The 133,941-nt window shown below is 42.6% G+C and overlaps 5 protein-coding genes across 5 annotated transcripts; 1 reads left to right on the forward strand and 4 right to left on the reverse strand.

Annotated features, from left to right (window-relative positions):
- Positions 1 to 16,879: 16,879 nt before the first annotated feature.
- On the reverse strand, positions 16,880 to 18,109 carry LOC308300938 (leukocyte elastase inhibitor-like; the record flags this gene model as incomplete). Its single annotated transcript, XM_080744835.1, has 1 exon — positions 16,880 to 18,109. The coding sequence occupies one exon, from the start codon at positions 18,107 to 18,109 to the stop codon at positions 16,880 to 16,882; it is 1,230 nt and encodes a 409-aa protein (XP_080600961.1).
- A 2,216-nt stretch (positions 18,110 to 20,325) lies between these two features.
- LOC308300939 (leukocyte elastase inhibitor-like) lies at positions 20,326 to 21,555 on the reverse strand (the record flags this gene model as incomplete). The annotated part of the gene is made up of 1 exon (XM_080744836.1): positions 20,326 to 21,555. The coding sequence occupies one exon, from the start codon at positions 21,553 to 21,555 to the stop codon at positions 20,326 to 20,328; it is 1,230 nt and encodes a 409-aa protein (XP_080600962.1).
- A 2,209-nt stretch (positions 21,556 to 23,764) lies between these two features.
- LOC308300941 (leukocyte elastase inhibitor-like) lies at positions 23,765 to 25,000 on the reverse strand (the record flags this gene model as incomplete). The annotated part of the gene is made up of 1 exon (XM_080744839.1): positions 23,765 to 25,000. The coding sequence occupies one exon, from the start codon at positions 24,998 to 25,000 to the stop codon at positions 23,765 to 23,767; it is 1,236 nt and encodes a 411-aa protein (XP_080600965.1).
- Positions 25,001 to 26,227: 1,227 nt separating this feature from the next.
- Positions 26,228 to 93,988, forward strand: LOC308300717 (protein EFR3 homolog B). The gene is made up of 24 exons (XM_080744609.1): positions 26,228 to 26,365; positions 26,849 to 26,995; positions 43,296 to 43,372; positions 47,420 to 47,547; positions 48,666 to 48,816; positions 54,938 to 55,059; positions 56,657 to 56,806; positions 65,346 to 65,480; positions 67,845 to 67,923; positions 69,142 to 69,277; positions 69,882 to 70,043; positions 71,302 to 71,413; positions 72,768 to 72,819; positions 74,828 to 75,000; positions 78,003 to 78,078; positions 79,552 to 79,713; positions 80,801 to 80,932; positions 81,441 to 81,508; positions 87,940 to 88,067; positions 89,080 to 89,171; positions 90,274 to 90,322; positions 90,429 to 90,535; positions 91,081 to 91,130; positions 92,119 to 93,988. Exons 2-24 carry the CDS (start codon positions 26,989 to 26,991, stop codon positions 92,222 to 92,224), a joined length of 2,454 nt encoding a protein of 817 aa, XP_080600735.1. The 5' UTR covers positions 26,228 to 26,365; positions 26,849 to 26,988; the 3' UTR covers positions 92,225 to 93,988.
- A 5,190-nt stretch (positions 93,989 to 99,178) lies between these two features.
- LOC308300942 (pro-opiomelanocortin-like) lies at positions 99,179 to 114,222 on the reverse strand (the record flags this gene model as incomplete). Its single annotated transcript, XM_080744840.1, has 4 exons — positions 99,179 to 99,775; positions 100,959 to 101,088; positions 113,514 to 113,619; positions 114,204 to 114,222. 4 exons carry the CDS (start codon positions 114,220 to 114,222, stop codon positions 99,179 to 99,181), a joined length of 852 nt encoding a protein of 283 aa, XP_080600966.1.
- Positions 114,223 to 133,941: the final 19,719 nt, after the last annotated feature.

Here is a 133,941-nt window from a genome sequence, read left to right on the forward strand (position 1 = left end):
GGCGCCATCTGTTGGTGAGTAGAAGATGTTGTTGGTGGAACTATCTGCTGTCTCGCGGAAGTTTTATAGGCAATAATGATTGTAACTTAAGATCCTTGCAAGTTACAACTATGTGTTTTCTTTCATGTATAAGGGAAAAAGTGGTAGAAAAGCTATTTACCACTCGGGGTCGGACATTATGCTCTGATAATGTCCTGTGTGAGGGTGTTATCGGACTCGGCTTCGCCTCGTCCGATCACCCCCTCACACAGGACATTATCAGAGCATAATGTCCTCTCACTCGGGGTAAATTGCTTACTTATACAAATCACACCTAGTGTGAAGTGAGCGGTGCTATTTAAGAGTTCATTTCATTATTAAGCGTCCCACGAAGCTTGGTGAAGGTGACCCTGGGCGTACAACAGAACAAACTTCTCACAAAGCCAGATGTTGGAGCTTAGCTCCAGCAAGAGCCGTTGGCCGCCGCGTCCACGTCCATGGACGCGGCCGTGGACGCGTCCATGGACGCGGACGCGAAAAAAACGTCCGTGGACGCGAGGCCGCGTCCACGGACGCAAACGGCCGGCCGTCCCGGCCGTGGACGCGGCCGTGGACGAGGCCGTGGACGCAGACGGCCGGGGACGCGGCCGTGGACGAGGCCGCGGACGTGGACGCAAACGGCCGGCCGTGGACGAGTCCATGGACGAGGCCGCGAAAAAAAGGCAGCGAAAAAAAAAAAAAAAGTGTCTATTGTATGTATTTTTTGATGGAGAATTCAAATATGACCTTCTTTTTTGCATAGGACAACTCTAACCTGCATCAATTGGTATTTTATAATTGCCAATTGTACCCTATCCATCTGAAAAACAAATTGGATGTCTATTGTATGTATTTTTTGATGGAGAATTCAAATATTACCTTCTTTTTGGGATAGGACAACTCTAACCTGCATCAATTGGTATTTTATAATTGCCAATTGTACCCTATCCATCTCAAAAACAAATTGGATGTCTATTGTATGTATTTTTTGATGGGGAATTCAAATGTTAACTTCTTTTTTAGATAGGACAACTCTAACCTGCATCAATTGGTGCATCAACCTACTATCTATCTATCTATCTATCTATCTATCTATCTATCTATCTATCTATCCATCTATCCATCTATCCATCTATCTATCCATCTATTTATTTATACTTCACCTTTAGTCCAGAAGAGAGTTCAGCATCAGGAACTTGCACACATGTAACTGTGTCATGACTGTGTCATGGAGCTAAAACAGGGCTATGTTAAATACTCAAAATGACTCTGATGGACCAATCAGGGTGGTGGTGGGGGGAGGGATCAACAATAGACAGAAACTGGATAATGCTTTGTTAACTGTCCCACCTAAGTCCCTGCTAGTCTGAACAAACATCACCTTCCCTCTCATAACACTACTACTACTACATTTATATAAAGCTGCTCTTGCATTTGAATTCAAGTCTGACACAAGTTAAGGTTAACTTAGGTAGTATTTCATTTTGCTGGCTTTTAGGGTCTGTGTGTGAGTGTGTAGGCTCACAAATTATTATAATTGTCATTAAGTGACTCTATCTATCTATCTATCTATCTATCTATCTATCTATCTATCTATCTATCTATCTATCTATCTATCCATCTATCCATCTATTTATCTATCTATCCATCTATCCATCTATTTATTTATACTTACTGTTTACATTTTCTATAAATATTTATTTCTATATAAAACTCAGTTGTGTGGAGTTATTGTGTGCCTTTTCTTGTAGCTAAAGAGTCCATTTGTTCACTAGACATTAAGTCAAGGTTACTATTTTGAGTTGAAGCTAAGTGTTTTATTGCTTTGTGGTTTAACATGATTTAAAAGGCAAATTCATTGTTATGGTTACTTTAGAAGACTGCTTTTGCATTCATGAGTTAAAAAGAGAGCCAAGCTAATTTAAAGAGTTAAGTTAAAGGAACACAAAACATGACCTAACTCGCTGCCATTGGACAGACAGTTACAACATAGGCCTACTCTTATCTTTCACAGAACAGACAATTATCATTTGTTTTATCTATTTGAGACTATGTAGCTGCTCTATGGGAAATAGAGCATTATATCAGCCTATTCAATTGATAATGACCAATGGGTGCCAGTTTCTAAGTAGTTAACCATATTAACATAACAATATATGTGGCCTAGACATGGATATTGCCCAATCAACTCGTAATCTACAGAAATGTCCACCACATCACACAGTATAAAACTTAGTAGGCTCAGTGGATTCACCTATGTTAAATCATGTCAGGTTAGTTTGGTTCAAGGTTCAAGTATAATAATTTATGAGACAAAAATGTAAACAGCACAAATGTACAATCACATCTCGGCTAGAATGATAACATAAAGTCCTGACTACTCCTTGTTATTGTGGTCCTAAATACTACAATGATTAGTTTGGATGCATTGCTTCTATCATGTCCAATTAAAAATAAATACATTACATACATACAGAAATCTGCCTTCTCCTGTATTGTATTAGTGACATTCATTATAAATAGTAAAATAACAGGACAGAGCAAAAAAGGCCTCTGTTGTGTCTTTATCTGATCACATGCAATCAGACACTCACACTGCACAGCAATATATAAACTTTATTACAGGCTCAAGGCCCACAGGGTAAGAAGACAATACATTACAAAGATAATAATTAAAAAAAACAACAACAGAGAGTACATTCACAAAGCCCCACCGGAGCTAAAGAGGCACTCATGCCAGTGTCCTCTAACGGTAGACGTGTACCTGACAGAGCTTTCCCCACATTGGTTACAGATATAAGGTTTCTCTCCGGTGTGAATTTGTTGGTGTATTTTGATATGTTCCAGTCTAGGAAAGCTCTTTCCACACTGGTCACAGCAATAAGGTTTCTTTCCAGTGTGATTTTTCTGGTGTGCTTTGAGATGATGCATATCACTGAACCTTTTCTCACACTGGACACAGCAGTATATGGCTTCTCACCAGTGTGGATTTTCAGGTGTCTTTTCAGAGCCGTCTTCAGAGTGAACCTTTTCCCACATTGGTGACAGCAGTAAGGTCTCTCTCAAGTGTGAATCTTCTTGTGTTGTACGAGGCTAGATTTTACAGTGAAACGTTTGCCACAGTGTTCACAGCAGTAAGGCTTTTCTTCGGTGTGAAATCTCTGGTGTACTTTCAGAGCAGCCATTAAACTGAACTTTTCCCCACATTGGACACAGCTGTATGGTTTCTCTCCTGTGTGAATTCGTTCATGTATTTTGAGATAAGACAATCGAGTAAAGCTTTTCCCACAATGGTCACAGCAATAGGGCTTCTCTCTAGTGTGAATTCTCTGGTGTTCTTTTAAAATCCCCTTTTGAACAAATCTTTTCCCACACTGGTCACAACAATAAGGTTTCTCTCCAGTATGTGAACGCTTATGATCTTTTAATTGTCCAGACCGAGCAAAATACTTCCCACATTGTTCACAGCTGAATGGCTTCACTCCGGTATGAATTCTCTGGTCTACTTTGAGATAATAAATTGAGCTGAAGGCTTTTTCCACATTGGTCACAACAGCACTGTCTTGGTTTAACTGAGGACAGCACATGACAGGGAGAGAAAACACACACCTGATAAGAGCCAGATTCACACATTGATCAGCATTTAAGTAACATCATCATTATTATTGTTGAGTCTGAAAAGAACAATACAATGTGATAGATCTTTACACATCTGACCCATAACATTATTAGCAATTCACATGGTTACTATAATAGGTGAGTCTTCTAGCTTTTTAAAAATGTAATATTTCATTAATTCTTTCTCTTACTAAGTGTAACATCCCACTTCTTAATTGTATATTATTTGGAAAGGGTTAGCAAAATGTTTGCCATAAATTCAATGCTGAGTTGCATTTGTTTTCCTACATTTTCCCCTTCAATGTATTATTACAATGTATTTACTATTTCTTACTTAGGTCTACTTAACTTTGTATTTTTACATTATTATATTGATCAACATTAACACATAGTGTGTGTTAGGTTAGGTTAGTTGCAGAGTGTCCACAACTGTCCAGAATACACTGTACATAATAGACTCCAGACTTCAAGTGAAGATGAAATCTCTAGACGGCACCAGCGGCAATTCTGATGAACGGGTGGAACCCAAAGACCATCAAGATCTCTGTAAGTCACAGACTGAGTAAGTCTCCAGATAAACTCACACACATCAAAGTGTTTAAACATTACTTTTATCATTCATGACATAATATCATGTTACTGTTACCTACATGCCTTTATATGGGGAGAACCAAGCAACTTTGACCCAGTTATGATTTTGCTTTTAATAGAAAGGAATCCCTTACGTTGTTGTATGTTAAATTACTTTCTGATCTGTTTGTGTTCATTATAACAGCCACAGGAAAGATACATTGTTTCAGATTGTTCCAGAGACTGATGACAGACCCTGGATGTAGCTCTGTCAGGTACACGTCTACCATTAGTGGACACTGGCATGAGTGGCATGAGTGCCTCTTTAGCTCCGGTGGGGCTTTGTGAATGTACTCTCTGTTGTTGTTTTTTTAAATTATTATCTTTGTAATGTATTGTCTTCTTACCCTGTGGGCCTTGAGCCTGTAATAAAGTTTATATATTGCTGTGCAGTGTGAGTGTCTGATTGCATGTGATCAGATAAAGACACAACAGAGGCCTTTTTTGCTCTGTCCTGTTATTTTACTATTTATAATGAATGTCACTAATACAATACAGGAGAAGGCAGATTTCTGTATGTATGTAATGTATTTATTTTTAATTGGACATGATAGAAGCAATGCATCCAAACTAATCATTGTAGTATTTAGGACCACAATAACAAGGAGTAGTCAGGACTTTATGTTATCAATCTAGCCGAGATGTGATTGTACATTTGTGCTGTTTACATTTTTGTCTCATAAATTATTATACTTGAACCTTGAACCAAACTAACCTGACATGATTTAACATAGGTGAATCCACTGAGCCTACTAAGTTTTATACTGTGTGATGTGGTGGACATTTCTGTAGATTACGAGTTGATTGGGCAATATCCATGTCTAGGCCACATATATTGTTATGTTAATATGGTTAACTACTTAGAAACTGGCACCCATTGGTCATTATCAATTGAATAGGCTGATATAATGCTCTATTTCCCATAGAGCAGCTACATAGTCTCAAATAGATAAAACAAATGATAATTGTCTGTTCTGTGAAAGATAAGAGTAGGCCTATGTTGTAACTGTCTGTCCAATGGCAGCGAGTTAGGTCATGTTTTGTGTTCCTTTAACTTAACTCTTTAAATTAGCTTGGCTCTCTTTTTAACTCATGAATGCAAAAGCAGTCTTCTAAAGTAACCATAACAATGAATTTGCCTTTTAAATCATGTTAAACCACAAAGCAATAAAACACTTAGCTTCAACTCAAAATAGTAACATTGACTTAATGTCTAGTGAACAAATGGACTCTTTAGCTACAAGAAAAGGCACACAATAACTCCACACAACTGAGTTTTATATAGAAATAAATATTTATAGAAAATGTAAACAGTAAGTATAAATAAATAGATGGATAGATGGATAGATGGATAGATAGATAGATAGATAGATAGATAGATAGATAGATAGATAGATAGAGTCACTTAATGACAATTATAATAATTTGTGAGCCTACACACTCACACACAGACCCTAAAAGCCAGCAAAATGAAATACTACCTAAGTTAACCTTAACTTGTGTCAGACTTGAATTCAAATGCAAGAGCAGCTTTATATAAATGTAGTAGTAGTAGTGTTATGAGAGGGAAGGTGATGTTTGTTCAGACTAGCAGGGACTTAGGTGGGACAGTTAACAAAGCATTATCCAGTTTCTGTCTATTGTTGATCCCTCCCCCCACCACCACCCTGATTGGTCCATCAGAGTCATTTTGAGTATTTAACATAGCCCTGTTTTAGCTCCATGACACAGTCATGACACAGTTCCATGTGTGCAAGTTCCTGATGCTGAACTCTCTTCTGGACTAAAGGTGAAGTATAAATAAATAGATGGATAGATAGATGGATAGATGGATAGATAGATAGATAGATAGATAGATAGATAGATAGATAGATAGATAGGTTGATGCACCAATTGATGCAGGTTAGAGTTGTCCTATCTAGAAAAGAAGGTAACGTTTGAATTCCCCATCAAAAAATACATACAATAGACATCCAATTTGTTTTTGAGATGGATAGGGTACAATTGGCAATTATAAAATACCAATTGATGCAGGTTAGAGTTGTCCTATTCCAAAAAGAAGGTAATATTTGAATTCTCCATCAAAAAATACATACAATAGACATCCAATTTGTTTTTGAGATGGATAGGGTACAATTGGCAATTATAAAATACCAATTGATGCAGGTTAGAGTTGTCCTATTCCAAAAAGAAGGTAATATTTGAATTCTCCATCAAAAAATACATACAATAGACATCCAATTTGTTTTTCAGATGGATAGGGTACAATTGGCAATTATAAAATACCAATTGATGCAGGTTAGAGTTGTCCTATGCAAAAAAGAAGGTCATATTTGAATTCTCCATCAAAAAATACATACAATAGACACCTTTTTTTTCTTTTTTCGCTGCCTTTTTTTCGCGGCCTCGTCCATGGACTCGTCCATGGCCGGCCGTTTGCGTCCACGTCCGCGGCCTCGTCCACGGCCGCGTCCCCGGCCGTCTGCGTCCACGGCCGCGTCCACGGCCACGTCCACGGCCGGGACGGCCGGCCGTTTGCGTCCGTGGACGCGGCCTCGCGTCCACGGACGTTTTTTTCGCGTCCGCGTCCATGGACGCGTCCACGGCCGCGTCCATGGACGTGGACGCGGCGGCCAGCGGCTGTCTCTCAAATATTTTGATGACCGGGTCATCAGCCAGATTTATTTTGCTACTACACCAGTGACTGAATTGCTACAATATAGTCTCTTGGAAAAGCATGTGATTTGTGATATCTGCAGTGACACATCGTGTTGTGTTTTTCTTTTTTTTTCTTTTTGCATTCCTAAGCAAATATTTTGATGACCGGGTCATCAGCCAGATTTATTTAGCTACTACATCAGTGTACTTCCTGTGCAAACTGCGCTAGCATAGTCACTTAGCCTACTGCAGTTGCAATAGTCCTGTTGGAGAGACTCTCAGTATCTAATCAGTTGAAGCAACTGATGATATTTCTAATGTGATTAATTGTTTGGGAGACCCCTCTGTGTACCACCAGAGGGGGTCTCAAGTACCACCAGTGGTACATGTACCACAGGTTGAGAACCACTGCACTAAAAAAGACTGTTCCCAAAGAAACGGTGTGGGTTCGAGTAGCATGCTATGTACCGGTACAGTATGATGATGATGTATAGAACCACATCATGTCACAGGGGGCACATTGTCCAATCATACGGATATAGGGACGTACATACGCACAAAGTCACATATTGGAGTGGCTAGCACTGCTCAAAAAGATGAGGCTCAACATGGGTGAAGTGCTACTCTAAGCATATTTCTGACACTCTTTGTGTTATTAATGTCACATTTTGTGTGTATGTTCATGGGGAAAGGTTGAGCGAGGGCACTGAACATATGCACATTGTTGTTGGCAGAGGCGCACACAGATATTACACACACACACACACACACACACACACACACACACACACACACACACACACACACACCCGTACACACTCAAACAGACAAGCATTTGAAGAATATGTAGGCTACTGTAAGCCCACACAGGAAGGACAAAGGGATATTATGCATGGTTATACGCTTTCATTCTTCACTCCACCATCCTCTATTCCTCACACATAATATAAGTATGTTATAAGTCACACAAAAAGAAATCAGTTAATTACCAGCATGTGTAAGATTTTAGCAGTACACTACCACTACGAACTAAAGAACAATGCACGCCGGTGCATCCACAGCTGTATACTGCGGGTGTAGTGGTTGTGGGCTGTACAGTGAAAGGTGTGACGGGGACGAAAATACTGCGACATAATAGACTCAAGGGTCATAATGGCTAAGCCGGGTTAAGAGGCGAGGCAGAAACTGGCTAAGCAGCATAGGCTACTAAGGAATATGACGAGAAGCACCTTGATAAATACCTCAAAAACAAAAGAGATGTTTCAAACATGTCCTCTGAAATGTCCAGGATCTTTTCTTCTTTTTTTTTTACAATTATTACAAAAAAATAAGCAAAATGTTTATTAGGAAATACTGACTCCGATGACACAACGTTACTGTGACGCCACTATGTGTGTGCTTGGCTGACCATCCATACAAACAGAATGGCTATATTTCAGGGGAGGGAAGCTGGGGTGGGGCCTGGTGGATGCTCTTCACTGTGAGGTGAGTAAAGAGCAAAACTACTTTTGGGTGAAAAATAATCTAACCCTTCTTTTGTCCCTTTCTTTTTTAACTCACTGATGTAAAGCCATTTTGACACGTAATTTTAATTAAATCACAATAAAATAAAAACCACATTCAGGGGGCACGGTGTCGCAGTGGTTAGCGCTTTGCCTCACAGCTAGAAGGTCCAGGGTTTGATTCCCGTTGGGGGACGCTGTGGGTGCTAGGGGCGTGTTTCTCGATCCACGTCATCAGCGCCTACACCCCAGGTGGGGTTGGCGATAGGGCCTTTCTGTGTGGAGTTTGCATGTTCTCCCCATGTCTCCTAGGGTTGATACCCTCACAAAAACAATGCAGTAATCCTGGTCTTAATAATGCCTGGCCAACCGGGGTGCCTGATGGAGGGGAAAGGAACTGGTTGGAACAATGTGTTCCTTCCATGTGCTACATCCATCCCAGGAAAATCCCCCCTGTCAGGTGAAAAAGAAACAACTTGGACTACCCATGCATTCAAGGAAGCATGAGGTTTGTCTGTTGTCTCCCCAGGTGCGGCAGAGGGAGAGCAGAGCCCAGGACTACATAGGCAATTGGCACTGGGTGAAAAATGGGTTACAAAAATCGTGGGATAAAAATTTAAGAAAAAAAAAACACACTCAAAATCTGTTTTATATCTAATGTGGTTGAGCAAGACGTTTATTGTTATATTTGTTACTTACTACAGTTGGCATTTTAGCAGGTCACATTTTTCTGCAATTATAGGGCCAGCCCAGGCAAGCGCAAAGAAAATACATTCATTCATTCATACATAAATTTGCGCTCCCCTAGGGCGGCGCCATTGCTCCTACGGTATCTCTGTGTGCTGCTTAGCAGGAGGCCTCATTGGCTAATGGTGGTCAAGGCCATCCTTTCTCATCTGTGTGTGTGCTGGTGTATCTCTGGGCCCAGACCTGGCCTGCATGGGCATGGGGTGGGTCTCTGGGGTGAGTGGGGTCCCTCCTAGACCCAGATCTACATGTTCACAACATGTACATCTGCTATTTTCACAATCGTGTTATACAACATGTAATATTATGCATATACGATATTTTGTTCTACTTCCGGGTGTCTTTCGACTTCCTTCACAGGTGTTACCGATGATACTAATGAAGGGTCTGTTCCATTCTGGTCAAACAGAGTCAGGGCAGCTATTGTGCATGTTGGCTCACTGGAAACACTCTGCTACACCAGTGGGTCTCAAAGTGTCCTTGAGTGGGTTCCAAATGTCCCCATACAGGTGTGTAACACTGAGAGTGTACAAATGGAAGCAAATGGACCCGCAAGGGTCCATTTGATTCCATTTGTTGATTCCATTTGTACAGAGTTATGGGGGTCCTTGAAATTAAAGAACCACTGTACAACTAGAAGCAGTGCTCTTCCGAGCACAGGTCTCCACCAGGCCGTGCGTCCTGGTGGTGCTACTGTATAATAGGCCAATGTAAAAAGGTAAAAAACAGCCCGATTCTATAAACTTTGGAAGCCAATCTTAGCCAATGAAGATGGAATATGGAAAATCAGATGGATCGTACTTGATCACATGACTATAGAGATATTGTGTACCGATTTGCATGATTTTTGGATAAAATCTCAAGGAATAATAGGAAAAATTGTGTTTTACATAAGTCGGCCTCCTGGTGGCGCTATAAAAGGCTGATGTGAAAAATGCAGGTAAAGGGTTTTTCCTTGGCCTCTAGGGAATGCGCTTACAAAGTTTGAAACTGATCGATGGAGTTATAGGTAAAACCACAAATCGGCCTGTTATAGCGCCACCATGAGGCTGATTTCAAAAATTTGAAGTGGCATTTCTTCTTCGACCTAGTGGGAACGTGTGTGCGCGATTTCATGATAATTGCACTTTGCGTTTGGGATTTGAGGCATTTTGTTCCAAACGGCTCAATCATACAAACTTTGGAAGCCAATCTTAGCCAATCAGGATGGAATATGAAAAATCGGACAGATCCGTGTCGATCACATGACTGTCGAGATACTGCCTACCGATTTGTAGGATTTTTGGAACAAATCTGTAAGAGTAGTGCACAGAAATGTGTCTTGCGAACATCGGCCACTAGGTGGCGCTAGAAAAAGCCCATTTGAAAAATTTAGGGCAGAGGTTCTAGATTGGCATCCAGGGAATGTGTGTGCTCACTTTGGCAGCGACCGGGCCAACGGCGACTGAGATTAGCTGCACACAAACTGCGAGGACACACGGACGGACGGACGGACACACGGACACACGGACGGACGGACGGACGCACGGACGGACGGAGGGGAAAACATACTCTCCCCTCAGCCTTCGGCTGGTGGAGACAATAAATCAAACAGAGCCTTAATTAGTATCATCAGTAACACCTGTGAAGGAAGTCAAAAGACACCCGGAAGTAGAACAAAATGGCCTATGTGCATATACCCTATTCCTCAACTCTTAGTGCTCGCCTGGGTGGAGGGGTCCCCACTCCCCAGTTAAAATATGATGATTATTTTGGGGGTCACAGCCTGAAAAGGTTGAAAACCACTGCTCTCGAACAGCTAAAAAAACATTCCCGCATGTTTTGTCTCAGGTGGCCTTCAGGGCCAAGTCTGCAGGCATGATCTCACATCACGATACTGAGAGTCATTTGATTTCAGAACTTTCCATTCATGTGTAATGGTTACAATGTTAAAACGGGAGTTTCGCATAAATGAAAGAATCAAAAACAAAAAGCTTACGTTTTACAATTCACATTGTGACCTTGTGAAAAAACCTTCAAGTTGGGTTAATCATTTTAGAAATACAAGATGTTTTCATTTTTCTACTGGGAAATGATGTTGTTTATAGGCTATTATAAGCATGCCTGTGCTACCACTGAAATTGACATCTGTACACTAGCTGTGAGATGGTCTGCTCTAGCTGTTGATATTTCAGCACTTTGATTAGAAAAGCTACCTCCAAGCTGCAGTCAAATGTACAGCCGAGCTCGAGAATGAACACCTCCCTAAGGTTTTAATTTACAACAAAGACATCAGGTGTGTTAGCTCTAAAGTCAGAGAACACCGAATCATCATTACACAGGTTAAACATGCTTGGCTTATACAGCATGATGGAGCATTTTCATATCAAATCCACTATTCTGTCATGCCTACTTATGTAGAGGCCCCTGTATACCGGTACATGGCAACCATTTAAGATGTGGGAAATGGTTTCAGCTATTCGCTCATACAGTGAGGACTAGTGAAAAGGTTTGAGAACAACAAAGATTGGCAAAACTGAATTGCTACAAAATAGTCTTGGAAAAGCATGTGATTTGTGATATCTGCTGTGACACATCGTGTTGTGCACCTATTTTGCGATGCAATGTAGCGCTTGGCAGCAGGAGTTTCCCCTCTTGGACTTCAGAAAGTGTATAAAATAGTCGTGTTCCATTTCATTGTGACACGGATCAGACAGGCCTTCTGGTTCTCTCTGCCACCATCGGCTTGATAATTGGCCTAAGCTGTAAGACAAGTTTCATAACAATGTTTTTTTATTGCAATGTTTTATATATCTACATAATGATGATGCAATATGTGTTCCCCGTACAATAGCATATAATTATGATATACTGTATAACCCATAAATATGTGGTAGTATTATAGTATGGCATATTTAAAGATGGCACGTAGTTTGTTTTATATTATAATGTACAGTAGTCCAATATATACAGTATGTGTTCATTATATACTGTATGTATCTACACGTATATCATTCTCCAGGTTCTGGTACAGCTGCTCCTGAACCTGATCCATCCTTCGACAACAGAACCGCCAACTTCATAGTTGGAGGTCATTTTGCCAAGGAAGGAGAATGGCCCTTTATGGTCAGTGTTCAGACCAGGACTGGTCATCATTTTTGTGGTGGATCCCTGATCAACGATAGATGGGTGGTCTCTGCTGCACACTGCTACGAGGGCTTCAGGTAAATGAGACAGACTGATCAAGTAATTTATTGCCCAATCTTTATCTTTGGCAGCGGGTCCATGACTGCGATAAAATGCAAGCAATTTTTCAGCTTTTCTTTTCTTTTCTCCAGTTTAGACCCAAACTTAAATCATCATGTACTATACACTGTTTTCCAGACCAAAACATCTTCGCATTGTCTTGGGGAAGCGAAAGCTGAAGGATGGTAAACCTGGAGAGTCCAGAGATGTTGCTGAAATTGTGCGCCATCCAAAATTTGCAACACACATTATCCCCCAAGGTAGATACTCAACTAACGACTTGGCTCTGCTCCGGCTGACTTCACCTGTCTCGTTCAATTCAAAGATCAAACGTGTGTGTCTGGCAGCCATTGGCAGCCTGATCCTCCACGGCACTCCCAGCTGGGTCCTTGGCTGGGGGCAAATAGCCAAGAACGGTGAGCATGACATCACATGTCACTTGAAATGGTGAAAATGAAATGGTGACCGACCAAGTCATCGTATTTGACAAAGTACAGTACAATCCATTGAATAATGTTTTGACAGGCTGCCGGTTTTAAAACAACATATTTTTCTTATTTTTCTTTATTTTTCTTGATTTTATTCTTGATCGTAACACCTATTTTCTACTGACTGATTTAACTTTTTGTGGCTTTTGTATAACATGCCCAAAATATGAGCACAAGGCTGAAAGTGATTAATACTATAACTGTCTAAGGTAGTCACTACATTGAGAGGCTGCAGACTGATAAGATTGTTCTGTTCATTGTCTCCACCTACAGTCTCTCTGCCAGACCCTAAGGTTCTGCAGGAAGTCCAGGTTCCAGTTGTTGGTACAAGACACTGCAAACTTTCCTATCCACCAGGACTGATCACAAACTACATGATCTGTGCTGGTTTGGACAAGGGAGGCAAAGGCACCTGCAATGTATGATATGCCACTCAGATTCCATTCAAATCTTGGCCATAATTGAGCAGCACTGAAGTGTAACACAATGTCAATTTCTGTCTTATCAGGGCGATTCTGGAGGTCCACTGGTCAGCCGCAAGCATTTCTGGTCCGACTGGGTGCAGCTTGGAGTTGTTAGCTTTAGTTGGGGCTGTGCTAAACCCAATAGGCCCGGCGTCTACGCCAGACTGGACGGGTACGAGCAGTGGATCAAGTCCACTGTCAACTCTGGCGGCCTGTGCTTCAAACAGTTTGAGTCCAAAGTTCGACATATTGAGAGCAGCTCTACACACCCCGGTCTGCCAGCTGTTGTTGGCTCAGTGCCAGAAGGTGGGTTTGGAGTAATACAGTCCTAGACCAGTAGTTCTCAAACCTTTTAGTTTCAAGGTCCCCCATACTCTGAGCGTACACATGGAAAGGTATATTTCACGCTCTCAGAGCCCCTATCTACATTAGCGTCTTTAACGTACTCTGAAGTAATTTGACTTCCACAGATATACTGCTGTTTGGTTATGGTTTAATGATCAGGTACAGTCAGTGAAGGCTGTAATTTGTGTACTTTTCTCTCATCCTCAGAGCTGGCTGACCCTGATCCCCGGTATCTGGAGGACAGTGTGGAGGAGTAAATGGTAGCTGGTGAGCGGATGGTGGGAGGCAAGGTAACGTTTTGCAATCTCATTCAATGTGTACACTCTCAGAGTAAGATTAACACTGATGATTTTATTGTGTACACTACATTCCATTCCGACCTCCCCACACGTGCGCACAAACCATGTGTGTGTGTGTGTGTGTGTGTGTGTGTGTGTGTGTGTGCGCGCGCACACAAACGCACGCACGCACGCACGCACGCACGCACGCACGCACGCACGCACGCACGCACGCACGCACGCACGCACGCACACACACACACACACACACACACACACACACACACACACACACACACACACACACACTTTGGACTAATGGTTTAAATGAAATTAGATTAATAAATACTTTGTCTTGTTTCTCTGTTTCCAGACTAAGGAGGAGAAAAGGCCGACTTGACTACTGCAATGTTCAGCACTCATCTGCTCTTTACATCAGCACCGGATCCAACAGCCATTACACAGCAGTCCTCCAAGAACCTCACACGCTTCCGCTCAAGAAACCAATTACAACTGTCCGAACTACTGTCTATACATCCTTCTCCACCAGCAGTTAGCTGTTGCAAGCAGTAGTGCAAGAAGTATTCCTATTTTTCACTTAAGTAACTGTAGTAATACCACAATGTAGACATACTTTGTTACAAGTTAAAGTCCTGTTTTCAAAATATGCACAAGTAAAAGTGACTCTCTTAATAATTCAAGGTTGTTTAAGGGGATTGGGCGGGGTTAGGTGTGTGTGTGTGTGTGTGTGTGTGTGTGTGTGTGTGTGTGTGTGTGTGTGTGTGTGTGTGTGTGTGTGTGTGTGTGTGTGTGTGTGTGTGTGTGTGTTGTGTTGTCAGTGTGAGTGCAGAGTGTGAAATAAATGGACACGCCGTTCTGCCTGTCCGACCTCAGAAGTTGTAATACTTTCATTCTTTCAATTTCTTCTGCAAATATTCATTATTTTCATAATAAGTCAAAATCTTAGATTGGCTTGTAGATTTTTGCTATGTCTGTCTTAGTTACTTTCAGCCTACATTCTAGATATGAATGGATGCTTGCTAGTATAATCTGTTTATTGCTGGTCAAGTATTCTATGACATTTATGGGAAATCCACTTATCTTTGTAATTTTCAATTTTTTAATTAATTAATTAATTAATTAATTCATGTTTTTTGTGGCCTAACTCATCTAAAAAGTATGACTAGAATAAATTGATTAGACTCTTGTAACTATATAGGCCTACCCACAGCTTAAGCCAGTAACCACTCTAGCCCTATGAAAAAGCGTAATAAAATAGCAACAATAAAAACTCACAACGTGACAGGCTGTGAGGTTATACAGATCTGCTATTTTTGTTTTGAAATCGATCATCTATAATGACAACAACTTGTTGAAAGTGGTTATTAATCCAATAGACATGCAACATTATGGAATAGATGCCTGTCTGACATTTGATGGGAGACACTGCATGCAAAACCAGTATCATTTCAGACATTGTGGCAGGACGGTGTTGTTCTCTGACCCATTTTCAAGTGAAAAAACATGATGAAATGCATCACAGATAACAAGTAAACAGTAAAATCTTCTGCGTTCATGAACTTTTATACATGTATCCATGTGAAAGTATTTAAACCTCACAGCTCCTTTTGGTTACATTTATTTCCCTTATACAAATAAACAGATTTCCATGCACATAGAATCAGAGAGAGGGGAATGTTCAAATACACAGGGAGATAGGGAAAATGATTTGACCTTTAAGGTCCATACCTGAGAGGTCATAAGTCTGATCTCTGCAATATCTTTGCCTTTTCTTTTCTTCTTTGCTACCACACCCTGTGTAATACAACTATCATCCTAATCCTGTTATTTGTGGTTTGATCAACAACAAAAACATACTATCCCTGGTAAAAAATTGGCAAATGTATGTTCCATGAAATCGCATGTATTTGGCAGCTCTGCATAATAAGCCTATAATTACGCAGGATATATTAATTGTTCACTGAAGATTACAGTAAATTCAGCAGCAGTCATACAGTGAAACTGAACTGCCACAAGATAGCGATACTGGACATATAATGGACTATGTTTTTGTATAGAGACAAATGGCACCACAAATTCATGCCCACAATTGAGACAGCAACACCATTTCGGTTAAGGCGAATAGTATACTGCATGCCTGCCTGCCTGCCCATAGAAGTGACTGCAATTGAACTGTTAGTAGTTAGCCTACCTTTAATATAATCCTACGTGAACTGAACTGTTTCTTTGTTTTTAACCTATACAACAGCACTTTGGTCGACCTTTGGTCGTTGTAATATGTGCTTTATTGCAAATTTTAATTTGCAATGATCTACTATATTGTTTGCAAAAGCAAAATATCGTACTGTTTTGGCTTTGTATCGTATCGTATCGTTTTAAAATGCGGTAATCGTATCGAATCGTTTTGCAATGCAAATAATTGATTGTATGGAAATTATTTGTGCCTTGTATTTGGCAAGGCAATTTTAAGGGGAAAATTAATAAGAGTTGTCTAATTACCTTTCCATTCCATATAGCTACTCTTCGTCTATAGATAAATGTGTGGAATCTGTGTTCATGTCAAGGTGGGTTTGTCCATATGTGTTGAAATATAATGTCCATGTATTTGCTAGATAATCACAGCGTTTACTTCCATAATAATAGATTTTTTACACGTTTTACACAGATTTCATTTCTTTGCTAAATAGTTACTACTGTATATCGATTTTAAATCATTGAACCGAATCGTATCGTATTGCCATGAATGAAGCAATATCGTCCATGTATCGTATCACTAACCATGTATCGTGATGCGTATCGTATCACTGTTAAAATGTATTGTTACACCCCTAGTAGTTAGCCTACTTTCAAAATAATCCTACGTGAACTGAACTGTTTCTTCGTTTTTAACCTATACAACAGCACTTTGGTCGACCTTTGGTCCTTGTAATATGTGCTTTATGAACAGAGTTTGAGTTGAGTTGAGTTGAAGGAGGGGAACAGTATCGGCCTGCAAAGAGGACGCTCATGGTGGGGTTGTGTCGGATGAAGAAGAGGAAAGGGTGATCAGCAATGACCTCGGGAGTGCGAGTGTCACTCTTACACAAATATAGCATAACTGCAGCAGTGGTGGCAGTTGCCTCAGTTCCCTCCTCGTTCACTTCCACAAAGGCCTTGTGCACCACCTTGGAAAGCACCAGGTCGTTGGCAGAGGACATGCCGGAGAAGTCACTCCGTCCTTTGTCAAAGGCGTCCGCCATGCCCATCTTGATCAAGAGGTCTTTCATGTCATATGTCTCCTCCATCTTGAAACGAGGCAAGCCAAGCAGAAACTCCTCCTGCTTCATCTTGTCTGGGTCGGTCCAGTCCATAAACCTTTCATAGGTTAGTTCCTTTTCTAGCTTCTCCAGGCCTGTCGTATCGTCCTCCATCTCAACGGGCAGAAAGACAAGCATGCTAACCTCTTTCCCGGTGTAGGGCAGCTCCAGGACCTTACAGTTGACCTCAGGAATGAAGGTGAGAGAGAACACAGATTTCTGGTACATCATCTTCACCGGCTTGCTTTCAGTCTTGCTAAGTCTGAACTGTTTATCCCTGGTTATGTTCTCATGGAACGACCTTTCCCACTTGGCTTTGAAGTAGATGGCATTGACCAACACCAGTCTGGTATCTACATCCAACACACCCGGGGCAAGCAAGTCCTTGATTTTATCTTGAGTCTGTTTCTCCATCCAGCTGTTCATGTTCAGCCTGGCTCCTTCTGCGTTGCAAATGAAGTCCACAGGCTCCAGCTGTGCGTTATAGTGTTTTCTGACGGCACTTATGAACTCCTCAACAAACTGGTAGGATTGCTCTCCATACAGCCGGTTGGCCAAGCTGAGAGTGTAGGACTTACCTGACTCGTTCAGGTCACTCATAAGCTTAGAAATGTCCATATTTAAGTCATCCTTAAAGTGCAAGACCTCTGACATCTGTGTGGCTGTGTTGCCACGGGCCCCCAACAGCACCATGGCCAGAGCAGAGGAAATGCTGAGAGGAGAGTAGAACACATTGTCAGTGTTGTTATCCTCTGACAGCTGTTTGAACAGAGACAGGCAAAAGGTGTTGCTGGCCACTGCCAAGGGAGTTGGTGGCATTGTGATGACCTTTCCGCTTTAGAGGTGTCCAGTAAGGAATGAATCAGTGATTACTTGAACTGGATTCAAATGAGTTGCTACTGCTCTCAAACATGTGGTGCGTTTCACTTTTATGCTGCTGTTCCTAGACATTCGCATCATCACTATGATGTCAGCCATGTTCAAATATGGAGTTCTGTTTCAGTCTTGCCCAAATAAGGGATTCTATGACATCAGACTAGCCTCTTGGGTTGTCAAAAGTAAAGCCCTTTGCACACAGGCGCGTTTAACCGCACGGATAAAACGGACAATATATTTTTTTGAAAAGAAAACAATGATTCTCTATGACCTCATGCACACCGGCTCCGAATTAGCCGTGCGACGAGAGGCTGCCGCCGTGCGTTTTTTTATCGATCGAAACCAGTTCGATTCGTGCGTCTTGTCGCATGCTGTAAAAAACTCATCACTCCTTTTATGACTCCTTTTTCGATCCGCAGCGCCGATTCCGCACAGCCTTGCACACCAAATCCAATGCGTTTTATTCATGCCGCAAACGAAAAAAACGCAACTGTCCTGTGTGCAAAGGGCTTTAGTGTGTGTAAAACCCTTACTGGAGGACTAATGAGATGTCGGACTTATGGGCAGTCCCCACACTGCCTAGACAGCCTGTACACATTGCAATCACTGGTGGTGGCAAAGAAACTGAGAATTGGCAACAGACTGTCCTGGACATGGAACATCATATGGGCATAAAAGAGAGCCAGACAGACAGGGCCATATTTGGAGATGACAGACATCAGTCTGACGTCATAGACCACATGAGGCTTAATGTTGATGACATCAGGGATTTCCATATATGGGCATAAAAGGGATTGTATTGGTGTGGTTGCCCTAACAGGGCATCATCTGGGAATGCCCATATATGGACATATTGTGTCAGTCTCATGTGGTCTATGTGGAATGTCCATATATGGACACATTGACTGAAATCACTGATACCGCTGCCATGGTAACAGCCGCATGCTGAAACAATGCCCAAGTTTGGAGATGACTGACATCACTGATACTATACATCTGTGTTCTAGAACATTACTTCTGAGACTCCAACATTCAATTCCTCATATACTGTGCATACCCCCCTGGCAAGCACTAGTACACACACACACACACACACACACACACACACACACACACACACACACACACACACACACAGACACGCACACACGCATGAACGCACGCACAAACGCACACACACACTGTGACAAGGGAACCAACCAATAGACTGTAAAAATGTGTACTGACTGACTGACTGACTGACTGACTGACTGACTGACTGACACGGAGACAAGCTGCGACATTTCTCATGGTATACTGCAACCTTCAGTCGCAATTAATTGTTCACTGAGATTAAATTCAGCAGCAGTGATACAGTGAAATCAAACGGCCACAAGATAGCAATACTGGACAGATAATGGACTATGGTTTTGTACATGGCAGCCTACAAATTCACGCCCACAATTGAGACAGCAACACCATTTCGGTTAAGGCGAATAGTATACTGCAGGCCTGCCCATAGAGGTGACTGCAATTGTACTGTAGTTAGTAGGGGTTTAACAATATAGTAACTGAATCAAAAAAATCTATTTTAATTTGGAATGATCTACTATATTGTTTGCAAAAGCAAAATATCGTACTGTTTTGGCTTTGTATCGTATCGTATCGTTTTAAAATGCGGTAATCGTATCGAATCGTTTTGCAATGCAAATAATTGATTGTATGGAAATTATTTGTGCCTTGTATTTGGCAAGGCAATTTTAAGGGGAAAATTAATAAGAGTTGTCTAATTACCTTTCCATTCCATATAGCTACTCTTCGTCTATAGATAAATGTGTGGAATCTGTGTTCATGTCAAGGTGGGTTTGTCCATATGTGTTGAAATATAATGTCCATGTATTTGCTAGATAATCACAGCGTTTACTTCCATAATAATAGATTTTTTACACGTTTTACACAGATTTCATTTCTTTGCTAAATAGTTACTACTGTATATCGATTTTAAATCATTGAACCGAATCGTATCGTATTGCCATGAATGAAGCAATATCGTCCATGTATCGTATCGTTAACCATGTATCGTGATGCGTATCGTATCAGTGTTAAAATGTATTGTTACACCCCTAGTAGTTAGCCTACTTTCAAAATAATCCTACGTGAACTGAACTGTTTCTTTGTTTTTAACCTATACAACAGCACTTTGGTCGACCTTTGGTCCTTGTAATATGTGCTTTATGAACAGAGTTTGAGTTGAGTTGAGTTGAAGGAGGGGAACAGTATCGGCCTGCAAAGAGGACGCTCATGGTGGGGTTGTGTCGGATGAAGAAGAGGAAAGGGTGATCAGCAATGACCTCGGGAGTGCGAGTGTCACTCTTACACAAATATAGCATAACTGCAGCAGTGGCGGCAGTTGCCTCAGTTCCCTCCTCGTTCACTTCCACAAAGGCCTTGTGCACCACCTTGGAAAGCACCAGGTCGTTGGCAGAGGACATGCCGGAGAAGTCACTCCGTCCTTTGTCAAAGGCGTCCGCCATGCCCATCTTGATCAAGAGGTCTTTCATGTCATATGTCTCCTCCATCTTGAAACGAGGCAAGCCAAGCAGAAACTCCTCCTGCTTCATCTTGTCTGGGTCGGTCCAGTCCATAAACCTTTCATAGGTTAGTTCCTTTTCTAGCTTCTCCAGGCCTGTCGTATCGTCCTCCATCTCAACGGGCAGAAAGACAAGCATGCTAACCTCTTTCCCGGTGTAGGGCAGCTCCAGGACCTTACAGTTGACCTCAGGAATGAAGGTGAGAGAGAACACAGATTTCTGGTACATCATCTTCACCGGCTTGCTTTCAGTCTTGCTAAGTCTGAACTGTTTATCCCTGGTTATGTTCTCATGGAACGACCTTTCCCACTTGGCTTTGAAGTAGATGGCATTGACCAACACCAGTCTGGTATCTACATCCAACACACCCGGGGCAAGCAAGTCCTTGATTTTATCTTGAGTCTGTTTCTCCATCCAGCTGTTCATGTTCAGCCTGGCTCCTTCTGCGTTGCAAATGAAGTCCACAGGCTCCAGCTGTGCGTTATAGTGTTTTCTGACGGCACTTATGAACTCCTCAACAAACTGGTAGGATTGCTCTCCATACAGCCGGTTGGCCAAGCTGAGAGTGTAGGACTTACCTGACTCGTTCAGGTCACTCATAAGCTTAGAAATGTCCATATTTAAGTCATCCTTAAAGTGCAAGACCTCTGACATCTGTGTGGCTGTGTTGCCACGGGCCCCCAACAGCACCATGGCCAGAGCAGAGGAAATGCTGAGAGGAGAGTAGAACACATTGTCAGTGTTGTTATCCTCTGACAGCTGTTTGAACAGAGACAGGCAAAAGGTGTTGCTGGCCACTGCCAAGGGAGTTGGTGGCATTGTGATGACCTGTCCGCTTTAGAGGTGTCCAGAAATGAATCAGTGACTACTTGAACTGGATTCAAATTAGTTGCTACTGCTCTCAAACATGTGGTGCGTTTCACTTTTATGCTGCTGTTCCTAGACATTCGCATCATCACTATGATGTCAGCCATGTTCAAATATGGAGTTCTGTTTCAGTCTTGCCCAAATAAGGGATTCTATGACATCAGACTAGCCTCTTGGGTTGTCAAAAGTAAAGCCCTTTGCACACAGGCGCGTTTAACCGCACGGATAAAACGGACAATATATTTTTTTGAAAAGAAAACAATGATTCTCTATGACCTCATGCACACCGGCTCCGAATTAGCCGTGCGACGAGAGGCTGCCGCCGTGCGTTTTTTTATCGATCGAAACCAGTTCGATTCGTGCGTCTTGTCGCATGCTGTAAAAAACTCATCACTCCTTTTATGACTCCTTTTTCGATCCGCAGCGCCGATTCCGCACAGCCTTGCACACCAAATCCAATGCGTTTTATTCATGCCGCAAACGAAAAAAACGCAACTGTCCTGTGTGCAAAGGGCTTTAGTGTGTGTAAAACCCTTACTGGAGGACTAATGAGATGTCGGACTTATGGGCAGTCCCCACACTGCCTAGACAGCCTGTACACATTGCAATCACTGGTGGTGGCAAAGAAACTGAGAATTGGCAACAGACTGGCCTGGACATGGAACATCATATGGGCATAAAAGAGAGCCAGACAGACAGGGCCATATTTGGAGATGACAGACGTCAGTCTGACGTCATAGACCACATGAGGCTTAATGTTGATGACATCAGGGATCTCCATATATGGGCATAAAAGGGATTGTATTGGTGTGGTTGCCCTAACAGGGCATCATCTGGGAATGCCCATATATGGACATATTGTGTCAGTCTCATGTGGTCTATATGGAATGTCCATATATGGACATATTGACTGAAATCACTGATACCGCTGCCATGGTAACAGCCGCATGCTGAAACAATGCCCAAGTTTGGAGATGACTGACATCACTGATACTATACGTCTGGGTTCTACAACATTACTTCTGAGACTCCTACATTCAATTCCTCATATACTGTGCATACCCCCCCTGGCAAGCACTAGTACATACACACACACACACACACACACACACACTCACACACGCACGCACACGCACACGCACACGCACGCACGCATGAACGCACGCACAAACGCACACACACACTGTGACAAGGGAACCAACCAATAGACTGTAAAAATGTGTACTGACTGACTGACTGACTGACTGACACGGAGACAAGCTGCGACATTTCTCATGGTATACTGCGACCTTCAGTCGCAATTAATTGTTCACTGAGATTAAATTCAGCAGTAGGGAGCCACTCCCGACCTACTTGATACAGTGAAATCAAACGGCCACAAGATAGCAATACTGGACAGATAATGGACTATGGGTTTGTACATGGCAGCCTACAAATTCACGCCCACAATTGAGACAGCAACACCATTTCGGTTAAGGCGAATAGTATACTGCAGGCTTGCCCATAGAGGTGACTGCAATTGTACTGTAGTTAGTAAGGGTTTAACAATATAGTAACTGAATCAAAAAAATCTATTTTAATTTGCAATGATCTACTATATTGTTTGCAAAAGCAAAATATCGTACTGTTTTGGCTTTGTATCGTATCGTATCGTTTTAAAATGCGGTAATCGGTATCGAATCGTTTTGCAATGCAAATAATTGATTGTATGGAAATTATTTGTGCCTTGTATTTGGCAATTTTAAGGGGAAAATTAATAAGAGTGGTCTAATTACCTTTCCATTCCATATAGCTACTCTTCGTCTATAGATAAATGTGTGGAATCCGTGTTCATGTCAAGGTGGGTTTGTCCATATCTGTTGAAATATAATGTCCATGTATTTGCTAGATAATCACAGCGTTTACTTCCATAACAATAGATTTTTTACACGTTTTACACAGATTTCATTTCTTTGCTAAATAGTTACTACTGTATATCAATTTTAAATCATTGAACCGAATCGTATCGTATTGCCATGAATGAACCAATATCGTCCATGTATCGTATCGTTAACCATGTATCGTGATGCGTATCGTATCAGTGTTAAAATGTATTGTTACACCCCTAGTAGTTAGCCTACTTTCAAAATAATCCTACGTGAACTGAACTGTTTCTTTGTTTTTAACCTATACAACAGCAATTTGGTCGACCTTTGGTCCTTGTAATATGTGCTTTATGAACAGAGTTTGAGTTGAGTTGAGTTGAAGGAGGGGAGCAGAATCGGCCTGCAAAGAGGACGCTCATGGTGGGGTTGTGTCGGATGAAGAAGAGGAAAGGGTGATCAGCAACGACCTCGGGAGTGGGAGATTCATTTTCACACAAAGACAAAAAATCCATAACTGCAGCAGTCGCGGCAGTTGCCTCAGTGCCCTCCTCGTTCACTTCCACAAAGGCCTTGTGCACCACCTTGGAAAGCACCAGGTCGTGGGCGGAGGACATGCCGGAGAAGTCACTCCGTCCTTTGTCAAAGGCATCTGCCATGCCCATCTTGATCAAGAGGTCTTTCATGTCATATGTCTCCTCCATCTTGAAACGAGGCAAGCCAAGCAGAAACTCCTCCTGCTTCATCTTGTCTGGGTCGGTCCAGTCCATAAACCTTTCATAGGTTAGTTCCTTTTCTAGCTTCTCCAGGCCTGTCGTATCGTCCTCCATCTCAACGGGCAGAAAGACAAGCATGCTAACCTCTCTCCCGGTGTAAGGCAGCTCCAGGACCTTACAGTTGACCTCAGGAATGAAGGCGAGAGAGAACACAGATTTCTGGTACATCATCTTCACCGGCTTGCTTTCAGTCTTGCTAAGTCTGAACTGTTCATCCTCTGTGCTGTCCTCATTGAACGACTTGTCCCACTTGGCTTTGAAGTAGATGGCATTGACCAACACCAGTATGGTATTTTCATCCAATACACCCGGGGCAAGCAAGTCCTTGATTTTATCTTGAGTCTGTTTCTCCACCCAGCTGTTCATGTTCAGCCTGGCTCCTTCTGCGTTGCAAATGAAGTCCACAGGCTCCAGCTGTGCGTTATAGTGTTTTCTGACGGCACTTATGAACTCCTCAACAAACTGGTAGGACTGCTCTCCATACAGCCGGTTGGCCAAGCTGAGAGTGTAGGACTTACCTGACTCGTTCAGGTCACTCATAAGCTTAGAAAAGTCCATATGTAAGTCATCCTTAAAGTGCAAGACCTCTGACATCTGTGTGGCTGTGTTGCCACGGGCCCCCAACAGCACCATGGCCAGAGCAGAGGAGATGCTGAGAGGAGAGTAGAACACATTGTCAGTGTTGTTATCTTCTGAGAGCTGTTTGAACAGAGACAGGCAAAAGGTGTTGCTGGCCACTGCCAAGGGAGTTGGTGGCATTGTGATGACCTGTCCGCTTTAGAGGTGTCCAGAAATGAATCAGTGATTACTTGAACTGGATTCAAATTAGTTGCTACTGCTCTCAAACATGTGGTGCGTTTCACTTTTATGCTGCTGTTCCTAGACATTCGCATCATCACTATGATGTCAGCCATGCTCAAATATGGAGTTCTGTTTCAGTCTTGCCCAAATAAGGGATTCTCAGACTAGCCTCTTGGGTTGTCAAAAGTAAGTGTGTGTAAAACCCTTACTGGAGGACAGTGCAATTTTCTGTTGTTGAATAATTTGACAGAATCAAAGACATTGACTGACAGTCAGTTTCTCAACCAAAGGATGCACAGATGAAACATCTACTGATCACATTTCTTTTGATGTCCCATTAGTCCTACGCTGGTGAATGCTAACCTGCCGATGCTGGTGAATGCTAACCTGGCCAATGCTAACCTGGTGAATGCTAACCCTAACCCCAACCAATGTAGGACTAATGTCCTTAACCCTAACCCAAACCCTAACCAATGTAGGACTAATGAGATGTCGGACTTATGGGCAGTCCCCACACTGCCTTGACAGGCTGTACACATTGCAATCATTGGTGGCGGCAAAGAAACCAGGCCACAGACTGGCCTGGACATGGAACATCATATGGGCATAAAAGAGAGCCAGACAGACGTCACGTCACGTCACGTCAGTCTGACTGACGTCATAGACCACATGAGGCTTAATGTTGATGACATTAGGGATCTCCATATATGGGCATAAAAGGGATTGTATTGGTGTGGTTGACCTAACAGGGCATCATCTGGGAATGCCCATATATGGACATATTGACTGACATCACTGATACAGCTGCCATGGTAACAGCCGCATGCTGAAACAATGCCCAAATTTGGAGATGATTGACATCACTGATACTATACGTCTGGGTTCTACAACATTACTTATTACACACACACACACACACACACACACACACACACACACACACACACACACACACACACACATATATAAATTATATGGGCATGTTACTCTTTTCTGTGATCTATAATGGTAAAAGTTTATAACTAATCAAGGTTGAACTTGGGTTGCGAGTTTGATCGCGTCACCAGGCTTTCCACGCGTGGCCACCAACCTGCCTTGCTTCGCTCCAGTGCATGACATGACATGTCCTGTCATGAATGTGGGCTGCATTTCAGCAATAAAGCTATTTATAGTGGTAGTTAGCAACAACACCTATAGCCCATAGCAAGCTTTAATTGAGTCTTCGCTTACGTGACAACACCTCCTGCTATAAGCTAGAATTTGAATGAATGGAACTAGCCTCCTGTGTGCTACATAATATGGGATTTTTACTTTAAATCTATGGTGAGTATTTGTATATATTATAACTCACTACACCACACTGCTTCTGTCAGCTGGCTAACAAAGTTAGCTAGAATTAGCCTGGTGTGCTCCCTTATTGGCAAGGCAAATACTCCTTGTCGCCTTCGGCTTTATATTTGCTATCAAATTTACTATTTCCACACATGTTTTAAACATGTGTCTGAAAACCCAGTAAATGTTTAGTTAGCTGGAAATGTATGTATACTGTACGTTAAGGATATCAACTGAGCACTGCTGGCTTTCCCACATGATGCGTTAAAAGTTCTTAAAACGTTACATTTGAACATTTCAAATGTGTTTTTGTAATCTTATTTAGACATGTATTTACCAAACGTAATGTCACATACAGTATGAATTCATGGTCACGCATGTCCTTTAACTGAATGTAATAATAATGTAGGGTTCTAACGTTGACCAGGACTAGCATGTGTTAGCTCACTGGGTTCTAATCGGGATGTTCCACAGGCCCATGGCTGTCCTGCGGGTTTCCTCATTTTGAGCCCGGCAGGAGGAGAGACGGTTTGGGGCAGAGAGAGCAGAGCAGCGGCTCCCAGCCTTATTACTGGAGAGTGAACAACACCGCCACCTTGTGACCACCATTCAACATGTCAGGTCGGTTATAGTAAACACTGTCTGAATATTAGTGAATAATAACCATTATTTCTACCATCATGCATGCATGCACCTGCTGCCACCGCTGCATATACTGTAGTGTAGATGATAAATTACTCTTTTTTATGTGCATTGTAGATCAACAGCACTGCTGAGGTAGCTGAAAATCTGAGATGGCTAATCAAAACAAATACATAACTAGAGATGCCTAATCAAAACAAATACATAACTAGAATTGCACTCTGTCGGAGTGCCAACTTGCTCCTTGTGCACAAGTAGGCCAAGCATGGCCTACTTGTGCGCCAGCAGAGCTTGCCATGAGGTGCGCTCACCACTGGCATGATGGCATCACCACTGGCGATGCCAGTGACATCACCACTGGCATCACCACAGGAATGCTGGTGATGGTGATGGTGATGGCTGTTAATGCTGACATTGCCACAAATGCTGCTGGTCCCTGATTGGGCTACAGGCTTAAAAAAAGAAGGACACCGACATTCATACCCAGCCGACCGCAGTACTACTACTACCGCAAGTAATGAATCATTCCCAATGCGATGAGGGAAAGTTTGATTTAATTATCGTTTTTTTTTGTCCCTCTCGTGAAATAACGTTTTCACCCAGCTCAGCTGATGGCTGCTCGGATGGTCATGATGAGCACTCAGGGTGGGATAGTTTTTGACACATACTTTAGTCCGGGGTCGGGAGGTGAACTGGTGACTGGTTCGGTCGCAAAAGAGCAGTGTACTGTATGTACAGTATTTGAAGCTTTTCCGCCAACATTTCAGCGTTTGTTTGTGAGAGATGATGCATTCACATTATCTGCTTTTGTGTGTGTGTTGTTGTTGCGTCAAAGACAACATACTGTATACAGAAATGATTGTCCACTGTCCAGATGTTTTGCCTGTGTTCAGTGTGTTGGCGTCCATTGGTTACTGAACTCCTTGAACCGTCAGCCAAGTGGGTGCATGGCTGCCGCTCAGTTCCCTTTAGTCATTTGCCTGCTTTCCCTCTGTTTCTCCCCCCCCCCCACTCCTTCTCCCAGCAAGAGGGAGGGTGGATAGTGAGGTCCATTGTGTTAGTGAGATGTTTATTAATGAGCCAGAGGGACGGAGAGAGCAGAGCTGCTATAGAAGGGGTAATCGCTAATCTCTTAGTTAATGCAGCTCACCCAGCCTTCAGAGGTAGTCTTCAGCAGGGGCGGCAGAGTTTGTGCTGTCGTGCTTTTTTTCCTTCTTCCCGCAAGTTAGACTTGGTTTCGCTGGACAGAAAGAGGACGAGGAGCAGCATGTGTGTCTATTTGTAGTTGTGTAGAATGTTTTGTTACAGCCAAACTGTAACTGTAGCCAAACATGCAGAATGTACTGTATGCCAGTGAGTGAGGGAGAGGTGCAGAGTGGGTCATTTGTAATGCATTTGTGAAATTGCATCTGTCCGACTGGCAGAAGATCTTGTCAGACTCACTTCTTAATGGGCTTTCTTTTCTGCAGAAGTGCATCCGTATGAAGGTCTACTTGCATTACTTTGTGTATTTAGGATAATACAATAGCCTTACTGATAGATGAAGTTGTCTTTTTCTAGTCTTATTTAGTCCAAGTCCAAGTAACTCTGTATGTATTTAGACATACGCTTAGGAAACATTGTGTATGAGAGGGTTTGTGTATGTTTGAGAGAGAGTGTGTGCCTGCCATGCCCCTGCCTGCCCCTGACATCCCAGCATCTCGCCGCCTGGCACTGGACTGCCGTACCCTCCTAGATCATCGTGTTGGCAAGGGTAGGTTCCATCGCTGCTGACTCTCACTGATGTTTCTCTCTTACTGTCTCTGTGTGTGTGTGTGTGTGTGTGGTTCTGAATCTGATCCATATGAACAGAGAAGAATGTTTCATTCTGACCGTTTGTGTTCTCTTTCCTCTCTCTTATCTCAAATGTAAGAATATCTAATAGATGGTTTGTAATTTTTGTATGTGGAATTGAGCTTTGGGTGTTCATATTTCTCTGAAGGTCTTATGTGCTTTCGAACTGCCATGTCTCCCTTATATATTAGATAGTTTTAGCTTGTCCCAAGGCCAATGGAGTGTATGTGATTTAAAAGTGTCACTCGGTAGCCGGTAGCCTAACAGTTCAAAAAATGTCTGGGTCAGTGGTGCAACAAACTGGGAGTGAATTTTCACCCCTAATTGAGAAATATTATGTGATGATGCTATACGTATGCCTTGCTCCATGAATGGACATTACGATTCTTGTCGGTTGTTTGATGCACATCTTTATAGTTGACTGCTTTGTTACTGCACTACTATAGTATGTGCTGTTCAGCTCTAGTATCTTGTGTTGGCACAAAATGTCTACTGTAATTTTCAGGAGACTAAAAGAGATGGAAGGAAAGAACAGAGAAAACCGGTCACACATTCTAAAATATTCTTGATATGAAATTGTCCTGGTAGTATAAAAATATACATTGTACCTGTATACATAGGGTGCATGGTTAGAAGAAGTGACAATGTGCATGGTTAGAAGAAGTGACAATGTAAAAATCTATACTGGTATACTGGTATGCGCTGCCGTTGTGATGGCATGTAGTAACGGATACATACAGCGGTGTATCAATAGAATTGCAGCAGATATAGAACATTGACTTTTGTCCATATAGTCTATAGCAGATGAGACCTCATTTGGCAGCATGCATCAGGCATGTCAATGTAAACATTAGGTGGCAGCTCAAGTATAGCTACAGTAGAGCACCTGAGGGCCATCTACACCACCCTCTGTAGGGCGGGGGTCCAGTTACCATACCAGGCGGTGGTGCAGCCCAACACCATGCTCTCAATGGTGCCATTGTAGAACAATCTGAGGATGCAAATCTTTTTTCAGGCCACAGAGACGGTACAGGCACTGTTCAGCCTTTTTCATTACATTAGTGGTGGGTGTATCCCATTTAAGATCATCAACGATGTGTACGATACGCCTAAGTCGCTGACTCTTTCCACTGCAACGTGAGGAAAGAATCTAGGCCTGATAGCTATTGTTTTGTTCTGGTTGGTTCAGCCTGTCTTGCTATGGTTCAGTCTGTGAGGATAGGGGCGTAAAATTAAATGACACCCCACCATGATGGAATACCTCGATCCCCATAATTTCGAAATGCAGGTATTAATCAAAAATGAAAGGTTACGTGAAAAGTCGGGGGCACATTTTACTGTATGTAGAACAGCAGAAAGAATTTAGTGTGGGTGAAAGGGTGCCAGAGTTGAGGAATCTGAGATGGCCATGTGATTTCCAAAACAGTTTGGTACTGTTAAAATGAACAGAAAAGAGTTGACTGAAGCAACAGCAGCAATGGCGCACAATGGCCTATTAGTGAATGAATAGGCTACAGTTTGTTTACTGAGACTGTGTGTACCAGGCTGCAGCCTAGAGACAAGCAGCAGCAGCTCTCAGGTTCAAATATTGCATTTAGCAAGGCTGTCTGGGACTAATCATGTCATGAGGTAGCCTAACCTCTCTGAGCCTCACTTTTGAAATTAAAGCTAAGAGGCTATGGATCTTTGAAACCCCTAGTTTGACGCTGGCATCTAATACAACACTTTGCCATACATTTTTCTCACAATCTTTTTCAAACAAATCCTACACTGGGGGGTGCCTGCAGAGCATGTGGGCTGTGCTTAGCTGAGCAGGGGGAAATGCAGCTCCACTCTCCAGGGGGCTCTTGTCACGCTCACTATCGGCCAGGGACGTGCAGAGAATGTTAGAGAGGCGGGGGCTGACATTTTTAAAAGGGCATTTTGGTGAAAATATCGAAAATAGCAGACCTCCAAGTTCACAAAGTGCCGCAGCGCGACACGTTGTGAGCTTGGAGGTCGGCTATTTTCAGTGCTTGACACCACACTGAACTAAGCATAATCAAATGAATACTGTAGATGTGGCGTACGGCATGGATTTCTACACAGAGAGGGCTATTCTTTCAACATAAGATGCTGCGTTTAAGTTCAGGAGAGTTTGGACAAGGCAATTCTCTTGGATGCTGCCTTCAGGTTTTGCATTTCATTCACCACAGTAAAAACTGCATTCATGGTTGGTCTGGAGAGGGCACTTTTTACAGACGGATAAAAGGGCAGGGGCTCAAGCCCCCTTTGATGTCTGTGTGCACGTGCCTGCTATCCTCTCTGCCCCACCTTGATTTATGCACGTCTCACTTTGTGCTCCGCTCAGGCCTGTCCACTCAGCAGCCAAAAAAATAAATACATTTGTATTTTCGTGCATGTCTGAAACACTTGTTTTGGCAGATGGACACAGATGGACAGGCAGCTATGATATGATAACTATGATGCAAAACACGCCATCCAAGTTTCTTTTTTATGTAGGTATTGTCATTGTCAGCCAAAGCCCGTCACTTGCGTTTCAAATCAAATCCTTTGATTGGTTGGTGATACAAACATACTGTAACTGACACAAGGAATTTATCAACATACTGTGTGGATTACGGAGACATTTAAATGAAATCCTGATCAGGGAAGTGCACTGTGCACTTTGTTGCAGTGTTGAGGATGTCAGTTTGCGTCAGTTTGTGTCTGTCTGTGCGACAGGGCGTGCTCAAACGTGTGTCGTGTGCGGCCCCGAACCGGAGCTCCCCGCGTCGCTCCGCTCACATGCTCTGGTGGGCTCTGGCAGGAGCTGGAACCATAATCCAATTACAAAATCAACCGTAGTCAGGACTAGGACTGCGGGAATGGTGTGCTTGTATTTTGTTTTTGTGTGCTTTTGTTTGTGCTGTTTGTGAAACAGAAGGGGAAGGATGTTTTATTTCATTTTTAATTTTTTAATTTTGGTTTAAAGTTTGTATTGAAAAAAAGAAATACGATATTGGGGACATCTCGGGAGTAAGATTTAGTGAAAGCTTTAGGTGTAAAGTAGGTACAAGAAAAGAAAAGATGTTTGCTTTTTCCCCCCTTTTTCTCCCAATTTAGTCTTCACGCTAATTCCCAGTTTGTCCATCATCTCTAGTCCCTATCACTGCCAGTGCCAACCCATACAGTAGGTCATGTGGGAGCCGGGAGGGTGTAGAGTAGACAACCGTGTGTCCCATCTGATACACATGAAGTTGCCGGCCGCTGTTTTTGACCTGAGGGTGACGAGTTTCACTGGGAGGACATAAACGCATGCGAAGAAACACGCTATTTCTTTCGGTTCTGCACCCTGCTAAACAGACACCCTATACCAGGGGTAGGCAATAGGCGGCCCGCGGGCCAAAACTGGCCCCTTGGAAATTATTTCTGGCCCCCCAGATTATTTTGAGAATTATGTTTTTATTTTTATTATTATTTATTATTTATTTATTATTATTTTATTTGTTATACGATACTGGACTGACAGTCCCACATACGCTATCGTAGCTATAATGTCCAAACAGAGAACGCATTCCCACATGCTTTTAATATTCAACATAATCATGCCGAGTGAATAGATGCCTTAATGGTCCACGTCACATTGATATAAACCAGTATGCGCACGCCGGTCGGCACCAAATGAACCCCACCGTTCATAGGATGCAATGGATGGCACTCGTGTTTAAAAATGCATTCCATCAAACTTTCAGATGCCGTTTTTCTCCCAGTGTGGAGGAAGAATGCTTAGGATTTTTACTGTAAATTCTCACTCTTGAAATATATACTCCTTAGTTTCTGTTGATTGTAAACAATAATAGCGATTCAAAACAGTTGTCCTTCAAACCCCACCTCTATTCACCGTCATCAGAACAGAGGGAGCGCTCCTCATGATCACCCACCCGATCCACTGGATCACCAGAGCGTCTACTGCTCGCCCAGCTGCAGTCCATGAAGCCTAATTATGCTCCGTCCTGCGACGGTGTCGCGCGCAGAGCCGCAGACCTCCAAGCTCTGAAGGGTTGCATTGGTGACGCGATGTGAGTTTGTATATCAGCTACTCTTGACGTGGAACACCGTTGCGCAATGAAGTATATATGTCTCGATAAGGGCGCTCCCATGGGAGCACCTCACTAGCACACAAGAGGAGGTTGAATAACCAGTGCTCCCCAAAACAACAGGTTTGGGGATCTGTTGGGAATTGATTACATGATACAGTCAGCTGTGCATTCAGTCTCAATGTTTGTAAACAAGCGCAGCAGCCGTGTGCACAGTAGTGACTGAAGCTCCTTTGAATTGAATTGAAATTGACTGAGTGGCGGTGCTGCTGCTTGCTGCTGCTGTGAGCTTTTACCTGTGGTCAGAGTGCGTGGAATCTAACTTTGGAGGTGCCATCCATGCTTCATCTTCTTGGTGCTGTCTAAAATGATTTCCTTTCAAGCAGCCAACAATGTCACAGCAAAGCTGTTGCGCTTCTAAAGGGGCTTTGCATTGACGAGTCCAGGTAGGATAAACAGCGCATACATTTTCTGTCCATATTCCTCTATAAACGCCCCTTTCCACTTGTTTCCTCTTCTTTATGCTTTTGGTTCATTCTCTAGCTTGCCTATTTGAAGCAGATAAGGCTGATGTTTAGCGTTCTAGCAGTCTTTCTTCTTTCTGCCAAGCAGCTGCGATCACTTCACTATAACGACCAATTTGTCAACGTGCAGCGGTGTTGCGCAACTTGCGCACAGTATATTGAATCTACAAACTCACAACGTGCTGCACAGAATTGTGAGATGTGCATGAATCATGATTCATGATTATATTTATGTGATGTTGTAGCCTACGACTGGCAGCAGAGAAGAAGGAAATAATAATTATTAACATAAAAGTATGTAGGCTAATCATTACAATTATTAAAGGCTTCACTACATCAGTCCATCAATATTTGCAAATAGAAAGGGGGGAAAACCGCTCGTTTTTCCACAGATATATTATTTTCTTTTTATCACAGATGCTTATATATCTTGTAAGGCAGTCTGTCTTGGAGTTCCAGTAACATTGTTTAACTATGAATTTCTTAAATTAGCCTTTCATTATATGTTCTGGCCCCCCATCTCAAGTTTAGAAAAAAATTGGCCCGAGGCCAAATCTAATTGCCGACCCCTGCCCTATACCAACCTGTAGGAGTCTCTCCCACCCGGCTTCCCACCCCCAAACACTTGCCATGCTGGAGGCACTGCGGAGGATTTGAGCCGTAGCCGCTGCGGTGGTGAGCAGGAACTTTACCCCTGCGACATCTGGATGCCCAGAGCATGGACAGTACATAGATAGATGTACTATACTGCTGCTTCTGTGCAACTCAAATGTATTTGTATTGCCATGCATGGTATTAACATTTCTTGATTATTAGTAGTGTGTCCTCTGTAATTTGAAGAAATCATTAATTCAACACCTGGACTACACTTGGATAACATTAAAGGACCACCTCACCTCTGGGACAACCAGATCTTATTTTATTGTTGTTTGGGACACGATCAACACAAGTTATTTTTTGTGTTCAGTCTGTGTTTTTAGAAATGTTAGTGTTTCAGCATGCAACAACTGGTCATGATGCAAAATGTGTTGATCGTGTCCCAAACAACAATAAAATAAGATCTGGTTGTCCCAGAGGTAAGGTGGTCCTTTAAGGCTAAATTACAATGTCCATGTTTGCAGTCATGGCAAATGTCCTCGCTGTGGTAGTGCATCATCACTGCTAAATGAATTCATACAGGGGAAACGTAGATCATACCATACATAAAACCATAATACCTGATTTATACTCTGTTGTGCATCATGTCCTGTTCTAAAAAAAATAGCTGATCTACAAGCTCACATTTTGAGCTTGTAGATCTGCCATGTTGGATGCGTGAAGCTGGGGCAAACCCTTAAAGCCAGAGAAATAACGATGATTAATAACGGGAGGGAATGGGGGGCGGGGGTGAAAGGATGGATAGAGAAACACGAGAGGCATGGAAAGACCGAGGAGGGAAAGTGTGATGCAGGCAGGGGGGCGGGGAGATGGAGAGATGGAGAGAGGGAGATTGCGTGGGTGGGAGGGAGGAGAGTTTGTCCCTCTCTACCACTCTGGTGCACGGGTTCTCTTCCCCCCTCCGTCTTTGATCGGTGGGAGGATTTTTGCGCGCCTGCATCTCCGCGTGAAAAACCAGCGCTACAATCTTGAGAAGGAGCGCTGTTGCAGAACGCGCACTGGGGGGAGAAAGCCAAGGTCATCGCATCACACTTTGCGCGTCCTTGCATCCGTGCGCGCATGTGTTGTATGTGTGGCTCATCGCGTCAAGCCAGCCTCTGCACCAATCACGACATGTGTTTGCGTGGCTTTTAGCTTGCACATGTGCAGGCTTTCAAACCCAGAGTACTAGGCGGTGTGCGTTTGAGAATTATTCCCAGTGCCCCTCTTGGATCAGTGGTGCATGCATCTGTATGAGTGTCTTCATCAGTGAGGCTAAAGGCGTCTATTGTCAGACAATTCAACATCAGGACCTATGTACGGTAAGAATGACAATTATTTCACTCTGTCTGTGTGGGTGTGCCTGCCCTGGAGTACTGTTTATGTGTGTGGTTGTGTGCATGTCTTGGCCGTTTTTCAAAGCAATGTGAAGCATCTACAGTAGAACGAGTTTCCCTACATTCTATAGATGGTTTGTGTTTTCTTATTTCTGTCCTGTGACAGACTATGGGGAACGTCTCACTCTCTCACGTTGGAACATATTGACTTGGTCTCTCATGAGGAGATTACCACTCTGCTGAATTACGGTGTTCCGAAGCGCAGCCAGGCTTTTATTTTGGACATGTATATTTTCAGTAATGGTGGATGGCTTTATTTAGGTACCTTTTTCCTTACTTGCTCAAATTACTGTTTAGCGCATGCTTGGATCTCAGCGTGTTTGTTCATGGTGTGCTCCACTCGGACGGGGTGTTGTGGTACACCTAGTACATGTGTGATAGTTAAGTGCTGTTCTTGAAAGCTTAGACAGTAACTTGCTCTTGTGTTTTCGTACATCATTCAGTGATAGGATTCAAGCAGTGCTACAATTTCAGTTGCGTGTATTTGCTTATGTTTTGATAAAGGAGCCCATAATACTGTATGCAATAAAAGATAAGATGCTCTCTCCTTGGAAGTGTATGTGGGTAATGGGTCTTGGCAAATACACACGGCTGAATTTGTTTACTGCACTCCATGGCCAAGAGTATCGCAGACAGAAAAGGCATTTGTCAACAGCTTGTTAATTGAATAGCTCTCTGATTAATACAGAGCCCTCTAAAAAAAGTAAAATGTCTTCTGTAATATAATTTAAAAATTGAAACTTTCATATATACATTGTGAATGCAGTGAAATATTCGAAACATTTTATTTTATTTTATTTTGAATTGTTATGGCATACAGCTCATGAATATCAAAAGTCCATATCGGTATCTCAAAATATTACAATATTACTCGAGAGAGACCACTCAAAACAAGCAAGCATTTGTAATACAGAAATGTCAACCCTTCTGAAGTCGTAGTTTCTTGAAGTCAAGTTTGACTTTTCCGCAGTCAGTGATTATTTGGGGTGCTATGGCTATCTGTGTGCTTTTTTACACAATATTCAATTTTTTTAATAGAAGCACTGTACAAAGGTCAGCCTGTGTGAGCTGCTCTGTGCTAGTGGATTATTGATGGGAAGTGCCTGTGTTCATACTTAGTAGTGAGTGACTCAACATGCGTATACTGCATGTTGGCAGAGATGAAGTTCAGTCATGCTTTCCACTGCATTTGAGCTATGGCTATGTGGTCCTGGCCCCTTCACAGCCAATCTGTGTGCCTGTCTGGCAGTGATTCATAGCACAGTGGATCGGCCTCGCATCATGAAGATTTGTTGACAGCTGGGAATATATATCAGTGACAGTGTGGTGGCCGCCACCCACGCTGGATCTAAGTGGACATGTGTTTTGTATCCCACGCTGTCTATAGATGTGGGAATAATGTAGACATTCTTGTCATACCCACTTGCCTGTGCGATTCCACGCGAACAAGACTGATGTCTGATGGAGTGCGATGTTTTTGTAGGCTGGTTATTCCCTGTACACCCCAGAGACAAACTGGGCATTGCTATCAGTCGTTTGAGTCTGTAGCATCTGCTTCTCTCTCTTAACACACTGTGTGTTTTTCATTCTGTTCGCATAGGTGGGCTGTTCTAATGTGCAATACTGTACCTGTTATTTATTACGCATGACATTTTGCCCCGTTGATTGCCTCTGTCTAGTAGCACATGTACTGTAGGTATGCGAGTATCAATGCTCTGAGTGCACTTGCCATTCAGTGTACGAATCACTAGTTACCCTCTTTGGCTGTTGTCAAAATATCTGCCTCTTACTGTATCTCCTTTTCTCCGGAGCATAACACAGGTGTGTGTGTGTGTGTGTGTGTGTGTGTGTGTGTGTGTGTGTGTGTGCATGTGTGTGTGTGGGGGGGTTGTAACATGTAATTACATGTAATCCTACAGTATGCCTCTGAGCTTTTTGCTTGCTGAATTACAGTGTTATTATGTGCTATTCTGCTGGTTAAGGCTATTTTTAGTGTGAGCTCACCTACCCAGCAATACAAGACCCCAGCTGTAGGCTGTCTCTCTCTCTCTCTTCTCTCATAATCTCTCATTGGACTAACTTGCAGTGAGTGAAACAATAGTGGAAATATACTGTTCCTCATTTTGGCTGAGGAGGACCCCTCAAGGACCACCTGGGGATGACCGGAACCCACTTTGAGAACACTTTACTAGCTCATACAAGATCCAAAATATGTCTACCGGTAATAATCTCTCCGCCTACACCAACACATACAAACACAGATCCAAAACGTGTTTAATAATGTCGTTGCGGGGCGTCTAGGCTGTAACCATTCACACGATTTGTCCGCCACATGTCTGGGTAAGCTACAGAACAGCTTTGGGGCCAGCAGGTGTAGATATGACACAGCGAGCGATTATGTCCCGGGCCGGTGCGTTTTGTTCTCTAGGTCTTCCATTTTACTGTCTCTCTTCCTCTGCCATTCTCTCCCTTCTCTGCTGATCGTCTGTGTCACTCAGCCTAATGTGGAAAGTTGAAGCGCAGGGTACCTGGGGGAACTGGAGAATGTAATCTGTTAATGCACCTGTTGTTTTAGCGCTAAAAATAGCTTCTTTATTAGCTTCTCCTGGTTGCTGTGGTGATTGGATGAGGGCTGGTTCTGGAGTGGACCGCATGCACATATTGACACATGCACATTAATACCCTTTAAGACCTGGAACGTATCTGTGTCGCTTTAACCATTATTTTATGCTTTAGCTATTGAAAAATATCAGATCTATGAGCTTGTAGATCTGTTATTTTTGAAAAATTGTGAAAATGTGTCTTTGAATATTTTCACCCGATTCCATAAATGTCTTCTAAATCCTTTCATCTCAATGGACCCTCAAAATTATATGTATTTGGCATCTCAAAATATGTCCCAAAAGCAGAGATTTGAGTTACAAAAGTTTGCCTTGAAAAATATATATTCAAAGATTTAAAATAGCGCTGTGAGCTTGTATATCTGCTATTTTTCAATAGCTAAAGTATAAAATAATTCCAGGTCTTATTGGGTTTTAAATTAAACAGACAGAAAATGGTTACAAAGGTCACTGCCTCCCAGCATGCAGCACGCAGCAATCTCTTAAGAGCAAACTCTGCGGGAGCCAAACCAAAGTGCAAGATGATGCTATCGGGAAATTTATGGCCATTCTCCGTTGCATTCATTTCATGCTTGTTACATCCAATGTGTGATCTATAAAGCATTTGATGCTTTTTGCATCAAATGGACGATTATATAACGTAACTGTCAGGAGATGCATTTGAACTGTTAGCCCTTTAGAAATATTTGCAAATGCACTGTGAATTTGATGGAGCATGAAAAGACATGCTGGCTCTGCAGGCATTGCAACTGTCTCGTCCAGTGTCTTATTCCTCAACAAAATTACGTTGGTGTATACACGGCGCCTGTCTGCCTGAGTTGAACCGAAACTGACACCCAAATTATCATTTCAAAGGAGCTCGATAAAGCATTAGTACACACTAATGGTAGCTCTACCAATCGTTCCCTACAATTTATTGTAACCCCCTTGTACTCAGTGTTTCGTTGTACAGTACTTCATTCTGAATGTCCTTGTCCACAAGGCCTCGCATTCAGAGGCCTTCATTCATACCAGTTGTCACTTTCCAGACAGAGTCATTAACAAGATTACTTTTAGTGGAAAGGAGGATAGGCTCGTAAAATGACTTGTGATGCAGTTTTATAGACCTCAACCTACAGCGTAGGAACCACGGTAGGTCAGAATTGCCTCCTTCCTAACAAACTTAAAAAACTAACGAAGGCAAAGGGCACAAGGGATTTTCTATAAATTAGTTTTTGATATTAAAAGGTAGGGTAAGTGATTTCATTTAATTCAAATAATAACAGAACGGGTCTATGTTCTGACAGTACTAGTTACTATTAGAGTGTTTGGGCCATATTTGGACTTCAGCCTTATCCCCTGTGAGGAGAAAAAAGCAGTTTCAGTTGTTCCACCAAAACTGTTGGGTGACAGGTTTTCCTCCAATCAGGAAAGGCCTTCCTCCATGCATGGTCGAGTGGGTGGCGGGCATTACCCACACCAAGGCCCGCCCCCAGTTGATCGTGATAGGAGGAAGGCTCCCGCATGTCACCTACGTGAAAACTGAAACTTAAAGGACCATTTCACCTCTGGGACAACCAGATCTTATTTTATTGTTGTTTGGGACACGATCAACACAATCCTGAGTTATTTTCTTTTAGTTCAATCTGTGTTGTTAGATATTTTAGTATTTCAGCATGCTCTAATGCATCATATGATGCATTTTGCATCATATGATGCAAATAAAATAAGATCTGGTTGTCCCAGAGGTGAAATGGTCCTTTAAGTGAAATCACTTGCTCTACCTTTAATATCCATTCTCTTCAAGTTATCCCCTCCCCACATCCTCAGACGGTCTCTTCCCCCACTGTATGGTCCTGTGCAGCGGGAGAGGGTGCAGACCTTCATGTTTTCTCCTTGATGGTGACTCTACACCATGCAGTAGTGTAGCACTCATCTGTGACTCATTCACCACGGCACGACACGGTCTTCCCCCACTGTTCTGTCTTCTACTGCAGTGGTTCTCAACCTGTGGGTCGAATGATTTTTTTGGAGGGGTCCCCAGATGATGAACTTAATGTGCAACATTGTTTTCTCACTCAACAGTTAACAAACCGACATAACGTTTAAGTGTATATAGAGGGTATCTGCACATTTCTAAAGTGACAATTTAAGGACTTTTTAACACCTCTAAAATGACAAATTAAGCATTGGCCAAATATTAGAGGCAGAAATTGTAAAAATAGCGGATCTACATGCTCACAACGCCTCGCAACTTAGATCTGCTATTTTCACAATAGAACAAAATGTAATGCCTCAACTGAGCTTGTGCTCGTCACTGTGGGGTGGGGGTGGGTTAACAAATGATTATTTTGGGGGTCTCTGCCTGAAAAGGTTCAGAACCACTGTTCTACTGTAGCTCTCTTTCAGTTTCTCTCTCTCTCCCCCTCTCTGTGACACTCTCTCTTTCTCCATCATGCACCTCCCTGTTGGGGGGCTGCCGTGTGTTGTCATTAATTTCTCAGTGAACCCTACAGCCGCCGGGCTCCGGGCCAAGACTCAGAGGGAGGGAGGGAGGGGGTGATATGCATGTGTGTAGGGGGGGCTCATTATTGTTTGAAGTGATGGAGGACAGAGGCTATGAATAGAAGCAGAGACCATCGGAGAGCAGACGGAGCGCGTCGCTGTGGAGTTGAGCACCGCTAGAACATTGGGGGGAAACGGGAGGGCCTCGAGGCACACTTCGCCCTCTCCTCGCGGACGCACGCACACGTGCACGCACACACACGTGCACGCACACACACCCCTCCACGCAAAGCCATTTTAGTCAAAACAGCAGCAGATGGCTTGTTTTTCCCCACCGTTCAAAGGCTTTTAGAGGGCATTACACCATGCCCATCGTTCGTCCTACAAAGCGAAGGCCACTGATGATGTGTCAGGGGACGAGTAGAAAACGAGCCTCCTTCTGATCTGTAACACGTTCACTTCGTATATTTACTCCAAAGGAGAGTAGAGAAGGTGCATGAATGGAGAAAGGGAGGGAAGGAAGGATGAGGAGGAGGAGAGGAGGAATTATTAAAGGAAGTCATGTCATTGCAGCTCTTTTTCTTTGTCTATGTAAGCTAACCTAGTTATTGTATAGACTATGAGGCTTCTTGGAAAAACGGTGTAGCTGTTTGTTCAGGCTCCCCTGTGGGGGGGTGGGTTTGAAGGGTCATACTTCACAAACTCTTACTTCACGTAGTTGATCTGCAAGCTCACAACATGTCACATCTTCACGTAGGGCTGTCACAATTATTACATAATCGGCTAATCGCGATTATTTTACATAATCGCGATTATTTTTCATAATCGTTTCCATGTTGAAAAATCTTCATATATATTTTTTAAAGTAAAAAAATTGTGGAAATAGCAGATCTACAAGCTCACAACGCGTCGCATCGCGGCGCGTTGTGAGCTTGTAGATCGGCTATCAATGTTCTTTTTTAAGTATAAAGTTGTCAATTATGTCAGTAATTTCTTTGTATATTTAGGTCATGTCATGTGACATATCTGCCATGTGCAACTTCTAAGCCTAAAAGCCAAACAGAAATGTAATTGTCAACGCCAAAAACACAATTAAATCGTTATTCGCAATTATTTGAGTGACAATTAATCGTAATGTAAAGTGTCATAATCATGACAGCCCTATCTTCACGTGTTGTTGTACTGTCTCACTGTACTGTTAAGGTCTGCTGTTTTCGAAGGCACGACACTGTTGTGCGGCGGAGCATCAATTAGGATTTATTCTCCTCCAGCTTCCTCTGTCTCTCCCTGGGACCCCCCTATGACTCACCACTGCTGAAGATCTTCCACCAATTAGATTCCAGCTCTTGGGCCAGTACAGTAGCGTCGTGGCCAGCATTATCCACACTGCAAACCCAAAGGGAGCAGTGTTTGTTACACTGCTCTCCTCAGTGTGTGTGTGTGTGTGTGTGTGTGTGTGTGTGTGTGTGTGTGTGTGTGTGTGTGTGTGTGTGTGTGTGTGTGTGTGTGTGTGTGTGTGTGTGTGTGTGTGTGTGTGTGTGTGTGTGTGTGTGTGTGTGTGTGTGTGTGTGTGTGTTTGTGTTTGTGGCTATATTCATCATCTGAGCATTTTTAGAACCGCTTCTACATGTGGCTTTGTCTGTATGTACTGTATGTCCAATCCGCAAAGCTGTTCATTGGCCAATCCATTTTTCTTTTTGTGACTCACTGTCACTGTGACAGCAATTATTTTCTGAGTGTGTGTGTGACCGTGACCTATCCTCTGACTTTGTCTTTGTGTGGGATTCACCTTTTCTCCGCCTGGCTTTTCTGTGAACGCTATCTTTCGGGAACAGCTCAGACTATGCCAGGGCTGGGAGTCACTTGACTCCACAGACAGATTCTTTACAGAGTCTCCCAGCAGTGCTGTGGTGTGATGAATGTGCCTCCTCCCATTGTTCTTACTCTCAGAAGCCTCTGTCTGGGGTGTCTGGGTCGGCATGCAAATAACAATCCTCTTTAGTGTGATCCTTTGTCAGGTGGTCCTCCACAGCAGTTTATTTCTTTCTCCACACCAACTCTAATTTTACTCTCTTGTTTCCATCACATTTAGACTAATCCTGTGATCAACCTTTAACCCATTTAGGCGTAGGATTATTGACTGCTTTAGCTATTGAAAAATAGCAGATATACAAGCTCACAGCGCGGCACCGAGTGCCGCGCTGCGAGCTTGTAGATCTGCTATTTTTGAAAAATCGTGAAAATGTGTGCAAATTTTTCAATATATATTTTTCAAAGCAAACTTTTGTAACTCAAATCTCTGCCTCTGGGGGGTCCCTGGAACAACATATTTTGAGATGGGGGTCTGCCAAATACCTGTATTTTTGGGGGTCCTTGACATGAAAAAGTTTGAGAACAGCTGATTTAGAGGAAGGACTTAGAAGTCGGGTCAAAGATCGGGTCAAAGATATTCAAAGACTTGCACACATTGTCACGATATTTAAAAAATAGCAGATCTACAAGCTCGCAGCGCGGCACTCGGTGCCGCGCTGTGAGCTTGTATATCTGCTATTTTTCAATGGTTAAAGCATAAAATAATGGTTAAAGTGGTTCAAATCTAACGTGACTCGGGCGCGTTCCATGTATTTGAGAGTTAATTGATTTTGACTCTTTCTCCCTCTCTCTCCTCCCCTTCCCCCCCAACCCTCTGGTAATTCTTCCCACAGGGGTGTGTGGATGTTGTGGGGCGCTGAGGCCTCGCTACAAGAGGCTGGTAGACAACATCTTTCCCGAGGATCCAGAGGTGAGAATTTCGACTGGCACTTCCTCTTCACGGTATTGAGGGATTTTCTCCCCACATGTAAACTTCCCCTCTCTCTCTCTCTCTCATACACTTATAGTCTCTCTCACGCACGCACGCACGCACGCACGCACCCTTTACATCCAGCGCTTTACTGCTTACCGACAGTGGTGTAACGTAACTAAGTACATTTAATTAAGTAAACTTTCGAGGTATTTGTACTATACTTGAGTTGTTCCAATTTTCAGTACTTTAACTTCTAATCCACTACATCGCAGAGGCAAATATTGTACTTTTAATCCACTACAATTAATTGAAAACTTAAGTTACAAAACAGATGTTTACATTGCCAAAAGGTGCTTGCTCTTGGAGCTTTGGCAGAATTTAGGAGGAGAGAAGGCGAGGAAGACAGGTTCACAAAGCTTCTAATCTACGCCAACCTCCTCCCTATAGCTAGTGCCGCCAGCCACTAGCTTGTCACCTCCTCCCTAGCTATTGCTGCCAGCCACTGGCTTGTCACCTCCTCCCTAGCTTGTGCCGCCAGCCACTGGCTTGTCACCTCCTCCCTAGCTTGTGCCGCCAGCCACTGGCTTGTCACCTCCTCCCTAGCTTGTGCCGCCAGCCACTGGCTTGTCACCCTTGGCTGTCGTTCTCAATTATCAGCTCAAAAGCCAGTATGGATGAGTCACAAAGCCAGTTGGTTTTGCCTACAGAGAGGAAAACGGAGGGAGAGGGGATTTATTCCTTTGGAAGCACCAGTGTTGTGCAGATATAGCATATCTTATTTGACATGCCAACACAGGCACATGCAGATCTTGTTTCCTTACTGTGTGTGCATACGTGCATGTGTGTGTGTGCATATTTTTATGGGCACATGCTCATCTTGTTCCCCCCAAAAAGATGTGCTAATTTGGGCTCATATGCCACATACATGGAGACTGTAACTAACTAATCATATCAGCTGGGGAATAGATGCATTCACTCACTAACACACAGTGTGTCACAGTGTGTGTGTGTAACATGCATACATGCATTATTTGTGAACCCAACACTTGCCTTATCACAGCTGTAAATACTCTTGTGCATTAGCATGTATTTATTGTGTGTGTGTGTGTGTGTGTGTGTGTGTGTGTGTGTGTGTGTGTGTGTGTGTGTGTGTGTGTGTGTGTGTGTGTGTGTGTGTGTGTGTGTGTGTGTGTACAGGTGAACATACTTGTCAAAGATCTTAATTTACATTCACGAAGATTCATAAAACTTCATTCACAAAAGGTGCACGTTTTGTGTTCGCGACCATCTCCAATCCGAATCTGTGATTTGTGTCAAATTGATCTCGAGATCAAGTCATTCTAATACAGCTGTTCTCAGACATATGAAAACAAAGGCAAAGCATATTTCAGTTTCATTACACGTCACATGTGGATAACACAGCACTGAATTGTGAGATTCGGTAGCAAAAAGAAACGTGACAATGTTGAGACACTGTATATTGGTTTTGTGCAGCCAGACAATGGGAGAGCTCTGCCTACTACCTACTGATCTCTGGAGACGTCTACAGTAAATTCAGTGTAGGCCTAGATCTGAGTGGAAAACCCTTCAGAGATTTAAATACAAACTGTATTCCAGAACCAATGCAAGGACTTTAGGGCAGTCCTTCATACTGGGACTGTATCAGGATTGAGTTTCAAAGCAGTAAAAAGGTTTGTTGGTGCTGATCCTCACATTTTAGTAGGCGGAAATCTCTGATGGTCTGTCTACACGAGACTACCAAATGTATACGTATGGGCCATACATATGAACGCTTTGAAGTCATTTTGTCCTGCTCTCTTTTTACTGGATATACAATAATGATGTTTTTAATTTAAATTGGAATCTATTGGTATCTGTGTGACTTCCCTCTGTGTGCATTTAGCATTTCTGAATGTATGCAAGTATCTGTACTAGTATGCATAATACATAAATAAACGCTTGCTTAACCCATTCAAAATGGGTACACAGTATTGTGTATTATTTTATGCTTTAAATATTGAAAAATAGCAGATATACAAGTTCACAGCGCGGCACCGAGTGCCGCGCTGCGAGCTTGTAGATCTGCTGTTTTTGAAAAAATCGTGAAAAGTAAAGTCACTCAACTGGAGCTCAGTTAGTCTGTTCTAGAGAGACTACTATGTCAGTGGTTCTCAAACTTTTTCATGTGAAGGACCCCCAAAATGATATGTATTTGGCCACGGACCCCATCTCGAAATATGTTGGTCCAAGGACCACCCAGAAGCAAAATTTGTTACAAACGTTTGCTTTAAAAATACATATACCGGTATTCAAAGATTTGCACACATTTTCACAACTTTTTCAAAAATAGCAGATCTACAAGCTCGCAGCGCGGCACTCGGTGCCGCGCTGTGAGCTTGTATATCTGCTATTTTTCAATAGTTAAAGCAGTCAATAGTTCTAGGCCTAAATGGGTAAATTGGCACCAAATAACTCTGTAACGTTTTGAGCACAAAGCTCTTCCTCAGTAACTGTTCTTGTATCTGCACTTGATGTCTTATCTATGCGCTTCACTGAGACTATTTCCATTGCTGGGCTGAATGTTAAAACGGGATCTCAGTGGACCCTAGATGTTTTCTAGCTCAAACCAGCTTTCCCCAACAGCAAAGTGGGTCATGGGGGAAAGTTTTGAGTGTGAACTTAGTGAACTCCATGCCAGATTTTGCACACACACTCCTTACCTGCCAAACTACAACCTCCAAGGACCCCCGGAGCTCCAGGGACCCCCAGCTCCCTCGGGGACCCCCAAGTGTAAAAAATGAGCACATGTGCAAAAATTACCAAATGACCACCCCAACGGGGCTGCTCACGGGGCATTCCCGGGGACCACCCACTCCTGGTGCTCCAGAACGGATGCAAAAGTGGTGGCGCCCCCAGTGGAGGACCCCCTGCCACTGCAGCTCACATAAAATGCCGTAACTCGGGCTAGGAGCGACCGGGAGAGCCGGGGCCGGTACCTATTCGTCCGCCTTGGCGGCGCGGAGACCCCACCCCTCATTTCTCACATGGCCCTCTAGCGCCACCAAGAGGCCGATTCAGATTTTGCCCTAAAATCACGAAAATCACTACACAGTATGTCTACACTCATGTCATCAACATGGATCAGGAAGATTTTGGAAAAACACATTTTTGCTCTATTTGTGGAGATAAGTGACCTACGGTCGCTTATCTCCCGATTAGGGAGTCTTACTGGTATTTCCAGTTTAACAATAACATACAGCATGAGCTGCTGAGATTCATTGTTCACTACATCAGTGCTGCTAGTAATTTACAATTCGACAAACTCCCCTCTCTCTGCTGCTTGGCTGCTTATTTGACATCATGTAATATCTGATATGTCAACCATATTTTTATTATTATTATCAGTAATCTTGTTATGGTTAATCAGGTATTGCTTTTCTTTTCAATCAGGTTCTATATATATTTTTTAGGCTGCAAAAAATGTTATTTGTCAAATCTATATATTTATATTTTGTTTACATATCATGTTCCATCAATATTTCATTTGTATTGTTTTAGGGATGGGACGATATGAAAATGTCATCATATCACGATTATTGTGACCAAAGAAATTGACCGAGATTGATCAAAATCCATTATCCTGGGGCGCAACATTTGCCAAAACTATTTTTTGGCAAAGACATTTGATAGAGAGTGAAAAAAAAGACTATCAAGTTAAGTACGTATATTATAAGTAAGTAGCTTTTATCAATTATAGAGGGTTTAAGTGGTACTGAATATGCAGCTCGGCAAATAAAAGGTGAATTGATCCCAGTGCATGACGGAAGACGATATCACGATAAATTAAGTCTCCACGATATGATTATCACCATAAACGATACTATCGCTTATCGTCCCATCCCTAATTGTTATACTCTACATAGGTAGAAGCCTCATATAAGCCCATTGGGCTTCTTGCATCCTCGTGGCACTACATTCTGTATACATTTTCTTTGTATTGTTTTTAAAATGTGACATGAATCAAATCAAATGTCTCTATGTCAGGACGGGCTGGTGAAGGCCAACATGGAGAAGCTGACATTCTACGCGCTGTCTGCTCCGGAGAAGCTGGACCGCATCGGAGCCTACCTGTCTGAGAGGCTGTCCAGGGACGTCGCCCGACACAGATACGGGTACGCATCGCCTGCTCGCTCTGCTCTGCTGCCCCTCTGTACACCCAACAACCAGGGGTGTGGCACCAAATTCTGGGCTCTGGGTACAAGGATTCACTGAGGGCCCCCCATGAATGTTCTTCCGAGGGAGAGGGGGTTTAACCCATTTAGACTGGGAACGCATTATTCCATTATTTTGTGCTTTAACTATTGAAGTCTTTGAATATTTCAAATCCTTCTAAGGTTTTTTTTGAAAAACCTATGTTTCTATGTCAGTGGTGCTCAAACCTTTTCATGTGAAGGACCCCCAAAATGATATGTATTTGGCCACGCACCCCCATCTAAAAATATTTAGTTCCAGTGACCCCACTGAAGCAAAATTTGAGTTACAAATGTCCGCTTAAAAACACAAATATTCAAAGATTTGCACACATTTTCACAACTTCTCAAAAATAGCAGATCTACAAGCTCGCAGTGTGCCGCGCTGTGACCCGAACTTGGGGTCTAGTAACTCAGTTCCACTTTTCCGCCCCTTGTGACGCCCCTGCCAACAGCACCCACAGAAAAATCGCCTATCATCTTTAATCTCGGCCATCTCTGACCGTGACAAATAACGTGCCCTTCACGCGCAACTCATTATCTGAAGTGCCGCAGCCCTAAGCCACACACGTAAGCTCGATTGAATTGAACAAAGCCTAGGTGAAGGTGATACGTTTTAGATTAGGAGTTTGATTGAATGAAAGGCCACCACAAAGGTAATGCCTAGGTAGAGGAGCTATTGGGACAAATAATTTTGCTTGAGTCATCACTTAACATAATGCATTAGATGTGTCGTTAACAAATTAAAACCTGAGGCCGATTCTACAAACGTCCTCTAAATCCTTCTAAGATTTATTTTTCTATGATCAGTGGTTTTCATGTCAAGGACCCCCCAAAATTATATGTATTTAGCTGCAAAACCAACCCATCTCAAAATATTTTGTTCCAGGGACCCACCCAGAAGCAAATATTTGAGTTAGAAAAGTTCGGTTTAAAAATATATATATACATATTCAAAGATTTCACGGTGCCGTGCTATGAGCTTGTAGATCTGCTATTTTTGAATAGCTAAAGGTCTAAATGACCCTTATGTTTTCCAGATATGTGTGCATAGCCATGGAGGCCCTGGACCAGCTGCTGATGGCCTGTCACTGTCAGAGCATCAACCTGTTTGTGGAGAGCTTCCTAAAGATGGTCCGCAAGCTGCTGGAGTCGGACAAACCCAACCTGCAGATCCTGGGGACCAACTCGGTGAGTGTTCACACTTCAGGGCAGGCATTGACACTAAGGCTTCCCCACCTGCCCCCGGTAAATAAAACTTTCACACAGGTGAAGTTTGCTTTCAGGGTTCGACCGGGCAAGTGCTCATTTGAGAGGGGACGCAACCGTCTATAAACACAATACAAGATGTCTGTCTAAACACCTGAACGTGGCCAGTGAGTTCTGTCTTCTGGTTTGTGCAATGTAAAATAAGAGCACTGTTTACCTATAGTGTGCTGTTTTTACTGTTGCTTCACTTAAAAATATGAAATAACAAGTGTGAAACATAGACATATTCAAACATAGCTATGTAGGTATTTGTATTTGGAGGTATTCAAGGTATGATTTTTTTTATCGCACAGCCCCAGAAAGTAAAGAAATAAGTGTTAAATTGAGTGGTAATTAAAATCTTACATATCATCATTTTATAATGGAAGATTTACTTTTCGGGCAAGTGGGCATGACCTTTGGGCAAGTAGAACATGACCTGTACTTGCTACTTGTTACCCGACGGGCAAGTGCCTCTGAGACCTTAGTGTCAGCCCCTGCTTCAGGGCAGGCTAATTTGGCTTATTTGGGGGGGGGTAAACCGATGCATATGACTTCCCGAACACACTGAGCGTTTCTGCACTCTTTCTCGGACCCCGGGGGTGACAGATAGGCCTATTCAGATATTTGTCGTTTTACAGTTCTCAGAAACCATGGGTGCGCCCGAATTGTGTACCTCTCGGGGGTTTATATGAGACGCATGCCAAGTGCGAGACCGAACGGTTGGACGCTGTCAGAATAATGCCAAGGACAAATTGTGTGTGACGCGCGCGCGCGCACACACACACACACAATCACAAGTTTCATGAATTATATATAGCATGTGACAGCAGCAATTTTGCCCACAATCCCAGCAATATTTCAGTGCCTTTCACAAGCAAGGACCAATGTAAAAACGTGACAACTTTGACAAGCATGTATGATTACTCTACTATTCTTCCTTATTAATACCTCTTTTCCCCCTTTTTTTCTATGCTTATCTTTATTTCTTTGTTACTGTTATAATGCTACGAAAATGTGTCAGGACCCACAACTATGTTTTGTAAAATTCACATTTATATTATGTATAATACGAATCTTGAAAATCTTGAATCATCGTCAAATCAGCGTACTAAAAGCAGACCTTCCCATATGAGAATTAATCTGATGTAAATCCTAGTGCCTGGGCATTGTGGGTATTGGCCATGGGGTGCAATAGAGAGGCAGTTTATGGGGAATTATGGTTAAACTTAGAAATGACCTTCACACTTTTGATGAGTAATTATTAATATTTATTATTATCAGGTATAAACCCGAGAGCTGAATGATAAGTACAGAGGATGCAACATTTTTGTAAATCTCCATAATCTAGAGCCGAGAGAAACGGTGGCTTATTTTACTTTGACATGTACTGAAACTCAGACCGCATCTTTGCAATGGATGGCAAGCACTGACATAAACAGTGAGTGGAATAGATAGTTAAGATCTTTATACTAAAGACCTCAAACAAATTGGAGTGATCAAAACGTATCCAGCGCCCGGACATCAGGTGGATTCATGGCACGAAGCGACGCCGCCAGGCAAGGGAAGAAGAGATAATATCCGTGTTTGAGAAATGAAGCCGGAGAGAGGGGGAACATCTGTCATTGTGATGCTGGAAGCTATCAGCTCAGCTGGTTCAGTGGAGGACACCGGATAGGGATCAGATTAGAGTCCACACTAGCATCACTCTGTAGTCATCATGTACACAGATTGAGCGTGCGTCCCTCTGCCTCTCCAGACTCATAATCTCCTTCTCCAGGGGTGTCGCACCAAGTTCTGGGCCCTGGGTACAAGGATTCACTGCGGGCCCCCCCCCATGAATGTTCTTCATAGGGGGAGGGGGTTTAAGCCATTTAGACGCATATTATTATGCGCTTTCAACTATTGAAAAATAGCAGATATACAAGCTCACAGCGCGGCACCGAGTGCTGCGCTGCAAGCTTGTAGATCTGCTATTTTTGAAAAATCATGAACATAATAATGTGCAAGTCTTTGAAAATTTCAAATCCTTCTAAGGTTTTTTGAAAAACCTGTTTCTATGTCAGTGGTGCTCCAACTCTTTCATGTGAAGGACCCCCAAAATGGTATGTATTTGGCCACAGACCCCCATCTCAAAATATTTTGTTCAAGGGATTTTTTTCAATAGCTAAAGTATACAATAATTAAGGCCCCTCCACCTTGGGCCCTAGTAACTCAGTCCCACTTTCCCCCACTTGTCTCTCTTGTCAGACTCAGATGTGAGCTTGCACACAGTATGGTCAGTCAAAGAAATCTCCAGCTGCCCAGTCAAGGTAAAAAAAAAGAGGATAAACTAGAAGCAGTGCTCTTCCGAGCACAGGTCTCCACCAGGCCACACAAATCGGCCTGTTATAGCGCCACCATGAGGCTGATTTAAAAAATGTGGGGCAGAGGTTCTGAATCAGCATCCAGGGAGTGTGTGTGCTCAGTTTGGCAGCGATCGGGCCAACGGCGCCGGAGATTAGCTGGTAACAACCAGGCCACACAAATCGGCCTGTTATAGCGCCACCATGAGGCTGATTTGAAAAATGTGGGGCAGAGGTTCTAGATTGGCATCCAGGGAGTGTGTGCGCTCAGTTTGGCAGCGATCGGGCCAACGGCGACTGAGATTAGCTGCACACAAACTGCGAGGACACACGGACACACGGACACACGGACGGACGGACGGACGCACGGACGGACGGAGGGGAAAACATACTCTCCCTCAGCCTTCGGCTGGTGGAGACAAAAAGGATTAAAATGTAGAACTAAAAAGCTTTTGTTGATGGGAATGAGTTGAATCTCGTTTTGCCTTTTAAACTCGGTTCAGCTCTCCTGTTTTGTTTTGGAAATATTAAAAGCTTTTGTCTGGTAGGCTCGCAGAAGATTTTGATCCCCTTTTTCAGACTAGACTTGGATCATTCAGTTGTGATTGTCAGCTGCTGACAGGTGTAATTAGAGTAACCAAGAGCTTCAAAGACTTAATTTGTCACATACTCATAATGTGTACTTGTATCATGGCTGGATTAACAATGGTGCTTAGAGAGACTTGAGCCACAGTTAAATGACCCTGCATTGTTTCTCAACCCTATACATCTGTTGTTCATGTGTATGGCATTATCATGGATTAAAGTCCTCAGTCGTCATTTGGACTCCATAGAAGTCTTCTATGGAAGCATGTCGCACAGCGAAAATAGCCGATCTACAAGTGTACAACGCTTTACGCATCAGTGAGACGCGTTGCGAGCTTCACAAATTGGGACTTGCCTTAACAAAAATGTTCATTCGTGACACTTTTTGTACACTTTTTCACTTGAGAGCTACTTTTAAAACGACCAGCTCAACATGATCTACCCACCCAAAAATGTTTTACCTAAGGCGGCTTTGGAATAGCGACACTGGCGTTACATATATAAGACAAATGTACTTGGAATGGGAAATAGTGAGGGTTAAAGTCTTCATCCCATTTTGTATGGGAGTGGTAGGTTTTTGGGTTCTTTTCAATGCTACTGACTCTTGAAAACAAAGCATTGCATTGTTGGGGTTTGCCTACTTTAGAAGCCATGAAGGGAGCTGACAGTCCCTTCTTGATGTCAATCAATCAAGTCACCTTAATTCGAGTGACGGATACCAAAAAGAGGGATTTTGTGATTTTTGTTTAGAAACATATTTTTTTAATTATATAGATTTTTGGGGGGATGTCATGTGATCTACCAGAGGGGTCCCCAAATTATTTTGGGGGGGTCCCCAGATGTTTAGTTAAATGTTAACATTGTTTTCTCACTCATCAGTAAACAGACCAACATACACTACAGTATAAGTGTATACAGGGTATCTGCACATTTCTAAAGTGACAATTTAAGGAGTTTAAAGAGCTTTTTAGTACCTCTGGTCAAATACAAATTTGTCAAATATTAGAGGCAGAAATTGTGAAAATAGCAGATCTACATGCTCACAACGCCTCGCGAATAGATTGAGTCAAACTAAATGTAATGCCAACTCCTATAATTCCAAGTGCTTGTGCAGGGTGAGGGGTCCCCAGTTGAAATATGATTATTTTGGGGGTCGCGGCCTGAAAAGGTTGAGAACCACTGATCTACTGGTAGATCACGGTCTACCTTTGGGGCACCACTGATGTACAACAAGGAAGGAGGAGGACTCAGATGATATCTAACAATAACATTCAGGTATTGACTTGCCGCGCTTCCGGTTCTGCGTTAATGTGACAGACGATGATTGACGAGGTAGGCAGCTCCACATGTATTGAATTCTAGACTCTTATTAGACTAGAATTTGCTTGGCTCGCAGGTTTCCAAATGGACTTCACTCAAATTGGTGCAACGGTCTTCTTGGGGCAATGCCAACAGTGTTTATCGCATTGAAACATGCATGGAATGTTTTCGGCTGTTTTAGGAGGTTCAGTTCAACAACCAGGCGACTGCAGCTGCACTGAATGAAGGGGGAAGCTAACATTAAACAACTGCCTGTAGTATGCTATTATCTGAATATAACGTTATTTTGACCTTTCAACTGAAAGGGCGTCTATTTTTCCACTCTCGACCTCCATTCGCTGTCCATGGTGCTGAAAAAAAGTTGGAGTTTATGTCCACAATCCTGTGCTCTGTTGTTGATGTCATGTCAAGCAGTTTGATTGATTTATCACTGTTGCCGGAGAAGTAGTCTTTAGTTTTGCTGTCTGCATATTTTAACTTTTTGTGTTTTTTTTTGCAATTTAATGCCGTACCTTATCATACTACAGCATCACACAAAGGCATCAAGAGTAGCAGACATACAGTACAAGCTTGCAGTGCCTTTTGAGCTTGTAGATCTGCAATTTTCTTTCTTTTTTCTTTTTTTCTTTAGATATTTTTATTGATAAGTGCACAGTAGGCTGACAGGAAACGGGGAGAGAGATGGGGGGGTGACACCCGACAAAGGTCGTCAGGATCGGGACTTGAACCTGCGACGCTGCAAGGGCTGTATTGCCAGCCTAGGTGCCTGGACCACTACCCTGTGGCCCAGGCCGTAGATCTGCAACTTTTGATACTACTTGTGAGGTTTCCTTCCGACAGAGACGACATATACGGAGGCTATATCACGTTTCGGGTGCCTCCGCCCCACCTCCTGTGGATTGTATTGCTACCCCTCTGTAATTTATTCTGGTGCTGGGCCTTGTCTCGGAGTATTGACAATGAATTGAAAATGGATTAACTGCAGTTAAGAAATGATTTGATTAAATTCAACTATTATAATTAATTGATTAAAAAAATGGTTAGGGTAGTGTTAGTAATTGTGAACGAACACTCGGCACACAGGTTCATTTCAGGGAGTCTTCCGTCCTGTCTGGTTTTTGCAGAGATGAGCACTTGTTATTAATAATAATAACGTATTAATTGGGAGAGCGCTGTGAAGCTAAATGTCAGTGTTTAAATGGTGACATTTTCCCACCCAGTGGGACAGTGGTCTTCCCAGGGGGATTTTTCTAAAAGGCTACGCTTTGAATTAATACAAGCTATTCATCATGTATCTGTACGGCCCTATTAGATTGAAAATTAAAACGGACTCCTATACTGTATATACCGTAGGTCGCAGACTCGCAGTTAACTATGAAAACCGCCACATCTTGTCCGACCGTATCTCCGTAACGTAACGCCTCAATGTCTACAGCTGCTGACCTGTTGTGACATCACATCATTGTGACATCACATTCCGTCCTAATAAGACATAAGACATCTATGATGTCAGACGTCAGTCATATCCATATTTGGCAAAATATTTTGTTCACATTTTGTCCAACTTAAACAACCAACCACAACTCGAATCACACTTGCAAATGAATTCCGTCATGGGCGACCTTGCCTCGCCCTTAGGCGTCTTACTGGTATACATATTGTTGTATGTTTTGTTGGTCCTTTGAGTTTAAACATTGTCCTGGTGTTGGCGTTATAGAGCTGAGGTTTACTCCTACTGTGAGCGACGAAAGATGAACGTTCTCTCCCTCTTCCTCAACATCTTTGTCTTTCTCTCTGCCTGCCGCCTCCTCCAGTTTGTGAAGTTTGCCAACATAGAAGAGGACACGCCTTCCTACCACCGCAGCTACGACTTCTTTGTGTCACGCTTCAGTGAGATGTGCCACTCCAGCTTTGAGGACCCTGATGTCCGCACCAAGTAAGTGGAAGGATGGATGGATGGATGGAAGGGGGGGTTGGATGGAAACGTAGATGTAGGGCTGTCACGATTATGACCTTTTACGTGACGATTAACTGTCACTCAAATAATTGCGATTAACGATTTCATTGTGTTTTGGTCGTTGACAATTACATTTCTGTATGGCTTGTAGGCTTTGAAGTTGCACATGGCAGCTATGACACATGACCTAAATATACAAAGAAATTACTGACATATTTAACAACATTATAAAAAGAACACTGATAGTGGAAATAGCCGATTTACAAGCTCACAACGTGTCGCATTGCAACGTGTTGTGAGCCTGTAGATCTGCTATTTCCACTAGTTTTGAAAATGTTTGAAAATATATGAACATTTTTCAACAGGGAAACAATTATGACAGAATAATTGCGATTATGTAAAATATTTGCAATTATGTCAAATAATTGCGATTAGACGATTATGTAATAATTGTGACAGGCCTACATAGATGGGTGAATAGAAGGCTGGATGTGGATGGGTATAGTCGGATGGAGGGATGGACGTATCGATGGATGGAAGGATGGATGGATGGATGGATGAATGACTGACTGGGTGGTTGAGCAGGGATCTTATTAGACCACTTTTATGAGTCTGTTTTTAGCTGTTCCTTGACCTGATTTTTATGCACTCACAAAGCAAAGTGACTGTTTTTTTTATTGTAGTGCAAGAAAGCAAGTGTGCAGAAATAGACCTAGTGAAGTGACAATCTTTCAACTTATAAATATAGCAGAAGCAACGTTTTAATTTACCCTCATGATGACGGGTACGAGCTGATAATAAAGTAAGTGGGGACTGGAGGATATCATAACTTTACAACTCTGTAAAGGGCTTTTTTTTCTCTTTTTCTTTTTCAAAATGGCTGGTGAATGTGTGCCATTCATGTGGTATATGACGATGAACGTGGCATACGTGATAGGGATGGATGGAACAATATGTATGACATTTCATGTCACTATTATTGTGACCAAAGAAATTGCAATCTACAATATTATCGCGATAATCAAAAATATCCACAACATCCATTTTCCTGGGATGGAACATTTGCCAAAAATATTGCCGATCTACAAGCTCACAACGCGTCACGTGCTTGTAGATCGGCTATTCTTTGGCAAAGAGATTTGGTAGACTGTATCAAATACTTTATTTCCAGGTCTGTTTTACCAATTACTTTAGGGTTTAAAAGGTAAATTGAATTGAGAAATCACACCCAATGTGAAGTGAGCGGTCGCCGTGCTTGCATAACGTCTTCAGACTAGGATTTGAGTCTAGGATGTACAGGCTATGCTACACACACGTTTTGCTATGGCAAAACGTTGAGGAGAAAGGCTACAGACATACGACATATGACATCACTAGACAAACATGATGCTACGTACACACATTTTAATATGGCAAAACGCTGAGGAAAAAGGCTACAGACACACGCACAGCCACGTATAAGAGCGGTTTACCACCGCTCAAAAATGTGAATTGAAACGATTATGTTTAAAAAAAAAAAATGTATCACGATAATGACGATTATTGTCCCATCCCTAAAATGTGTGGTCTCTTCCAGGATCCGCATGGCGGGCATCAAGGGCCTGCAGGGCGTGGTGAGGAAGACGGTGAACGATGAGCTGCAGGCTAACATCTGGGACCCCCAGCACATGGACAAGATCGTCCCTTCCCTGCTCTTCAACCTGCAGACCGTGGAGGGCTCTGAGAGGTGAGCGCTGCTCTCTGCTTCTTACAGGCCTAAGGCTAGGGCTCCACCAAAATGACGGCGTCGTGCCAGCATCGGACGCCGTCAAAAAATGAACCGGGGCGAATTTGAGCGTCCGACGCGGACGTTGACGTCGGCAGTGGAGCACCCTTCATTGATTAAAACGGGAGCGTTCCCTGCGTTGACGTTGACGCGACGCTCGACGCGCCCGGTGGAGCCGGGGGGTAACACATGAACAACACACACACCTGGAGGTTCAGCAGATGGGTTGTGTATTACTTACTTAAAGGACGACTTTGCCACTTTTCAACCTATCTTCATATAATAGGTCCTCACTAATGTTCATAATAAAATAGCAATTATCTTTTCTACTCTGCCCAAGTCTCTTAGGAGAGCTGTAGGAAGTTTTCTTTTTAAAACAATATTTTTGAAAATATATTTAGATTTTTGCTATCGTGAGAACAATAGCTTCCACTTAAACATTGCAACTTTTCAGGAATAGAAAGCCTGCATTTTCTATTAGCTTGGATTCCTCATCGATGATGTCACAAGATGATGGGTTTCTGACCTTCCCCCAGCCCTCCTCTGAGACACAGACCGAATAGAAAAAAATTATTAGTGAGAACCAATTATATGAAGGTAGGTTAAAAAGTGGTGAAACTGTCCTTTAAGTTGGTGTTGACAGCAAATTTAGTTTTTCATTTAATTAAAATTTCATTTAACTTGAGTAACATTCCGTTATAGATTTAGTCATATTTTAGTTATCTGAAATGTTCTGGTTTTAGTCTAGTTTTAAGATTAAAATCTACAGTTTATTGTGTCGACAAAAAAATATTTTGGCGGTGCCGTGATGGAGCAGCAATGACTGATCTTACACTTGGTTGCATGCTGAAAATAGCCGATCTATAAGCTCACAACGGAAACAACAAAACAAAACAGTAAAGGAGATGTGCGTTTTGAAAGTACGCTGGTACGATTTGTCTCTCTAAAGCAGTGGTTCTCAACCTTTAGTAGTAATAGTTTTATTTGGTCATTTTCATTTAGATTTACAATTTCATTTCATTTCTGTTCATTTCATTTTGACCAAAAGGGTTTGGCTGAAGCCCATGGCTTATTTTGCCTACCCTTGTTACATTTGTTTTGTCAAAAACGCAAAGAAAGCAGTGAAGGAAAAACAACCTTTTCAGGCCACAACCCCAAAGATGATCATATTTTAACTGGGGACCCCCCACCCTGAAGAGCACTTAGAGTTGAGGCATTACATTTTGTATAACATGGTTTCTATTGTGAAAATAGCAAATCTACATGCTCATGTAGATCGACTATTGTTTAATTTGACATTTTAGAGGTATTAAACATTTTCACTTTAGAAATGTGCAGATACCCTCTATACACTTAAACCTTATGTTGGTTTGTTTGCTCTTGAGTGAGAAAACAATGTTGCACATTAAGTTAATCATCTGGGGACCGGGGGAAAGTGCTGATGCCTTGTGATTTTCTGCAGTACTCAAGTCTACACTCTCAGCAGAGACTGTGTGCTAGGAGACTTGCCCTAATACTGTCTGATGAAGTAAAACAACTCAAGCTGCAACTCTCTATGTACTGTATATCTCCGCTAGCTTAGTGTGCTTCACAAAACATTTTCCCAAGGTTGGCTGGTCTACTTCACTACGCCTCAGACACCACAGGGTCACCGATTCAGCTTTTTGCTGTCATCACTGTGTATCTTTTTTTAGGTTAGGCCATGGCTGCTGTTGTGTATATATACAGCAGTATCTTTGTTTAGATAGTGTAGCGAGACAGTAAATCTAGGGCAGGGAGTGGAGAGATACGTAGGGCAGTCACAATTATTACATAATCGTCTAATCACAATTATTTGAGGTAATCGCAATTATTTTGCATAATCGTCATAATCGTTTCCATGTTGGGAAATGTTAATATAGTTTCAAACACTTTCAAAAAGTAGTGGAAATAGCCGATCTATAAGCTCACAGTGCGCCGCGTTCCACTATCAATGTTCTTTTTTAAGTATAAAGTTGTCAAATATGTCAGTAATTTCTTTATGGTCTTTAGGTAATTTAGGTTATGTGTCATATCTGCCATGTGCAACTTCAAAGCCTAAAAGCCAAACAGAAATGTAATTGTCAACTACAAAAAAAACACAATTAAATCGTTAATCGCAATTATTTGAGTGACGATTAATCGTCGTGTAAAATGTCATAATCGTGACAGCCCTAGAGATACGTGAGACATTATGGAATTCGAACTCGGGGTCCTGGCGATTCACAAGATGGTCAGTGCACTGGCTGGAACACCAGGCACCCCGTGTGATCAGACCATGGTGTTTGGTCCTGGCCATTTTTATCCCGACTGTCAACCCCGCGCCAATGCTCATCACCATCATTAGCGCATCGTTCCACTGTCAGGTCTGCTCTACCCAGGGAGCCATGTGTCCACCCACCCACGAGAGAACGGGAGAGGGGAGAGAAATGGGGGACAGCATTAACCTATTTAGGGTACACATAGTGTATTATTTTATGCTTTAACTATTGAAAAAATAGCAGATATACAAGCTCACAGCGCGGCACCGAGTGAGCTTGTAGATCTGCTATTTTGGAAAAATCTTGAAAATGTAAATTTTGAGCCGATTCTATAAGTGTCTTTTGAATCCTTCTAAGGTTTCTATGTCAGCAATCTGGCTTAGCCATTGTCAAAGAAAAGGTCTTTTTCACTTAACTGGAGCTCAGTTACGGTAGTCTGTTCTTGAGAGACTACCATGTCAACATTTTGCCACGGACCCCCATCTCAAAATATTTAGTTCCAGGGACCCCCCTGAAGCAAAATTTGAGTTACGAACGTTCGCTTAAAAAATACATATATTCAAAGATTTTCACACATTTTCAGGACTTTTCAAAAATAGCAGATGAGTGCCACGCTGTGAGCTTGTATATCTGCTATTTTTCACGGGTTAAAACATTCAATAATCTCAGGCCTAAATGGGTTAAACGATCGGGATAAAAAGAGATGGAGAACGAGCATTGAATTTAGAGTAAATAATCGAGACTGTGAGGAATGAATGTGGGACAGCATAAACGGTCGTGATCAAAAGAGATGGAGAGAGGGCCATTGAAAGATGCATAATCAGAAAATGGGTTTGAGAATTACAGGAAGAAAAGAAATGAGCGTGCCAACTGCCAATGCCAGGAAGGAAATGCAGAGTAAGGAAACAAATTACAGAGAGTGAGAGGGTAAATTAGCCCATTTAGGCCTAGAATTATTGAATGCTTTAACGAGTGAAAAATAGCAGATATACAAGCTCACAGCGCGGCACCGAGTGCCGCGCTGCGAGCTTGTAGATCTGCTATTTTTTTTTAAGTTGTGAAAATGTGTGCAAATCTTTGACTATATGTATTTTCAAAGCGAACATTTGTATCTCAAATTTTGCTTCTGGGTGGTCCCTGGAACTAAATATTTTGAGATGCGAGTCCTGTGGCCAAATGCATGTCATTTTGGGGGTCCTTCACATGAAAAGGTTTGAGCACCACTGACATAGTAGTCTCTCAAGAACAGACTAACTGAGCTCCAGTTAAGTGAAAAGGACCTTTTCTTTGACGATGGCTAAGCCAGATTGCTGACACAGAAACATAGGTTTTTCAAAAAATCTTAGAAGGATTCAAAAGGCACTTATAGAATAGGGTCAAAATTCTAATTTTCAAAAATAGCAGATCTACAAGCTCGCAGCGCGGCACTCGGTGCCGCGCTGTGAGCTTGTATATCTGCTATAATAGTTAAAGCATAAAATAATGATACACAATGTGTACCCGTTCTAAATGGGTTAGAGTCGACACAGCCACCCACTCTGGGTAAGGCAGTGAGGCCGCATATGCTAAAATCCACATTGACGTCAATGCCGAGATGTGGAGGGGGGTGGGGTCACTGGGGTTGGGGGGCTTTGCTGGCAGATGGACTAAGACGTAGACAGACACAGTTCCGTAGATGGACGGACGGACAGATAGACAGCTTCAAGTCATTGCTCCACTCCTCTGTACATCTGTTATTCATCTAGGATTGGAGGACGGTGTGTAGGGCTGTAACCGAACGTTCGTAGGTTTGAACGTTCGTTCGTTATGTTGGCAATCGAAGTTCTAAATTAATGGGTTCATTTTTTTTCCTCTTTTATACGAAAAATATATCAGAAAAATATATCAGACACACTCCACACAGTCGAGTCAGGTGAGGAGGAGTCATAATAGGAAAAAAGAAAAGCTTTGTGTCAATTATGCGACCAGCACATTGCATTTCACGGTAGCACAACTAATCTGTGCTCATTTAACAAATGTAGTATGAACGCTAATTAGAAGTATCGCCGGCTGGGTGCCTTAGCATTCTATATACCATTTTAAAGCTACGGGTCTTGTGATTACAACGCTAAAACGCTACAAAAAAACTAAATCTTCAAAAGTAGCAGATCTGCAATCTCGAAAACACGGCGATACAATGCTGAATTGTTCGTTTTTTTATTAAATGAATAAAAAATCGAAGGTTCGATGGTCTGTTTGGAAACCCCCCCCCTGAAGTTTGAATCTTTAAAACAGGGTTAGATCACAGCCCTAATGGTTTATCCCCCTAACTGCTACAGTACAGTATGTCCTCCTGGAGCTCCTCACACTGAACTAAGTGCCAAATCAATTAAGACTAAGGCTACAGAGGTCACATCGGTTGGCACAGGGTCCAATTAAACTCTGACTCCACGTCTCATTATTAAGCTGGTTGTGAAAGCACAATTCCTTTTTTATTCAAAGACGACCTTGAATGTCTCTTTCACTTACAGAAACATTCATTTATTTGAACGTTTGCTTTTAGAGAGAGACTATTACCTGACTGAAAAGATCGCTGGCATTATGGAGTCAACCCCCCCTCGCCCCATTGCTTGTGGCTTCTATTTATTGCTTCAATCATAATGTTGAGGAAAATAATGTATTGTATTGAGGTAGATAGTAGCCTCTATGCATTTATGCACGCCAAACACGTTCCCTTTATCTTGTTATTGACAAAAATGTGTCTCGTCTGTCATATTATTGACCAAAATGTGTCTCGTCTACAACACTCCCACTTCGTAAAACTAAATTCATTGGTTTTCCCTGTAAACATTCCAGATATGATCATACTCTGAGGTTTTGCCATCTCACCCTAAGTAATGGATAGTCTATTAGAAACTGATATCCAGTCAGCCTCAAAGGTGGTGTAAGTGTCATTCTGTATTGGTTAAGACCGCTTGAGTTCCCAAATTGCTCTGTTTGGTTTTGGGTTTTGCAAGGCCATGAGGTAATGCCTTCTTTGGGGGAAATACTAAATTCAACCATTGGGCATGCCTTGCATACCCCTCTTGCATGCCACTTTTGTTGATTGTCAACAAACATGGCTGCCTCACGATCTTGTTTTAAAGTTCCATTTACATTTAAGTACACATAAAATATGTTTTTGAGAACATTTGTGTTGAGAAATAAGCACCAGATTCATCACTGCCTTGTTGTTAACGTTTTTACTTGGTGAATCAACGTGACACCGTGGGTCATAGAAGTCCCCCAATGCCCAAAATATGTCCTCATTGCCCAATAACAGACTGCACGCTTTCTGGAGGTCCAAGTTTGATAGCTCTGGTGGTTCAACCACCGCCCCCATCGATTGGCTGAGATGTGCCCAGCTCGTTTCACTAGGATAATAAATACTCTGAAATGAATAAAATAAATTGCAGGAATCAAACTTGAATAATGTGTACTCCAAGCACTCACTTTGACTCCACACTCAACTCAACCAGTTGTAGCTGCTAAAGCCAGCACAATGCATCCTGGGTAGGACGGTATGCATTTGCTATTTCCCTTTCTTATGCCGACGAGTGGGGAACGGTAGGTGGGTTGTGAATAAATAATACCACCGGACGACCACCTGAGGCCAGGCCTGCTGACGTGGAGTTATAGCACACACTTTAATTATGCATTAGAGCAAAGAAAGGCTGGGCCCAGCGTGTGCATAATATTATACAACATGTTGGCCCTAGACACACAAATACACGTGCAGTAGTACAAAAACATTTTATACGACATACGACAGTAGTACCTCACAGGAATGTGGCTTGTGACGCAGCAGCAGCCTTGTACAGTATGCAACACATAATACACACATTTTAACATGACACAAAGAAAACAAAAACAATTGAATTGCATGCATAAAAACATGAAGACAAGAGCGATGAGGTCCACCGTTAAGCCTACCCGTGGCCAGGTTCTAAATGAAGCTTTTCTAAAATATGACTTTTGTTGCGACCGTTAGGTCGCAGTTACTATCAAAACCTCCACCGGCTCTCAGTCTGTCCGTCAGTCAGTCTGTCCGTCACGTCACACTTTTGCCCTACTCATATCTCCGCCACAGTTGCCCCTATCCATGCACGCACACTACTTGGCTGCCAAACCTCAACCTCCACCCCTTATTTCTCACATGGCCCTCTTCTAGCGCCACCATGAGGCAGATTCTTTCAAAACACATTTTAATGTCATCAACATGAATCTGTCCCAGTTCCCATATTCCCTCCTGATTGGCTACCATTGCCTTCTAAAGTTTGTGTATGCGACCTGGCGGACGCTTATCTCCCAATTAGGGAGTCTTACTGGTAGCCTTACCTTATTAGCAGGGACGTGCAGAGAATGTTAGAAAGGTAGGGGCTGAAATTTCGTGGTGAAATTATCGAAAATAGCAGACCTCCAAGCTCACGACGAGCCATGCTGCGACGCGTTGTGAGGTTGGAGGTCGGCTATTTTTGGTGCTTGATACCACACTAAACTAAGCATAATCAAGTGAATACTGGAGATGTGGTGTACGGCATTTCTACCCAGGGAGGTTACGTCTTTAAACATAAGATGCTGCATTAAAGGAGAGTTTGAACAAGGCAATTCTCTTGAATGCTGCCTTCACGTATGGCATGGAAAGAGGGCATTTGCATTTCTTTCACCATAGTAAAAACTGGATTCATGGTCTGGAGAGGGCACTTTTTACGGACGATAAAAGGGCATGGGCTCAAGCCTGATGAAGACCCACATGGGGTCGAAACGTTGCTAAATAAATATACCTGGGAGCCTATGAGGGTGTGCGAGCCTCTCCTTTTCTCATGGGCTCAAGCCCCCTTTGATGTCTATGTGTGCATGTGCCTGCTTATTAGTGTCGTTGCTATAGGCAACGCAGTATTGTTCTAGGTCCGAGAACCTTTATGCCAGCCAAAGTAAACCTTTTTTTGTTACCCTTCTTTGTTCATTGAGTTTAATGGACGTTTTTTGTAACCTTTCTGTAACCCCAAAAGTCAAATTTCCGTCTCTTTCTGATCGGACAATATAATAACTCAGACAGGAGTGACATCACAATCTGTAATATAACGTAAATGGAAAGACAGAATTAATCAAGAACAGAACTTTCTAGTATAAACTCATGAATTACAAGTGTGCAAATGGCTTCCCACATGAGGAAGAATGAGTTCTTCACGTATTTGTTCTCATGTGGGAAGCCAAGAAGGAATTCATTCAAAGGAATTGCACCTTTCTAGTTATATTCTGGAACTTTGTATCTCTTTGTATCCTCATGTTACCTCTGCTACTGTAACCTTGTGTCACCAGGCTTTCTCTGGGGAAAGCCTGGTGTTCGTTTACAACGGGCCGTTTGATCCGGTCTAGACGGAAACCACAAGCAGAAGAAGCAGTGTCGCTTTGATTTGGTTCCCCCCGTTTGTTTCCCCAATCCTTATTAAAATACTCGAGTAGCCTAGTGTAGTCTTGCCAGTCGCTATGAGTTGGATGCATATACCAAACACATTTTCCAAAAGCAAAACTACGCCGCTACACAGGCTTTATTGATGTAGGTAGGCCCCAAAAGTATGTCCTTGAGCGCAGGGGAATTATTTTGGGTTAAAACTGAATCCGGGTTGATCTTTCCGGCCAAATTGTAGTCCTTTGAGGACTACAACATGATGTAGAGTGATTTCCGCTCCCGACCGGATCAAACCCCGAAATGTGAAGCGATCCCAGGCTACTGCTACTGCTACACTTGCAAAACACCAAATGGCAAAACATTTTTTTTACTATTTTTACTATTTTGAAAAACATTTTTGAATATTTCAAATAACTGATCTACAAGCTCGATATAGACCGGCTATTTTAAGATTTATTTTTCAAAATTGCAAAAATGGGCAAAGAAGTTTAGGGATAAGGGGTAAGGCATGGACAAAAAAAAGCTTCAAATATCCAGCCAGCAGCAGCAGCAGCCCTGGTGTGTATTCACCACAAGCATGTCAACTCCCACGCAGAAACCACTTCAAGCAAGCAGGGAAACAAGCACAGAGGATGAAGTCAGCCCTGGCTAAAAGGCTGTGTCGACACAGCAGTCCAGCCGCCGTGTCGGGCCACAAACAAACAAACAAAGCTCAGATGACAGCGAATGTATTGAACTGATTTTCGACCCTCTCTCTCTCTCTCTCTCTCTCCCTCTCTCTCTACCCCAGTCGCTCTCCCTCTCCTCTGCAGGCGTCGGAGAAGGAGAAGGAGAGTCCCGTGGAGCTGACGGAGCGTTGCTTCAGGGAGCTGCTGGGTCGCGCCGCCTACGGCAACATCAAGAACGCCGTCACGCCCGTGCTCATGTGAGAAGCAAACAAACACACACGACACAGTTGGCCGCGCCCCTTCTGTTCTGCGCAGACGAGCCAGCCTCTCTCCTTCTGTGCATATGACCTTCCGCGCCTGCCTTTCTAGACTCCTTCGTTTCCTGCCGTGCTTATTGTCTCCACCAGCCGAAGGCTGAGGGAGAGTATGTTTTCCCCTCCGTCCGTCCGTCCGTCCGTGCGTCCGTGCGTCCGTGCGTCCGTGCGTCCGTGCGTGCGTCCTCGCAGTTTGTGAACAGCTAATCTCAGTCACCGTTGGCCCGATCGCTGCCAAACTGAGCACACACACTCCCTGGATGCCAATCTAGAACCTCTGCCCCACATTTTTCAAATCAGCCTCATGGTGGCGCTATAACAGGCCGATTTGTGTGGCCTGGTTGTTACCAGCTAATCTCCGGCGCCGTTGGCCCGATCGCTGCCAAACTGAGCACACACACTCCCTGGATGCTAATTCAGAACCTCTGCCCCACATTTTTAAAATCAGCCTCATGGTGGCGCTATAACAGGCCGATTTGTGTGGCCTGGTGGAGACCTGTGCTCGGAAGAGCACTGCTTCTAGTTTACTTTTTCATTTTCTGTAAGCTGTGTGCGTTTGATGTCAGATTAAGTACTTCTGTTATCATGCCATCTGTCTCTGCGTCTCTTAAAGAGATGGGATGATAAGCGATATTATCGTTTATTGTGATAAAAAACACTCACAATAATCGTATCGTGGAGATTACATTTATCATGAAATCGTCCTCCTTCATGCACAGGGATCAATTCACCTTTTATTTGCAGAGCTGCATATCCGGTACCACTTAAACCCTCTATTGGTAAAACGTACTTATAATATACATACTTGATACCGTCTTTTCTTTTCACTCTCTATCAAATGTCTTTGCCAAAAAACAGCCGAGCTCACAACCCGTCGCAATGCAACGCGTTGTCTTCTTCTTCTTCTTCTTTCGTGTATCATCGTCCTTGATGATTGGTTGACAACATTGTATTTCACAAGATTTCTTGTTACTTAGGTGAGCTTGTAGATCTGCTATTTTTTGGCAAATGTTCCACCCCAGGATAATGGATTTTGATTATCGCGATAATATCGTAAATTGCGTTTTTTTTGGCCACAGTCATCGTGATATAAAATTTTCACATCATCTCATAGTCTCCCCTAGTCTCTTATTTGGACATGTTCTGACACTGCAGTTTGTCCTTGTATTTGCTTGCAAGGACACGTTTCCCCTGTCTGTATCTCAGTTCTGCTGTTCCATATCTATCTATCCATCTCCTCCTTATTCTGTTTCCATAATATCTCTCCACATCTGTGGATTTCCTTGCACCCCTGCAGCCCCGCCTGTAATAGGACTGGTGGCTTCTTAATACTTTGACCGGGTGTTTCTGCAGATATTTCTGTATCTGTTGAAGTCATTCCGTTCTGTGTCAACGCAGAATGGCTCCACAGCATGAGGTGTGTGTTATTGCACCCATCTGGACATGTTGACAGAAGTTAATGTCACACACACCCATGGGACATCTGTCTGGGTATTTGTGGGATTATGCCGCCAGTCTGCCTGTATGATTCTATTGCTTATAATACTGGTTTATTTTGACATGTTTAGACAGTTTCCATTTATTTGACCGTATTGGAGCATCAAATTATAAACCAGACTCAAATCACTACCATTTAAAGAAAATGTAAAAGGGTGGTTATGATTTGGTTTGACAGACAAACTGAAACTAGTGAGTTCCCTTTCTTTTTACAGTTGTATATTGAAGCTCTCTCTCTCTCTCTCTCTCTCTCTCTCTCTCTCTCTCTCTCTCTCTCTCTGCCTCTCTCTCTCCCTACCTCTCTCTCTCTCTCTCTCTCTCTCTCTCTCTCCCTCCCACTTTGCATCTGTCTGCTCTCTCGCTTCCTTTTCTTTCCGCTCAGATCGTCCAACTTGTTCTCTTGATGAGACCTGTTTAGTCTTTCAGCGCCCTCCTTCCCTCCCTCCCTCCCTCCCTGCCAATCTATCTCCCGTCTCAGTTCTTCCTCCCTACATCGTTCATCATCCTCCCCTCACATCTTCTGTGTGTATGCAGGATTGTACCATCTTTAGAAAACCGGGCAAAACTACGGGCAATTACGCTGAGAGCCCCCCTTAAAATGTTTCCATTTACTGACGCGGGTGTTGAAAGTGTTATTATATAGAGGTTTAGGGTTCTACTCTTCTGTCTCTCTCTGTCTGTGTCTTTATCGGCACAACTGACGTCACAATCGACCCCGTGTCTAATGACTATCTGATGCCCCTCCCCTCTCTCTCTCTCTCTCTCTCTCTCTCTCTATCTCCGTCCTCCTGTCTGCTTCTCTCCTTCCAGGCACTTAGACAACCACTCTCTATGGGAGGGGAAGACCTTTGCCGTGCGCTGCTTCAAGATCGTGATGTATTCCATCCAGGTAAGAGAACTCTCTCTCTCTGTTTCTTTCTTTCTTTTCTACGCCCCCCCCCCCCCCCCCATAGACCTGTCCCAATTATTACGTAATAGCCCTATTATTTGAGATAATTGCAATTATATTTGCATAATTGTTTCTGTGTTGAAAAATGTGAATACGTTTTCAAACTTTTTCAAAAATGTTGGAATTGGCAGACCACAACACGATTTTGTGTATGAAAGGATTACATACATATGTACATTATTTTTGATTATTGTTATCGGTCATTGTCGGTAATTTCTTCATATCTGCCCCATGCGATTATTGGCCTAAAAGCCAAACGGAAATGTAAGCTTTATTTTCCAATGTTCAATTGTAAAACATAATTTAAACAATCGTTAATCCCAGTTATTTGTAATGACAATTAATTGTCAAGTAAAAAAACATGATCCTGACAGCCCCTCCCCCCCCACCCCCACCTTTATGTTTATGTATGTGAAAGTACCAGTACAAATGTGAGCAGTTTACCTGTGGACTCCTGTGTCTGAGGTCTTGTGTTCTGACAGCCACACACATATGTTGTGACGTCTGTAAGTGAGCGATGGCACACGGCGGAATATTGCCGATGCGCCGGCAAAGCTAATAGGTTTCTCGCGGCCATTCTCATCCAATGGAACCATGGGCACAGCTTCCATTAAGGGCTGTGCTGAGCGCTCTTCTCAGTCAGGGCCTCATCTCAGAAACGCAAGTCACCAAGTGCTTCATTTCCAGCCTCTAGCTTTCAGATCACTGCCTGGGTGAATGGCCTTAAGCCCTATTTTATACTTGTCGTGCGGTGGTTATGAGCTTGTACACTTGCTATAAAACAACTATATTTGCATATAATTACATTCCCAAAATAGGGATGCCAGGTTGAAAGTGGGTAACACACCACACCACGTCCTGCTCTGTCTGTTCTGTTCATCTACTTTCTTTCTGTCTTCCTTTAAAACAATGCATTATGTTGTAATACATTTTAATACGTACGTTTATCTTGCCACGTTGTCCTCCAGTTTGTTAACTAATTGTTACGTTGTTACGTTATAAAGTTTCTTTCTTTCTATGTTGTTTTGCTCTTCCACAAATCTGTCTGTTCCTATTCTCTTTATTTATTCATGTCATATACTGATTTCTCCCACTCCCTCCCTCCCTCTCTCTCTCTCTCTCTCTCTCTCTCTCTCTCTCTCTCTGTCTGTCTCTCAGTCTCAGCACTCTCATCTAGTGATCCAACAGCTGCTCAGTCACCTGGATGCCAACAGTAAGAACTCGGCCACAGTGAGAGCTGGCATTGTGGAGGTCCTGCTGGAGGCGGCTGCCATAGCGTCCAGTGGGTCCGTGGGTGAGTCCAACACACACACACACACACACACACACACACACACACACACACACACACACACACACACACACACACACACACACACACACACACACACACACACAGAAGTACTGTATTGTAAATTCCACCAGGCACGTACGTATCCAGGCACTTTTATCCGTCTAAAAGTGCCCTCTCCAGACCATGAATGCAGTATTCACTATGGAGAAAGAAATGCAAATGCCCTCTTTCCATGCCATACCTGAAGGCAGCATTCAAGAGAATTGTCTTGTCCAAACTCTCCTGAACTTGAATGCAGCATCTTATGTTGAAAGAATTGCCTTCTTTGTGTAGAAATTCATGCCATAAGCCACATCCACTTGAAAAAAAAAAAAAGACTTATGCTTAGTTCAGTTTGGTATCAAGAACTGAAAATAGCCGACCTCCAAGCTCACAACGCGTCGCAGTTGTGAGCTTGGAGGTCTGCTATTTTACTTTGGGGAATTTCAGCCCCTGCCTCTCTAACATTCTCTGCACGTCCCTGAATTCCACTATTCATGCCGTTTCCTTTAGTCTCAATTCATTCATTGTTTCTCATCCATTGTGCGTGCGTGCGTATGCCCAGGCCCCACGGTGTTGGAGGTGTTCAACACTCTACTGCGTCAGCTGCGTCTGAGCGTGGACTATGAGCTGACGGGTTCCTACGACCACAGCAGCAACACGGGCACCAAGCCCATCAAGACGCACGAGGAGAGACAGCTGCAGGAGGCCGTCATCAGGACCATAGGTGTGTTTCTGTGTGTGATGATGTGCAATGGTGGAAGAATATTAGAGCTAGGGATGGGGCGATATGAACATTTCATATCGCGATTATTGTGACAAAGACACAAAGTGCAAAGAAGTGGTTACCGCTTAAAAAGTACTTTGTTACAAGTGAAACATCTGCATAAAGAATATCTTACAATAGTATTGGAATCAACAAGTAGGTCGGGAGTGGCTTATTGTCGGTATCAGCCGGTAACACGCGGGAGTCTGTCCCCGTTACAATGCGCGAGATCCCTGGGAGATGGACTGCTGAGGTGGAGCGCCACACCTACCATCAGCTCCCAGTACTTGCCGCACGACTTGCCAAGCCATGCTACTCATACGCTGAGTTGGCGGTGCCCGTAATCGAACCATGACCTTGTGGGCCAAAGGCGAGAGCTCTACCGACTGAGCTACCCAGGCACAATCAAAATTACAATTAAAACATTAAAAGTAGTCATTATGCAGAATGCCAATTTCAGAATCATGTTATTAGTCTATAATTATTGATCATTTATGTGTTTATCACTTCATTGTTGCAGTTGATGATGGTGGAGCTCGTATTCACTCATAGACCCACTGACACATTGCTGGGTAGCTTTACCTACAAAAAGATGTCATCATTTATTAGTTGCGTCGATTTTCAACATGTACATAATGAAAATCTGCAAGATAATTGAGTACCTGAGACGAATAACAGTCTAAGTCCGTATTTTAAAATTTTGGATAAAGACATTTTTTTGATTTACCAGACTGTAAACCACAAACTAGAAGTTTTAATTTCTTAAAGTCTTAATGTACTCTCCCCTCATTTTGTTGAGTTAGTTACTTAACTCATATATATATTAGGAAATATAAGACATAATACTTATGGAAAGTGGAAAAACAGTAGTTTGTGGAACAACAGTCCGTACAAGCAATATTCAGCAGACAAAGGGAGCAAATATCATTAAAACCGACAATTAGACAAAATGAGGGGGGATTGCATTAAAGATTTAACAGATTAAAAATGACTAGTTTGTGGTTTACAGTCTGGTAAATCCAAAAATATATATATAAAAAAAAAAAAATCAAATATGGACTTATACTATTATTCGTCTCAGGAACTCAGTTAGTAACCAAAGTGGTGTAAATAGTATTGTTCGTGTTCGCCTTGCCTTCATAGATCTCCATCCCTCTCCTTGCCCTTTTCCTTTCCTGTTTTTCCCCTCTTCTTCTTCTTGTTTCCTCTCGTCCCTCAGGTTCCTTTGCCAACACCCTGCCTACGTACCAGCGCTCAGAGGTCATGCTGTTCATCATGGGCAAGACCCCCGTCCCTGGGGTCCACCCTGCACTGGCCTCCACAGGCTCTGGGTGAGGCGCACATCCAGGCTACACATTATATTACGCATTAATACTTTAACCAGTGTTTTATGATTTAACTATTGAAAAATAGCAGATCTACAAGCTCACAGCGCGGCACCGAGTGCCGCGCTGTGAGCGTGTAGATCTGCTATTTTTCTAAAGATCGTGAACATTTGTGCAAGTCTTATTGATCGATTCTATAAATCTCTCCTAAATCCTAACGGGTTTCTGAAAAACCTACCTTTCTGTGTCAGTGTTTCTCAAACCTTTTCGTGTCAAGGACCCCCAAAATGACATGTATTTGACCCCCATCTCAAAATATTTAATTCCAGGGACCCCCAGAAGCAACATTTGAGTTACAAATGTTTGCTTTAAAAATACTTATATTCAAAGATTTGCTGAAATTTTCACAACTTTTTAAAAATAGCAGATATACAAGCTCGCAGCTTGTATATCTGCTATTTTTCAATAGCAAAAGTATAAAATAATTCATGCCTAAATGGGTTAATCTCATTTTGTGGTTGGCATGTTTAATGTAAAAATAATTAGCTAACGGTGGAAAGGGTCAGAGAGAGAGAAGCCCTCGAGACATTTTCTCCCAGTATGTGTTTCTCCTAACCGTAATAACCAGTGGACAGACTGCAAGCTCAAATGGTTCACAGTTATCTTTGTTGTCTGCTTGAAACTGTCTATACACCTCCACACTTTTCTTTTCTTTCTGTTTTTGTCTCTCCGTCTCTCTCTCTCACACACACTCACTCACTTTCTCACTCACACATCATCCATTTTGAAGCAAATTCTCTGCATTAGATCACATTTGTTGGAAATTGCTGTCTGTAGATCTTCTCACTGCCTTGCTGAATTCTATACAGAAGACATTTATTCTATACTAGCCCTTACCCGTTTAAAGATACACACACACACACACACACACACACACACACACACACACACACACACACACACACACACACACACACACACACACACACACACACACACACACACACACACACACACACACACACAGAGCTGGTTAAACATGTTGCCTCATGCTAGACTAGAAGTTGAAAAATTTAGTAGGCCACAAAGATAACAGAAACTGAAATAATTATAGAGGGATGCAGTTGACAAACAACTAAGAGACCAGCAAGCAGGACTTTTTATATATTTTTTTAAAACCTATTATACCGGCTGTCATACCGGCTCTCCACACAATTCTATACTAAGATTCACCGCTTCACTTCGAACCGAGGTTTGATTTTTCCATATCGCCCACCCCTATGCTGAAGTTGTACAATAAGCCCAAGGGAGATTCAAGTCAGTCACTGACAGTTACTATTTCACCCCTTCTTCCCGACAGGCCCGAAGGCACCAGGATGATCCAAGTGATGCTGCTCAAGTCCTTGGTCCAGGTGAGCCTTTGCCCCTGAAATTGTTAGACCGGGGTCTTCAATGTTTTCAGGCCACCCCTTAGTTTAGAGAGAGATGAAGCAGGGACCCCCACAACCTGTTCATAGAGTCCATATCATTTCTTTGTTTGACAGCACAATTATCAGTGTATGCTGGATTCATGTCAATTTGTGTTTCCAGATAATTAACCACTTAGACAGTCAATACTTAATAAACTTGACCTTTCACTCTGTACTTAGTCTGATATTTTTCCCCAATACACAGTGCGAGGCGTTGTGAGCTTGTAGATCTTCTATTTTTGGCTAAATTTATCAGAATATGGACACTAGGGTTCAAGTGGTTAATATAAAACATATTTATATCATTCAAATATTTGGAGCACCCCCTGTAACTCTGAGGGCCCCCTAGGTGTCCCGTCTATTAGACGTTCACAAACTCCTGGCGAGGTCCACTTACATAGAGTTTTACTGAATTAGAGGTAGTAGAGGATCACAGTACACTGCCCTCATTATAGGAAATCTTCCACAAGGGATTTCCCACAAAGGGATCAATAGAACACTGCAACTACCAGCTACCTGCTTCTCCCACGCTATCTATTCTACCGCCCCAAGCTGATCTGTCCTGGAATATTGACCCCTAAATTGATACGAATTTGTCTGCGGACCCGCATCTGAAATGATTTTGTGCCAGGAACCCCATAAGATTTGTGTTAACACCTTCTAAGCCGCGGCAGAACCCCCTGAACCCCGGTACTGCCGTGCAATCAGCGTTTTATTTATAAACATATTTTAAAAAACAAACACACCAAATGATAAACAACGCGCGCGGGTCGTTCAGTGCAAGCCAGCAGGACGTGCACACACTACGTGTTTGGGCGGCCACTTACTTAGAAGCTGCTGCTGGCTGTATTTCTGCCGTTCATTTGCATGGAGCGAGATGGGGTAATCCGCGAGAAAAAACAGCGTTCGAAAGTACATTACGTCCTCGTCGCACGCACATCGATCTAATTCCATGTATTCCACTCATTCCGAAGCCTTGATTTCGCCTGTCGTCTGGTCGAAAAAGTCGAGGGGATGGGCTAAACCAGGCTGCAGCACACACAGTGAAGGGGAACGTAATGGCCGCTCGTGGAGCCAGTGGCAGAGCCAGCCGATGACGTCATCACGTTTCTGACGTGGTCCGATTGCACAACGTCTCTTAAAGAGACAGAGCACGACCTGCGACTGTATTTTTCAAAAAATTATGATTAATTTCATAAATTACGGGGAAGTACGGGAATAGACGATTGGCTGATGGGACCCAGTAGGAAGTCCGAGGGAGTGCGGCCAGGCTTAGAAGGTAATACCTTTCACAATTTTAAAAGATTTTTTAAAAACATCTCTCACAATGGGGCGCATCGCGATGAGTTGCATAAAATAGAGTTATAGTGGTTAAAACCGATTGTGCTACTACAGTATATTCATTATCACATTTTCCTGGAGCCCACTTTGAGAACCACTGCTCTCTATAACAATGGTTCTCAACCTGTGGGTCGGGACCCCCAGTGGGGTCCCCAAATTATTTTGGGGGGGGTCCCCAGATGTTTAGTTAAATGTTAACATTGTTTTCTCACACAACAGTAAACAGACCAACAAACAGTATAAGTGTATACAGGGTATCTGCACAATTCTAAAGTGACAACTTAAGGACTTTAAAGAACTTTTTAGTACCTCTGGTAAAACACAAAAGTGTCAAATATTAGAGGCAGAAATTGTGAAAATTGCAGATCTACATGCTCACAACGCCTCGCGTCGCGAGGCGTTGTGAGCATGTAGATCGGCTGTTTTCACAATGGAATAGATCGAGTCAAACTAAACGTAATGCCAACTCCTATAATTCCAAGTGCTTGTGCCGGTTGGGGGTCCCCAGTTCAAATATGATTATTTTGGGGGTCACGGCCTGAAAAGGTTGAGAACCACTACTCTACAGTATAACACTCATGTCCTCTTCCTCTCTCTCTTTCTCTTCCAGGTGACGGCAGGCTTCCAGACCACCAACATGTTGACGGCTCTTCCCAGCTCCTTCCTGGAGCCTCTGTTGTCCTTCTCTCTGACCGAAGACCCGGAGGTCCGTCTGCTGGTGCTCACCATCCTCATCAGCCTCATAGACCGACACGACAACAGGCCCCAGGTCTCCACCATAAGGTGTGTGAACTGTATATCACCTGAATCTGAGTGTAAAAAAGGGAAATCATGCATGTTGTCTCTAGGGCAAGGGTCTTCAATAGGGGGTCCGGGACCCCTAGGGGGTCCTCAGAGGTACTACAGGGGGTCCTCCAAATCTTTGAGTGATAGAAACTTTTTCTCTTTTTTTATATGCACTTGAACCCTAGCGTCCATAATATATTCTGGGAACCTTAGCCAAAAATAGCCGATCTACAAGCTAGGGCTGTCACGATTATGACCTTTTACATGACGATTGTCACTCAAATAATTGCGATTAACGATTTAATTGTGTATTTGTCGTTGACAATTACGTTTCTGTTTGGCTTTTAGGCTTTGAAGTTGCACATGGCAGATATGACACAAAGAAATGACCGACATATTTGACAACTTAAAAAAGAACATCTATCTATAAATGCGAGAAGTCTCTGCGTGTGTGTGTGTGTGTTTGTAATCCGCGTATCTCGAGAACCGTTCGTCCCACCGGCTTCAGATTCGGCACGCGCGTTCCCCGCCGCGGCACGGAGTGCAGTGCCGGGTCTCGACCCGACCCGATGCGCGGTTTTCCCAAACCGGCGCGAAACGTTCGGAATCTCCTTATGCGGGGTTGATTGTTGACATCAGGCTGTTTCTGAGGAAATCGGCGAAAGCTCTGACTCATTGTGACATCACTTCATAAAAGGCTCTGACATCACGTACGCCACATGAGTCAACAAAAAATCTCTGTGAGTGTGTATGTATGTAGGTAATCCACGTATCTCGAGAACCGTTCGTCCCACGGGCACGCGCGTTCTCCATATGGGCATAAAATGAATGCCCCCATATGAGAACCGTTCGTCCCACGGGCACGCGCGTTCCGTCCCACGGGCACGCGCGTTCTCCATATATGGGCATAAAATGAATGCCCCCATATATGGGCATAAAATGGATAAAGGGACACAGACAGACAGATTCAGAGATCTCCGAGAACCGTTCGTCCCACGGGCACGCGCGTTCCGTCCCACGGGCACGCGCGTTCTCCATATATGGGCATAAAATGAATGCCCCCATATATGGCCACGGCACGGAGTGCAGTGCCGGGTCTCGACCCGACCCGACGCGCGGTTTTCCCAAACCGGCGCGAAACGTTCGGAATCTCCTTATGCGGGGTTGATTGTTGACATCAGGCTGTTTCTGAGGAAATCGGCGAAAGCTCTGACTCATTGTGACATCACTTCATAAAAGGCTCTGACATCACGTACGCCACATGAGTCAACAAAAAATCTCTGTGAGTGTGTATGTATGTAGGTAATCCACGTATCTCGAGAACCGTTCGTCCCACGGGCACGCGCGTTCTCCATATGGGCATAAAATGAATGCCCCCATATGAGAACCGTTCGTCCCACGGGCACGCGCGTTCCGTCCCACGGGCACGCGCGTTCTCCATATATGGGCATAAAATGAATGCCCCCATATATGGGCATAAAATGGATAAAGGGACACAGACAGACAGATTCAGAGATCTCCGAGAACCGTTCGTCCCACGGGCACGCGCGTTCCGTCCCACGGGCACGCGCGTTCTCCATATATGGGCATAAAATGAATGCCCCCATATATGGGCATAAAATGGATAAAGGGACACAGACAGACAGATTCAGAGATCTCCATATATGGGCGTGAAATGGACGCAAATAGACAGATATCTCCATATATGGGCATATATGGGCAGACGTACGCCACATGAGTCAACAAAAAATCTCTGTGAGTGTGTATGTATGTAGGTAATCCGCGTATCTCGAGAACCGTTCGTCCCACGGGCACGCGCGTTCTCCATATATGGGCATAAAATGAATGCCCCCATATGAGAACCGTTCGTCCCACGGGCACGCGCGTTCTCCATATATGGGCATAAAATGAATGCCCCCATATATGGGCATAAAATGGATAAAGGGACACAGACAGACAGATTCAGAGATCTCATACGGCATAAAGGGACACAGACAGACACACAGACAGACGGATACAGAGATCTCCATAAATGGGCATAAAATGGACGCAAATGGCATATATGGGCATAAAATTTACGCAGAATCACAAAGATCTCCATATACGGGCATAAAGGGACACAGACAGACAGATTCAGAGATCTCCATATATGGGCGTGAAATGGACGCAAATAGACAGATATCTCCATATATGGGCATATATGGGCATAAAATGGACCCAGAACTATATCTGCAGTGATCTCCATATATGGACATAAAATGGACGCTGACAGACAGACAGATAACAGATATCTCCATATATGGGCATAAATGGACACAGGCAAACAGATGGTCAAAACGGGTCCTATGACAACAGGTATAATGGGGTTTGCATTAAAGGGCGGGGCATTCATTCCCTATTTACGTTGTTCCGAGTTGGCCAGGTCGCCGACTAGACGCTGGGCCGCCCGAAGGGCGGCCCAGCTTCTAGTAGTGTAAATAGCCGATATACAAGCAGCCTGTAGATGTGCTATTTCCACTATTTAAAATATATGAACATTTTTCAACATGGAAACGATTATGACAAAATAATTGCAATTAGACAATTATTATGTAATAATTGTGATGGGCCTAGTTGTCTCTCTGTGTTCAGCTTAGAACCTTAGTGAAACTCACTCTGTGTAGGCACCCTCACAAAAAATAGTAATCCTGGTCTCTATACTGCCTCCCCCTGGTCAGCTGGGGCACCTGATGGAGGGGAAAGGAACTGGTTGGAATGACGTGTTCCTTCCACGCGCTACGTCCTACCAGGGAAGCTCCCCCCGTTAGGTTAAAGTAGCGGCGTTCTCATGCATCGAAGGAAGCATGAGCTCAGTTCAGGGCTCTCCCCAGGTTGGCAGAGGGAGAGTAGCGCCCAGGATTACAGCTTAGGCAATTGGCACTGGGTTAAAAATGGGTTACAAAAATCGTGGGATAAAAATAATCACTCCCTCTGTGTGTGTGTCGTCTCTCTCTGTGCAGCATCATCTCTGACATCTCAGTGCTCAAGCTCAAAGTTGACAAGTGCTCCAGACAAGACAACCTGTTCATGAAGAAGGTATGTCCTCTTTCTACATTTCTCTCCCTCTTCCACTGTCTCTGCTAGAGCTGGGCTTCATCACAATGTGTTTAATGTCAATAATGTCATTTCTAATGCTCCCAAACTTAACAGCTAGTTACTGTATATTCCTTTTTTCCTGTGTATTTCTTCATTGAATATTCGCACATTTCACTACTTTTTTATAGAATAAGGTCAAACTTGTGCAGGGAAATATTTGTATAATAATGGTTTTGCTGCCTCATCATTGCCCGCAACATTGGTCTCATTGATACAACCTTCTCCTGGCCTAGTTGTTACTGTACATAAAACCAGACCGCTGGTGCTCATGGAAGGGAATAATGTTCAGGAGGGAGGAAAATGTACTGTATGTCAAAAGGGCATTTGAAATCCAGGTCCAGGCACACACAAATGAATTAAGTAGGAAAAAGGCATTTATTATATTTGGGCTAAAGACATAAAAAAAGAAAAAAACACCATTGCGTGTTGGCTTGGGGCTAGGTGAAAACATCCACTGTCTGTTTGTCACCGACATGTACTTTGAAATCTGCAGCTTGAGCAAAAAGTATGGTGCGAATAGCAATTTAGAAATGGGCCTGTACGATTTAAAATGTAGGCATTTAGTAGATGCTTTTAATCCAAAGCGACTTAAAATAATCAGGTAATACATCAATATAATGAGAAAGATAATGTGTCAGTACATCAACAACAATATAACAAATGCATAGGAATATCAATCTAGAAAAACAATAACATAGGTAGACCACACACCTAATCACTAAAAAAAAAAGTTTCTAAAACCTAAAAATTAGGGCTGGGATGCGATTAAAATTTTTAATCTAATTAATTACAGGCTCTGTGATTAATTAATCGCAATTAATCGCATTTTAATCGCACATCGATATTTGACCTGAGAAGCATTTTTTTTTTCAAGTAAAACACATTTTGTTGTAAGAGTGAATCAACGAGTGAGTTTTTTAAATCTAAATTTCGCCTCCACTGGGCCAAGCAAAGCGCTCTGATCGGCTACTTCTCCCTTTGTGTTTGTTGTCTCTTCTTGGTTGGTGCATCGCCATGATCGGTATGCCCGAAACTGAAGGTTCTGTGGTGCAAAAACTAAGTGCGATTAAAATGCGTTAATTTTTTTAATCGCGTTAATTTTCTGTAATTAATTAATCGCAATTAATCAGTTAAAGTCCCAGCCTTACTAAAAATGCTATGTAGCTTCATGTATGGTCATCGAGTGAAGGGGAGTGTTACAGTAGTGCTATGGGTTTAGGTGGAGTCTGAAGAGGTGAGTCTTCAGTCCACTGCGGAAGCTAGGGAGTGAGTCTGTTGTTCTAAGTGTGACAGGGAGATTATTCTACAGTTTGGGAGCCAGGAGGGCAAATTGTAATGGTTGCAATGATGGTTAAAATGACAAACATTCAAATCAATGAACACTCTCTCACTATGTCTCTACGTATCCTTCAGCATGGCCAGCAGCTGTACAGACACATATACCTGGGCTGCAAGGAGCCCAGCAGCGGCCAGCTGCACTACGAGACCCTCTTCACCCTGCTGGCTCTGCTCAGCATGGAGCTGGCCAACGAGGAGGTGGTGGTGGACCTCATCCGCCTGGCTCTCGCCTTGCAGGTACATCCATGCATGTACAGTATGTTGACTCTAGAGAGACATGTGCAGGTACATCCATGCATGTACAGTATGTTGACTCTAGAGAGACTTGTGCAGGTACATCCACGCATGTACAGTATGTTGACTCTAGAGAGACTTGTGCAGGTACATCCACGCATGTACAGTATGTTGACTCTAGAGAGACTTGTGCAGGTACATCCACGCATGTACAGTATGTTGACTCTCTTGAGAGACTTGTGCACTAGGCTTATAGTTAGAAACATGCACACTCACTGGTTTTATTCAGTTATTATGGCTTTTATTTAGATTATTATAGAGATGTATTAGTCTGGTTGCTAATAAGCAACATACTATTGTTCTAGATCCGAGAACTTTTATGACAGCTGTTTTTTGTTAGTTGAAATGAAACCCGCACACTCTGCACCAATTAAGTGAATTCTTTGACAACGTTTCGAGCACTAGCTCTTCATCTGGTCAAACTCAGGCCCCCGAGTTGTTTTTCGCTGTTTTTTGTTAACTCATCCACTGCTTATGACTAGTTTGACGTGTTATATTTATGTGTCCACTCTGCCAATAACGAGTTTGACGAGTTTGACTTTTTTTGACCCCATTAAATCTAGTAAAAACGATTCCAATCGCGATTTTGCACGTTTCACCCCCATACAACCCCATATGTCAATCAGGGCAGCCATCTTGGTTTACATAACATGTAAAACATAATGGCTATTATCTCAAGAATGCCTGAACGGATTTCCAATCGTTTGTTTTGTTTGAAAGCTGTGAACAAACTGCACAAACATGGTGCATGATCTGTGCATGGGCATGCATGATCTGTGCACTATAAATTACATGGAAGTCTATGGAGACTTCTGGCAGGGAGATCCCAAAGAAGGCATATTTAAATGGCAGTAGATGAGTTAACCCTTTAACTGAGATTATCTGAGTTGTCAGGCCAGATATAGATTCTTGGACAATATAATGTCCAATTAGACAGGATTTGTCATGCTTCACTTGACATCACAATATATATTATAATATAAATACACACATATTCTGATGTGTGGTGTCTACTCTTGTTGCCGTGCAGGACATGGCCCTGTCCACTGAGGAGTCCCTGCCCGTGTACAACCGCTGTGCCGTGCACGCCCTCGCCGCTGCCTACCTCAACCTCATCTGCCAGCTCACCACTGTACCCGCCTTCTGCCAGCACATACAGGAGGTCAGAGCTGTGTGTGTGTGTGTTATTGTTGGTGCCAGGCCTGACTACTGTCAATATCATGAACGGTGGTGTCATTTGGGGCATAAGGGGATGGCAGTTGCCACTCCCTAGTGTTCACATTTCACCTTAAATTCTGTTATTTTATGCTCAACTCTGAAATGTTTTTGCGGATTAATCATCGCAATCGATGCCTGTCCATCTATATGTGACACTCCTTATAATTTTGATAAGCGTTTTATTGTATGCAGCCATTAATTTATTAACCACTTTAAACGTGGCAACCCAATTTTGGGTTGGAAGAAATATATATCTTTTTGCCCCAAAGAAATAGTGAAAATAGTTGAAGGTCTCAGCGCGTCGCTTGGCCACGCATTGACACCTTGTAGATCAACTATTTTCCGCTATTTTAGAAACAGAGCTAACTTATTTTTTACTTATTTTTTGCTGCCCATTTATTTCTGAAATGATGCCTCTGATCATGTATCTAACGCCTTCTCCCCATCATCAGGTGATCGAGGTTAGACAGAAAGAGACGGCCTACCTTCTTCCAGAGGACGTTTTCATTGAGAGCCCCAAGTATGTACCAAGCCCCCCCCCCCCCCCCCCCCCCCACACACACACACATGCAATTCACCTAAAAAATTTGATGTATCTAAATGTGCAGTTTTCTGGCTCTTGTGAACAAAAGGAAAGAGCAATCACGCTAGGGAGATATTGAAAGAGGAAGCGCAATGTTAATCGAGTTTAGGAGTTGTAAAGCACCTCTTCAAACTCTTCAAACACCTCTTCAAAGATGGCAAAAGTAATACATGTAATCCCTGATTGGTGCGTGAAAAGCGACATATTTCCCTCATCTGCTTTTTTGACTTTGTCTTAACTCTGCCTTTCTTTCTTCTTATGGTTTAGTCAGGAACACTCGCGTCAAAGTAGATTTAACCATTTATTGCATAAATGGAATACTGTTAACACAAACTCTGCCATCAAAATACCCCTTTGTACCCCTTCTCTGCCATGCCCGTAGAACCCGTAAATGTAATAAAAATGTATTAAAAAACATTTTTTTATCGAAACGCAACTAAAATAGGCCGGAACTAATGCTCCGTGATCGGTTTCTACACGGACACATTATTGAGCGGACACCTTTAACATTGGAGTCCCTGAACCGGAAGCGGAAGTCCGTCCTCTATTTTGGCCCAGCTTACTGTCTGCACTCCGCGGCTTACAGATGGAGAACTTATTGATCAATTGAAAAAGTTTGGTAACACTTTATATTAAGGATGCCTTTATAATGCATTATAATGCATTATAAGCTCATTTATAATGCATTATAACACAATTATAAGGCATTATAACACTCGTTATAAATGTTTATAATCATGTATAACAGCTTATAACAGTTTATAACCACGTTTATAACGCATTATTAAGTGCTGGTTATAATGCGTTATAATGTAAAGTGGAACAGCACATTATAACTACCATAACTTACTTAGTTATAAAGGCACATAGAGAAGTGCTATAATGTGTCATAATGCATTATAACTTATGTGTTTATTAAATATAATAATCACCTATAATATGCTATAGCATGACTTTGAGACCTTTAAGTAAAGTGATGACATTTATTAACGGTTATTAGCAATTGTATCATACTATAATACCTTATAGCACAACATGGTGACCTTTAAGTAAAGTGACAACATTAATGAATGGCTATTAGCAATTGTATCATACTATAATACCTTATAGCACAACATAGTGACCTTTAAGTAAAGTGACAACATGAATTAAAGGTTATTAACAATTGTATCATACTATAATACCTTATAGCACAACATAGTGACCTTTAAGTAAAGTGACAACATGATTTAATGGTTATTAGCAGTTGTATCATATTATCATATATTGACACTAAAATAAGACAAATAAATTCTCAAAGACATCTTTATTTCACGGATTGGCATGTTAGGTAAACAAAACTGTCCAAACTACACAACAAAGTGTGAATACTAGAAATAGAGGTAAACAGTTGCTTTTACTAGCTTTACTCAGGAAAGTGTGAAACTCTAAAATTACAAAATGACAGAAACTCAGAAATGAGAATGATATACAACAATATGCAGATGAAAATTATACCACGCATGTTGTATCACTACACAATAACATACACAAATGGTATGAGGCCTACAAAACATTTAACCAACACAAACATAAGAGGCCTAATTAGCTGTTATAATATAACAGCTAATTCATTTTAGACTTTGTATATTATACAAAGTCTAAAACTTCACATAAAAGACCATAAGTGTGTCTACCTGTCAGCATTACAACCGCTTTTAAACATGCTAAACAACTAAAATAAAAACTAATTGTAACATGAATTAGCATACCTTATGGCTACTACAGTACATAGCAGCATGGCTACATAGCAGTTAGCATATTAACCAAACATACTGTACAGTTCACACATGAGAATTATGCACCTATGAACTATCAAACAATTGCACACTCCTATGCTAAAAAGCAGCTTACAGACAATGCCATGTGTAAACCATGAAGGACAGCATGAAGGACAGTAGCAACATGCAGCTGTCTCTAGCAATATCTTCAGAATGAATGAGAAGCACTTCCTGTTTGCGAGGTTAGATGTGTGTGCAAATACACAGAAAAACCACCAGGGGGTGTCAAACGTAAAAGTATAGTACAAATATTAAGGTAGGCCTATACATGAGTTAACGCTCAACTGTCTTGTAGAAACAGATGTGGCCTAGAACTGCCTCGATGCTTACTGCTTTGAAAACCAAGTCAGAAGGGTTTTCAAGTGCTCAAACATTATGAATACACAAGTTTGATTTAAATGGCAGTTTCAAATTGTATGGGCAGGAAGTTACAATTAACCTTAAAACAATAAATCTAATCTATGAGTATTAATTAATTACATTTTACAATTTAATGACACCTTAAATAAACAAATACCACTCAAATGCACTCAAATTTAATATGAAACTGACCATACACGATTCGGGAGAATGCTTTTGTAAAAAAAAAAAAAAAAGCGTAATGTATTGACAAAAGTTTCATATTAAATGAGAATTTTAGTGGTGTTATGTAGCCTGTATGACTTTACTACAACATAAAGAATGATATTATCGATTGGCATAACCATATAATCCTATTAGAGTTATGCTGGGGGGTTTTGTTTGGGCTAATTATCAGAAGTCCTAGGTTCGACTAGGGAGCCAGTAATTGTTTCACACCAGGAAGAACACCACTGCAAAGTTTCTACTATTCGGAAGGTAATGAAATGCACCACTTCCTTTTAATAACAATAAATGTAAAGATGAAATAGAAAAAACAGATAAACATACAAATACCTTTTAAATTGCAAATGCAAAATACAACCCGGGTAATTCAAAACAAAATAAAATCCTAATTGGCCAATATCTAAATTCAAGTTCTCAAAGTTCAAGTGATCACTGTAATTCCCCTTTAATCTCCTTGTATCGCTGATGTGAAATCAGTATAATTCCCAATAGTTCAATTCAATCACACCACTAATGGTGTGTACTTGACTCGGTCCCACTGCACTGTGGATGTGCAGTGGAGTTAGTTTTGTCCTACCACACTTTGTTGAGTGAGCTGGATGGGTTTGGAAATCGAGACAGTGGATTATATCTTCAGTCTTCTGCATGCAATTATTGGTTCTCTTCTCCGGTTCTGCTGGTTCGTCTCTGTGGGTTTAGCTCGCCATCTAATGTCCGGATCTTCCAAGCAGGTTCAACAGGCTCCAAAAAACCTGACCTACAGTAGTAAGTCAGAGTAGGCACTGTCATTGTATGGCATATAGGGAATTATAAACCAAAGCTAAATAAAACTTCTTCTTGTAATCATCGCTCATCATCATTTCACATCAATTAGGGAATTACTATTAAACTAATAAACATCAGCTTACTGTACAATTCCATTAATCAAAACAAATAAAATAAATAATCAAATTCAAATAATCTGGATCAATATAAAACAATTCTTTGTACCAAAATAAAATAAACTTCTTCACATAAATGGCATAACACTGCTACACCAGGATCAAACATGTTGCTATGTGGCCTGTACAATGCAATGGCAGCCTCCATTAGTGGGTGCAGGGCAGGCTGCCTGTACAGTCACATGCAGTAAAAATGAACTCTACACAAAAGTGCATTTCAGTATTCATCAAGCCCAGGAAGAGTGTGTACACTTCTCCCAATAAACATCCAACTTGTAACTGCTGTGCAGTGTGCACAGATACAGTACATCTAACATCAACCCAGTTCATTCATTCACCATGTCCCCCTCAGCTAGCATGCTAATTGTTTGTAGCATCAGCCACTGAATAATCCTCACCATGCTGGTTATCTCTCTTTTCACATCAAACTCGACGGATGGACCCTCTGGCTGGAACCATATGAATTATCTCTGGCTAAAACAGTAACTGGACTGCTTTTTAGCTGGACTGTGTAACTTTTATCAGTTTAAAACCAGGTAATGGTTTGTGGCTGCTCTGTGGCTGCTCTCTCTCTCTCAGGTGTGGCTTCAAAAGGAAGTGTCATGGTGCTGCACATAGCACTATGCTCCCTCAACAGGAAGTGTCATGTTACAAAATAAAAGTACTCGGCTTCAGAATAAAACAACTTGGTTGATGTCTAGTAGTTTTCACATTGTGCTTAATCATACATATTTAACCCCTTGTATCCTGTTAGATAATGTTAAATATATTTCTGCAATATAATCAATATGTTGGCACATATTTCCTTTAGGACACATATTCAGGTTTTATCATGTACACAGCTAATCACTGGGTTACAATTAGTTTATTTAGGTTGTTATTAGATTGTAAGATTGAATTATTTGCTTTGACTGCTATGATTAGTTTTAGAAAAAAAATTGGATTGTCTCAACATTTTAAGGTTAATTGTAAGTTCGTGCACATTTATTTTGAAACTGGCATTTCAATTAAACTTGTGTATTCATAATGTTTGAGCTCTTGAAAAAGGTCTAATGTAACCTTCCAACTTGTTTTTTATTATATTTGACACCCCTGGATCTGTGTACTTGCAAACTTGTATCTTATTTTGATAACCTCACAAACAGGAAGTGCTTTTCATTCATTCTCAAGATATTGCTGCATGTTGCTGCTGTCCTTCATATGATGTCCTTCATGGTTTACACATGGTTTGTTTACACATGGCACTGTCTGTAAGCTGCTTTTTAGCATAGAAGTGTGCATTTGTTTGATAGTTCATAGGTACACAATTGTCAAGTGTGAACTGTACAGTATGTTTGGTTAATATGCTAGCTGCAATGTAGACATGCTAACTAGGCATAAGCTAATTTATGTTACAGTTTGTTTTTATTTTGTTGTTTAGTATGTTTAAAAGCGGTTGTAATGCTGACATGTAGTCACACTTATGGTCTTTTATGTGAAGTTTTAGACTTTGTATATACCAGCTAATTAGGCTTCTTATGTTTGTGTTGGTTAAATGTTTTGTAGGCCTCATACTATTTTTGTATGTTATTGTGTAGTGATACAACATATCATTTTCATTTTATTTTAATGTTGTATAATGTATGTCATGAGTTTCTGTCATTTTGTAATTTTAGAGTTTCAGACTTTCCAGAGTAAAGCTAGGAAAAGCAACTGTTTACCTCTATTTCCAGTATACACACTTTGTTGTGTAGTTTGGACAGTTTTGTTTACCTCACATGCCATATATGAGATATGCCAATGCGTGAAATAAAGATGTCTTTGAGAATTTCTTTGTCTTAATATTTATTGTCACTTAACTTAAAGTAAAAGTAATGCTACAGGGTATTATACTATATACAACTGCTAATAACCATTAAATAATTCTGTCACTTTACTTAAAGGTCACTATGTTGTGCTATAAGGTATTATAGTATGATACAATTGCTAATAACCATTCATTAATGTTGTCACTTTACTTAAAGGTCACCATGTTGTGCTATAAGGTATTATAGTATGATACAATTGCTAATAACTGTTAATAAATGTCATCACTTTACTTAAAGGTCTCAAAGTCATGCTATAGCATATTATAGGTGATTATTATATTTAATAAACACATAAGTTATAATGCATTATGACACATTATAGCACTTCTCTATGTGCCTTTATAACTAAGTAAGTTATGGTAGTTATAATGTGCTGTTCCACTTTGCATTATAACGCATTATAACCAGCACTTAATAATGCATTATAAACGTGGTTATAAACTGTTATAAGCTGTTATACATGATTATAAACATTTATAACGAGTGTTATAATGCCTTATAAGCACGTTATAATGCATTATAAATGAGCTTATAATGCATTATAATGCATTATAAAGGCATCCTTAATATAAAGTGTTACCAAAAGTTTCAACGGATTTGAGAAGCTGATGGAATACGCGAACACACGAGCAGTGTCCGATCACGCACGATGGGAACTGGACGAGCGCCCACGTTAACAGGTAGGACTCGGAGAAGCCGGCAGTGAAAGACATAGAGAAATTAACGGGCTTTACGGCCGTAAACTACGAATGAGTTAATCTTGGCGTTCAAGGACTCCGCGTTCGGAGATGTTCCCTGAATTTTGCACACGCATGCCTGCTAAGCAAAATCAGGGAACGCTAAGCAAGACCCCCCCATAGGGATACATTAGCAGAACAATTGCATTACATAGACACATAACTTAAATTAACAGACGTAATCACAAGTATTTGAGCTAACCAAGCATAGGTAGAGAAAGCGAGCCGTATTTAAAGGAGCCTTCCCTACTGAACGAGAGCTTTGATTGGAGTACGACAGTGTGACGTAATGACCAGTAGATATGAGAACAAGGAATGGGAAAAGAGCTGACTGACAGCTGACTACAGCTGGGCGTGGCTAGACTCTTGTGTCCTGCATAAACTAACGTTGAACTGAAGCCTTCGTTTATTTATTGTTTGTTGCTTCCTTCCCTCCAGGCTTCCATCCTCTCTGGAGAAGGTGGAGGGGGAGGTGCTGTTCCTGCAGTCTAAGATCACAGAGGTGTTGGGAGGCAGCGGCTACAACACAGATAGGCTGGCCACTCCCTACGTCCCACAGTACACAGGTGAGAGAGAGGAGAACCCACCGGTCCACTTCTGTTGGTTCAATTTATTACTGTTTTCATTTACTTTAATAAAAGTAAACGTTTCATGTCTGTCAGGGGGATATACAGTACAATACAGACAGAAATGAGGGAAGGAAACCAGGCGTACACCTTCATTGAAAATGTGCACTTTGATTTTTTGAAGCGGTGAAAACCGCTTCCAATGAGTGGCTTTGTGTGTCCCACGCCCATATATGGTCATTTCAGTCCAGAATGAACAGGTTTTTTCAAAAACAAAATGTATGTCACCTCATGTCCATATATGGTCACTCCAGTCCAGAATGAACAGGTTTTTTCTGTCCCGTACGTCCAGAATATCAGTCCAGAATGAATAGGCTTTTTCAAAAAGCAAAATGTGCGTCCCATGTCCATATATGGCCATTTCAGTTCAGAATGAACAGGTTTTATCTGTCCCGTACGCCCGTCCGTCCGTACGTACGTATGTGTGTAGTGTCCGTCCCGGTCTGATGATTGGATACTTTGAGGATTGGTCAAGCTTCACATGACGATTCGGCCCTCCAGATAAAATCATTAATTCATTCAGAATAAGAATGTATTGATCACAGAGTTCATAACTCTAGAACACATAGAATAAAAGTTCACCGCTTCACTTCGAACCGAGGTTTGATTTTTTTTAACATAGATTTATTTTATTGTCAAGAAACCTGACAGAATGTATGCCTACTTCAGAGATTACAGCGTAATTGGGGATTCAGGAAAGGATCAAGGTAATTAAATATCCCCATCATTTAGCTGGGGACCACGGACCACAGGTGGATAAATATTTACCCAGATGCAGTAGTCAAACAAGCATGCAAAGGGGTTGTTGCTTTACTTTGTCGTATACAGTAAGCTTTGAAGCTTACATTTGCCCACTAAACCCTCAGTGGTTTGTTTGTACAGCGTTCAATGAGTTTGCCTTCTGGGGTGCTTTGACGTCCCGTCTTGAACGAGTGTCGTGTGTCGTTTTCAGACGACGACCGCCTGTCCAAGAGGAAGAGCGTTGGAGAGACCATCTCGCTGCAGGTGGAGGTGGAGTCCAGGAACAGCCCAGAGAAAGAGGAGGTACGGTATGGTGTTCAAAGCACCCGCACCATGGCTGCTGATACCACAACTCTCGTCACGTCAATGTCCGTTATTTATTCTGCATTTGAGCCACAGACCACCATGTGTAGAGATTTAGCCTTACAGACCCAAAACTCAGAATATCGTCGTTGTCGGGTGAAAACCTTGTATGTCCAAAACCGCTTGTTTTGCATTTATCATTTTAAAATTGATTTTAAACTAGATCTACAAGCACACAACGCCTCGCACCGCGAGGCGTTGTGTGCTTGTAGATCGGCTGTTTTCACTACTTTTGTGCGACAGCCTTGTATGATGAAGCAGGGCTTTACTTTGCGAAAGAACATACACATTTGAAACTTGGAGAGACGAGGTTTCCAGCCCACAACAACGATATATATATATTTTTTTATCATTGAAAGATTGTGTAGACCTCTTGTAAATTAAGTAATGTTAAACAATAATGTAACTCTTGAGAGCGTAAAATGAAATCAAATGGACCCTCAACAGGTCCATTTGATTTAATTTTACGCTCTCAAGCGTTAAAGATCTAGAAGGGTGTATTTGGTTGCCAACTCTCCATCATTTAGCTGGGGACCACCTGAAACCCCCTCAAGGACCACTGGTGGTCCCCAGACCACTGGTTGAGAACCACCGCTATAACTCCCCTCATGTCATCAAGAAAAAACAACATCCATGCGTTGACTACAGAAAACACGCAATGACATGTTTGTTTTTCTGCGCTTGGGTTGGGTTGGGAGCTTTGAGTGTGGGAGTTGTTTTGCTCTCAGTATCATATCGTCGTTGTCGGGTGGAAACCTCGTATCTCCATGTTTCAAATTTGTATGTTCTTTCGCAAAGTAAAGCCCTGTTTCATCGTACAAGGCCGTCGCACAAAAGTAGTGAAAACAGCAGATCTACAAGCACACAACGCCTCGCAGTGCGAGGCGTTGTGTGCTTGTAGATCGGCTGTTTTCACTAGTTTAAATCATTTTTAAAATGAAAAATGCGAAACGACCGGTTTTGGAACGACAATATAATACCTATGTTTACGCATACTTTTTTCTAACTGCTTCTCGCACGTATCATTTCATTGCTCCAACAGAGGACGCCGGCAGAGGAGATTACATTTGAAACCCTGAAAAATGCCATCGGTAGGTCAACCCACCTATACACTCTTTGTGGTTTTCAAGCATTTAACAGCATTGTAGAGATCTTGTTATTAAAATGTTTGCTGTGTGTGTGTGTGTCGCCCCCCAGTGGACACTGTGGGTATGGAGGAGCAGGAGAGGGAGCGTAGGAGACAGGTGGTGGAGAAGTTCCAGAAGGCGCCCTTTGAGGAGATCGCTGCCCACTGCGGTGCCAGGGTAACAACGCTTAACCTCTCATTAGTCTACAACAGGGGTTTTCAAACTTTTTTAGGCTGAGCCTGTGACCCCCAAAATAAACATATTTGAACTGGGGACCCCCACCCTGACGGGCATTATATTTTGTATATCACGGTCCTATTGTGAAAATAGCAGATCTACACGTAGATCGAAAATCTTCACAATTTCTGCGTCTAATATTTGACAATTTGGCAAATTTTGTATTTGTCATTTTAGAAGTATTAAAAAGTCCTTTAATTGTCACTTTAGAAATGTGTAGATACCCTCTATACACTTAAACTTCATGTTGGTTTGTTTACTGTTGAGTGAGAAAACAACATTGCACATTAAGTTAATCATCTGGGGACCCCACAAAATAATTTGGGTCCCGACCCCAAGTTTGAGAACCACTGGTCTACAACATTCTTTTGTGAAAACAGTTCTCTTCTTTCAACTGTGCCAGTCAGACAGACATGGAGGCAATAGTTATTTCTGAACTCCTTTTGTGTCGTTGTCTGATGCTATTCTGGGCCATCTCGTTGCAGGCCACGTTACTGCAGAGCAAACTGAATCAGATCTTCGAGATTACGATCAGGTAAGAGCCCAAGAGGCACTGCTGTCAGTGCTATGCGCATAGTTTGAATTGTAAACCAAAAACGAGTGCTAATATTATGCTGATGAAGAAGCACCTGATAATTATAAGGCTGATGATCTTAGGCATTATTTTGTGCTTTGACTATTGAAAAATAGCAGATATACAAGCTCACAGCGCGGCACCGAGTGCCGCGCTGCGGGCTTGTAGATCTGCTATTTTTGAAAAGTCGTGAACACGTGTGCAAGTCTTTGAACCTTTTCATGTGAAGGACCCCCAAAATGATATGTTTTTGGCCACAGAACCCCATCTCAAAATATTTAGTTCCAGAGTTAGGGTTAACCCTAACCCTAACTACTCCAACCTCTCGTGTCCTTATGCCCATCCCCCATATGTCACGCACAGTAAAATCCTTTATCCATTCATCTCTCAAAGGTAACCAGCTGGACACTTGCATTATGTGTCCATTTTGGTTACATCTGTACACACTGAGGATGTTACTGTGTGTTTTACCCTTATAAAGTACCTTGGGCCAGGGCCAAGAGCTTTCCCTTCATGATGATCTGACCAGGGATCACGCCTAGCACCCTCCCCCCTAGCCCCCCTGGAGCGAGGATGGCCAGGTCACAGTTGTTGTTTTCAGCGCTGTGGACCACTAGACAACTCCAGTAGCACTCACCTGTGTACATAGTTCCTCTCTGTTCTGTTTGTCCCCAGAAGCAACATTTTAGTTACAAATGTTCAGTTAAAAAATATTTAATGATTTGCACACATTTTCACGACTTTCCAAAAATAGCAGATCTACAAGCTCGCAGCGCGGCACTCGGTGCCGCGCTGTGAGCTTGTATATCTGCTACTTTTCAATAGCAAAAGTATACAATAATTATGGCCCCTCCCTCCACCTCGGGCCCTTGTAACTCAGTCCAACTTTCCCCCTCCTTGTGACGCCCCTGGATGAGGATAATGATGATGGTCTTCTTGTCCTCTCCAGACCTCCGCCCAGCCCCTCTGGCACCATCTCATCAGGTTACGGACAAACCCAGAGCAGATCTGTGCCGGTCTACGAGATGAAGTTCCCCGACCTCTGCGTGTACTAGTCCAAAGACGTCACAGAACAGGTCACTGTGCGCTCAAGGAACGGTTCAAAGGTGAAGGTTGCCCATAGAATACTGGTCAAGGGCCATTTTCTTTACCCCTGGCTAACGGTTGAGGTTTGTTTAAAAGGGATGGGGGTAAACTGGTCCTGGGTCAGTACTCAAAGGTAACTTTATCCTGAAAGAAATCAAAAAAGGTCCCTGGGGAACGTGTTCAAAGCCAAACTACTGTACGTTTTGACAGACCGTGTAAAGAACGGCGAGGAATAATACTGTAACAGACGCTGGGCTGAGAAAAGGAAATATTGTTACAACCCATTCAGTACCTTCCATATCAACTGACTTGCATGACCACTAACTTGAATACACTACAATTCACCAACTTTTATACACGGTTTTCTTTCTTTTTTTTTGTTTAGTTTAAAGCATCTTTTTGCATTTTTCCCCCTTGTAGGTTGCCATAGTAAGCTATAACACAAACTCAGATTGAACATTAAACGGGAAATTTTAAATGGATTTTCTTTTTTTTCTTTTTTTTTAAACTTTTTATTGTCCGGTTGGGATTCGAGGATGAAAGTGTGGAAGTTGAGATGTTATTTTCATGACACACTGTACTGCTGAAATTGATGTACATGTTTTGGAGGGGATTTACGGAGTGGAACTCACTGCCCTGTTCCGTTCTCACCCAACTCTTTGAGCTCTGAATGAGTTGTTTAGTGCTCAATTCACAATTGTACTGTAGCTTTTTATTTTGCCATTTTAGTGTACTTTGCCGTAAGTGCTATTTTGTTATTTTATCGGGGGCATTTTCCTTAAATAGATTTTATTGCCATTGTTATTTTAAAACTGTATTTATTATTACATCAGTTTCAAGTTATTTTATTTTATTTTTTACATTTTGGCTTAGGAGAAATCAAGTGGGTGGCCTGTGTGTGTGCGTGTGAGTGATTTCCTCCCAAAGTGAGTGTGCCTTACACAAGGTGACTCAAGCGAAACGTGAAGCAGTGTTGTTCAGTGGAGGCCACCACAGTCCATAGAACCATTCAGACCTCCCCAAGATCAGAGAAAATCTGCAACTACTTTCTCTTCCCCTCCTTGCCATATAAATAAATAAATGTGTATATAGACAGAAATAAAGTATAAATATATGAGCTGATGTAAAACAAAACCCAATGTTTTTTGTGTGTGTATATATGTGTGTATATATATAGGAAATTGATGATGTTGGTCACTGACTGCACTGACTTTTGGCCATAGCTAATGGTAAAGAGAGAAAAAACCTTTTTAGGTAGTATCAGATTTGTTTGTTTGTTCTCCTCAAACAACTGACCAGCATGACATCGAATGGAGCTTGACGCTAGATCGCGACTTGTGACGGCCTGCGGGGCGCTTGTAGAGTTGTTCACGTCATTGCCAGACTGCGAGGCGAGACAACTTGGGTCTGACCGTACTCTCACTCGGATCCATCTGATTATCGCGGGGAGACAACAAGCGTAACTGCCATTTACAGCTCGATGACACTAGCCCAGAGCTACTTTTTATAGACCTGCTTTTAGTATCGTTGTCTGTACTTTGATGATTCCCCCCCCCCCCTCCCACCGCCCCCTCCCCCCCACCCCTTAATTGTTGTATAACTTCTTGCTGCAGCTGGCTTCTGAGAGTGCATTTGATTCTTTTCCAGTACGATGTCGTCAGAAACCTCGTATCTCCGGGTTTCAAATTTGTACGTTTTTTTTTCCTTCCGTACAGTATAGCCCTGCTTCACCGCACAAGGCTGTTGCACAAAACTAGTGAAAATAGAAGATCTACAAGCACACAATGGCTTTGTGTGCTTGTAGATCTGCTTGTAGATCTGCTATAGATCTGCTATTTTGACTTATTTAAATAATTTTTCAAATGATAAATACAAAATGAACGGTTTTGGACATACTAGGTTTCCACCTGACAACAATGATTTGTTTCTTTCCAGTACAATATGAATGAATGTCAAAAGCCATTACATACACACACACACACGCACGCACGCACGCACGCACGCATGCACACACACACACACACACACACACATACTGTATACACACACACACATACTGTATACTATACACACACACACACACACACACACACACACACACACACACACACACACACACACACACACACACGTATAATGGCAATAATTTAGCATAAGCGTGATATGTTTCATTACTCTGGAAGAACATTGCACCTTCTAGTGAGGACAATGCAGAGTGTGTTAGGAAGAGATTGGCACTCTTGACTAACAAGGCCAAAGTTTAGGTAGCAGCATGTCCTCTCGTCTGTTTTGATACGTCACCTGCTTCAAGTTCTATGACATTGTAAAGAGACCCATCCCATCATGTTGTGCTTCAGTGAAATCGACTTGTCTCAGTTGTCTGACTGGGCATGCAATGTACCGTGTGGCTGACCAACCACATTTCATAGACTGTCCTGTTACTGTTACTGTCCAGTTAGCTCTCTGTTTGTTGTACTGGGCTGTTGCCATGTAGAGTCCTGAATGTGTGTGTATTTGCCCGTACATGCCAGCCAGTGTATCAGCTTGGCCATTAACCAGTGTTCATGTTTACTCACTTTTTGTCCACTGTATGTGCATTTTTGTGTTTGTAAACCGTGACTGTGTGCTGCATAAATTTGTGCGTGCGTATGTGTGTGTGTGTGTGTGTGTGTGTGTGCGTGTGTGTGTGTGTGTGTGCGTGTGCGTGTGAGTGCGTGCCTGTGCACGTCCTTACCCAAGACCAAATTCATGCCCTGTTTACAAAACAAGTTCAATGGCTCTTTTCCTATGATTTGATGGAGAACATGTTAACTCCTGTAACAGCAGTGTGCAGCTGTCTAAACCTTCCAGTTACACTTACATTATGCCACAATTGTAAAATCCTCCTTGTAGTGGCTCCTGAACAGACATAGCATAGTTCTCAACGGGCCTGCAAATTATGGCCTGGTCCTAAATGGGCCCTACAGGACCGGCCCGAGGCTCGGCTCGGCTCGGCCCTGGCCGAACAATTACCATACCTTTAGGCTTGAAACCCAGAAAACTAAAATGATGCCGTATAATTATGCACTTAATGACCTCAAAGTCACGCATCCAAGTCAACGCTTTTTGAACTGAGCAGATTGGACCTTCCGTTCCAGAGATGGCCAAAACATTTTGAAAGGGGACATTTTTCTATCGCAGATTTTCGGATGGCAGAATTTGGTGAATGATGGGTTTGGTGTGGTTGAGTTCAGAGTAAGGGTCTATAAGGGAAGTAAAGCCCGGATCAGAGTCTACGGTGGAGAGCTATCCACCGCAAATTTGAGGTGGAACGCTTTCCACCTCAAGTCAGAAAATAAGTGCAGGCCATCATAGTCACGGCCCACGGTGAAGTCCTTTACCCTGTCTAGACCGGTTCAGGTCGACCAATCAGTGAACGGGGTGAAGAGCCTGTCTGTCTGATAGTAAAAACAGAGAGATGTGTTGGGACTCGCGGTGGAAAGCTCTCCACCGCGAGGAATGATGTAACGTTGTAGTTTCATGACTCAAAAAGACTCGAAAAGACTATCCACCGCGGACCCGACTATGATCCGGGCTTTAGACCTCAAACACTAGGATTCAGAGCTTGTAGAAAGTGCGTATCAGTATGGGTTCAGGAGCCACAACTACCGGTAATCATTTTTACAGCACCTTGTAACTTTGCAGCGAAGACATGTAAAACTATTGAGCAGCTTGCTGTCATCACATACTGTAGTATAATGTAACCTTAACTTACAGTAATCCACTCATTTTGTCATTTACATGTCTGGTAAATATATCTGTTTACATCATAGTGCCGTAGGTCAAATCTGTCAATTCTGTGAACTTTGCACTTTAAAACTGGATAACCTAGTGACTAAAGGCAGCTTTTACATGGAGAAAAAAAATGCCTTACGAGCGCCAGATCTGACTTTGCATGCTAGTGATGTAGCCGTGCTGTGTACAGTTCTTTGACCTTGTGTGAAATTAAACTCATCTGTAACCATTTCATTCTGATCCAGTTTGCTGTAAATTGAATATTTTTTCATGATACCGGAATTCTGGCAGGAAAAAATAAGTAGGAGTTTGTTGTTCAGAAGAAGTGAATTAAACACCACTCCTATTTAAAATGGACTGTAGGTTAGCTGCATGAGCTACAGAATTCTGAAGACATTGGCATCCATTTGTGTAGATTTTGTTGAAACTTCCAGGACATCTCATTGTTGCACAGGTCACTGAACAAGGTCGGAGACCTACACACATACCAGACTTGTCTTTTGAGGGGAAAACTGCATGTGACATTGGTTATTCTAAAAATCTTTACAGTTGCAGTGTCGCTCGCCACAGTATTCACAGCAGCTGTCGATTTCCTCAACAGTAAATAAGTGTTATCAATATCTGACTACCGTATGTGTGGTATGAGACCTTTTCAAACTGGTATTCTCTGTGTAGTGGAGATTACAAATGTATCACATGGTGTTTTTGTCAGACCATACTCTAGGAGAGAGATACGGGACTGTATTGTATTCTCATTTTACCATCTGTTGCTACAAATGGTTTTTATTTCTCTGTCAGATTGGATGTTTGATCAGAATAAAATTCTACATAAGGATCTGAGTCTACTTTCTCCTTCATAGTCAGCCATTTTTATTTGGGCACTACACTATGAATAATATAACTCAAAACTGTTTTGCACTCCAGTCTCTAAGCCACGTGCCATCTGAGATTTTCCAGATGTCTCATGAAAATCACAACGATTGATAAAGACATGCATAGAACGATGATAGATGGGGAAAGGTGTTTGAGCTTTTTTATGAGTAATATCTCACAGTGGGTTTACTTGTCCAGTTGCTTTAGTCTCGCGCCACTCATGGCTAGACATGCACAAATACCTTTTTGGAGCTGTGTGAAGCACAGGCTCCCTATACGTGGCCGTGTGGGTCTGTCTGTCTGTCTGTGTGTGTGTGTGTGTCTGTGTGTATGTAGCCTGAACTTCCTAAACTTCGGCACGCCACTAGTCCCACAGTTTTGCCACCACACACTCGCGCCATATGTCAAATCGACCGGCTTACTCGGGAATCGTGGGCTATTACTTTTCTAAGAGAAAGGTTCTATAGTTTAATTGATATTAATTTATTAGTGAATTAATTTTCCCCATTGACTTATAATGGGAATCGCAAAAACTCACATTCAATTATTTGTCTCTCGCAAACCATAGGGGCTAGAGTTTCAAGACTTGGAGAGGAGGTTCATAATGATTTCAAGGATTAAATAAAAAATAATTGTGTCATTTGGCCGCATGGTGGCGCCATAACACCCCACTTTACGTTTTGGCCTGTAACTCTTGAACCGTAGGTCGGAAAATTAAAAATATTTTTTCCCTGGATTCCTTGGGTCATGACGCATCTCCCCATATAGGCCACGCCCATTTGCGCCATGATAGATTTTCCGCCATCTTGAATTTTCTCCAAAACACACTTTTTGCTCCTTTTCCTACATATTTTCTTCAAATGTCACAAAAATCGGTACACATGATCCACACACACACACACACACACACACACACACACACACACACACACAGCTCCACTTCACACGGGTGTGATTTTTATTTCATGAGGCACAAACCAACGTTTTGATTTAGTAGTCTTGTGTGTCTGTGCAACTTATCAATTTTAAACAGCATTGTGCATTTTCCGTTGTTACTAGGGCTGTCACGATTATGTCATTTTACATGACGATTATTTGTCACTCAAATAATTGCGATTAACAATTTAATTGTGTTTGTTGTTGACAATTACATTTCTGTTTGACTTTTAGGCTTTTAAGTTGCACATGGTATATGACACATACCGGTAACCTAAATATACAAAGAAATTACTGACATATTTGACAACTTTATACTTAAAAAAGAACATTGATAGTGGAAATAGCCGATCTACAAGCTTCAACGCGTCGCGATGCGACGCGTTATGAGCTTGTAGATCTGCTATTTCCACTATTTTTGACTTTTTAAAAAATATAAACATTTTTTAACATGGAAACGATTATGACTATTGTGAAAAATAATCACGATTATGTAAAAAAGAAAATCACGATTAGACGATTATGTAATATCTGTGAAAGCCCTAGTCGTTACTGTAGCACCACCTAAAAATTACTCTTTTTGTTTCACCTCGGCATTCATGACCAGTCATGACAGTGACCATTATTCTTTGCCACAAATCTGTATGATCTTTAATAGTTGGTACATAATTTATACATGAAAATAAAAGTGGAGAAAAGAATTATCCTTTTTTCTTGCTCCCACCCACCTCCTACCCTTGAATGGCATTCTTTTGTGATGACCTTCTGCAGTGCGTTGCCCACATGAAATGATGTTTTCCCCGGCATTTAAACCAAGGCCACGCAGATCAAGGCAGTAGGCGGTGAGTTCAAACAGAGAACACGTTTGTCCGAAGAATTACTACTGGTCCAAAAGATTAACTACAACATGCTTCTGATATTGTGAAATACCTGTCCTTTTAAATGAAGAGGTGTGTTGTTTCAGCTGCATGCATTTTGCTCTTTAACCTTGCTGTTCCCCTCTCACCATTCTGCTGCTCCTTCCGTCTTTGGGGACCCAGTCACCCAAAATGTGAGATGACCTGTGATGTCATGCCCTAGTTTGACCCCTCACACACTACTTAAAGCAGATTTTTTTCTTTTTTAAATATTTTTCTTTTCCTGTATAGTGTCGATGGGACAGTGAATATACAAATGGCCCTAACTTTTTTTCGAGATGTTTCCGGCAGAGCAGGCCTCTCATTCTGTGGACCTTAATGACCAAACTAATAGACAAAACAGAAATAAAAAGTACGGCATGACATCACAGGTTCAACCCTATTCCTTTAGCTTTTGGGCCTTTGGGTCCCTGACTAGTACCTCTACTCTGAACCCTTGATGATTACGTTCCTGAACTGCTTGGGCGCAGGCTTTTGAGATCCCACCTCCCACGGCCTCGCAAAGCCATTTCTCTTGGTGGCCGACGGGCTGCTCCACCGGAAGTGCCCCATCCGGTAGGTTCCGGAGTTCCTGTCCTGCGGTCTCAGCAGGGAGGCTGGTCTTGGAGTGATGCCTCCCTGCTGCGACTCATGCCTATAAAGCCCCTGAAGCTCTGCGTCCCCGTACCCGTAGCCCTCATCCTCCACGCTCCCCTCATCGTCCACGCTGGCCAGTTGCCTGCGTACCTGCAGGACAAGACCGCCCTTGGAAGAGTCCTCGACTTCTTGGGGGAGGGAGTAGACTTTGACGGGCCGGCGTTTGCGGCCGGCCGGTTTCCCCCAGCGGAAATGCTCCATGGCGTAGGCGGAACGCCGCGAGTCACTCCGGGGACTCGGGTCTGGCGCCAGGACTTTCCCTTTAGAGGTCAGAGTGGCCAGCAGGACACCCAGCGAGAGGCTCTCGTCGTCGGATGACTGCACCAAGGCACTCAGCCCCGGGTACTCATTCAGGAACATGGACGGACACAGGTAATAGCAGATCTGTGAGACGGTACAAAGACACCTTTTTAACACAGGTGAGTCCTTTACAGGTGCTACTGTATGTTAAGAAGACATTCATGGTAGTAGTGATAATTGATCTATAGCAGTGGCTCCCAAACTTTTCAGGTCGAGACCTGAAAGAGAGATTTGACATTTGCCCGGGACCCAAACTAGTGAAAACAGACTAGTGAAAACAGACTAGTGAAAACAGAAGCTCGCGACGCGTTGTGAGCTTGTAGATCGGCTATTTTCACTAATTCTGAAACGTTTTCTTTCCTAATATATGGATTTTTTTTAGATTTCTTTTATTTATGAATGAAATTACTTAAAAAGGTTACTTGAAAAAATCATGGAAATCTTTTTGGGGAATGTTTTTTCACACCAAAATAAATATGCTTCAAGTAGCATGTGAGGGGTCAAACTAGGGGTTTGTTATGATTCTGAATCCATTGCAACCATTTGTTTTGCACGAAAAACATTCCTTGGGGTGAAGGCGGCTCCCCCAAAACTGTGAAAAGTGATGACTCTATTGACTCATCACTAAACTATATTTTTGTGGGGGCGTTTTTAGCCCAAGGAATGTTTTTCGTGCAAAACAAATGGTTGCAATGGATTCAGAATCATGACAAACCCCTAGTTAGACCCCTCATATGCTACTTAAAGGAGCTATAGTCAACTTTTTCATTGTAGGGCCGACACTTTGTTTACATCCTAGTCTATGGACTAGAATGTAAACAAAGTGTCAGTCTGACAATGGCCAAAATGATTATTTTATCATTATTTTACGCTTTTTGTGGTCATTTTTGAATAGAAACACATATATGAAGCTTATTTTTTTATAAAATAGTTTCGAAACATTATTTTTATTTTAGCATCCATCTTTCAAGAAAAAGTTGACTATAGCTCCTTTAAAGCATATTTATTTTGGTGTGTTTTATCCTGTATAGTTAATTTAACGGGAACCCAACTTTCAGCAGCTGTAACGGATTCTCCTAGGGAAACTGAATTTCAGTTTTTGTGAGATGTGTTACTAGACACCTTTACAAACACATTGGTGAAGAAAGTTTTTGGTAAGGAATTTATTCCAGGACTTTTTAAGATATCCCCCGACTACCATGTTGTAGAAGACAGTATAATGCTGCCATTTGTTGCTGTAATTTATAAAAATGGCAATCAGACGTACCAGTAGGCTGTCCTTGGAGCTCAGATCATTGCAGACAGACTTGTCCCAGCACATCTCCCCAACCGCTGGACCACACACATGCACCACCACCACCACTGCCAACAGCCAGTACGCACACAACATCTTCTTCCTGGCAACAGCATAAAAGAGACACAAAGAAAATGTCAACTGCACAGGAGACTATTTCACAAAATCATGGAAATAAGAGTATAGAGCGGATATTTCCCTTTAGCCCATTGCAATACTGTGCTTCCATTTAACCCATTTAGGCCTAGAATTAGAAGGATTCAAAAGACACTTATAGAATCGGGTCAAAATTCTAATGTTCACGACTTTTCAAAAATAGCAGATCTACGAGCTCGCAGCGCGGCACTCGGTGCCGCGCTGTGAGCTTGTATATCTGCTATTTTTCAATAGTTAAAGCATAAAATAATGATACACAAAATGTGTACCCGTTCTAAATGGGTTAAAGGACAGCTTTGGTTGTTTACAACAAGGGTTCATATTTTAGATTATTGTAGTTAGAGATAAGAAAAGATGTGTTAAAATGGTTTAATTTAGTGCTTTCTATCCTTTTAGCCATTTTAGCGATTTCGATTTCAGTGGGTAGGGGCACGCGTACAAGTGGCTAAATCTGTCTTTTTAGACACAATAAGCCGACGATTTCTTTATTGCGACCGAAGGTCGCAGTATACCATGAGAAATGTCGCAGCTTGTCTCCGTCTGTGTCAGTCCTTCAGTCAGTACAGGAAGTGATGTCACGTGACATCATGTGACATCACCTCATCAAAGAACAAACCCTGGGTATCCATACTGTGTCAGTCAGTCAGTCAGTCAGTCAGTCAGTCAGTCAGTAAGTACACATTTTTACAGTCTATATGGGTTGGTTCCCTTGTCACTGTGACGTCACAGGTGACATCAGCTATGTGAAAGTCCATATGGGTATCCCTTTTATGCCCATATATGAAGATCCTTGTTGTCATTGATATATATCACTGGCCAGATGGCAAATGCATGGCCCATATCTGTGTGGCTGGTTCAGATAGGGTTCTCCATGTATGGGCATAAAATATATTGTATGTATATGGATACATATTAATAAAGGATAAAATAAAATGCCATATATGGTGAGAAAAAAATCCTTTTGTGCCAATATATGGAGATTTCTGATGTCATCAATCCAAGGCCCCAACTGGCCCAAGAGCCTGCTTTATTCTGATTTACACCCTACCCTACCTTCCCCGAAAACTTTAATATTAAGTCCATAATTGTATATGGATATATATTAATAAAGGATAAAATAAATAAAATGTCCATATGCAGTATGGGCATTCCCAGATGATGCCCTGTTAGGGTACCCTTTTATGCCCATACTGTATATGGAGATCCACAGGCATCAACCCCAGGCCATGGCCCTGCTTGGCTTTACTAATTAACATACGTTTTATGCCCATATATATGGAGATCCCTGTCCCAATGTCATCAATATTAAGGACATATCTGGGAATGCCCATATTTGGAAATGCCCATATATGGGCATGTTAACTTTTGACATAACGTTGTTGTCTCCATATATGGGTAACTGGTCCGATATACATCACTGGCCAGACGGCCAAGAATTGGCACGACCTCGGCCCTTTAGGGCGAGGTCGCATGTCGCCCTGAGGCATCTAAAGCCTCGATCAGAGTCGGGTCCACCGTGGTGTAGTCTTTTTGAGTCATGAAACTACAACGTTACGTCATTCCTCGCGGTGGAGAGCTTTCCACCGCGAGTCCCGACACATCTCTCTGTTTTTACTATCAGACAGACAGGCTCTTCACCCCGTTCACTGATTGGTCAATCTAGACTAGAAAGATATAATAAGTATAAACTGGGGTATAACAAGGTGGAAATAAATGAGCAAGGGCAGGGAGGGAGACGTCAGTCACGGTGAATAGGACTCCACCGTGGCGTACTATGATGGCCTGCACTTATTTTCAGACTTGAGGTGGAAAGCTTTCCACCTCAAATTTGCGGTGGATAGCTCTTCACCGTAGACTCTGATCGAGGCTTTACTAGTTACTATACAGTAGCACTACTAGCCCCCATAAGTCTCTGTGACACCTTGGTTCAATTTGAAGACGTTCCCAGCAAAGTTAAGCGGCTGTGAACATGTGAGTGTGAACATGTGAGTGCATGGGCACTTGACCTTTCTATACTGTTGTCCTTTCTAGACTGCTGTGACTATGGAAGAAATGCGACAGGCCTGGGGTTAGCCATTATCTTTTCATCGGGTGATTACCAACTGATGATGTAAACACTTGAACGGAACAGATGGTTTTCTAGTAAAGGCCATCTCTGTGACTGATGTGCGTTTCACCTCTACAAATCAATAAAAACACACCTACGCAAACATAGTCAAGTAAAAAGAAAAACAGTATACACACACACACACACACACACACACACACACACACACACACACACACACACACACACACACACACACACACACACACACACACACACACACATCCACACGCACACAGCCATCTATTTGCAACTTAAGATTTTTCCTTTTCCCAGCTGAGGTTGAGTTAAGATGACGCTAAACCCATGCTTAACCTTAATTTCCTCATCTTTTTATTGTTTTTGTAGTTGGTTCCTTCCTTTTCTTTTATGTAAAGTTAGTAAAGCATTGTATAAAACCGAGCTATTACTACTGTATTATTAACTGTCTCTGTGGGTGTTTTATGAACCACATACTGTACAGTTTATAGGTCAATCTGTCTGCATTCTGTACTAAATCGGCCAAACGCCAAAACAGCTGCTATTATGACTTAATGTCCTACCATTTGTCACATACATTCCTGTATGCTACATATGTTCTCCGCATGGGCGGAAATATAGGGTACGCCTGGGAGCTAAAGCACCCAGCTATGAAACCATTGATTTCTCAACATTCTCAACATTCTTAGCACTCGGCCGAATTCACACCTTCGCTTTGACCCTTTCATTTGAGTAGATCCCACATCCTGGCTGTCCATCTGTGATGTAGCTCTGTTAATGCTCCCCCCCAACTAGGCAACTGTATTATGTTCCTTGTTCTCCCTTATAAACTGTTTTTATTTTATTTTTTGACATTTGCTTTGGCAATGTAAACGTGTGTTTTCTCACAAAATGTCATGATTACCGAAAAGCATTGAAAAACAGTGTGTGTGCAGTGTGTGTGTGGTAAATAATAGTTTGACATTTTAATAGCAGCAACCTCAATGTAGTGATAAAAACCGCTGATTTATCACCCACAGATTATTTTTTAAACTGAGATAATGTCTGCTGTTAATCTGTTAATGCTGTACTCCTCCAACTGTATACATTTTACCTCTTCTCAACTGTTTTTGGAGCGGTGAAAGCGCTCCCAATAGACAGGTATGTCCGTGGGTGGCTATGTCTCTGGGTGGCTATGTCTGTAGCCTGGCAATACCTTGAGTGGCCACACAAGTTAAAGGAGGGGCGCTGTTGTGCAGGCACACATACACACACACACACACACACACACACACACACACACACACACACACACACACACACACACACACACATGCAGCAACACTCACACCCCCCCCCCCCCCCCCCCACACACACACACACACGCACGCACGCACGCACGCACGCACACACACACACACACACACACCGCGCGCACGCAGCAACACTCACCCCCCCCCCCCCCACACACACACACACACAACATCATGACACCCCCCCCCCCCCACCCACACTCACGCAGCAACACTCACCCCCCCCCCCCCCCCCCCCCCCCCACACACACACAACAGCATGACACACACACACACACCCCCCCACCCACACTCACTACACAAACGCACACACACACGCGCACGCACCAACACTAACCCCCCCCCCCCCCCCCCCCCCCCCCCACACACACACACACACACACACACACACAACAGCATGACACATTAAAAAGCTAGCAACATCACTGCATTATAGATCTAGGACAGAATTCATAGATTTAGAACACATAGAATCAAAAACATAGACCTGGAACTGCTCAAATTCACCGCTCCACTTCGAACCAAGGTTTGATTTTTTATTTTATTTTCGATAGTTTCTTTGGCAATGTAAACGTATGTTTTCTCATTCCAATGAAGCTCCTTTGAATTTAATTTAATTGATGTAGCCTAAATACATTTAGCCTAAATACTGTAGCTTTTCCTTTTTGTAGGCTACTTTGCTTTTTTTGATACAAATACTTTTGTACTTTTACTCAAGTAGGCATGCCAGCATTTTGAATTCAGGACTTATAGGCCTACTTGTAACAGTATTTCTATATTGTAGTGATATTAACTAAAGCGATACTAACTAAAACTACTTTTAGTATTACATGTGGGTAGCCTACTTTTTCCCAAACATAGCAAAGGTCAAAGTCATTATTAACATTTTGTCTTTGACCCCGCGGTCAAAGACAGGCACCCAATTGAATATTGAAACTTCTACGTCCCTGGTTCTCCGCATTTGGACCATCCCTGTGCCTGGCTCAGGAATAATTTTGTTGTGTTGATCTAAGCCAAGCAGGGAGGCATTGGGTCCCCTTTTCACAGTCTTTGGTATGACCCGGCTGGAGATCGAACTCTGACCTCCCAGCCTCAGAGCGCGGACACTCTAACCACAAGGCCACCTCAGATTTTTATCTCTAGGCCGATGCCTCCTGTGTACATGATATATAATGTAATGCTGAATGTAAGTATTATTACCTTCTTTGTATTATACACTACAAGCAATACAATGTATTTATTTTAAATCTATCCATATAGCTATAATAAATGGTAAATCATTTCTTTACTTTTATCTACCGGTATATTCTTTTGAATGTACTGTTGCTATGTTTACCATCCTCTGTCTGCAGACTGAGGGTGTTGTTTGCATGATCTGCCAAACCTCTGTCGACGTTCCCTTTATTGTGTTGGCGTGCGAGAATTGCTGTCTTCTTGGTATTCCGTTTGGCTTCGGCACCTGACTGGGAAACCTTTTTTGGACCATTTTCAACAAGCGTGCAAACTTTTCTCTCATCTTTGTTGGACGGGATTAAAAAGAAAATGTCAATTAGATGTCAATTGTGTTGACAAAAACTTTTAATAAAATAAATAGAAAAAGCAATTTAATATGAATCTATGCTGGGCCGATTTTTTTTTAGAGTGAACTCTTTTAATTGGATGATGGAGGCTACATTTATTAACTTCCATTTGTGGAGGAGTTCCATTGAATTTTACCCACTTTGCCCTGCACTAGCCTACACTTTCTACACGGTATGACTCATTCTGCCTCACTCAGTCTGCACACGTTGACAGCCTTCCGAGTAGAAACGGAATGACTTAGAATTGTAACATGCATTACTGACATAGGTTTGTACTATAATGTGGATTATATGGGTTAGGGTCAGATTGCAAACATGAATGTTGACTCAAGAGAATGTCAACCAATGTGTGCATAATATGGAAACAATCAAACGAACCTAGCCCAACCCTACCCTCCCCTGCCCCTTCTTTGTATATACTGTTTGTTTAGACTTACTGTTTTCTTTTTTGTTTTTCTTTACATATCTACTGCATAGTACTGTGTTCTATTTGTCTGTCATTCAATGTTATATGAGATACTTTAATGGTTTCCAGTGGAAATAAGCTTAGTCTTTTCATGGATCTCCTTTTAGTAGACCTTGTACCAGTGAACTGTACCGTCATGAAACTGTACCTTTTCCTATGCAAACTTCTAATAAAGTCTTCAATCAATCAATCAATCAATCAATCAATCATGCTGGGTGAAATGCAATGCTGTTTGAGTCTGATCACATCAGAATATCACTTGACTGTGAACATAATATTTGTAGAGCCAGATGTTCATATCGGGGGCAGACCTCCATTCAGAAACACCCCCACTTAGAAACATCCCCATTCAGAAATACCCCCACTGAGGTTAGGGTTAGGGTTTAGGTTAGGCTTAGGTGACCCCTCCATTTAGAATAATCCCGTTGATATCGATCAATCAACCAGTTGTCAAACTATCAAAAAAGAGAGTCAACGATGACCCTGTGCAGTGACGAAAGAGAGGAATCGACTAAACGCCCTTACCTTTTTCAAAAGCTCCCGACTTCTCTTGTCCCTTTCCTAATGTCTCTGCTTCCCACAGGACCGTCTTGTTTGCAGCCGATAACACTGTTGAATCCCTCTCTCTCTCTGTGTCTCTCTCTCTCTCTCTGTCTCTTCCCCTGCTCTCTGGTGAGTTGCACTGTGGCTGGTGGTCTGCTGTAGCATCCTCCGTGCCGTCTCTTTTTATAGACACAAGAAGTTCAGTGCAAACAGTCTCCAGGGCTCTGGGTGTGATTGAGGTGATGGGGAGGGTGGGAGGGTCCTGTTTCTCTACTGTGTGTGTGTGTGTGTGTGTGTGTGTGTGTGTGCGTGTGCGTGTCAAGGGCTGGAGGTTTTTTGATTGATTGAATCATTTATTTACTCAAAACATGAGTAACATGTAACAAGTCCAGACAACACACATATACAGTATGCAGTGCAGCACAGGCCCGGTTAAACATCCTGCCCAAAAAGGAACATCCCAAATAAGACCTTTTACAGGCTTTGTTTACGTTGGAATTCCTTGGCATTCAATTCATGGCAAATATTATCAAGAACAACATTTAATGCAATTATAAAAGACCATAGTGGTGGGATGGTGGGTGTTCATTGGGAGGAGTGATGACTACCTTCGCCTCTGGCCTCCTGAAAGGTACTGTAGGTGATGAACTGATGACGAACACACACACACACACACACACGCACACACACACGCACACGCACGCACACACACACGCACAGTGGTGGAAAAAAGTAGTACTCACATTGTTTACTTAAAGGAGTAGTTCACCACTTTTCAACCCGTCTTCATATAATAGGTCCTCACTAATGTTCATGATAAAATATCACAATTTTTTTTTCTACTCAGTCCAAGTCTCCTAGGAGAGCTGTGGGAAGTTCAGAATCCATCGTCTTGTGACATCATCATTTTCAAAAAAAATAAAAATAATAATCAATATTTTTAAGTACCCTTTTTTAAGTACCCTTTAAGTAAAAGTGTCAATACGGCATCGTAGACTGTTGCAAGTAAAAGTCCAGAATTCAAAATGTACTTGAGTAAAAGTACAAAAGTATTGTATATGTACTTAAAGTAGCAAAAGTAAAAGTTGTCATTGTGCATAAGGTCCCATTTCACACATTCAACATGTATAAAATATTTTGAAAATAGCAGATCTACAAGCTCACAGTGCGAGCTTGTAATGTCATTGTGATTGTCGTTGTGCAGAATGTCCCATTTCACAAATTCAAAATGTAATAACATATTTTGAAAATAGCAGATCTACAAGCTTGTAGATTGTCTATTTTCAAATGGCCAAAATGTATAAAGGGATGAGGTTTTTAATGTATGTTTTGTAATAATAATCAAAATCTACAAAGTAACTAGTAACTAAAGTTCATATAAATGGAGTAAAAGTACAATATTTGCCTCTGAGATCGACGTAGTGGAGTAGAAATAAAAGTACAGAAAATTCAAAATGTACTCCAGTAAAGTAAAAAATACCTTAAAGTTGTACTTAAGTAAATCTACTCTAACCACACACACACACACACACACGCGCACACACGCACACACACACACACACACACACACACACACACACACACACACACACACACACACACACACACACACACACACACATCAAGCAGGCAGTTATCTTGGCTTGCGCAGGAGAGCTGGGTTCAGATCAGGGTTAGGTTACTTTAAACAGGGATGTTAGTTATACCTACAGTAGTGCTACTTTAAGTTCAATCATGATGTCTAAACCAGTGAGTCAGAGTTAAATGGACGACACTCAGCAGTTTGAAGTGCACTCAGTGCTGGGGAATTCAAACTTTGAAAGGCCAGGGCACACTGTTGAAATGTTTTTTATTTTATTTATTTTGACATTGCCGTCATATAAAAAAAGATTGATCATTGATCGTGATCAAGGGCAATAGACTGTATGCCAATCCTGCCCCATTTTGCTCTTGTTACTAGAACAAATTTACCAGGGCAGATTCTTTAGTGGATGGGGGAACAAGATTTTTCATAGCCTCATTATTGCTATTTAAAGTACCAAAGGAAAAACATCTAGGTGATATTAATAAAAAGGGAAGACAAAGGTACAGTAGTTACATTGCAAAACAGGTGGTTTCCCCCGAAAATATATGTTTTAATTTGTTTAATCCCAGTGGGACAGAATCACCATGGCAGATTCTTTTATAGTGGAAGTGGATGGGGGAAAAAGATTTTTCATAGCCTCGTTATTGCTATTTAAAGTACCAAAAGAGAAACATCTACCTGATATTAATAAAAAGGGAAGACCAAAGTACAGTAGTTACATTGCAAAACAGGTCGGAGGAGAGTTACAGAGAGAGAAAGCGCAGTGCATCTTGGGTAGGAATTCTGTCAGCCAGCCTATAAATCCACTGCAAAATAGGCTGGCTGTCGTAATTCTGCCCATTTAAAATATATGTACCCAATCGAAACTCTTAGTTACATTGATATTGTTCATGTGAACTAGTCTGTTGAAGCTTATTCATTATAATGATCGAAATCGCTATTGTCGCGCGGGGCCGTACTGCACGCTCGCCGTGCTCCACAGTGCGCACCATGCTGAAAGCACAACACAACATTCTCCCACTGCACAACTCCACCCCCGATAGCAAAAAGTGAATGATTTTTTCTGGTTGGCCAGTCAGGGAGTCTCAGGGACCAATCAGAAGGCTGACAAACGGTCTATTGCACGATCCCGGGCTAATTAGCCTTATATGGCTTATATACACTATAAATGCCCTCTATAACTTCAACTTTAACAACTCATTTAGGCTTAGAATTATTGAATGCTTTAACCAGTGAAAAATAGCAGATATACAAGCTCACAGCGCGGCGACGAGTGCCGCGCTTGCGAGCTTGTAGATCTGCAATTTTTGAAAAATCGTGAAAATTAGAATTTTGACCCGATTCTGTAAGTGTCTTTTGAATCCTTCTAAGATTTTTTGAAAAACCTATGTTTCTGAGTGCCGCGCTGTGAGCTTGTAGATCTGCTATTTTTCAATAGTTAAAGCATAAAATAATGATACACAATAATGTATTGTGTACCCGTTCTGAATGGGTTAATTTATTTCTTTATTTTAGTTATAGTTATTTTTTTACTCAATGGGGGCAACGCCCGTCACAAGTTGATGATGTAATTGTTCCATGTGTGTACTATTCAAAATGTTGTTTTGATGCCCACATTGGAAGAATGAAAGGGATATTTCACTTATTTTATTATCTACTCTGGCTTTTGGGAACACACCGGGCAGCTTTTACGTTGCTAGATTCAGTATTTTGATATTTGATGTTAATTTTATCAGACACGCCCCCTTCTGTAGTAGAAATATAATATATAGAAATATAAGACTGTCAATGTGTATCCTACTTACAGTATATTCAACTTTGTAGAATTTAGTTTAAAGCAAATCTCACACTAATATAGATTTGCCTGCAGCTGTCAATAGGGCTGTCACGATATGACATTTTACATGACGATTAATTGTCACTCAAATAATTGGCGATTAACGATTTAATTGTGTATTTGTCGTTGATAATTACATTTCTGTTTGGCTTTTAGGCTTTGAAGTTGCATATGGTAGATATGACACATAACCTAAATATACAAATACATTACTGACATATTTGACAACTTACTACTTAAAAAATAACATTGATAGTGGAAATAGCCGATCTACAAGCTCACAGCGCGTCGCAATGCGACGCGTTGTGAGCTTGTAGATCTGCTATTTCCACTATTTCTGAAATTTTCCAACATTCACGATTATGACAAAATAATTGCGATAATGTCAAATAATCACGATTAGACGATTATGTAATAATTGTGACAGCCCTAAATCTCACACTAATATAGATTTGCCTGCAGCTGTCAAACCAACAGCTGACATCCTCCATGTGACTTCTACCTCTCTGTGTCAGCATGATGTCGAGTTAGTCTTATATGGAAGGTGACTCATCTAATATTACATACAGTAAGTTTGGGAAGTACACAGTATTACATATAGAAATGGTAAATGGTGCATTTATATAGCGCTTTTATCCAAAGCGCTTTACAGAGATTGTGCATTACATTCACCCATTCACGCACACATTCATACACCGGTGGCGGAGGAAACCATGCAAGGCACCAACCTACTCACCGGGAGCAATGTGGGGTTCAGAGTCTTGCCCAAGGACCCTTCGAAATTAACTCAGGGGGAGCCCGGATTCGAACTGGGAACCCTTCGGGAACCCTTCGTGCTCTAATAACGGTTTCTCTACCCCTGAGCTATGCCAGTTGTATATAACTTCTACTACACTTCCTACACAAACCCAATTTAACTTCAAACTCCATTTTAACCCTGTTGGATTCATCGAAAACGCCCGTCCTTGGTTCATGGTGACTCATACCGCCCCCAGTTTTTTCAATGACTTTTTTTCATTTTCTATAGATTTTCTTTTATTGTATTTTCCAAAAGACGTATTAAACATAAATGGGGAAAAAGTAATTGAAAAAATCACACCCAATGTGAAGTGAGCGGTGGTCGTGCTTGTATAACGTCTTCAATTGGTAATTGGTGATGTAATACAGGCTACACACACACATTGCTATGGTAAAACGCTGAGGAAAAAGACTAGGATATAGGTCTAGGATGTAATTGTATACAGGCTACACACACACACACACACACACACACATTGCTATGGCAAAACGCTCAGCGTTCCTCGGCGTTTATGGCATAACGCTGAGGAAAACGTGGCTACAGACACATGCACAGCCACTCTATGGACACACCCAATGTGAAGTGAGCGGTGGTCGTGCTTGCATAGCGTCTTCAGACTAGGACTAGGTTTTGCCATAAACGCTGAGGAAAAAGTGTCTACAGACACACGCGCAGCCACTCTACGGAGCGGTTTACCACCGCTCAAAAACACACCCTCATATTTGGAGGACAGTATGATTCTCCAGAACCAGGGACAGGTGTTTTCGATGGTAACAGGAAAACTCGACCTAAAACATACTCGACCTCATTCGCACGACCGCACGTTTCCCAACGGGTCTGTGGCCTTAAGCTAGATGCAGAATAGACCAAAATCTAATCTTTGCTTCTGGGGGTCCCTGGAAAAAAATATTTTGCGATGGGGGTCCGTGGCCAAATACATATCATTATGGGGGTCCTTGACATGACAATGTTTGAGAAACACTGATAGCAACATAAGTTTTATTTTTCAGAAAACTGTTAGGATTTAGAAGACATTTTTAGAATGTGCCTCTCAGTGGTTAAGGACCCCCAAAATGTGTTTTTGGCCGCGGACCCCCATCTCAAAATATTTTGTTCCACGGATGGACCCCTATCGCAAAATATTTTGTTCCAGGGACCCCCAGAAGCAAAGATTAGATTTTGGTCTATTCTGCATAGCTTAAGGCCACAGACTCGTTGGGAAACACGCGGTCACGTGAATGAGGTTGTTTTAGGTTGAGTTTTCTGTTATTATTTTCAATAAATCTATTATGGTTCAAATGGAGCTTGAAGTTACAATGGGTTTGTAAAGGAAGTGTCTGATACCAAATATCTAAATACTGAATGGAACAACTTAAAAACTGTCGGGGTGTTCCCAAAAGCAGACATAGCCAATAAAATGACCCAGATATTTTTTTAAGTGCACACCCCTTTAGGTTGTTTTGGATTAGCTCATGTATTCCATACATCCCATAGGACTGGACCACACAAAGACAAATGAACGTAATGATAATAATTCTTGGAATTTATAGGCTATCCTCTTCTAAGTACTCAAAGACACTTACCATGTGTATGTGCATGGGGGCCAGATGGAGAGGACATAAACTCAGATGAGCAAATAAGATAAGAATTAAAAGCAATAAAACACACTTGAAAAAAAGTCAACTCGGGAAGGCAATTCTGGGTGGGGTGGGTTTTGTGACGGGCGGCGTCCCCCTGGAGTAAGAGATGAACTGTTCCTTTTTTTTTAATATGTTGTTTTTGGCTTTTTCTGCCTCTATTTGATAGTATACAGTAGACTGACCCGAAATGAGGAGAGAGAGAGATGGGGAGTGACACGCAAAGGTCGTCGGATTGGGATTCGAACCCGCAACACGCTGTCAGGCTGCAGCCTACTGTAGGTGCCCGGACCGCTACACCAGCCTGTGTACCATTTCTAACCATTTCTAAAATAAATAAAATATTTAAGATGTTTTTTTGTAATAATGTAATAAGGCATATAAGGCTTATTATTCAAGGATATGTACGTAAATCCTTCATTTTGGGAACCACTGCTAGAGATCAATTATCACTACCATGAATGCCTTCTTAACATACAGTAGCACCTGTACAGGACTCACCTGTATTCAAAGGTGTCTTTGTACCGTGTCACAGATCTGCTTTCACCTGTGTCCGTCCATGTTCCTGAATGAGTACCCGGGGCTGAGTGCCTTGGCGCAGTCATCCGACGACGAGAGCCTCTCGCTGGGTGTCCTGCTGGCCACTCTGACCTCTAAAGGGAAAGTCCTGGCGTCAGATCAGAGTCCCCGAAGGGATACGTACGTAAATCCTCTAAATGAACCACTTGAGCCCTCGGGGCTCTTACTGTATGTATTTTCTGTTTTCACTCTACATTGAACATCTTAGCCTGCAAATACCCGATCTACAAGCTCACAACGCGTCCCATTGCAATGCATTGTAAGCTCGTAGATCTGCTATTTTCCGCAAATGTTTCCCCGAACATGGACCTTTTACTTTCAATGGAGAGGAAAATGTTTCCGCGCGGATTATTACACAATATGTTGTTTATGCCTTGGCTAACAGACGACAAATGTCTCTCCATCTATCTCTGTCTAGTGTCTGTCAGCGGCTGCACACTGCCAGTGTAGGCCAAAGGCGTACCTCCCGCGATTTCCTCTTTTATTTTATCACATATGTTTTGTATTCTTTTTGAAAGATTGATCTGTCATCGTTTTCTATTGGAAGCGAATGGCCATCACAGATGGAGCTGAAAAACGTTGTCCAAGTATGTAGAGTCATACGTCAGAGATGTGCAATAAAAAAAATAGTTGACTTGAAATCACAGACTGACCACACTGTTGTCCCAGTTCCACATGGAAGCTATGCTGTTATTGTTAATAGACCCATTCTTGTTTTTGTTCAAACTAATACATTGTCACCCTGTATATAGAACAACCTATTTAGTAGGAGATATTGCGGTAACACTGTATAGCAGGGGTCTTCAACAGGGGGACTGGGACCCCTAGGAGGTCCTCAGAGTTACTACAGGGGGTTCTCAAAATCTTTGAGTGATGGAATTTTTTATTTTTTATTTTTTTAGAGTCAATATTCTGAGAACTTTAGCCAAAAATAGCAGATCTGTGAGCTTGTAGATCGGCTATTTTCGGCAAAGAGCTTATGTAGAGGGGGAGAAGAGTAGACAAGTACAGAGTGAAAGGTCAAGTTTATTAAGTATTCAAGTGGTTAAATATCTGAAAACACAAATTGGCAGGAATCCAAAATACACTGATCATCGTGCTGTCAAATGATGAAACTATATGGAATCTATGAACAGGTTGTGGGGTCCCTGCTTCATCTCTTTCTCAACTAAGGGGTCCTTGGCCTGAAAACGTTGAAGACCCCTGCTGTATAGGAAGGTCGGTCGGGTATGTGGTAGTAGTGGTAGTAAGTAGACACATTCATAACACTTGTGTTTACTAGCCCTTACCCGTTCAAAGATATGATGTGCAGTGTGTGGGTTATGGGTATATGAGGGGTGGAAAGTAACTTTAACTGGTGCTTGCATGATAATATATAGGAGCATCAATGTTAGAAATACCCGTTTTGTTTAATGGCTATAGAGATACTGTGTACCGATCTGCATGATTTTTGGACAATATCTGTAACAGGGCCAGACAACCGACACTCTGGCCAGACAGACAGACAGACAGACACTCACTCAGACAGACATTCGGAAAATTATATGTTTGATAATCATGCAAGACAACTTGTAACAAGGTTTATGAGGTATCATAAGTGCTGGTCATAATGCCATTATAAGCTCAGTGGAACAGCACATTGTAACTACCATAACACAGTCGATCTTTGGTAGCCTGGCATGGCCAGACGGCAAAAATCCAATCACAACCGAGCCAGACCAAATCTCCAGAGGGTTTTTATTTGTATTTATTTTTTGCACTGGCAGATTCTTCGGGTTTCCAGGCTAGGTCTTAGTTTGGACTGGTTCGTCCTGGGGATAGTATTGAAACCACATGCCTCTCCGACAGGGGGGTATCTAATGGGGGGGACGGGGGGGACAAGTCCCCCCCGGGCCGCCGCCCCCCCCCCCCCCCCCAAAAAAAAAAAAAAAAAAAAAAGGGGGGCAAAAGGGTCCGCAAAAGGGTCCGCGGGGGTCCGTGGACCCCTGGGGGTTATTATATATCCAAGGGTTTATGGATAGAAATGAGACCAGTGAGTCCAGAGTTTCAGTTAGAGCACTGTAAAGTGTGTGTGTCTCAAATGCTAGTTCATGCTAGTCAGTGGCTGATTTATAACAGGGCTAGGGTGGGCTGCAACCCAGGGTGCTGGGCTGCAGCCCAGGGGGGGCTGCGCTAGGGTGGGCTGCAGCCCAGAGTGGGCTGCGCTAGGGTGGGCTGCAGCCCAGGGTGGGCTGCGCTAGGGTGGGCTGCAGCCCAGAGTGGGCTGCGCTAGGGTGGGCTGCGCTAGGGTGGGCTGCAGCCCAAGGTGGGCTGCGCTAGGGTGGGCTGCGCTAGGGTGGGCTGCGCTAGGGTGGGCTGCAGCCCAAGGTGGGCTGCGCTAGGGTGGGCTGCAGCCCAGGGTGGGCTGCGCTAGGGTGGGCTGCGCTAGGGTGGGCTGCAGCCCAGGGTGGGCTGCGCTAGGGTGGGCTGCAGCCCAGAGTGGGCTGCGCTAGGGTGGGCTGCAGCCTGCAGCCCAAGGTGGGCTGCGGCCCAAGGTGGGCTGCGGGCCCGCGGCCCAGGGAGGGCTGCAGCCCAGGGTGGGCAGCCCAGGGAGGGCTGCAGCTTAACTGAAAAGATTAACTGAAAACTATTTCAAAAAGTTGCAGGCAAGCTTTAAAATGCCAATTGAGTATAATGTTATAATCTATAAAAGTTGAGCTTTGACTCTGGTGTGTCTAGACATATTTTGGAATTTTGATTTCCATAGGGTTTGATAAAGTTTAAATTGGATGTTCATCAGTTCATACCATCATGGCCATGGCCCATATAAAGAAGATGGCGTTATTTGATGCTATTTTCCCATTTCACATCTTGCCTGTAGGCAAAACGGGTGATGTAGCGACCCCCTGTGGACATTTCAGTGTCTTTTTTTCCCCCATGGGGAACATTGCTGCCTGCTGGGGTTATATTGGCCAATCACAGCCTTGTTCAGGGAGGCTCTAGACTCAAAATGCTAGTGCTCTGTGCACACAGGGAATCAGGAAATGGGATTACTCTAGGCTCCAAGACTGAAGAGTTTGATGATGAAGCCAAGTAAGTTCATGCTAGTAGTGTGTGTCTGATGGTGATCTGATATCTATTGATCTAATAGATTACCTCTAAGTTGAAGAACCAGCAGTAAATCAACCCAAAATATCCAAAGGCAAAAAATAACCGATTTATAACCGTTTTTGAACATAAAATAACCCGAATCGCCGGGCCGTGCGCTTCGCGCACGGCCAATGTGGGCTGGTCAAAATATGTCCCCCCCAACTGTGGAGTGCTGGATACGCCACTGCTCTCCGATACACATACAGTAGAATCGCATGCCGCTTCCTTTCACCTGCCAGTGAGGAGGGCAGAGGCGTCAATTGGGTATGGCAAGGTATGGCAGCTGCCATAGTATACCTTGGCTACAGGGAGGGGGGGGATCATCATGCCTGTTGCTAAGGCATGAAGGTGCGCGTGCAAGACACCAGTCATGTTGCCATACCTTAGCTTTTGCTGAACTGACGCCACTGGAGGAGCCTCACTGGAGGAGAATGCAGCCCAAATGTAGGAGTCTTCTTTCCTCAACACTCCTGCTGACAGGTACCTGGCCAACCTGTAGGGGTCACTATAGCGCAGTAATGAAGAACACCCTCCCCATCCGCCTTCCCTTGCAAAAAACAATATCCTACCGGCATAGATAGGATTTGTATTCCAGCCCCTAGTCTCCTTGATACAGTTGTTTGATACCTCTTCATGGAGATAACGTTTCAGGTTATGGAAGGTTCTGGGTTACCCAGTAATCACAAAGCACCATAAGGGTCTGCATGCGTATGGTTTTGGTGTGCCTGTTCTCATATACTCCCACTCATACGCTTTAGTCTCACTTATGAGAGAAAGATAAAAAGGTATGAGGGTGTAGAGAGCGTTGTGCAATACGGGAAACAATGGATTTCTCAACTATGTCATCGTTCCTGCTCAGAAAAGGGTTGGGAAGGCCATTGCTGTTGTGATTACATACTGTGTGTATAGGTCTACCCTACTGCATGCTATCCATGGCATGGTTGAATGAGCATTGAAGGTCGTAAGTCTGGGGAAGAAAGAAAAGGCAAAGGCTACTGAACACTTACTCTGAATGGCAAAGCTAAGTAGCCTTGGTAAACAAAGGTTCCCAATCTATGAGGAACTGCATGACAATTGAATGATTCATGTCCTCTTGTTGTGCAACAGATGAACGTTTGAGCCCACACTGACTGTCTGAAGACAGGGCATCACTTGTTAGGAGAAAGGCAATCTGGGAACCACATCATCAAAGAAAGGGCGACGCCCACTCGACCTGTCTCTCTTCCTTTGAGCTTGCACATTGTCATTGCCCATGCTTCACGTAGGCCAGAGTTGTAGAAGAGAGAGTTACGTCACTTACGTCGACTCCCATAGTAAGCGTGAAAAGCCTATTTACTCTATGGTGGGAAGCTAACTTAGCCTAGCTTACTGGAGCCTGTTCTCATTCCTAGCGAGCCTCTGCCCCGTCCGCCCCCATTCATTTTTCACTCGCTGGTAAGTAGACTAAATCACGTCTTTTTCACTCTTTTAAAAATGGTATCTACCTTAGAGAGGCCCGTGAATGCGTTACAATGGTGAAAAAGACGTGATTTGGTCTACTTCCAGCGAGTTTAAATGACTCGGCTAGAATGGGGGGCGGACGGGGCATTGGCTCGCTAGGAATGAGAACGGCTCCATGCGAAGCCACTTCCGGTCTGCGGCGAGTTCAAAGCGTGACGCCACTCTCTTATATATCGCTCTGACGTAGGCTACATTTATGCTCATTCATACTTCTGTCGCCACTTGCCAGTACAATTACAGTTGTTATCTGCCCATGTTTTCTTTAGGGACGTAAAAGATAATCATTCACTAATTGGAATGATTGGAATCACATGGGGACGACCTTAGTCTATAGAGTGCACCTCCTAAACAACGTTCACTTCTGGCCATAGGGTGCATGTGTCACAAATTACTGTTGCACCTTATCATGTAGAAATTCCCCCCAGGTTCCTTGCACCCTGACAGCCGTAACCCACAACTTACCGTACATATAAGCAAGGCAACCCAGCCTGGACGAGTTATGCGCGGTTCTGCTGTTGAAGGTGTGTGTGTGTGTGTGTGTGTGTGTGTGTGTGTGTGTGTGTCTAGGACCATCAGCATATCTACTCAAGCTCAAAACACGTCGCAATGCGATGCTTTGTGAGCTTGTAGATGTAGATCTATAGAGCCTTTGTACTTGTACTGAATTGTACTGAATATTTATGTATTTTTAAAAGCGTGTACTTTTGAATACTTTTTCTTTAAAGCAAGTACTTGAGTGCTTTAACTTAAGTACACATTTGACTGAGCAACCTTCACTTGTACTTGCGTAATGTTGTGATAATTGAGTAGTATCTTTACTTTGACCCGAGTGGGGTTGCAGTACTTTGTCCACGGGAGAGTGTTTTCTGCAGGTCTTTCAGTCCGAGCGTATCAAAGGGTGCGTTCGGAAATGTGCACCGGGTCTGGTTAGGGTTAGGGTTAGGGTTAGTTTTAGGCATAGTTTTACTGAGGTTAGGGTTAGGGTTAGGGTTTGGTTTAGGCATAGTTTTACTGAGGTTAGGGTTAGGATTAGGGTTGGGTTTAGGCAGTCACTACACTGAGCATACACACGGTGCACATTTACGAACGCACCCTTTGATACTCTCGGACTGAAAGACCTCTCCCCTTTGTCCACCCCTGGTGGTTAGGCATGCATGCCAACGGTTTGTGTTGAGTGTGATGTCAGACCAGAGCTCTGGCCTGCCTATGTAGACTCAGTGTTGTAGGGTGAAGATGTCTTCAGGCGTAGACTCCACCTGTTATCCAGTATGTGGATATACACGGGAACAGTACGACGATTAGTCAAAATGTACAATGTGCTCTTCGGTAGCAACTTCAGTCCAAAGAAGACTCCTCCTCGCCGGTCCGCCGCTCCGTCCATTGCTGAGTATCTACCTCCGGTGTTGAATGTTGGGGGGCAGAGCTACCTGTTTGAAGAGGGACTTTGGGTACCATCAGACTCCCTGGATATTTTGCCGGTTCAGGAGGTACAGCGATTGAAGAAAACAAATCTCCCAGAAGAGAACAATGTTGCCACCGTCAAGCGGGAACGTGAGCATGAACCAATGGACCAAACCATGGAGGTGGAAGAGCTGCGGCAACAGCCGATGGCCCCTCAACGACCGCAGCAACCGAGGGCCCAGGTGAAGCAGGAGACGGAGGAGCAACCATTAGTTAGAGAACAGCCTGAGAAGTACAGGTCAGAGGTGAAACACCTGGAGTCTTCACTGAGAGGCAAGGTTAATGGGCTGAGGGACAAGGTGGAGCGCACTCATAAGCAGCTGAGATTTGCCAAGTCTAAAAGGGAGGGAGAGAGGGATATGCTCGAGAAGAAAATTGACCGTCTGCAGCGTGATGTTGAGGTTGTGAACGGAATTGCGGAAATGCAGAAAGCGGTACTGCCTGAGAAGGACAGGGAACGCATGCACAAGGTGCAGGCCTCCTGCGCGGAGATGAAGAAAACTAGCAGTTTGCACAAGGAGAAGCTTGAGTTGGAGAACTGCATGGCAGAGCTGGAACAGGATCGGGTGATGGAGCGCGCCGCTGGCCAGGCCCAAAGAGTAGAGTTGGACTCGGCCTGCAAGGAAGCGCTAGACCTGAAGATCAAACTACAAAGGCAAGAAGGCTCACACCTCAAGGAGCTTAGAAGACAGGACTCAGAGATGGCCGAACTAAAACGGCAGAACCAGGACCTGGGCCTCCAGCTGGGATCCATATCCCAATCTGAGAGTGAGCTGGCGGAGACCAACCAGCGTCTGCAGGAGGCGTTGGACCACTTGGACAGTGTCCGCGACGAGCTGATTACGACCAGGTCACAAGCTGAGAAGATCCAACACGAGGCTGAGAGGCTTGTGGAGAACCGGCGCGAGGAGTGGCAAGAGGAAAAACACCGGCTTCAGCAGAGGAACGCAGAGCTGCAGAAGCAGAACAATGATCTCAGCAGACAGCTGGGTAGTCATGAGCAGCAACACAAGAAGTTCCGTCGCCTCCTACACTGCAATCCTGTTCCTGCTGATGTGAGGGTTACCTGACACGTCCACTTATACACACACATGCTAAGAAGGATAAATATAAAAATCTGAGGTGCTCACTTCGCATGGGATCAGACACGACACACGTGCATATCTCCTTGTATGGGCTGTTCTGTCCATGAGTTGTCTCCATACATGGAGCAGCAAGAGCCGCTGATACAAACGACCTACGGCCTGGTCGCGACTTAGGCCACGACTTGGAGGTCGTAGGTCCCGGTTCTGGAGGTTTTGCGCGATCTCGGTCGTAAGGCGCTCTACAGACGGACAGCGGTTGCCGCCGGGGCTCCCGCTTGGATCTGCGAGGTCCGCGCCGCGGTGATACACAAACACACTCGCTCTTTGAGTAAACGCTGCGCGGTATTTCACAAAGATGAACACAATCCATCTCTCACCGCCCGCGTACGCATGCACAAACGAGCACGCTCGCGGGGATTTTCACGGGACTGCGCCCGCTCGCCTCGCCGCCTCTAAACTTCGCTGTGCGGACGAAATAGCCGCCCGCCTCTCATTGAAAATGAATTACTAGCAGGCGGTGACCGCGTACCGTCTGGAATCCCCTTAATTCAGCGACCTGGGAAGTCCGCGATCGAAACTCTACGCTTGCTAAGGGAAGGGACGCGAGTTTAGAAACTCTACGCTTGCTAAGGGAAGGAGCGCCGCGATCGAAACTCTACGCTTGCTAAGGGAAGGGACGCGAGTTTAGAAACTCTACGCTTGCTAAGGGAAGGAGCGCTCGTTTTCAACAGCGTCGGCAGGTTAGCTACTCAGTGTCGGCAGGTTAGGGTTAGGGTTAGGGTTAGGGTTAGGGTTAGGGTTAGAGTTGGGGTTAGGGTTAAGGTTAAGGTTAGGGTTAGAGTTAGAGTTGGGGTTAGGGTTAAGGATAGGTTTTGGTGCACCTCGCGCGGTCCAAGTGACTACAATGGAGCGCTTCCTACCTCCGGTTCAGCCAATCACAAGCTTCAAAAGGTTGAATAGCGCTGCTGCTCTAGAATATTCTGCAAAAAGACCTTTTAAATACGACCGCGGACTTCCCAGGTCGCTGAACAACGGCCCGATCGCGCAACAACGGCCCGGGGACGACCGAGGTGGCGCAACCACGGCCGGGGGTCGCGAAACTAGACCGGCCGCGACCTAACAAGTATGTACCGCGAACTACGACCTCCAGAACCGGGACCTACGACCTCCAGGTCGTGGCCTAGGTCGCGACCAGGCCGTAGGTCGTTCGTATCAGCGGCTGTCTCTCACATGGAGTTCCATGCTCATATGCACACAAAGCCAGACAGCACATATCTATGTTGTGTTAGATGTGTGGCAACGATTTGTTATGTGTGACGTCAGACCAGAGCCCTGGTCAGCCTATATAAGGTGTTTATACATCTATATAAAGATGCTGAGTTTGCTGGGAGCGTCAGATTGAGAGCGATGCGTAATTGAGTTCAATAGATCATACTGAACGATAAATAGATACGTAGCTGACAGTGAATGAGAAATAGATCGAAATTGAAGCTTTTACGTATAGATTCTGTATCTTCAGGAGGTCAGAGGAGAGAACAGATAAAGAACAGCTTGAAGGGGAACAGGTGAGTTAGTTTTCCTTCACTGTCTACAAGCAGTTTACATTAGAATGGCGGATCCAAAGGACACTCAAGATGACCATGCCGCTTCCACAGATGTGGACAACACTGTTAAGAACCATGATGTCCACATTAAGCCCAACGCGTCCACTCAAGATCACCATGGCACTTCGACAGACCCAGCGGAACCTGATGTTAGCCACGACCCCCAGTTTGAGCCCATTGTGTCCCTTCCAGAGCAGGAGGTGAAAACGCTGGAGGAGGACGAGGAGGAGCTTTTCAAAATGCGGGCCAAGCTCTTCCGCTTTGCCTCTGAGAATGACCCTCCAGAGTGGAAGGAGCGCGGCACAGGCGACGTGAAGTTAATGAAACACAAAGAGAAGGGCACCATCCGCCTGTTGATGAGGAGAGATCGTACCCTGAAGATCTGTGCCAATCACCACATCCATCCCACCATGGAGTTGAAGCCCAACATTGGCAGTGACAGGGCCTGGGTATGGAACACACCGGCAGACTTTGTTGACGAAAGTCCCAAACCCGAACAGCTGGCAATACGTTTCGCCAATGCAGAAAGCGCTCAAAAATTCAAGGCGAAGTTTGACGAGTGTAAGGAATTTCAAAGGAACAGGGAGGTGACGCAGACAAAGGTGAACAAAGTTGTAGCGGAGCTGGACGTGCTCTCCATAAAGGAGGAGGACAAGGCGACGCAGACAAAAGTGAACAAAGTTGTGGCGGAGCTGGAAGAGCTCTCCGTAAAGGAGGAGGATAAGGTGATGCAGACAAAAGTGAACAAAGTTGTAGCAGAGCTGGACGTCCTCTCCGTAAAGGAGGAGGATAAAGCAACTCAGACAAAAGTGAACAAAGTTGTAGCAGAGCTGGACGTCCTCTCCGTAAAGGAGGAGGATAAAGCAACTCAGACAAAAGTGAACAAAGTTGTAGCGGAGCTGGACATGCTCTCCCTAAAGGAGGAGGACAAGGCAACGCAGACAAAAGTGAACAAAGTTGTAGCGGAGCTCGAGGTGCTCTCCATAAAGGAGGAGGCAGCGCAGACAAAAGTGAACAAAGTTGTTGCGGAGATGGAAGAGCTCTCCGTAAAGGAGAGGGACAAGGCGGTGTCAGATGGAACAAAGGAGGAGAAAGGAGAAGGGTTACTTATGTCCCAGTGTTTCACCAAGTAAGAGTACCATATAAGGCACTGGGTTATTAACCACACTCCTGCTATAATATCATTATACCGAGGCATACTGTGTAGTGTGGAGCCTTCATTTTTTGCTGGTAAAGTTACAAGAGTGCTTATAGTTCTTGGAAATGAAATGTGAACTTTCAGTTTGGCATAAATATGAATTATTGTTTTAGCCAACATCATTGACTGTCTTCCATCCTATCTTATGTGATTGTTACTTACTTCACCTTTGTGTGAGGCGGGAATAGGGAGGGGAGGGCATGATCTCACAAAGCTGAGATTGGTTGACTGAACGCACTGTCACAAGTTCCAACTTCCAAAAATATACTAAATATATAAAACAATTTTAAAAATGGCAAAAGTAATTACAAAAGAAAAAGGAGGTGGTGAAGTTTGAGAAAAGAGATTGCTTGGCTGATCTACCGTTTTTACAGCTTGCCTCCAAGGAGGATAGGAGGCTAACTACTAGTCGGGCCTTAATTTTCAGGCCCGTTGAGAACTCTAACGGTGAATGGTTCATTTTCTGCCTGGGATACCGAGGCATTCTGTGTAGTGTTGGAAATAATGTTGAGTTATTTCGGTTATGAAGGGTGATGCAATATTTCCCTCTCTCTAGGGATAACACAAACTCTTCGAGCATTTCAGTATAATAATGCATGAATTCCATTCCAACCATCCCTGTGCATGGGATCCAATCACCCGGCAGCACAAGAGTGGGAATGTGTTTGGTGCGTCCTGACACCTACTGAGACACAGTTATCCACTACTAAGACATGGCGGGAGGGGCAGCCATGTCTGCCATCATGGCAGAAGCATGGGGCTTCATACATGGACTTCTTTGGATGACCTTGAGAGCATTGCCAGTTATGCTGAGCAATGGCAGAACATCTTGCCAACAAGATCACTTGAGTTCCCCAGTGGATGAGATGACATTGAGGGCTCGCTAGCTACTCTGCACAAACACTAGGTCAGGTTTCAGTCTTCACCGCAGTACAAGAACTAGGGCTTTATAGCAGTGGTTCCCATCCAAACTAGTGAAAACAGCAGATCTGCAAGCTCACAACGCGGCGCAAAGCGACGTAGATCGTCTATTTTCACTACTCCTTAAACATTTGTTTTCTAATTGATGGAATGTCTTTGATTTTTCTTTTATTTGTTATGAAATTACTTAGGAAATCCATTGCATTTTTCGTTTTATTCATGAAAATCTTGTTTTTTTTTGGGAATGTTTATTAAAAAGCTTTTGAAATAATAATAATTAAAAACAAAATGTAGGAAACAAAAATTGCTACACACCTGCTCTGCTCCCTCACTTGTTGCTCCATGAAGGCTAAACGAGCAGCATAAGAGCAGCAGCACAAGAACCAAAACCATATGCATATCAACACACCCAGCCTGGGTGCGTTTCTCAAGTTCTGTTCCACTGTAAACTCCAGTAAAAGTATTATTATGCCTTAAAAAAATCAAGGAAATGCTGCTTTAGATCAGAAGAAATGTATTATTGTTTGACTCTGGAATCCCCGTCCATAATATACAGTAGTTGAAAAACAGTCTCTCAAAATTTGATCTAAATTCAGAAAGGACCTTTTATTTAAAGTGATTCTAAACCAAATAAGCAATTTCCCCCCATTCAAATCGAATAATCTTTTCCCGCATCACAAACGTCTCGGCTCTGGAAGAGATCTATGGTTTTTATTACATTCTCTACTTCTCTTATAGATGACCACGACATTCCCAAATCGCTTTTTGAGTGGTGCTAACCGCTCCTACGTCTGGCTTTGTGTGTAGGGACCTACACACAAAGCCAGACGCAGAGACCGACATCACCACAGCTGATGTCACAGACAGAACGTCCATACAAGGATATATGCACATGTGTTGTGTTTGATACAATGCATGCACTGGTGAGATTTCTTTGTTAATCATCTTCATATATACTTCGTGCAGTTTCACGAAACAGCGCTCTCATTCCCATTTGTGTACTTCCCAATCCCGCTGAATACAAACCTACAGTCAAATTCCATAGCATTTACTTTCATTTATAATCCAACGCTTCATTCAATTGAGGAGATGATGACATTACTGCCACTTGAGAAGATTACAGGAGATACTTCAGGATACAAAATATATCATGTCCTTCCTTATAAGTTATGTTGAGAATCTGAAGTTTACATGACCTGGCTTAGTTTATCTGTATGTGTATACACATATAAAGAGATGCGAATAATGACACTGTGTTGGTCTTGGGCCGATGGTCATGCTGGGAAGTTGGGTATGTTCAACATCACAATGATAACTACTGTAAAAGAACTGCCTTAAGGCTCTTTTCCACCGGCAGCGATAACGATGACGATAACGATTTAAAAAAGTGGGTTTTCAATTGAAGTGGATCGGCAGCATCCACCCAACACCGATAAAGACAACGATAGCCGACAACTACATCGTTAGGATCAACAACGATGTGGTTAAGATCACAGTGATATGGAACTGGGTCTCTGACAAACAGCTCGAGGTGCGCTCTGCGCGAGCGGCTGTTAATTGGCGCCTCTTCACATTGATGTCCGATAACTTTATCGGACATCAATGTGAAGGCATAATTATCGCTGTGATATTTTATGGCTATCGTCATTGTTATCGCTGCCGGTGGAAAAGGGCCTTTAACGCGTTTTTTTTTTTTTTTTCTTTTTTTTGCTCAGTCATGTTCTGTGCCTTGGGCGGTTGGTGGGATTGGAGGGTTTAAGATTGGGGACGGCACTATAATGATTGTTATCCACTTGTTATATTTCAAAACAATACTAAATCACACAAAACAAGCAACCAAACAGACAAAAGATGAAGATAAAAAGAAACCCACTGTTGTGGTGGTTAGAGCATATGCCCTTCATGCAGATGCTTAGTGGTTAAAACCCTGCTTGAGCCGACCTCAGTAAGGCCCCATGGCCTCCCCTAAATTGCAAAGAAATCTTGTGGAATAAAATGTTGTCAACCAATTATCAAGGACGATGACACACGAAAGAAGAAGAAGTTTATCCTTCAGTGAAAAGGGTCTCTTGAAATAAATGTTATATTACTGGATTAATAATGTGCTCTGTACATTATTCATGTTTATTAAACGTCCTCCAGTTTATTCATATAGCCTATTTTGAGCCATAATCACATTTCGACCAATCAGCTGGGCCAACTGAGGGACGCACAGACACACAGGATATCTGGAATTTATAGAAAGAAGATAATATATGATGAAGATAAGATGTACAGTATCAAGATGCATTTAGAGAGGAGGGCATTAACGACTTGTGATTTTTGCAAGTCGACTCGACTCGGTAAAAAGTTGAGTTGAAGTCGACTTTATTTGATAACATCACACACGATCCCCCAGATGGGGGGTCCCCAGATGATTAACTTAATGTGCAACATTGTTTTCTCACTCAACTGTAAACAAACCAAGATAAAGTTTAAGTATATAGAGGGTGACTTCACATTTCAAAAAGTGACAATTTAAGGACTTTTTAATACCTCTAAAATGACAAATTAAACATTGTCCACAATTGTCAAATATATAGAGGCAGAAATTGTGAAAATAGCCGATCTACATGCTCACAACGCCTCCCATCGCGAGGCGTTGTGAGCATGTAGATCGGCTATTTTCACAATATAACCATGTTATACCAAATGTAATGTAGCACTGTAATATTGGATCATTCCGTTCTTGACAATAAGCAATTCTACTGTTTGAATGCTGTACAGACGCACATATGGAGCAAAAATAATTATATATAAAAAAAAAATACCAAGGATTTTCTTTTTCAACTTCGACTTTTCGACTCTCTCTGGTGGGAGTCGACTTGTGTAATGAAGTCGACTCGGTCGACTTGTCGACTTTTTCGTTAATGCCCTAGTAGAGAGAGGATGAATTTCTTGTACAGTGAGAAATAAATAACCCAGCGTGTGGTTTGGGATTTCCCTGTGGATTTCTGACATCATGATCATAACATCATGTTGATGATAATCATAATGATGGCATCAGTCTCGCCCAAATATAGAGAGACTTTCGCCATAGCCCGGTACTGTTTGAGAAGAAATTATTTGCACTCGATAACAAGCAAACTTTCACTGTTACACAATCCTTTGACTTCCAGTGTAAACTTTCTTTTTCTTTTTTAAAGTAGGCCTATGATTATAATAAAACAGGGCAAATTAATTTCAAAAGGTCTCACTTCCTGAGGGGGGCTTGAACATTTAAAAGTGAGAAAAACTACAGAAAATCCGGACACTACAGAGTGCTTCCAATGGAAAGACTCAGTGCCAAATTAATAGAGAAGGAAGACGATTTTCTAAATATTTGGCAGCCGCTGATAAACTATTTGCCCAAGGATCTAGCTACACTGATTTATAATGGAAGTGATGACCTGGTTTGGAAGGCCCAGCTGTACTCCTTCAATTTACCTTTTAGTGTGCCCCTTGTGTGGAGATGTTACCACTCTGAATAATTGACTGTATGGATAAGTATGGATAACTGTATGAATATTGTGCTGTTCGCTGTTCCCGTATTATTTTTTTTTTGTGTGTTTGTCTTTTCTTTTTTTTTCTTTTTTTTTTATTCTTGTCTCCTTTTGGTATGGCTTTAATTTGTTTTATTGCAGTTTGTACAATATTTTTATACTTTTCTGTCACTCATTTATGTGAAAACTCAATAACAATTTAGATTAAAAAAAGAATCCGGACACACAAAGTTAAAAGAGGACAAGTTTATTCATTAAAATGCATGCACATGTTTCTACTATCAGGGCAGGAAGACCTGATGAAGACCTGATGGTGGAAACGTGTTGGCATTTTAATTAATAAAACCCTTGCTCTTGTGTGCCCGGATTTTCGGTTGTTTTCCTGTTTAGTATCTTGCTGGATCCAGGAGCACCGCTGACACTTTTATCTTTTTCTCGAATACCCGGTCATTTTGCTTTTATCATTTAAAAGTTTTTTTTATTTTATATATATATATATTGAGTCCCGCCAATTTAGTCATTTGTGTCAATGAATCCTCCCCACACAATTCTGTTTTGCCATTGGTTTTGTATCTTACTGCTCCTTCTGTTTATATCCCCCACTGAGAGGTGCCGTCCCAGCCCATAGGAGTCACTAGAGCAGTGACAAAGATGGCCCTCCCACGCAGCTTCCTTCCCCCATGTTTGTAATGCAACACCTAGACTCTGATGAATATATTATATGTAAACAACAACACCTTCTTATTCCCCTATGAGATACAATAATCCATCACAAAGCAATAAGACAGGAGAGTGATTCAGAGTGAGAATGGAATGTTTACTATGGAGAGAGAGAATTCAAGACAGGTACAGTACATAAATAATGGTTCAATGGTTCGTGCTCTCACTGACAAATTATGTTTTGACATGAGTTTATGTATGGTCATTTCGTCATTCAATGGATGACGTTTCAACAGTACATAGGATGTTTCTTGTCCACAAGTGGGTTCCATATACGTGGCAAAGAGTTCATAGGTTGCTGAAGGGATGTCCTTCCAAGCTGAGCTGCAGGCTCCATGGCAGTAGATAAGGCTTCATTTCTACCAGACAGAAGCCTGGCCTTGTAAATGCTGCACATGGCATTATGGCTGTGCCTTAGGGTCAGGTGGTCAGTTGGTCATCAATATGAAATGATGAAAAGATGATATGAACCACAACAAAATACCTAACAGACTCCATGGTGGTGATAGACAGGTATACTTAAAGGGATATTCCACTTTCTTTATATTAGAATATTTAGATATTCATTTTATCAGACCAGACCACCAGAAAAAAGACGGTGTTTTTGATGAATCTATCATAGTTAAAATGGAGTTTTAGGTTACAATGGGTATAGGAATGGGCCATGGATGGTGTGGTCTGATAAAATGAATATCAAATCTAAATATTGAATGAAGCAAATTCAAAACTGTCCAGGGTGTTCACAAAAGCCTGAGTAGAGTAGTAAAATGACCAAAAGGGTTTTTGAAAATGGAATATCCCTTTAACCCGTTTGCCACCTGTGCACCATTTTAAAGTTTGAAGGACGTTTCTAGCTTCATTCTAGCTTTAAAATGTTTTGTGCTTTTTTTACCAAGAATCTACGTGAGGGTATGAGAGCTACTGCGAGCCAAAGCTTTGGGGAGAATAACAACGACGGAGTCCAATAACGACCGTGGCTTCCATATGGTTCTCGTACTTCTGAAAGACATTTGGCACTGGTGGTTCCAGCGGTTTGCAAGAGCCCTGGACAAACAAACAAACGCACGCACAGTTGCACATGTATGCATATACACACACCCAGTCATCTAGCCTCTGCAGAGCCATTCCATGATCTAAGATGAATGACTCCAAATTTGGGAAATTAAGGTTCATAGAAATAAACGTGGCACTGATCGGTCCAGTGATTTGCAAGATTAGCCCTGGACAAACAAACAAGCACACAGTGCATACACACACACACACGCACACACACGCGTGCACGCACACACACACATGCACACACACACACACACACACACACACACACACACACACACACACGCAATAATTAATAAGACAGAGTCATTCATCATATAAAATGGCTCAAACTTTTGGCTATTAAGGTTCCAAAATACGTTTGGCACTGATCGGTCCAGTGATTTGCTAGATTAGCCTTGGACAAACAAACAAACACAAATAAATGCACGCAAGCAAGCACCAATCACGTGTGAGGCGTACACATCTGGCTTAATCTGTGCTTTAAAGGGATAGTTACATTTTTTCTATCGATTGCTTGAATTCATGATTTTGTATTTATTTTTGTTTTTGTCACATTCCTAATAGTGAGGGGGTTCCCTCACTATTACGGCCGGACTACACCAAAAAATGCGTGCATACGCGCGTACTGTCCGTGAAGATGCTCGCGTATGCGTAAACGCTCCAGGCTACACCAAGGAGGGAGTATATATGAGGAAGACCAAATAGTCTGTGTACAAAACGCATACGCGTGCTTAAAAAATAGAACCGATCCTATTTTAGGGAATGCGTATCCGTGGTTCGCGCTATCCGTACGCCTGGTGTAGCCTGCTGAACTGATATACATTGGATCTATCCAAAACGTGCATACGCGCGCACGCCCCGCATACGCACTGACGCGCGCAAAACGGCTTGGTGTAGTCAGGCCGTTAGGAATGAATATGTAAGAAAAATAGGCTCAGTTGTTCACTTACGGCATAAATCTACTGTAGAGGTATTTTTCTGCGCTACATGGCAATGATTACCATCACTATATATAGAGCTACTGTATTTAACACACAAACACAACGATAAGACAACCTGGAATAGACACTGGTATGGAACTCCTGGTTTACATCTAGTATAGTTATTGTAATATATCATCTATTATATAGTACTTAGTGCTAACTATATAATCTATTGTAATATATCTTCTAATTAATTCAATTTTGTCTATAACTTACTTCCTGTTTAAGATTTTTTTTGGGCACCCCTTCTAGGATGTTTTAGGATGACCCAAGGGACATCTGTACCAAATGTGGTGCTTGTATCCGACACGTAACGATTTGGCTGTCTTTTGACCTTATTTCCCCCTACTAAAGGGTACGCAGCTTTCACACTATCACAACAACTGCCAAGTGGTCTAGAGCGGGGGTGGGCAACTGCGAGGGCCACTATATTTCCACCTTCACTCCAGAGGGCCACATTGCATATTGCTACGTCCTACTTTGTCATTCTAGTATATCATACGAAAGAAGCAAAAATACGCATCGCATTGCCATGCGTTTTGAGCTTATAGATCGGCTATTATTTGCTTTTTGCCAGACCCAGGGGGTCGGCCTACAAAAGGCTTTGTCGGTCTGTCGGTCTGTCGGTCGGTCGGTCGGTCCCTCTTTTCCTCAGTGTGCCTGTGTTTGCCTCTGACTGCTCATCTGCCCCTCCCTTCCCTTGCTCGGCTGATTGCCTTGAGTGCCGTCACCTGTACAGGACCAGCTGAGTTGAGTTGGCTGACGAGCTGCTGACACTATAAATTCCTCAGCCCATCTACAAGCTCAGAAACATTTCCAGCTGCTCAGCCTATACAATCCTGTGTGTTCATGTGTTAGTTCAGTGCCATACCCCCCCTTCCTTGCATTCTGATTTTCATTGCGGGTCTGGCAGAACCAGGTGACCTGGTCTAGTTTTGAATTGGAATCCTGAATAACTTTTTGTTATTTTTTAATTGGAATCCTGACATGTAACATTTTGATTTAATGTCACACATTTAGTGATATACTCATGTTAACTTTATGAACTTAAATACAAATACATTGGACATAAAAAAATACATTTTAATACTACAATACTAGTCATTAAGCTACTAATATTGACTGAAGGAATTAAAGCAGGTCATGTTTGGAATTGTAACAGCTGAAATCTATAATATATCGGTATTCCAGTATTAACCTGCGGGCCGCATTAAGTGAAGGTGGGGGCCGCCAGTTGCCCATGTATGGTCTAGAGTGTGCATCCAAGATCGCAGGGTGAATTTGCCCTAAGACTAGTCCGCTGCGCCACTGGTACTGGCCACTTTGCACTGCTTTGGAAGTTGTTCTTCTGGAGATTAGTCTTCAAAGTAAAGAGTTATGTGAGGTTTGAACCCACAGTCTCTGGATTGTGTACTTGGCGTGTTAACTTTGTTAGCTATTTATTGCCCCCTTCATGAGAGTCTTCCATCCTAGTAGGCGAACAACAAACAACGATACAAAAAAAAAAAAAAAAAATGAAATGAAATGAAAAGAAAAGAAAAGAATAAGACGTAACAACATATTTGTCTATGGTTTGTGGTGCTGTTGCTTGTCTTCTAGCGATGTTTGAATGTTTAAGAACCACAAGAAACAATCCTTTGGGTTTGCTGTCATTATAATAATAATAATAATGAATTTCATTTTTATAGTGCTTTTCCAAGTGCTCAAAGCGCTTTACAATGGTTCATTCATTCCTTCACACATTGGGAGGTGAAGCGGCGAACAGTTGACGCCAGTGTCCTCACTTCCCACACCAATGGTGGTGACACCGACCGACTCATTGGAGGCAATAGTCGGGGAGCCACAGGCCCAAAAGCTCAAAGAATAGGGTTTTACCTGTGACGTCATGACATACTTTTTATTTATTTTTATTTTTTTCTATTCATTTGGTCATTAAGGTACACAGAATGAGAGGCCTGCTCTGCCGGAAACATTGCGAAAAAAGGTTATGGCCATTTGTATATTCACTCTATCGACTACACTATACAGGAAAAAAATAAATCTCCTTTAAGTAGCATGTGAGGGGTCAAACTAGGGGTTCTTCATGATTCTGAATCCATTGCAAGCATTTGTTTTGCATGTAAAACATTCCTTGGGCTAGATTTTGGCCTCTCAAAACTGTTATTTCTGATGACTCATCACTTTGCAATGGATTCAGAATCATGAAGAACCCCTAGTTTGACCCCTCACATGCTACTTAAAGCAGATTTATTTTTGTATTATTTTCCTGTATAGTGACGTCGATGGGACTTTCTTTTTCGCAATGTTTCCGGCAGAGCAGGCCTCTCATTCTGTGTACCTTATTGACCAAATTAATAGAAAAAAAAAAAAAAAGTATGTTATGACATCACAGGTCCTCTAAAATGTTGGGCCTGTGGCTCCCCGGCTACAATGTGGGGTTCAGTGTCTTGCCAAAGGACACTTTGACATGTGGACAGGAGGAGCTGGGATTTGAACCGCCGACCCATGGATCACACCCCCATCCATGAAGAATTAGAATGCATAGTGGCTCACTGGGCTAAGAAACCTGTCTGTGTTACTGAAGGTTACAGGTTCGATCCCTGACTTTGTCCAGATGTCCATTACTTCTTAAAGTAATCCTATGACACTACATCTTTTCACATGGGGTCAAATATTCTTGTTCTTGCGCCAACCCGTACTGCTCCCAGGTATTATATATATTAAATCAAGTGAAAAGGGCAAATAAATTTGGTTCATCAACAAAGCAGAACAAACAAATGGCTTATTTATTGGGTTATATTATATTTAGGTCCTATATATTTATCTATGAATTGAGTGCACCAGTAAGACTCCCTAATCAAAAGGACCCAAATGTAAACAAGCCATTGAGCTTTTCTTGTTTTCTATTAGCAGACCTTGTATCTGATCTGTACTGTCCTGTGCTTTTCCTAAGGGAACGGCTATAAAGTATTATAGAACAGGTAGTCGGGCTCTCAATGAATAACAGGCTCTCCAACAGTGCAGTTAATGACCACTACTGCACTGTCTCATCAAACATAAGTTGGTTTTAAAGAACAACCTACATTGTAGTTGTCATAATGAACCCTGGTCATAAGGGGGTGTATCTAGTAGATTCAGTCATTCTGTCAGGGGTAGAGGTGTTTGCTATGGATTTTCATCTATTGACCTGTTGGCTCTCTTTTTCACTTTAAATA

Source organism: Nannobrachium achirus (assembly GCF_963921795.1).
Source record: "Nannobrachium achirus genome assembly, chromosome: 16".
NCBI lineage: Eukaryota > Metazoa > Chordata > Actinopteri > Myctophiformes > Myctophidae > Nannobrachium > Nannobrachium achirus.

What these genes read in the sequence shown, in the direction of transcription:
- LOC308300717 (XM_080744609.1), top strand. An exon ending in GCCGTCACGCCCGTGCTCAT is followed by an intron (nt 65,481 to 67,844) that starts GTGAGAAGCAAA and finishes CTCTCCTTCCAG; the next exon opens with GCACTTAGACAACCACTCTC. An exon ending in ACAGCCCAGAGAAAGAGGAG is followed by an intron (nt 89,172 to 90,273) that starts GTACGGTATGGT and finishes TTGCTCCAACAG; the next exon opens with AGGACGCCGGCAGAGGAGAT.